A 144,179-nucleotide genomic window follows, 5' to 3' on the forward strand; every position below is an offset into this window, starting at 1 on the left:
CAGGACATGTGACTTTGTTGCTAGACATAATTGTTGCAATAATAAAGCTAGAGGCCATGAATGATCATTGTGGCCAGGCCCATGTCCAATAGGATGGGACTCTTCTGTCCAAGTGCTCAGAAGGACCCCAATACTACAGAATTAAAAACCTGAGGTCAGATGGCCTCCATAGAGGGAGAATGTTATACAGGAAGTAATTTTTTTCAAAGAATTTCCTTTCCTACCAGGATCACCTGTCTTGCTGTTAGCTAGCTACTTCTCGTTGCCTAGACAAATCAGCACCTGGATAAGAAGAGTGGGAGACAGTGCCATTTTCCTCTGTCAAAGGAGAAGTACAGCTGGAAGACTTAAGTGTCCTGCTGACATTTCAGGCTAGATTGTCTAATAGATGTGGAATAATATGGGGGAGATGATTGAGCATTGTGGGGATTTGGAGGTGGAAGAAGAGTTGCCCATAACATTCTGTGATCAGTTGCATGTAGGCACTTGAACCATTTCAAGTAATTTCCATTCACCTTTGCAGCTTCTTGGAGTGAGAACATGAACACCAAATGCCTACATAGGTCCATTCAGGTGAGTATTGTTGTATTTCCTTGTTCTTTGTGGACAGGATATTATCCACCAGAGCAACAGGTGCTCTCTACTCTGGCCTGAAGCCTGACTGAAAGGGATCCAGGTAGCTGAAAGCCAAGGGGACTGGTTTTTGATAATAATAATAATGCACTGAGATGTTATTATTAGTTAGACTGTTGCAGGCTTCAGAATGGGTGGTTAATTCCACTCATCAAGAAGTGGAAACAGCCTTTGATAGCAGGGGCCCCAAATATTCTCTGCTCTCCAACAAGGATAGGGGTCAGAGTCATGGGTTATAGCCTCAATTGCCCTCACAGCTTCCATGACTACTTTGTGTGTGTGTGTGAATGGGCTAAGTACTTGAAAGGAAAGCATTGTCCTTCTGGACCTGCTTTCATCCGATTGCTTTGGGTGGGCTATAAGGCAATTCTGGATGTAAATGATCTTTTGGAGAAGTAAGAGGATAAATTCCTCACAGCAAGTGTTGATGGGCTCCGGCATTAAACGTGTGTGCATGCGTGCACATGCATGTGTTTGAGAGACAGTGAATGTGTCACACGTTGGGCTGCTTATTGCCTATTAATGAGAAATATAATAAATGTCTAAAATTAATATTGCACACATTATAATGTCACATGAGTGGCACATCAGGAACTGTTACCTGTAACTTATAATAGTTCATTGAACAAGTATACAAAAATACAAGACAAGACTAGTTTGGTTAACTTCATGTTCAACTGAAGAGAAAAAATCTTATTACATTCAAAAATAATAGGTGTCAGTGAGATATTATGTCAGATTATAAGAGATCATTTCTCTGTCACTTAATTGCCTTATTCTTTCTGAACTACCATTCAGTTTGAGGATTTTTACATGATTCCAGACTGACCTGCTTTGGGTCCTGTAATTAGAGATCTCCTGATGGGAGGAGATACTCTGGCACTTCAGTCTACACCTCCCAGGAAGAGGCAGTTATCCTTGACATTGGGCTACTAACAGACAAGATTGTCAGCTGCCAAGACCCAGACATCAGCATTTTCAATATCTTAATTCTTGGCTACATAGAATCAAAGTGATAGCACACGGAGTCTCAGTCCGGGATACATTTCATTTACACAATACCTGTCAAAACCCCAAGAAAAAAAAAGTAATAGGAATGAGTAAATAATCAGCTCACACGGTGTTTGGAAAACACAATGTGTCCAACAAATCTTTTAACACAGATTAGTTAATGGTCCCTTTGGTGTGGATCTTACCATAATGGATATTAATGCTTTGATTTTTCCTTTTCCAAGCACAAGGAGAAAAGGCAAGTGAACCAGCAGATTATCTCAAGTCACTGATTCTTTCAGAGACTAATCATGGTCTCAAAGCACACAATGGGTGCTTCTTTTTTCTTCTAGCAGTGGAAAGCAAGTATGATCCTCCTCCTCTCCAGCCTGCCTTTTGTTAGCTCCCTCTGTGCCCATCTGTCCTTTTTCTCATTTTCCTCCCTTAATCTCAGAATAATATCTTGTCGTGTCTATTGCCCTGAAGGGTTTGCTTTATAGTCATAAAGAACTGCCAGCATATTTTAAAAGAGATAGAATATATATATAAAACCATGTTGAGGGAAACCTGAAAATAGTCTGCACTGGTATTTAATTAAACTTGTGTCTAGTTTAAAAGTGACCTGAAATGAGGTCTTTAAAAAAAAAAAAGAGAAATACACCTCACTAAGTATCTGATCCTGTAAGGTGAGGAGTGTCTTCAACCCTAATTCCTGAGCCATGTGAAGTCCATAGAAGTTGAGGGCATACTTCACCTTACAGAACTAGGCCCTGATACCCCAATTCACTAAGTAGTAAATCCTCCCCATCTCCCAAACCTGTGTGAAAGGCCATGGCACAGGAGATCTTGATGTTGCAGGTAACAGTTCCTCCTTCCCATGCTGTATGGGGCAGCAAAAAGTACTCCACGGCCACTACTGCTGTATCAGTGCTGCAGTCTTTTCTGTAGCCCATACACCCCTGTTACATGGGATTAGGGGATAGCAGATGAATCCCTTAGTCATGGATTCACTGAACCGCCATCAAACCCTTCCTTGCAAGCTGAGGGGACTCCACAGCTTGCAAGGGATGTCCACTTTTGGGGAGCCTGGGATCCTGCTCTGCAGAGAGGAACTAAGGGTGACCAGATGTCCCAATTTTATAGGGACAGTCCTGATTTTTGGGTCTCTTATATAGGCTTCTATTACCCCATCCCCCACCGCTGTCCTGATTTTTCACATTTGCTGTCTGGTCACCCTAGGAACTATACTAGCATTTCAATGATCTGACTTTTCATCATCAGAAAAACAGTTCAACAAACCTTTTGTAGTACAAGTGCCTGTTTGTTGTACATCATGGATTTACGTTACATCAAGCTCCAGGAAACAAGCTTCTGCATGGTAAAAGTAAAAATAAATGTGAAAGCACAAATCTATGTACAAGCAAGTCATCTTTTTGGTCTAAACCCCTTTTCTTCACAGCTCCCCAACTTTGTGCTCAGGTCTGAAATAGACCTGCTCAATATAGTTACATAATGACTATTGAGGGACTTTGTCCTGGGATACTCTGAGAGCTGCATGACCTCTAAGGACAGAGGACTTACGGACCATTTGAGGAGCATCTAGCGCCAGAGAAGAATTGCCTACAGCAGTCAGATCAATACAGCCTCAAGCAGACATAGCCTGGCAGATTCGTGTACTATGTTCCTCCTAATGAAATAATACCATCCAATATTTCCTGGAACTTTGGAAAAAGCCAGCAAACATTTATCAAAATAAAAATCAAGAGGTGAAAAATGCTGCTTCAAAGTTCAATGTGAATATTATGAATAAATTGCAGTGACCTTGTTTGCAGCCTTGGTCCTATTAATTTTATATTGTATCCACATTAATGTATAACCTTATAACAGCTAACATCAAGCTATTAATTTAATGACAAGTACTGTATTGGTTACAGTATGTCATAAAATTATGCACTTTCATATAAGATTAGTGTCTTAATATTCCATTCCCACTACACAATGTATATGGTTAGCTACTATTTGCTGGAAGCAAATTGACTCATAAATCACTTACCACTAATTCAGTGCAAAGATTAAGTAGAAATCTCAGTTACTGAACAATAGCAACTTCAAAACTCTGGATTCAGCCAGATCGCACACTAATCAGAGGTATTTTCCTACGATACATAGCAGGATAATAAGGATACAGCTTACAAAACTGTTTATACAGGAGCTCAGAAAACCATTTTCCCCTTAGAGTAATGTGTACCGATTGTGCTCTCTGCTATACTGGTGTATACCAGTGTAACCCTTCTGCCAGTCAGAGTTGGCAGCAACAAGGGCCAGGTTCAGTATCTAGGGGTTCCTTTTCAACAGGACACAAAACCAGCTCGACCCCCCACCCAGTGACCTAGGACAATTACCCACCATCCCTTGGGTGCCTCTAAAAGGCAATACTTCCCCTGTCCCAAGCACACAAAGTCTGAGTGTAGCAAAAGCTTCTAATAAAAGGAGGGAAATAATGCTGCATTAATTTGGGGAAACACCACAAACAGCGTTTCTGAACAAACCATGATCACCAAGTTGATCAGTGTCCTTTTCCCCTCAGGTTCTTAAGTCCAGCAACCGAAAAGTCCCTTTAATGTGCCCGTCCCTTCTCTGCACCTCATGCATAGTTGCTGTCCTTGGACAGTGCAGACCCAGAGTTCAGAGGTGCATCTGCAGATTTCCCCTCCAATCCAGGGGGAGGAGCAGGTAAGGAGGCACCTTACTTGCTCTGCTCCTCAAGCACTCACTAGACACCCCTCTCTACAGAGCCCTGCTGGCCGCTCACCACGTCTCCCCACCTGATGCCCTGCTGGCTGCTCCAAGATGTCTTCAGAGCCCCCCCCCCCATTAACAACGGAAGTCACTGAGAGCTGTGTTAAATGGGGGAGCCTCACTGCTGATGCACACTGGGCAGTCTCTTGCATTCGAGACTGTCCCAAAGCAGGTCTAAGTATTAGACCTAAGTATCAGTGTTTTCAGCTCTGCAGCGTGTAACAAGACTCATCTGAGTCTAAATTAGCTCTATTACACAGTGGAGAAAGGGTCAAATGGTATCTGGGACCCTTAGGCAAGGCTTATGCCACCAGGTAAAAGTACCTGCCCCCACCTTCCTCTCCACTCACTGGAGTTTGGAACCCATGTCCCCTGCCTACTGGGTGCCATTTAGTTGAGGGTGAGTCCCTCAGTTGGGAAATGCCAAGTACAGTTCTGCTGCCCCTGGGTCACACAACAAGGATAACAGCCCTTTATTACTCCTGCCTCAACAACAAGGAAACTGGGGATCCCACACCTGCCAAAAGTGACCATTTGGGCAAGCAATCCCATCGTGCTGAGCACCTAGATGTTAGGGGAGAGCTGCTATATCTTCCTCCAGTATTAGGCTCTGCCCCAGAACTGGCAAAAAACTGGTCCCACTGAGAATGAGGAGAGGTTTTGTGGGGTCCACACATAGTCAATCTCCTGTGGAGGAGGATGTTTGGGATGGGCCACAATGGTTCAGAGGAGGGTGGGGCAGATAATCTGATGCAATATAGATTCCCCATTCATTCCCTTCTCCTCATAGTGGGGATGCAGATGTCATGGGAGATACTACAGCTTTAGGAATACAGCTGGGATCACACACAGCAGATCCACTGGTGCTCCTAGTCCATGAGGTTAATTCCTTTCCCTCAGCCAGAGGAATATTCCTTATTCCAGGGTCAAGCCAAACTACATGATCTGGACACAAGTGGGAAGATTTGGCCATAAACACAATTTATTGTTGAATCTGGCATTCCTGTGTGTCTGGGTACACAGCAGCTGCAAAATGGGAATGTCACAATAAGCTGGTAAGAGATTATACATCAACAATAGACTAGAAGTAGAATTGTGATAGCCCAGGTGTGGCCTGCAGAGAACTCTTTACATCCATCCAGCCCATGCCTAGGATATGAATTCAGTACAAACAAACAACAGATCAGAGATGTGAGGACACGGCTGTAGAGAAACATGACCACAAAAAGGAGCATAGGAGTTGCCTTACTGAATCAGACCAGTGGCCAATCTAGCCCATTATCCTAAATCTCTACCCCGCATCAGTTATTGGTAGGTAGGCTTATACCCTGAAGCATGAAGGCTAAATCCCTTCTAAAAATGTAGGAAAGCAGATTAGAAAAGTCAGATATACAACCAAGACTTAAGAAAAAAATATATCAAGTGGCCTAATTAAAAACATTGATTTTACTTTTACTCATTAGCACCACCTCTGTGAAACTCAGAGATTTCACCTCACTGGAGTTTATGCAAACACATTTTCATTTGCAGGTCTCATTGGTACACACCCTCAAGTTTCACTTTGAATTTCAGATTGAAATATACCCAGCAACTACACCTAAACTATGGAGTTTCACTACATTGTGTGTTAAAACTATGCCAAATTCATGAATTTGGCATTATTTCAATCCTAAACACAGATCATTACAGCTTCACTCAAAACTAGGCACAAACTCATCCAGAAAGCGAATAAAATTAAGATCAGACTCTTCAAAGGGTTCATGTTTGCAACAAAACTAGATATCAGGTAAGTTGTGTGGTGCATATGGTCCCCTGGCAAGCGTGGCTCTATTTCCCATGATCTAAAAACAAGTCCATGGATAACTTTTTAAACATGGATACAGAGGATATTACATAGTCAAAGCGCAAGAAAAAGCAATCAGATTTATTTTCCAAGATGTCAACACTTGGCCAATTTATTGCTCTAAGTACTACAATCTGAGCAGTGCCTAGTCACCTCCTAATCAAAACAAGAAACATGTACAGTGCAATTACATAAGTGGTGTGTTGGGCTATAATACAAGTACTTATAAATCATTCTTCAGTTTTTAATAAGAGAAAAAGAATTATATTCATTTCTTTGTAGGTTGTAACAAAGAGACAGTACAGATAATTTAACAGTTTTGTTGAAAAAATAGCATAATGGAAGCTCTCTCAAAACGGTAGTGCTTTGCTGGCATAGGAAAGTTAGCATGTAGCGGCACCTCCTCCTGCTTCACAAGCAGAGATCTAGGAACTAGAAAATAAACACATTTAAAATAATTACAAGGAGATAATGGTTGAAATAATGTGAGAATGTGCCAGGTGATTAAAAGTCCAATTTGAGACACTTATCATAAAAGTGCAGAATGTCTTTGAGATTGCCAAAGTCTCAAAAAAAATATGCAAGAAAAATAGCAAACATAGCCAGAGGTTAAACCTTGCTCCCAGATGCTGCCCAGTAGCTTCCTACCGGCAAACTAATCAAGGCCCCGATCCTACACATAGCCCCACTGATTTCACTGTGGGCATATGTAGATGCAGTGGATCACCTAATCAGAGACAATTGCAAGATCAGCTTAATAGATTCATAGATTCATAGATATTTAGGCCAGAAGGGACCATTATGATCATCTAGTCTGACCTCCTGCACAATGCAGGCCACAGAATTTCACCCACCACTCCTAAAAAAGACCTCACACCTATATCTGTGCTATTGAAGTCCTCAAATTGTAGTTTGAAGACCTCAAGGAGCAGAGAATCCTCCAGCAAGTGACCCGTGCCCCATGCTACAGAGGAAGGCGAAAAACCTCCAGGGCCTTCCAATCTGCCCTGGAGGAAAATTCCTTCCCGACCCCAAATATGGCGATCAGCTAAACCCTGAGCATATGGGCAAGATTCATCAGCCAGATACTACAGAAAATTCTTTCCCGGGTAACTTGGATCTTACCCCATCTAAAAACCCATCACAGGCCATTGGGCCTATTTACCATGAATATTTAATTACCAAAACCATGTTATCCCATCATACCATCTCCTCCATAAACTTATCGAGTTTAATCTTAAAGCAAGATAGATCTTTTGTCCCCACTACTTCCCTCGGAAGGCTATTCCAAAACTTCACTCCTCTGATGGTTAGAAACCTTCGTCTAATTTCTAATCTAAATTTCCTAGTGGCCAGTTTATATCCATTTGTTCTTGTGTCCACATTGGTACTGAGTTTAAATAATTCCTCTCCCTCTCTGGTATTTATCCCTCTGATATATTTATAGAGAGCAATCATATCTCCCCTCAACCTTCTTTTAGTTAGGCTAAACAAGCCAAGCTCCCTGAGTCTCCTTTCATAAGACAAGTTTTCCATTCCTCGGATCATCCCAGTAGCCCTTCTCTGTACCTGTTCCAGTTTGAATTCATCCTTCTTAAACATGGGAGACCAGAACTGCACACAGTATTCCAGGTGAGGTCTCACCAGTGCCTTATATAACGGTACTAAAACCTCCTTATCCCTACTGGAAATACCTCTCCTGATGCATCCCAAGATCACATTAGCTTTTTTCACAGCCATATCACATTGGCAGCTCATAGTCATCCTATGATCAACCAATACTCCAAGGTCCTTTTCCTCCTCCGTTACTTCTAGTTGATACGTCCCTAGCTTATAACTAAAATTCTTGTTATTAATCCCTAAATGCATGACCTTACACTTCTCACTATTAAATTTCATCCTATTCCTATTACTCCAGTTTACAAGGTCATCCAGATCCTCCTGTAGGGTATCCCTGTCCTTCTCTAAATTAGCAATACCTCCCAGCTTTGTATCGTCTGCAAACTTTATTAGCACACTCCCACTTTTTGTGCCCAGGTCAGTAATAAAAAGATTAAATAAGATTGGTCCCAAAACTGATCCTTGAGGAACTCCACTGGTAACCTCCCTCCAACTTGACAGTTCACCTTTCAGTAGGACCCGTTGTAGTCTCCCCTTTAACCAATTCCCTATCCACCTTTCAATTTTCAAAATAGCAGTGTTTTGTTGAGGTAAATGTGTCTCTGCTACCCTTGTCAGTGTCTAATAAGGAGCATAAAGTTACTAAATATCACTAATTTTAGTGTTATCCAAAGTTCTCTCCCTGGAATGTCACATTAATCAGTCTTACTTTACACTAATTAATGAGTTGCATGCTTCCTTTAATAAATAAAGAAATATGGCCTGAGAAGAGTTAGCCAATACAGGTGCTGTTTAAACCCCCCCATATAGGATTCAAAGGTATTCAAGCACCTAACTCATTGAAATCAATAGGAGTTCGTCACAGATTCACAATGATGTTTTGATGCCTATCTAGACCACCCCATTTCCAAATTAAAGACAAAATCTTCTCCTTGGTGCCCAGGCCAAGGAATTAGAGTAGGGGCTAGATTTTGAAAGGTATTTAGGCACCTAGCCTCAGTTACCTAGGCTCTCTGTGAGGAAAGAAATCCTTCTCAGTAATAACAGCATGGGAACAAAGCCAGCCTGCAAAGGCTACTTCAAACTAATGGCTGTAAGAGCCTCCACAACCCTTGCAGGGAAAGAATTGGAGGATTTATCTTTCAGTCAACCCCTACTCTGCCTGAAAATCCCCTACGTGTGACCATTTAGGAAGCTCCTTCAGGGTCTGGATCTACTCCAACCAGGAGGGTGCACTAGCCTCATAACCTCCTTCAGACCCCGTGCACCATCATTGCACAGGTTCTTCTACTAGAGAGCCCCCTAGAGGAGGGAGCCTGATTTGCCCCCCCAACTATTTAACTTATATTATTTTCCTGGATTCCCCCAGGACTGGAAGGAGAAGTTCAATACTCTGAGGCTCATTCAATAAAGATCATTTAGCAGTTAATTGATACTGTTCATATCTAGACTGCTTACTATCTCATGCACAGGAGACTATTTTCTAATCATAATATGCCACCAGCAAGCTCCCTCTGAGCATCTAAGGCACTCTACCCAAAGTTTGGAAAACTTTGCAGTAGGCCACACTTCTTCCATTTGGGCTAAATCTGCCAGCTCAAGTAAAAGCTTTGAAAGGCCCTGAAGGCAGCTGTCACAGGGTCACTCACCACACTGGCACCTTCTGCTGTTGGTTTCAGGAATTAGCTCTGGTCAGCAGAGCTGCCTTCTGGTGGCAGTGGCTCTCCCATCCTTGTCTCTGCCTGCAGATCCATCGCAGTTCCAGTTGCACTGCCTTTGCTTCATGGCCAAGACCTTCAGCCATGTCACTATCCGGGTTCCCCCCTTCCAGGGGACTCCTCCACAACAGTCTAGCCACTCCTCACAGCAGCTTGGCAGTCCATAGCCTGGCTGCTTCTTCAGCGGCAAGTGGGGGGGGGGGCAGACCTGCCCACTACTCTGGGTCTCAGCCCAGGGACCCTGTAAACAGCTTGCTGCTGCCCATCCTTTCTCTCACCACCAGTCTGTCTCAATTTCCTGTGTTGGATCATATTAAAGAAGTTCTGTATTAAAATCACAAATGAGTTTGATTCCCCATAGTTTAAATTCCAGGGTATTACTAATTAAGAAGTCTCTTGGTTTTTGGTACTGTTTCTCTCCCTCTATGTGTGAAACTTGCAAGCTGCTAATTGTGTTAGTACATTCTAAGACAGAGTCTGTTCTCAAAGCAATTCACAGAGAGAGAGACTCAAAGCAATACTCTAACAACAGAAACAACACCCAGAGACTCCCCACCCTTTTGTTGTATTAACAATTGTGATTAAAATAGAGATAGAGGATGTATGTGGATGGATGCTTGGTGTGGATAATAACTGAATGATCAGGGAGGTGCCAGCCTAAGAATCCAGTGTCCATCGGCTGAAGAAGGCGTCAAGTGGAAATAACCAGAGGACCCCCCGGAGGGCAGACTGGAATCCACCCAACAGCCTCAAGAATGGGAGAACCAAAGAACAAGATAACATCTTGGAGCCGTCAGGAATGTGCTATCTGCTGATTGATTCAGCAACAGCATGATGAAGCAATTCCCATAGACTGGCATAGGAAGAAATTCCTATAAAAATAGACTCTAAAAAGTGAGAACTTTGGGGGGTCTGATTCTGCAAACCAACTTCCAGGAGCATCAGATGAGCATCTGACAAGGCCCTGCTCCCTCCTCATGTCCAGGCCACCTGGCCAGTGGCTTGGCATGAGCAACTCTAAGGCTGGTAACTATGATAACAACCTTGCAGAACCTGTGTGTGTGTGTGTGTGTGTGTGTATGAATGAATGTGTGAATAAATATGAGATTGAATGGAATGTTATAACTAGAACTAACTGCTTTCTATGATTCTTTCTGTATTCACAATAAATGTGGTATTTTGCCTTTTTCCCTTTAATAAGATCCTGCTGGTTTTTATTTTATTGGTACAACACCTGGGCCACTTCCCCACAGCCCCAGCACCTTCAGCTCCTGCCTCTGGCTCCTTCACCCTCTTCCCAGGGCCTCAGGCCTGCAAGTCCTAACAGCCCTGTTCGCAGTGCTGGTTTCTGCAGCCCCCTAGAAAGCCAGTCTCCTCCTTTAGGCTTCCTGCCACAGACTGATGTGCTGTGGCCTGCAGCTCCCTTTTATATGGGCTGGCTGGGCCCTGATTGGCTGGTCCAACCACCACCCTAATTGGCTGCAGCCACCTCCCTAATTGGCTGTTTCCTTGCAGCTCTCCAGGCTGGGTTTTAACCCTATCAGGGCCAGTGTGAGGCTGACACAATGTCACAGCAGCAAAAGTACTGAAGTTCTTCTGTATGAGGAGAGGCAGGATGCAGCGGTACTACACAGAGGGCAGCATGTCACATGTGCAACTATGCAGCAGTCTTCTGAGCATGTCTATGGAAACCCTGGGGAGGATGGCTATGGCTGTGGCTGTAGGGATCCATTGAGCCTCTCCTGGATCTAGAGTCTGAGTAACAAGCCATAGACACTGCTTTAGTTCTGAGGTGGCAGTACCACTCACAGACAGGCTGTGGGGGGATTTCAGCCAGCGTTGGTGGGAGAATTCCAACCTTTTCACCACCTGCCACTATATAAAGGCTGAGCACAGGTGTGACACCAAGACCTAGTCTGGCCTTTGACGAGGAGCATTGGCAGCATAGCATACAACCGTGATATACAACAGGCAGCCCGCTGGCCTAATGTGGCCCACCAAGGCTTCCTGCGTGGCCCACCGGCTCACCTTAAAAGACGTTTATAATTAAATATATAAACAGCGATGTGCTATCATTTGCCTATGACTTCCTTAGTAAGTAACTTACTGGTGGTGCTTGATTTTAATGTAAGAGATGCTAGGGCTCAGGAGTGGCTGGGTGGCTGGAGCGTGGCAGCTGCGGGCCGAGTACACAGCTCTGAAGGCAGCGTCACTGCCAGCAGCAGTGCAGAAGTAGGGCTGGCATGGTGTGGCATTACCACCCTTACTCCTGCACTGCTGCTGGTGGCAGCGCCTGCCTTCAGAGCTGGGTGGCTGGACAGTAGCAGCTGCTGGCCAGGAGCCCAGAGGTGTCAGGGCTATGAACTGCCAAGCCTAGAGGTGCCAGGGCTGAGCCCTGGCAAGCCCCAGCACAAATTAAGCACTGCTTACTAGATCTTAAGTTTTCACTATAGCATTAGCTATGATTGAGCTAGGATGCCACGCATTTTTCATCAGTGAATGTGAGTGGGAGTAAACATCCCAAAGTTGACAGCAAAAACCAAGTTTTTAACACAGACAGGACAGTGGATTTTCTTTTTTTTATTATGCCACCTCATTTAAAAGCAAAATCTTTTTTGTTTAATATGCCAAACTACTGTATCCATCTGTAAGGTCGTCAACATGAAGCACCATTTTGAATCCTAGCACGGTAACTTCAACACGGCCTCTCCTCCTGGCAGCGTTGCAAGACGTGACAAAATTGAAAATCTGAAGTCTTCGTATCACACTTCAAATGTCATTCTCACAACACCAGTGACTGTACAGAAAAAAGCAAAGCTGCTTCTCTTCGGATAATGTTGGTCCTAGCTAAAAAGAAAAAGCCTTTCCTGGATGCCGAGCTTGTGAAGAAGTGCACATTGAAAATACTGGAGAACCTTTTCGCTGGAAATAAAAACAAAGATGACATTGTGAACCACGTGAAGCAAGTTCTCCTGTCTGATTCCACAGCAGTGTGAAGATTGGAGGTAATTTATGAGGATTATCTGTCAGAACTGCTTTCCGATTTAAAAAAATGCCAGATACATGTCTCTTGCAGTGGACAAATCAAGTGATTTACATAATACTGCCCAGCTATTGCTGTTTGTTAGATTTTGTGATTGTGAAATTTTCAAGGAAAATGTTTGTGCTTAATACCATTAGAAACCTACCCCAGAGGAGAGATCATTTTTGAAAAGGTAAAAGGCTTTTTTGCAAAAACTGGTTTAGATCTGTAGAAAGTAAATTTGCTTGTTACAGATGGAGGTCAATCCATGACAGGGAAAGAGTGGGCTTTGCTTCATGTCTGGCAGTGATACACTTTTCATTAAAAACACTTCACTGCATCATTCACCAGACTGTCCTGTGTGGTATGTCATCTGAGGACTTGGGGGAAAAAAACAACCAGTGGGTACTGTGAGAAGATTAGTGAAATATATAAGTTTATCTTCTAGCTTACAAGGTCATCTTTTTAAAGCTCTTTTACAAGACATTTCAACCGAATACAGCGACCTGTTGCAGCACAAGGACTATTTGTTGGTTAAGTAGGGGGTGCACGTTAGAGAGATTTTTGTACGCTTCAAAAAGAAATAGCATTTCTTTCAAATCCAAGACCAACAAGGCTTGTGAGTTCCTGGAATTGATGAATGATGTTCCCTTTATGTTACAGGTAGCTTTTCTGTGCGATATTACTGGGCACTTGAATTCCCTCAATTGCAGCTCCAAGGCTGGGCAGTGTCGGGGATCTGTTTGAAAAAGTGTGTGAAAAGGAATCTTGAAATCTTTCAGACAGACTTAATGGGAAAGATATTGCACTTTCCCACATTGTGTGTTGTTCCTTCAGATGAAACTCAGAGAAAATGATGCAAGAATTCCTAAACAATCTGATCAAAAATTTTTAAAAGTGATGTGAGAATTTTAAACTTCCAAAGAATTTGCTTTTATTTGTTCATGATCCATTTGTTGTCTCTGCTGATGGACCTTGTCCTTCTAAAACAAAGAATATTCTTGATTTAATTGATGAAGGTACCTTTCAATTAGAAATTGTAAGGCTCCAGAGCTCAGATGTTTTACAGGCAAAATTCAGAGGGGTGGGATTTTGTGATTTCTAGACTCAATATGCTGACTGGTTTTAGAATAGCCAGGATCACGCCATCTATCAGATCAATGTACCTCTGTGAATCTGGGTCTTCTACCATGAATGTTACAAAAAATCAACACCACGATTGTCTGACAGGTGAGCATCTTCACCAGTGCATGCCTCTTGCCCTGGCCTCCTAGAAACCACTCTTCAAAAAGCTTGCCAGAGATCGTCAACGTCACCTCTCCCATTAGAGATTGCCACAAACACAGGTAATAATGTTGATTTACAAACTTTATTAAAAGATAGAAACATTAAAACTTATGTTGCAATCAAGGTCTTTATTTATTCGCAGCTGAAGGGGTTTTTCTTGTTTTTGTTTTTTTTTGTCAGCCTTCTGTGCAAATGGCCCACCTCTTGTCATAAAATTCTCAAATTGGCCCACAGGTAGGTCTAATTGATTATCACTGGAAAAGAATATAACAGAAATCAGCAAAACAAACTTTTATAAATTGTCTCTGCAAAGCAAGTAACTGGTATTTAGAAGACTGACAGAGCTGGCAAACCTAGCACAAAGTGGAATCCCATCCATATGTTCTTCAAAAGAGACAAAATACATCACTTTCATGAAGAATCACAATTCATTTAAATCTTAATTGCCCAGATAGTCAATCGTATGATAAATGTTTCCTTGTAATGAATTAATTAATAATTGTCTGGCTAGTTAGTTTTGTGATGATCTGTTACAAATACTGAAATATAATAACACTCTGCATAAACAGCTATTTTAAAAAACTATGCCATTGTTGCTCAAATTGCAGAGTGCTTTAGAAGCCATAAATCAAAGTTAACATAGTTTGAAGTCAAAATGATTATAATTACTCATGGTACCCACAGGTATTCCGATTCATCATAAGAAAAATACATCCACAATAAAAGGTGAAAAAAACAATATTTATTTAGTCCATTTAATTTCCATCTTGTTCCCAACTTTCTAAATTATCAGCAAAAGGTCAGATGAATTACAACTCCAGCTCTGTTCGTGACATCTAATTTACATCAGTAGTGTGCAAGATATTTTAAACAGCTACTTGCCCTGAACAATTTGATAGAACTGAATCCTGACAGCTTTTGAGCATCTGGAACTCCCTGTAACTTCACTAAGAACTGTATGTTCTATCTAGGGATGAATTTCATCCCTGCACAGAGGCCCTGCACTAGAAATCCTATTTTTAGGGTTATGTGGAATTGTAACCAGTGCTAGCGGGCTTTGTGATAGCTTCTTGATATTGTTCTGCCAATGTACTTCAGTATTGAGCTCACCTGCAAAACTCTTTCTTTTCCACTCCTGGTCATCTTTTAAACAGAGATTATCAGATGCATTATGGCTTTGGAATGTGAAAAATGGGATCAAGGTTAAGATAACCAAATTAATTCTCACTGGTAACTTGAATCCAGATCCCTAGCAATACAAGGTTATTGCAATAACTCAATGCACAACTTAGTTCTCCAATGTGTACCTTTCAAAGTTAATTACCCTTTCTCATCTACTTCATACTCCATATGCACTTTTCTATAGTTTTAAACTATACTTTACAGCAACTAAACTAATGGTGAAGAGTACAAATTTACCAAGCAGTACAAATGCTCCAGTTATCCCCAAACATCCCAAAAGCCTAAAACCCTGCTCCACTACCTAAAACTTAGGACAGGGTACTTGAAAACTGACTTATTTTTACTCTAACCCGATCTGGGTTTCAATTATGAAAAATTTGCCCAGCTATATTCAGAAGTTTATCTCCTAGACTTCTAGATTGGCCTCTGGAGGAGGGCCAGGTATGTTATTCACACAGGGTTCTCTCCCTAAACTCTTCCCACATTTTTCATATATGTATGTAGAGCATCTCAGTTCCACACATGCCCTGACCCAAACAGTACACAAATCATACAGCCACCTCCACATAATAAATAGCTTTTTTTGCTTTATAAGGTTTTCTTCCCAGTTTATTATTTGCTATTTCCTACTCCATATCTAAGCCATAATGACACTCCTGGAATTAAAATGAAAACATACCAGCTTTTCTTTAAAAATAGATTTCTATGGATTGGAGACAGCTTTTTGTTAACTCCTCTTTAATTTTCTCATACTTCTAAGGATACTTGATCCTCATTTCTGTAGATGGGCAGAAACATTTTGCCATGCTGCCATTTATTGGAGTATCTGGCTCTCCTTTGGCCTTTAGCCTGTGTGGCACCTAATTAGAGCTGAGCACTCTGGAAAAGAAAAGAAAGGCTGTACACTTTCAAGTTGAGGCCATCTTCTATTCTTGTGGCTGTGCTCTAGAAAGTTACAATTGTTAAAATTAGGATTTTCCTCCCCACTTCTAGCTGGTTTCCCATCATATCCTGTCAAAGTTCCTCCCCCACTCTGAACTCTAGGGTACAGATGTGGGGACCTGCATGAAAAACCTCCTAAGCTTATCTTTACCAGCTTAGGTCAAAAACTTCCCCAAGGTACAAAATATTACACCCGTTATCCTTGGAATGGCCGCTACCACCACCAAACAATTACTGGTTACTGGGGAAGAGCTGTTTGGACGCGTCTGTCCCCCCAAAATACTTCCCAAAACCTTGCACCCCACTTCCTGGACAAGGTTTGGTAAAAAGCCTCACCAATTTGCCTAGGTGACTACAGACCCAGACCCTTGGATCTTAAGAACAATGAACAATCCTCCCAACACTTGCACCCCCCCTTTCCTGGGAAATGTTGGATAAAAAGCCTCACCAATTTGCATAGGTGACCACAGACCCAAACCCTTGGATCTGAGAACAATGAAAAAGCATTCAGTTTTTACAAGAAGACTTTTAATAAAAAATAGAAGTAAATAGAAATAAAGAAATCCCCCCTGTGAAATCAGGATGGTAGATATCTTACAGGGTAATTAGATTCAAAAACATAGAGAACCCCTCTAGGCAAAAGCTTAAGTTACAAAAAAGATACACAGACAGAAATAGTTATTCTATTCAGCACAATTCCTTTCTCAGCCATTTAAAGAAATCATAATCTAACACATACCTAGCTAGATTACTTACTAAAAGTTCTAAGACTCCATTCCTGTTCTGTCCCTGGCAAGAGCAGCACACAGACAGACTCAAACCCTTTGTTTGTCTCCCTCCTCCCAGCTTTTGAAAGTATCTTGTCTCCTCATTGGTCATTTTGGTCAGGTGCCAGCGAGGTTACCTTTAGCTTCTTAACCCTTTACAGGTGAGAGGAGCTTTCCCCTGGCCAGGAGGGATTTCAAAGGGGTTTACCCTTCCCTTTATATTTATGACATATCCTTTTCCACAGACCTTACAGAGCATGAAAGGGAAAATGGTGCAGAACATTATTTAAATAAACCACTTACTTTTCCGTACTAATCATACATGTGTGGAAATCTAATTGGAGCCTAAATTTTGCTGATGTCAAGTCTGAGAAAGTTTAATGGTATATTTCTAAATTAAACTAAAAGACATTCTGAGTGCCCTCAGGACAATTCAGGTGCTAACAGACAAACCATAGGTTTAGTGGTTAATTTGATACCTGCACTTTTTTATCTATCAACAAGAGAAGTACCATGTTTGAATCCAGCGTTCCAAGGCAATAATAAGAAGTAAATATAGGAAAGACCTCCTATGTTATCTATTATACCCATACCCCAACAGTGCATGATTGTTCCTAACCGTATATCTTCTAAATAAATTGTCTCAAGCAAAGGGGCTGCTATCCTTTTCTTAGGAGACTGCTCAACAATGTACAGTAATAGGTGTCTCTTTTAGGAAACTTTTCCTGATGTCCAGCTTACATTTCTGTTACTTTTGCAAATCAGATTAAAGAGCGTCTCGTACATGGGTATCATCTGGGCATCTGCTGTTAGACACAAGAACCATCTCTACAACTACACATCTCTGCAACTAAGTCATGGCCTTTTCTGCTCTGAGAATACAATTTTCCTTCGTCATAATAGACTAAAATAGTTTGGTTATGGAAAATTCTATATAAAGGCTTTAGAAGTGACTAAAAACACTGTGCATGGATAACTTATGTTCCATTTTCATTTATTTGTATGACAGTAGTTATACAGAATAATTACAGAACATATTCTTGTGAGTAAATAAGCACTCTGTCATTATGGCAGACACTGTTTTTCCAGACATTTGGCACTTCCAGGACACATTATGTCCCATGCCAGGTTATTACTGAGGAGCAGCTGGAAATGTAACTGGCTAGGCCAAGACCACAGAAGACAATTCCAGGAGAGTACCTGGGAGTGTCCAGCGGCTGATATTGTAGCTGATAAAGCTGTTGCAGCATCACAGAGAAAATCAGGAAAGCATCATAGATGCCCAGCAGAGTTTCAATGGAGCTCCAACAACAGAGCAGAGCACCCAACTAAGATGAGGAAGCCAAGAGACAGGGCCAGGGAGCCCAAGAGTTCATCAGTTTGTTTTTTTTATCAAGAGATGCTTGTGAGGGAGTAATATGGAATGGAGCATGCCTAATGGTGAGAGCAGAGACTGGAAATGGGAGTGCCAGTGACTCTGTGTTACCTTAGGTAGCACATGTTGGGGTTGCCTACTTTCTAATCACACAAAATCAAACACCTTGGCTCTGCCCCTTCTCTGAGGCCCCACCCCACTCACTCCACCCCCCTCCCTCCATCGCTCGCTGTCCCCGACCCTCACTCACTCACTCATTTTCACCAGGCTGGGGAGGGTCTCTTTTCAACCAGGTGTTCCTGTTGAAAACCAGACACCTGGCAACCCTACGATTTGTAAGAGTGCTTCATCAGTCACCAGGGAATCTAAGGTCAGCAGGCTCACATTAGGCCAGGATGAATCCACCTCCCATCTCTGACACCTGCTAAGATTAGAGCTGCTACTGCTTCCAAACCTTGGCAGTTGTTCTGGCCCACTTTCCATCTTTGGGATTTAGTAGGCCCAATACAGTTTATCAATACTGGGGAAAACCCCAGCACCCACTCCAAGAATCTTGGCTGGGTACTGGGGAGATCTGCAAGGGAAAGGGAGAAAGGAATCTTTCCCCAAAGCCACCGAGTGGTCGCAACCTTCATGTGCCCTCAGCACCCCCATAGAGCTGGACTCTGCACCATTCAAGGGCATATTCCTTCTGAAATGTTGCTCCTCCCCTTGTGCATGACAACTACATTGCCAAGGGATTCTCCACACCTGCAGAGTCAAGGTCAAGATTTGCGCCATGGAGAATATATAAACTGTTATAAGTAGATGTATAGAAATGTAACACTATCTTACAAGTCCTGTTCCAAAGCTAACTATCTGCCACAAGGTAAAATACTACTTATCTACCTCCCGGGGTGTAGTGCGGCTTAATAACTAAATGTTTGTAATGCAATTTGAAATTTTGAAATTCTCAGATGACAGTGCGAAGTATTATTCATTGCTATTATTCACCACACTTGTCCAGTACAGTATGTGACAGCGTCTGCTTAACATTAGCACGTGACAGCTCAGGCACCAGTTATCAGAGATTGTACCCAATATATCGGACATTGTATCCTTGTGTCCTGTGTAGTAGTCTGCATGCTTTGCTATTCTATCGATTGAATGGAGGACAAAGGTGCATTCCCTTTTGGTATGTCTCCTGTCCTCTTATTTTTCATACCGTAGACCCTAATTTTCAGTTACACACACACACACCACCCCTGAATAGAGAGGGCAATACTGTGGTTTGCTTTTGCATGATGGATGCTTAAGGATGAGATCACGGATGGACAGAGTAGGTAACAACCCCTAGGATGCAAACCATCCCAGAAGGGTCAGGAAGATGTCAGGACTATGGTTCCACTTCTGCTCTTCACCAGTCCATGGAGCTTAATTCTGTCCAGTTGTGCATATACATGAGATAATCTTTAATTACATGATCACATACCAATTTTTCCACAGGACCCCTCATTCAGAGTACAGCATGGCCCTGTTTCGGGAATGAATCGTGGAACAGTAGTGAAAGAGATTGTTGGCTGTCGGATGTGTGCTTTATTGTTGGAGAAGGTGGAAGGTGTGTAGTGAATGAGGCAGGGGATGGAAGGATGAGAAAGATAGTATCATGATTAAGTTAATCATATTCTTCCCTGCAGATTTGGCATCCACCTCTGACCCTGCCACACAGTTATTGAGTGATGCTGGGCAAGTCACTTAAACCACACTTTCATAGGTGGTCACTGATTGTGTGTTCCTTATTGTTGACTAATATATGCCAGCTCAAATATATATATATATATATATATATATATATATATTATCTGCACCATATATATATTAACATGCATTAAGCACCAACAATTAAGCACAAATACTGTAACATGGATATAGCCTAAACTGGCCTATACCATTACACAGACCTTTGACAAAAAATCCTGTTCACTTATGCTCCGTATTCCATAACACCTTGCATTTGCTGAAGTAAGCATTTGGCATAAGCAGCTAGGAAACTTGTCAAAAATCAAGATACATTAATTCTATGTTTTGGTACAAGCCAGAGAAGTACCTGCATGGACTAGAACTGGGAATGTTAGTATCCAAAACAGAGATAAGGAAGGAACAGAACAAGCTAGGAAACTGGGACAAACTGATGAGTTGGATTTTAGTGACATCGAAAGACATGTGTAACTTGTAAAATCATCATATAAATAATACCAACTGAAATGTGTAACTTTGAGAGCACACCTTCTGTGTAAGGTGAATATAACATCACTGCATGGGACAGCTTCCCAGAGACTGACATCATAGAGAACCTTTTCCCTGTACTATACTATTATTGGCTTAGAGCAATAAACATATAGAACAACAAGACAACAAACCATTGACTAGCTCCATCCTGTTGTACTGAATGAGGCAGTGGTGCTGGGAAAAATAGTATGTGATCATGTAATTTAAGATTGTATCATGCATACACACAACATTTGCTAACTCATGAGTGCTTGAATTTGAAGACTTAACAATGTTTCTTTAATGTAGTTTTGTGTGTATCTATAAATTCAAGGCAAAACTGAGCTGAGATGGTATGTCTACACTGCAATTAGACACCTATGGCTGTCCCGTGCCAGCTGACTCAGGCTTAGGGGCTGTTTAATTGCAGTGTAACATTCTGGCTTGGGCTGCAGCCCAAGCTCGAGGACCCTCCCCTCTCACAAGGTCCTAGAGTTCAGGCTTCAGCCTGAGCATCTTCACTGCAATTAAATGGCCCCTTAGCCCAAGCCCGGGACCCCAAGTCACCTGGCATGGGCCAGCCATGGGTTTTTAACTGCAATGCAGACATACCCAGAAAGTGCAAAATATTCAATGTATGCGGGACTGTTTGAGTTTTCTTTATTTTCTTTATTGCAAGATCCATCTTTATAGTTTCAAAGCGTTGGTATAACTGGTAGTATTTAGTTAACTTATCTAACATATTGCTATCTCTTCTTGTTTCACTACTCCATAACATATGGAGGGGGCGGGGGGGGGGGAATGCTGCCCCATCTCTGCAGAAAGCATTCAAGTATTCCCTAACTTTTTATAGGATTCTTTAGTGTGAAGTTTAGGTAATTTTTTTCTCTGCCATACCATGGTAATCTGTGTCACTGCAACATCAGCCCGTGGCACGAAAGATAAGATTCTATCACAATGAGGGTTGTGGCTATCTGTGTGCCCCTGCATCTGAGAACATAATATTCAACATGCCATCATGCATCTTGATTTTATTAGTTAGTATTTGTAAAAGAAGACAAGTGCTAAGAATTAGTATCAATTGATTTGCTGGAGAAAATGTTATAAAAAAAATATGTTTTGGTTTGAAGGCTTACAGAGCACATAAACTTTGGCTGGAAAAGGTGGTAGTAAAAATGCCCATATTAAAGAAAAAACACAACAGGGAAGGGACTAGTGCCTTTAAGATGGTATTGTAAAAGTTTTATGATTGTAAAATTTAAACAGCAGTAGAGTTAAACATAGAGTGCAGTACATTTACAGAGGCATTTTCATAAGGGAAATTAGAAAAAATTGAAAGGTAATGAATATGATTCCAACTCCTCTTTAGTTAGGAAACAGCATCCTTTAATACATAGTTTAGCAGCCTTTGCAAGGATCAGAAAGGACAAGGAATAACTAATTCCCCCTTATTCTTAGCAAGGCAGTTTTACCTCTTAGTAGATAAAGGATCTGAAATACGGTAGTGAGCAATCAGCCTCTTACCAGTTCTGCCAGATGTCATTAACAAGAATTGCTGCAAAAGCCTTTTATGTGCACAAAAGCCATAAAATTCCCCTCATGCTTGATGCTGACTGTGTTTTATTTGAATAACCTTAGACAACATATTGAATTCTAGAACTTGCACTTTCGGATTGGAAATAATGAATCCAGTAGTTCCTGAATTAGGAACAAACAGGGAATTTTGTGAGAAACTTGATTTGTTTGTTACTGCAATAGCCCCACAAAGGACTAAATATGCAAAAGAAAACTAAATGTCTGCCTCTTAAATGTGTGCCTATATTTGAGAGTGCTATTACCAAAATAGTGTGTCCAGTCTGGGTGATTTCATATGATTTCACACACAGTCAAATGATTTGCAGATGCAGTTTCACTAATTGTGCACATATAGGAAAGGAGTACTTGTGGCACCTTAGAGACTAACCAATTTATTTGAGCATAAGCTTTCGTGAGCTACAGCTCACTTCATCGGATGCATACTGTGGAAAGTGTAGAAGATCTTTTATACACACAAAGCATGAAAAAATATCTCCCCCCCGCCCCACCCTACTCTCGTGCTGGCAATAGCTTATCTAAAGTGATCACTCTCCTTACAATGTGTATGATAATCAAGGTGGGCCATTTCCAGCACAAATCCAGGGTTTAACAAGAACGTCTGGGGGGGGGGGGGGGGTGGTAGGAAAAAACAAGGGGAAATAGGCTTGAATAGAGACTGAGAGTGGCTAAGTCATTATGCAAGGTAACCTATTTCCCCTTGTTTTTTCCTAACCACCCCCCCCCCAGACGTTCTTGTTAAACCCTGGATTTGTGCTGGAAATGGCCCACCTTGATTATCATACACACTGTAAGGAGAGTGATCACTTTAGATAAGCTATTGCCAGCAGGAGAGTAGGTGGGGGGAGGTATTTTTTCATGCTTTGTGTGTATAAAAGATCTTCTACACTTTCCACAGTATGCATCCGATGAAGTGAGCTGTAGCTCACGAAAGCTTATGCTCAAATAAATTGGTTAGTCTCTAAGGTGCCACAAGCACTCCTTTTCTTTTTGTGAATACAGCCTAACATGGCTGTTACTCTGAAACCTGTGCACATATTGGTAGACACAGTGACAGGCACCTCTTTGCTCATGGATCTGAAATATTCTTCTAAAAAATTGACCCAAAGTGTTGAGATGTTAATGTCAACCACCATTACCTGATTGTTGCTGTTATTGCATGGGGGTGGGAGGGAGAAGAGTAATAGACAATCTTTGACTCTAACATCAATAACTTTTTATTAACGGGATACTGAAAAGGCTAATTCATTTGGTAAAACAGTTGTTCTGACATCTCTTATTGGATTCCCCACAATCACCTTTATGTGTTAGTCTCCTTAGGCTAGCTGAGTTTTTGGCAGGAAATAATTTGAAATTTACATGTATTTTTTTCAGAATAAGATTCTTGTAAATCAATATATTGCTTACTCAAGATCAGACACTTCTAGAAAAGAAAAGTATTAACAGAAAAGTGTGTAGCATGTTACATGAAATCTATGTTATATCTACAATTGTCTATAACTTTGGCATTCTGGTTCATTATTACATACATTTAATTATACAATGTTAAAAATTAGTCCACATTTCTGTAAAGATGTCCATTTTATCCATTATCTTGAATGATACACATCAGCGATTTCAACGTTCCAGTATTCAGTGCTTGGAATAAAAAGTGATTACCACTTAAGTAGAATTAATTTCTTTGCCCGAAGAGTAGGTACTATTCATCTTGCTAATGGCTTTAAAGTCCTTGGGTTAATAGGTGGAGCTCCCAAAGTAAACAAACAAGAATCTCATGAAAGGAAAAGATCTGAAATCAGGGGGTATATTTTCCCCTTAGTGTTCACTTCATCCTATGGTATTTTATGTGCGCCCATAGTGTATATAGTAGGGGTCCAGGAGCACAGGTGCAAATCAAGGATTTTTTTAACCTTACACCCATTCCTAGATTGCAAACAAATTTGGTACTTGAAAAGTGAAGTTTTGATATAGTCCGATCTACACAACAGATGCCATATGGATTGCAGCAGTGAAACTTCCTAATTCTGTCACACCAAAACACCTCAAACCAAATTCAGCAGAGACCTCATCAAGGGATGAAAGGGTATTTCAGTCTCCAAGTCTATTCAGTATTTAGCCTTTCTGCTTAAAGGCCAACAAAAGTAACAAGTACTCCCATTTTTAATTGTGGTTTTGTTTGTCCTTGTACATTAGGAACTACATCATTTCATACAGGATGACAACAAGCCACCAGCCAATGAATTTCAGTTACTGCAGGGCTGGGATGAGTTCAAACGCTTGTCTAGAGCTCTTCAGAAAAACTTTGACAGAATGCAAAAAGAAAAGGAGTACTTGTGGCACCTTAGAGATTAACAAATTTATTTGAGCTTAAGCTTTCGTGGGCTACAGACCCCTTCATCGGATGCATAGAATGGAACATATAAATATATCTACATACAGATAAGTTGGAAGTTGCCATAAAAACTGTGAGAGGCTAATTAGTTAAGATGAGCTATTATCAGCAGGAGAAAAAAACTTTTGTAGTGATAATCAAGATGGCGCATTTAGGCAGTTGACAAGAAGGCATGAGGATACTTAACTTAGGGAAATAGATTCAATATGTGTAACGACCCAGCCACTCCCAGTCTCTATTCAAACCCAAGTTAATGGTATCTAGTTTGCATATTAATTTAAGTTCAGCAGTTTCTCATTGGAGTCTTTTTTTGAAGCTTTTCTGTTGCAAAATTGCCACCGTTAAATCTTTTACTGAGTGGCCAGAGAGGTTGAAGTGTTCTCCTACCAGTTTTTGAACGTTATGATTCCTGGTGTCAGATTTGTGTCCATTTATTCTTTTGCGTAGAGACTGTCCGGTTTGGCCAATGTACATGGCAGAGGGGCATTGCTGGCACATGATGGCATATATCACATTGGTCGATGTGCAGGTGAATGAGCCCCTGATGATGTGGCTAATGTTTTCACAGAATGGTTTTCCTTTTAAGAATGCAGTTCTGCTGAAGTCAATACGCTGTGATTGTCAACAAAATGATTTGATAAACATGAAATGATTTTTCCCCTGAATATTTTCTGGGGAGAATTTTTTAATTACCAGTCTCATTCCTAATCAGAATGAGGACAAATGCTGAAATCCATCATGAAACAGAATTTCCATTCAATGCACAGTTCTACAGGTACTTTAGATCTATAGGTGAAAAGTTCCATAGCCTACTAGCATTATTTGTTTTTGTTGTATTTTTTACCCACTTTTATTGCAATAGAATCCTGATGGTGCATATTACTACTCAAAATGTCCAGATAAATCTAGCTCATCTGAATCTTCACTTTTAAGTCTCCACCTCCCACTGTGGGTAGGATGACCTCTGGTGCAATGAGACTCACTGAATCCAATTATACAGGTAGCAAAACAAAGTGAGTTTTCACAAAAAGACACAAATTTACACTCAGAATATCAGGCCCTGGCCAGCACAGAATTATCCCCTATTATACAATTACTAGTATTCTTCCAAATCTAGTCATTAACTGTTACAAAGCAACAAGACTTCCCCTGCTCTTTTTTGTACAGTATAACAATCTAACGCATCCCCCTGCCAGAAGTGTTTCATGCTATTCAGGCTAATTTTTCTCTTTCTTGATTTCAATTTTTACTCCTACTTATGCCCTTTTTACTAAACTTAAATACTTCTTCTCCTGTTCTGGCATTTGTATCCTGCCAATATTTGTAAACTGTTATGTTCCTCCACCCTCACAGTAATCCCTTACCTAAACTACACATATTGAACTCTTTCAGTCTTTCCTCATAAATCAGTCCCAGTAGTCATCTAATCTTTTTTATTAACCAGTCAATATTTCAATCATTTCTTTTTCTTTTAGTTGCTTATTTTAATATCTAATCAATCAATATATTTCTGGTAACCAGATGTACAGCAATGTTGAGAGGGACTGTGCTAAGCCCTGACATATCCTATGGTTACATGCTGCTCTGAATTTCTCTTTTTACAATCGATTACATTGCAAACTCAAGTCTAACATCCAGTCTATCACCCCTAGTGTAACCTGTTAGCATTGTTGACCTCTAGGGTTCTTCCTCAAATTCAATGTGTTCAATCAAATATTGCAATTCTCTCTCTACATGCCCATTGTTTTCTTCCATATGTATTAATTTTCATTTCTCCAAAGTGAATCTTTGCTGTCCATATTTCTAATCTCTCAAGGTTCCTTTATATTCTCTCTCTGTCTTTGCTGGTACTCGCAATTCCTCCCCATTTGTTATCATCTCTAATTTTCAGTATGTTATCTCCACCTTTCTTTTAGATCACTACGGAACATTTTTAAATAAGACTGAACTAATTCAGATCCCAGTCATTCCCCATCAGACACCCCTCCACGATACTTCATTTATCATAAACTTTTATTTATAGTCTTTTTAGTAAGGCTGCAATGTATATTATGATGTTCATATCCAAGTTGATCTAAATCAGCTTTGAGAGAAGGATTGCACACTATCAAATGCCTACTAAAATCCAACTATTGTCTATCTTCTTCTTTCCTTTCACCCACTAATATTGTAATTCTATAAAAAAAATCAGCTTTGTCTGGCAAGATCTATTCTTTATAATGCCATGTCAGGGACATATGGCCTCATTATTATTTCTTGCTCTACTTGCAATAAAGTACTTTCTTTCTTTAAAAGGAAAATGATTTGTACAACTCCGGAAAATCTCCAGCCATGCCTTAGTTAAATAGACTAAAATTTATTCCTAATATTCATTCTTTCTATAATTTAATAGCATGCTAACAATATCCAACTCCAACATTTTGCCTCAGCATATAAAAAAAAGATAAGGTGAAGGAGCTTTTAGCAGAGGATAAAAACTTTATGTGCATGAAGTCTCTAGTTAAATGCTTGTGGATGCTTATTTTGCCGTTTTTCTTCATTAAATGTGAATTATAGTACTTTAAATGCTATTTGGAAATCAGAAAGGTTTAGTTTCACTCTGCTGCTTCATATCCACAGGCAACATAAATCTATTTAAAAGCTGATTTAAGAGTGTAACTTGAAAACGCAAATTTGTGGTGATCCGATCCCTTAAATCCTTACATGCTGTATAATCAGAAGCAGGTTGTACTTCATCCAGAGAATACTTTATCTCAATGTGCTTAGAAAATATATTTATTTATTTATGAGTTGTTGTTTAAGTTTTTGTTCGGATCCCGACCAGGGCAGTCAGGACCAAGAATCAGAGCAGGGGCAAACCTAAGGCAGGGAGTAGCATGTCGTCAGGTTCCAGGCCCAGGTCGAGTCTGAGTCAGGTTTCAGGGTCTGTGTCAGGAGCCAAAGTTCAAATCAAGATGAGGTCAAAACCAGGAGTTCAGGAGCAGGGGTCATGGCATCCACAGGAGATCCACAATGTTACCTGGACATTTCCTGAAATGCCCCTTAGGTTTATATAGGGTGGAGAGCCAATCAGGAGCCATGAGGCTGCTGCCTATCCAAACCTTTGAGGTGGGACTTCCCATGTTCTGTCCACAGTGGGTCATGGGCAGTGGAGTGCAAGCTGATTATACCTGCCAGTCAGTGGCAGTATGGAGATGTTAGCTGCTTGGTAGGCCTGGGTTCTAGACCTCTGGGGCCTCAGAGTTTGCTTATTCACTGAGAAAATTGCGTTAGTTTGAAGCAGGTGGAGCTAAAGTGTTAAATTGTTATCCAAAGTCCACAACAGATGATCCTTCTAATTTGTCCTTTTGCAGCACCCTCGTCCTCTGAATCCCTGTGTCATGATACACACCTCCAAAAAAGAAAAAATTGTTTTAAGAGGGACAATTCGAAAGAATGGGACTTTAACAATTTTATAAACAGTTTTGTGTGCAGACTATCATTACTGGAAAACTGTACAGTCAGATATGATATGGCTGTCAGTAAATTTTCAATAGTCACCAACAGCAGACACGCTGAGGGAATGAAGGCCCCAATAATCCAATAGAAACACCTGGATCTGCTCCACAGATCCTGTCACAGGACTGGGACCTAATGTACCACAGTTACTTACAAACATCAGAAAAATATTGAAATAGCTGAGGAACCACTGTGTAAAAAACTGTTTTAAGTGTTGCCTTTTCAATGGCAAAAACTATATCCAATTAGCTTGATATATTAAAATCTATTTCATAGACACTGGGCACGTACATTTCTGTCAGTTCTGATGGCAAATCTGCATGCTTCATTAATGTTACATTTAAGCATAATTCATAGTACAGTAATAAGTCACAATGTTCCTAGCACATTGAAAAGCACATAAAAAGGCATCTTTAAAGATTATTTTTAGATGAATTCTGCTATTCTGAAGATAAATCTGTTAGATCAGCCTATCATTTTCCAATTTTTCTTGGGTCAAAGTAAAGATAATTCACGTGTCAATCATTTCATTTTAGAGATTACACAACAACAACATAGTAACCAATGTGGCATCCGAATTGATGGACGTGAAAAGTATTGTGTTGTATTGATAGCATTATTTTAAATGTTTCCTTGTTCTCAGTAGAGTGGCATAAAGTAATTTACTTTCCATTTGTCTATAGAAGGGAAACTGACTTTTCAGGCACAATGAACTAACAAGCAATAATTCTTTCTAGCAGCATGTCAACTTAAATGATATAAAAATTGATTTAGTTGGGGATTGGTCCTGCTTTGAGCAGGGGGTTGGACTAGATGACCTCCTGAGGTCCCTTCCAACCATGATATTCTATTATACTGTTTTTCCTAAATTTATTTATGAAAATGTTCCTCATCTGTTGACCAATAATAGAATATTTTACTAGGTACTTCATTTTGGTAAAATAACAGAGAGGTGGTTTTCTATGATCCAATCATTTTCTATCGTATTTTGAATAGACACAATCTAAGGACAATTCCTCACATTTTCAATGGCTTCACTTTAAGAAATTTGTGTCCTAGAATTGTGCATTCAGTTCTATAAACCTCAGTACCAGAAAGTGGTTAATAAACTGGAGGGAATTCAGAAAAAAAGCAACATCAGCAACTTAATAACCAGAACAATTGACTCATTAGGAAATATTAAAACAATTAAATATGTTAGGGTGAAAAAAGGGGGAAATGAAAGCCCACTGCAAGGATATGAAGAAGAATTATTTAGGGCAGGGGTTCCCAAACTTGGTTCGCGGCTTGTTCAGTGTAAGCCCCTGACGGGCCGTGAGACGCTTTGTTTACCTGAGTGTCCGCAGGTACGGCCACTCGTAGCTCCCAGTGGCTAAAGTTCGCTATTCCCAGACAATGGGAGCTGCGGGAAGCAGCAGCCAGCACATCCCTGCAGCCCACGCCACTTCCCGCAGCTCCCATTGGCCAGGAAGAGTGAACCACAGCCATTGGGAGCTGAGGGTGGCCGTGCCCGTGGATGGTCAATGTAAACAAACCAGAGTATATGGATTTAAGCTTTCTTTTAATGTGTGTATGTAAATATAAATAAATACTGCAACGAGCAATTCTACACTGTCAATAAGCTGGACTAAATTTCTGTGGGCCACTAGTGATTCGTGGACAGCAGTTTGAGAACCACATGCCTAGATAACCTATTAGCTCTTTTCTATCTCATATGTATCTTATTTTTAACTCAGCCCCATTGTGATTATGTATAGCCAAAGTCTAATAACTCTTGGTTGGGTTATTCAATAAATGGTTGAATACCATACTACATGGTGACACGTTCTATTTTATTACTAATATAGGATTTCCCTACTATTTCAAACAATCTGTCCAATTTGATGTGGTAGCTTCTCTCCAACAGAAACCAATGCCTGATGTTGCAGGGGAAGGTGATAATCCCTGTAAATGCACTTACCATAATTCGGTTTGTAAGGAGGAAATTTTGTTAATCCAGTAACATGCCTAGATCATTGCCTGCAGCTGGAGTATCAATTGTTATGCTTACTGCTAAAAGCAGCTAGAAAGGCCTTTCTGAAACATTAACACAACTAACAGGCCAGGAGGGGAGGGGGGAAGTGAATGATCACAAGGAATAAACATGACCCTGTGCCCTCCTCACTTGAGCTTTTTGTTGAAGCATGCAGTTGTACAAGATGGAAAGTCTGGAAATAGTTATTTCACTATTGCTGTGTGAGATACAGCTGGTTAACTGATGGAAAATTCCACACATCAGGCAGGAAAATGCCACACTTAACTTAGCTTCTGTTCAGCTGTTGTTGTTTGTGTGTGTTTGTTTTTGATGACCAAGCTATGACCAAGCTATGTAATACTAACAAATTGGGTATAAAAAGAGGAAGAAATCTGAGCTCAATGGACACCTCTCAAGTTCCCCTGCAGACAGAAGGCTGCCCACTGGACATCTACAGTTAACCATTCGAGACCTCCTCAAGACCCTGGGCAAATATGAATCTGGGGGTAATTTGGGATGCTTTACTAACCTGTTGCAGATATATGTAAGTGCTGGAGATTAAATAAAGTAAAATCTTTGAGTGAAAGCACTTTTGTTTACCTGCTTGCATCAACTATCTGCAAGGATATGAAGAAGAATTATTTAGGGCAGAATTATTTATTATCTATCAGCTGGACAGCCATGTCCCCATTGATTTATTTCCTGCCACCACCTCGCAAAAAGTAAAGTTACCAAGAGCTTTGGGTTCAGCAAAACCCCGGCTGACAAGTTCTCTACATGAAGGATAAATTTCCTTCATGGCCCTTATGGAAATCAGCTGATGTCCTGAATCATGATATGTAACTACTCCTATCTTAGGCCCTGATCCAGCAAAGCACTTAAGCATGTGCTTAATGTTAACCATGAGTTTAAGAGATTTGCTAGATGCATAACCACAAATCTTAGTCATCTGATGCAAGTGGCACTTCCAGTTGCCATTGTTTCCTATATAAGCAATGGTTTCTGATTTTTGTCAGGGACATATAATAGAATGCAAAAATCACACATATTAAGAGAGTATCTGTGAAGACACAATGAGATAAGTCAAGCTTCGAGTTGGAACTTGCACTGTGAATTTCCTTGCTTTCTTTTTGTATATTAAGTTTCAACATTAATTGAAAAAATTAAACTATTTTTATTCATAGGGTTTCACAATAATCATTATTATAATTCATTGAATGTTTTTAATGGACACTATAATACAAATCTATGAATCATGGGTCAGAGAGCATAACTAATATTTCTGTGTACTCTGGGTAACCATTAATCTGTGAATTATTGATATTATACTGCTTTGATTGATGGGAGTTTTTGTTCTAGAAAAAAAACATTATTTTACTCTATTGTTCTTGATTCTGAACAGAGTAGGAATGGAGTATTTTATGTCTGAGCCAGAGAAGCACGTTATAACTTGATCCTTCATCTAGGAGAATGCTGCTGCACAGCCACAAAGTTTTTGGACCACACACAAAGAAGAAAGCAGTTATCAAAGTGGGTCATTTGTATGTTTAATACTACTGTTAAATCAATATCTCATCAAATGTGTTCATTTAATTCTATGACTTCACTTCTTTAACTAGCCCTATGCTCTTGAGGGTAGGGGAACAGACACGCAAGGATTTTAAGATTTACTTCCATGCAGTCAACAGAACTATGGCTAGTATTCAACCTTACTAAAGCTTATGCCCACTCATTTGCATTGGAGCACAGCAACTTATTACTCACTTACTTACAACTTACTACTCCTCCTGAAGGTCGAAACAACAGACTGGACTTCTACATAGAGTGCTTCCACCGATGTGCACGGGGTGAAATTGTGGAAAAGCAGCATCACTTGCCCCATAACCTCAGCCGTGCAGAACACAATGCCATCCACAGCCTCAGGAACAACTCTGACATCATAATCAAAAAGGCTGACAAAGGAGGTGCTGTTCTCATCATGAATAGGTCGGGATATGAACAAGAGGCTGCTAGGCAGCTCTCTAACACCACATTCTACAGGCCATTACCCTCTGATCCTACTAAGAATTACCAAAAGAAACAACACCATCTGCTCAAGAAACTCCCTGAAAAAGCACAGGAACAAATCTGCACAGACACACCCCTAGAACCCCGACCTGGGGTATTCTATCTGCTACCCAAGATCCATAAACTTGGAAATCCTGGACGCCCCATCATCTCAGGCATTGGCACCCTGACAGCAGGATTGTCTGGCTATGTAGACTCTCTCATGAGGCCCTATGCTACCAGCACTCGTAGCTATCTTCGAGGCACCATTTACTTCCTGAGGAAACTACAATCCATTGATGATCTTTCAGAAAACACCATCCTGGCCTCTATGGATGTAGACACTCTCTACACCAACATTCCACACAAAGATGGATTACAAGCCGACAGGAACAGAATCCCCGATAATGTCACGGCAAACCTGGTGGCTGAACTTTGTGACTTTGTCCTCACCCACAACTATTTCACATTTGGGGACAACGTATACCTTCAAGTCAGCGGCACCGCTATGGGTACCCGCATGGCCCCACAGTATGCCAACCTTTTTATGGCTGACTTAGAACAACGCTTCCTCAGCTCTCATCCCCTAACACCCTACTCTACTTGCACTACATTGATGACATCTTCATAATCTGGACCCATGGAAAAGAAGCCCTTGAGGAATTCCACCATGATTTCAACAATTTCCATCCCACTATCAATCTCAGCCTGGACCAGTCCACACAAGAGATCCACTTCCTGGACACTATACTGCTAATAAGCAATGGTCACATAAACTTCACCCTATACTAGAAACCTACTGACCACTATACTTACCTACGTTGCCTCCAGCTTTCATCCAGACCACACCACACGATCCATTGTCTACAGCCACGCTCTAAGATACAACTGCATTTGCTCCAATCCCTCAGACAGAGACAAACACCTACAAGATCTCTATCAAGCATTCTTACAACTACAATACCCACCTGCGGAAGTAAAGAAACAAATTGACAGAACCAGAAGAGTACCCAGAAGTCACCTACTACAGGACAGGCCCAACAAAGAAAGTAACAGAATGCCACTAGCTGTCACCTTCAGCCCCCAACTAAAACCTCTCCAGTGCATCATCAAGGATCTACAACCTATCCTGAAGGATGATCCCTCACTCTCACAGATCTTGGGAGACAGGCCAGTCCTTGCTTACAGACAGCCCCCCAACCTGAAGCAAATACTCACCAGCAACCACACACCACACAACAAAAACATTAACCCAGGAACCTATCCTTGCAACAAAGCCCATTGCCAACTCTGTCCACATATCTATCCAAGGCACACCATCATGGGACCTAATCACATCAGCCACATCATCAGGGGCTTGTTCACCTGCACATCTACCAATGTGATATATGCCATCATGTGCAGCAATGCCCCTCTGCGATGTACATTGGCCAAACCAGAGAGTCTCCACACAAAAGAATAAATGGACACAAATCAGAAGTCAAGAATTATAATATTCAAAAACCAGTCAGAGAACACTTCAACCTCCCTGGTCATTCAATTAGAGACCTAAAAGTCACAATCCTTCAACAAAAAAACTTCAAAAACAGTCTCCAGCGAGAAACTGCAGAACTGGAATTAATTTGCAAACTGGAGGCCATTAAATTAGGCTTGAATAAAGACTGGGAGTGGATGAGTCATTACACAAACTAAAAACTATTTCCCCACGCTAATTTTCCCCCCTGATAATAGTCCACCTTAATTGATGAGTCTCGTTAGAGTTGGTATTGCAACACCCATTTTTTCATGTTCTCTGTGTGTTATATATCTTCCTACTGTATTTTCCACTGCATGCATCTGATGAAGTAGGTTTTTACCCATGAAAGCTTATGCCCTAATAAATTTGTTAGTCTCTAAGGTGCCACAAGTATTCCTCGTTCTTTTTACTACTCACTATTGTGCCTATGCAGGGCCCAGGCCATTATAAATGAACAACAAGGATGTGTATTGAATTTCCTGATGAAAATAAAGTTGCTGAGCTTGTGCAGTGGACCCCATTTTAAACCTTACTACTTAGAACTGTGCAAAATATTTACTGCAAAAATGAAAACACTACTTCTTTTCAGTGAAATTGTGATGAAATTCTCAATGCAAGACCATTTTTTTCCCCACTAGTTGAGGGTTTTTCCACTGATTGGATACACAGAAGAAGTTCAAGGCAGCTTAGTGCCTTGAAAAAAAGACTGGAAAAAGGCTAATGTAGTGCCCGTCTTTATAAAAGGGAAGAAGGAGGATCCAGGGAACTACAGGCCAGTCAGCCTCACCTCAGTCCCTGGAAAAATTATGGAGCAGGTCCTCAAGGAATCAATTCTGAAGCACTTAGATGAGACAAAAGTGATCAGGAACAGTCATCATGAATTCACCAAGGGCAAGTCATGCCTGACTAATCTAATTGCCTTCTATGATGAGATAACTGGTTCTGTGGATGAGGGGAAAGCAGTGGACATGTTGTTCCTTGACTTTAGCAAAGCTTTTGACACTGTCTCCCACAGTATTCTTGCCAGAAAGTTAAAGAAAAATGGGCTGGATGAATGGACTATAAGGTGGATAGAAAACTGGCTAGATTGTTTGGCTCAACTGGTAGTGATCAATGGCTCCATGTCCAGCTGGCAGCCGGTATCAAGTGGAGTGCCCCAAGGGTCAGTCCTGGGGCCGGTTTTGTTCAATATCTTCATTAATGATCTGGCAGATGGTGTGGATTGCACCCTCAGCAAGTTTGCAGATGACACTAAACTGGGAGGAGAGGTAGATATGCTGGAGGCTAGGGATAGGATACAGAGGGATCTAGACAAATTGGAGGATTGGGCCAAAAGAAATCTGATGAGGTTCAACAAGGACAAGTGCAGAGTCCTGCACTTAGGACGGAAGAATCCCATGCACCGCTACAGACTAGGGACCAAATGGCAGGCAGCAGTTCTGCAGAAAAGGACCTAGGGGTTACAGTGGACAAGAAGCTGGATATGAGTCAACAGTGTGCCCTTGTTGCCAAGAAGGCCAATGGCATTTTGGGATGTATAAGTAGGGGCATAGCGAGCAGATCGAGGGATGTGATCGTTCCCCTCTATGCGACATTGGTGAGGCCTCATCTGGAGTACTGTGTCCAGTTTTGGGCCCCACACTACAAGAAGGATGTGGAAAAATTGGAAAACATCCAGCGAAGGGCAACAAAAATGATTAGGGGACTGGAACACATGACTTATGAGGAGAGGCTGAGGGAACTGGGATTGTTTAGTCTGCGGAAGAGAAGAATGAGGGGGGATTTGATAGCTGCTTTCAACTACCTGAAAGGGGGTTCCAAAGAGGATGGATCTAGACTGTGCTCAGTGGTAGCAGACGACAGAACGAAGAGTAATGGTCTCAAGTTGCAGTGGGGGAGGTTTAGGTTGGATAATAGGAAAAACTTTTTCACTAGGAGGGTGGTGAAGCACTGGAATGGATTACCTAGGGAGGTGGTGGAATCTCCTTCCATAGGAGTTTTTAAGGTCAGGCTTGACAAAGCCCTGGCTGGGATGATTTAGTTGGAGATTGGTCCTGCTTTGAGCAGGGGGTTGGACTAGATGACCTCCTGAGGTCCCTTCCAACTCTGATATTCTATAATTCTATGATTAGTGCAGTGTATTTTTGAGTTCTGAGCTAATCTGATTGGGACTGGCCAAACAAATTAAGTCATATGGATATTGTTTCTGGTCCTCCAAATGGCAGAGTCAGCCCCATGTATCCAGGAAACTTAGCAGAAGCCATTTTGTCTCTGTTTTATAGTTAGACTACTGTCTGTAAACCTGTGAGGGAAAACATTGCGTCTTTTCTTTTTCTACCCCTTCAGTACAACAATAAACATCCTGGGAATTGTTTATCATTTATTAGGGTACCTGGGAACTGATTTGTTATTAATAATCAAAATCAATGGAAGGTTTTACAATTTTACAAGGGAAATCCACAGGCAGCAGAAGCTCTGAGAAAGATCAGAGATGCCTGCACTCCTCAAGGTTATTTTATCTCATGATTTATACAGACAGGGAATGGTTGCATTTTCCTCTGTTTGGTATTATTTTATATTTCTTCATCACACTGTAGTATAACATATCCCAAGGGCAACCATGTTCTGAGATCTGAGAATTTGTTCCATTTTGCCTGTCCAGATCAAACAGATCTATATTGTATGTGTTGTGATTGAAGCCTGACACTTAAGTAAAATATGTAGGTCAAAGCCATGTTAAATCCCCTTTATCTATATACTCTTTGATCAGATTTGAATCTATTTGACATTATAATTAAAGTATCATATTTTGTTTACACTTTAATATTTGGAACACAGTGCCCTGAGAAATATTACCCATCAAAGTGCTTTTTTTCTGTTTGATAATGGCAGTTCTACATACACTCAAGCAGTACATGACCAGCAGTGAAGAAAAAAAAAAGAAATGATTCCATGAGATGGGATACAGCTGCTGGAGATGGGAAGCTGCAGAATACATACATCATCTGTAAGCACCTCCTAAACCAGCCATTTCTGTTTGCAGACCTTTGTGTGCTGCTTAAATATCTAGTGCAATGGGACAGAGATGATAACCAGAAAGGGGGGAGTAGGTTGTCCACATGGAAGATTGTGCTGATGTCCTAGAATTGGAAGTGTAGTGTATTTCTGATAATCATTCATTTGTGCCTGATGCCAGTGTAGGTGTGTTGTAGTAGCCCGGCAAGGTACGAACAAACTTCAACAGGACTTTATTTTTTTAAGTGGAAGCCACTTTTCCAAGCTGCTGCTGCCCCCTCAGCAGCTCTCCCTCAGCCTTTTCAACTACTCCCCCCTCCTTCCTGTTTCCTGTCCTTTCAGACTCCCAACAGCCAGTGCTCCCAGTTCTAATAATTACAAGCAACATCTAAACACCACATTCCCTCCTCTCTTAAGAAACTCTCCCAATTACAATAAACATTGTTGTTCTAACCACAGGAACAAATAGGAAACAAGGCACTATACTGTTGACAGAAATATTACACTGAAAACACTAGATATTACATAACATAGTCTCTAGTCCAGACAGGTGGTCGTCTGGGTATGGACAGGCCGTCTCTCAAGCCCTGGTTCCAATGCAATGTCTTCTTGTGTTGATACTATGGTGAAGTCATCCAGAGCAGACTGGGTGTTGGCATAATCTCCTCTTGTTGCACAGGCAGGTGCAAGATAAGAAGCATTCCATACCCACCCATCAGAAAGTCGATAGGTGTAAGGTCCCTTCTTCTCTATGATTTTAAGAGGAACTGTGAATTTATGGTCCCCTCTGCGTAAAATTCCAGGTTTTCGTATTCTAACGAAGTAACCACACTCAAACTTTGGTTCCTTAGCACCCTGCCGCTTGTCTGTGAAAGCCTTATACTTTGCTTGGTTCTGTTCAACTGTTTTTCTCACATCATCCTCGGGTGGGGCATCAGGTCGTGCCTTTAACAATCCAGCAATGTTCAGTTTAGTATTCATTGTTTCCCACGCAGTAACTCTGCGGGTGATCTTTGCATTGTGGCATGTCGTGTAGCCCGGTATGCTTGCAAGAAATCAGTAGTGAAGGGTATCCACAATCGCCCTTCCAGTTTAGCCATTTACAAACTCTCTTTCAAACTTCTGTTAAACAGTTCGATTTCCCCATTGGCTTGAGGGTAGTATGGGGATGACCTTCTGTGTAAAATGTTCATCTGTGCTCGAAAAGTTTCAAACTCCAGGGAAGTAAATTGACTACCATTATCAGAAAGCAGTTCTTTGGAGTTACCTTCCCTGCTAAAAACTGAAGAGAGGAACTTAATTACTGTAGCAGAAGAGATTTGCAATGTAAATGCTACCTCAGGCCATTTACTGAAATAGTCTTTTAAGGTGATGGCATAATGACAGTAAATTGGAGCAGTATCAAAGGGTTCTGCAAAGTCAATCACCACTTTTCCCCATGCAGATTCAGGAAGAGGAACAGGCTGTAATGGAGGGGTACATGTCACTGCTGTCTTATCATGCATTTGGCAAGTGACACAGGATTTTATGAGTGCTTCCGTTTGAGAGTCCATCTCTGGCCACCAATACAGATCCCGTAGTCGTTGTTTGGTTCTGACAATTCCTTGATGAGTATCATGTGCCAGGTGTATGAGTTTTGACTGTAATTCTTCTGGCACAAGTAGCCGGTGTGTACCTCGTAGCACACAGCCATCAAGCAAAGAAAGTTCATCCCGAACTCTAAAGGCAGCAAAACTGGGTCAAGGTTTTTAGGGTTACTGGGCCATCTCTTTGTCAGAAATTCCCATAGTTTTTGTTGAATTGGACATGCTGAACAAGCAGCTTGAAATTGTTCTCTTGTAACTGCAGTAAGAGTGCTTGTAATAAGCGCAACTACTACATCCTCATCCTCCGGTGGACCATCTGGTGAAAGCAAAGGGAGGCGAGAAAGTCAATCAGCTACCACATTTTGGTTTCCAGGCTTATATTCCAGTTCATAATTAAAAGAGAGTAATCTTGCAGACCATCTAGCAATACGATATCCTACTCTTCCCAGTCCTTTCATGGTTGTCAAAGGGCTGTGGTCTGTTCGGAACTTGAACGTGAGGTCCAACAAGTAAGTTCTCCATTTTTCAGTAGCCCAGACATAAGGAAGTGCTTCTTTTTCGACTGTAGAATATTTCCTCACAGCATTACTTAGTGTCCTTGAAGTAAATGCAACAGTCCTCTCTGTGTTGTCCTCATGAAGTGGTGTGAGGACAGCCCCAAGTCCATAATCAGAAGCATCAGTAGTTACAATTATGGGCAATACAGGACTGAATAGTGAAAGTACTGGACTATGTACAATCAAGTCTTTCACCATTTTGAAACTAGCTTGTGCATCCGCTGTCCACACTAAGGTTGAACTTCCCCGTAGTAATTCTCGTAACAGTTGATTGACAGAAGCATAATTGGGAATGAATTTTGCATACCAGGAGGTAAGACCCAAGAAGGAACGTAAGGTTTGCAAATCTGTTGGAGAAGGAGTATTTGAAATTGCCAGGATATGAGCTGGATCAGGTTTTAGTCCAGCCTGTGAAACTGTATGCCCCAGAAAGGAGAGTTCAGTTTGTCTAAATTTGCATTTGGACCTATTGAGCTTGAGGCCTGCATTGCTGATGCAGTTTCGTACAGACTGCAGGTTATTGTCATGCTCCTCTGAAGTATTTCCAAACACGATAATATCATCCAAATAGCACTGAACTCCATTTTGATTCTTCAAAATCAATGACATCATTTTTTGGAAGGCACTAAGGGCTAATGCGAGACAGTATGGAACACGTTTAAAATGGAGTAGTCCCTCATGTGTAATAAATGCTGTGAGCTCTCTGCTATCTTCATGCAACATAACCTGGTGGTATGCGCTCTGCAAATCAAGAGTAGAAAACATCTTTGCTCCACGTGTCAAGGTTCCTTCCCCACTCTGAACTCTAGGGTACAGATGTGGGGACCTGCATGAAAACCCCCTAAGCTTATTTTTACCAGCTTAGGTTAAAACTTCCCCAAGGTACAAACTATTTTACCTTTTGCCCTTGGACTACTATAGGTGAAACCCATTCTGAGGAGTCGATCTCTTCAATAATGTCCTCTTGAACAAGTTTTCTAAGTTTCTCTGAAACACCTTCCCTGACTGAAAATGGTAAGTGCTGTAATTTCTGTTGTACAGGCATCACATTATTCCGCATTTTAACTTTATGCAGAAACCCATAAGCACAGCCGAGTTTCTCCTCAACCTGGTGTTGGGTCCCAGCTGAAACTGGTGTGTGTACCGCAAGAGTGCTTTGCTGAGAAAGATCAATTCGTCCATTAACTACCCTGAGATTTAAAGCAGCCAATAAATCTCTGCCAAGGACAGGAGTGCCTTTGTGGACAATGTAGAACTCTGTAGTTACACAGCAATCACCAAAAGTAACTATTGCAGGCAGCCACGTACTGGAATATGGTTTTTCAAATAGCACAACAAGTGAAGCTTTGGTTCAGTAAGAGGCACATCTTTAAAGTAATGCAAATAGATGGAATCAGGTAGTATAGATACTGCTGAGCCAGTGTCCAACATTAGCTAAATAGAGTGTGGTTTACCTGAGGGTATGGTGGAAACATTTACCGTGCACTTTATTTGTTCTGGAATATGTACAGCAGTGATTTTGTCCACGTTCATCACAGTAACATCTGGCATTGTAACTGCATGCACCTGTTGACTGAACTGGCTGCTGCAACATACTTTAGCAAAATGCCCAATATTTTCGCAATGATTGCACTGAGCTACTTTTGCCGGACATCCTGTGTAGCTTGCAAGGTGTTGTGGGGACCCACAGTGAAAGCATGCTTTTACTGTATTTTGAATTTGATGATTCAGTGGTTTTTCATTAGTTTTCCTCTTGTAATCGTTTGTCTGCAGTGATAGTAAACTTTTCTGCAAAGGAGTCACAGCCTGGACTGTGCCTCCTGTATCCAGGCTCATTATTTTGGCTTCAGCTGTAGCTGACTCAATCTGGGTAGCAATGGTTACTGCTTTTTCTAGTGCACGTTGTGGTTCTAGAAGTAACCATTCTCTTACACGAAGCATGGCTGTTTTTTCAATGAGCTGGTCTCTAATAATCTCATCTGCCATATTCCCAAAGTCACAAGTTACAATCAGACTCCTGAGGGAAGCAATATACTGCATTATTGTCTCCCCCAGTTTCTGCTCATGCTGGCAAAATCTGTAGCGATTAGCTACTACATTCACTTTTGGTACAAAAAAGTTCTTTAATGCAGCGAGTACAGTCTCATATTTATCATCTGCAAGGGGAAAGTGTAAAATATACGCTGGCCTTCTGCTCCAAGGCAGTGGATTAGCAGAGCACGCTTTCTTACTTCAGAAATCTCTGTAGCACTGATTGCAAGCAGATAAGTCTCAAACATATGGATCCAGGCAGTAAAAGCAATTGGAGGCTCACCTGGGCTTTGTAGAAAGGGTGCAGATGGGTTCAGAGGCAGAAGATCCATCGTCGTCGCCAATATGTTGTAGTAGCCAGGCAAGGTACTAACAAACTTCAACAGGACTTTATTCTTTTAAGTGGAAACCTCTTTTCCAAGCTGCTGCTGCCCTCTCAGTAGCTCTCCCTCAGCCTCTTCAACTCCTCCCCACTCCTTCCTGTTTCCTGTCCTTTCAGATTCCCAACAGCCAGTGCTCCCAATTCCAGTAATTACAAGCAACATTTGAACACCACAAGGTGTTGACAGAGTCTATGTGTGATGAAATGGAGAAGAGGCAAGGGGTTGCCAAGGTAGAGGAATGCCAACTGAAAAGCAGTGTGCTAGAAGGAGAAACTGGCTTACCCTTTGTCCCATTGTAGCCATGGGACACTGCCAAATCCCTTTTCACACTTATTCAAATATGAAGTATCCAGGTTTTCCAAAAGGGTGATGACACTAAGATTCACAGCAGAAAGGCTCAGTGTAGTGGTAACTCTGACACTCATGCCTCCTATCAGCAACACGCATCAGCAGCAAGGAGTACAAGCTGTAGAACACTTCTAAGAGGCCCAAAGCAGAAACCTAAGAGGTGCAGTTTTTCCCTGCTTGATGTCATTAAGATAACATGTGCCATGTTTCCTCTGTCACAGAGGTCTAGCCTGGGTATTGATGTGAAAGTGTTGGATACCTTGGGCTCTCATAAACCACACTGAGAACAGACAGAGTCAAAAACCAGGTGATGTCTGAGCAGAAAAAGAAGAGACTCTCAGAGGGTTCTGGGAGCCCCTTGTTGAAATTTCACCACCAAACTGAAAGGAGCTTTGGGGTTATTTCTCTACCTCTGATTGTCCTTCCCTCAATAGTGTTAAATCACCCTTGCCAGGTCTGACAAACTTAGGGCTCATTAAAATACTTCTGGCAAATTTTTGTCCTTGGAATGGACAAGATTGCACCTTATATGAGATATTTACCCCCTCTTCCCCCCCCCCCCCGAAAAAAAATCCTGTAGGATATTTCTGGCTCCCCTGAACTGCCCTTCCTCTCTTTTGAATTCCACAACTTGAACCACTCCCGCTCAGAAAACAGAAGCTCTCTTTCAGTCATGTTCCATTCTAACTCAGCAGCAGCAGCAAAAAACCAGAGTGCTGAGGCACAAAAGGACTTGGCCAATGTTTTCCAGCAAGCCAACAGCAGGGCCACTCAGGAGCAAGATTATAGATCTGTTTTTGCCGCCTCATGTTTCTGGTGCTAGTTCCCCAACCTGCTGCTCTGTTTTCTTCTGCCACAATCTATTCTCCTTCAAAAGGACAGCACTGTCACTCTTCTTTTCTTGTCAAGGCATTCTCTGGGAGCATACACTAAGAGGCCTGACGCGAAGGTGGCAAAGTACAGTCATTCTGAGAAAGAACAGTCTTTCTGGGTCTTAATTTAGCACTTTGCAACACTGAAGGCACAGAGCAAAGTAGCTACAAATTTTTCATAACATTGTTTCGAGCTCTAAACTGACCCAGATTCACCATGAAGTTAGTGTTCTAAGTGAGTAATCAGCAGTGAATAATTGATTGGATTAATTTGTGTGTGTGTGTGTGTGGATTGTATGTGTGTAGCTTACAGTCTTCTTGAATGTATTTATTCATCAAAATTATATGCTAAATAATTTCATTGAAATGTTTGAAAATCTGACACCATAGATTGTTTATGAAGAGTTTTTTGAGTATTTGATACTCAAAATCCAAGCTTCAAGGATTAGTTATGATCGGCTAGGTTGATTCCATGGGATGTTTCTAATTAGATACATAGAAGTCTTATATGTTTCCAGTGCATATACTCACACACAATTTAAAATTCACCTTCTGTTAATGCTTTCCAATTTGTAGTTAAAATATGTTTTTGCAAATATTTCACCCAGTAAACTCACTCACTACAATCGTCAGGGAAAGTAAAGGGGATGCAAGCCAGTCAAAGTGAAACTGATTTTTTTTTAATTTGACTAAACAGTCACATGAATTTGTATAGCATTCTCCCAGCTCTTCTCCCAAAAACCATGGCTTTATGTGAATTTTTTCAATGAAATCCTCAGTCCAAGGACTCTTGCCTATTTCAGGTATTATTGCAAACATTTCTAATTTCAAACCAGTTATTTCAGCTCTGCATAATAGTGTAATCAGGCATGTTTGTAAAGTGACCAAGGAAAAGTAATATTTTAATTTAAGGTTTGTAAGTGACAACACTATTTCAATTTTTAATATTAGAATAAAAGTTATGGTTTAAAGCTGCTAAATGTCCATCAAATTGTAGGTCAAGAAAAGATTAATTTAATAAATTTCTTAAATTGCTGAAGAAACCCTATCAGAGGTGAAATATGCCATTGAAGGATTATCATAGGACTATACAAGAAGATTTCTTTCTGTGGGGATGTAATGTCTGAGTAAGTATTTTAACAGCTGGGGGCAAAAAAATCTGTTTTTCATTTCATTATTGGGAACAAAAGTTCTGATCTTTAGAACAGAGTAAGATTTCCACCACTATCAAAGTAAAACTCTAGTACTCCTTGCTTGTTGCATACATACGCTGACCTCAAAGTTTAAGGGCAGTTTAATCACTGTGAGACACATTCCAAACAACTGGCCCGATCTTGCAAAGTGCTGAGGGCTTCCTGGGGTGGCCCAGCGCAGTGACTTCAAATGGAGTTTAGAGTACACAACACCTTGTTGTACTGGGCACAGTAGAGATCAAATCTTTAAAAAAGTGCTGAAAAATTAAATCTCCCATTGACTTGCAGCACTGTGCATCTTTCAGGATTTTGCCCAGGAAAAATATATGTCTTTATAAATAGAGATTTGTCTGTCAGACTAACCATCTTCCCTCCATTGTTTTCCCATTAATATCATCCAGTAGAAATGGAGAAGGCCACTATTATAGCATATATTCCCCAATGCAACATCTTAGTCTCATTACCTGAGTGTTTACCCATGTACATGAGCACTCAAACAACTCTCACTCTTTCTTTGGTTACTCTTCATTCCCTCAAGGAGCCTCAAAGATTGACTCATTGGCCTGATGGATCAAGTAGCGTGCACTCATAATTGGTTCCAGCTCTGTACATACACATGAGACCAGGCCACGGAGAGAGAAACTCTGCACATCCTCACCTCAATGATAGCTGTGCACCTTGTTATCAAAATGCACAACTCTTATAAAATCTGTTGACAGGGAAGGGCAGGAAAGTTTTATATAATACAGAATCTTTTACAAACTACAGAGCGGCTGGAGCTCTCAAGACACAGACTTTTAAGCTCGTAAGAGTGCTTCACAGCTGTAACAATTTAGTGACATTTATTAACAAGAAATATTTCTTCTTAAGCCTTTGTTTAAAATGCTTGTTGATGCCTGATATTAATGGCTTATTCTGATTTGTCATCAGTTCACCGCTATTTTAGATAAATTGGAACCGTGACATCTAGTTATCAGCAATGCCAACATAAGTAGGGAGCATTTTAAGTTATTAATGTGCTGAGATACACACTGGAAATCCATATCTTAAGGGCTGAAAGATGTCAGACAGAGTAAGTTACCTTTCACTTACATATTAATATGTTAAATAAACTAAAGAGTATTGAGTTCTCTCAGTCATAAGTTTTCATCATAGGCAGAATTAAATGTTAAATTACTTATAAGAAGCTTGTAAATTGGAGCTGCCCAATGGGCTTCAGATGATGCAGTGTAACTGTGGCAGAGGAAAGCTGCAGAAGATTGCTACCCACATTTAGAAAAATAGCTCATGGTCCATCAAAGTCAATGGAAGTTTTGTCTAATATCACTTAAAACACGTTTTCTGCTTTTGTTTTCCTCATGTGTCTCAAATCACAAAACCTTCAATACAATCTATCAATCTATAGTATATCCCTACTCAAGGTCTGAAATAGGGAAGGGGTTTCAAATAAGGATTTTCAACCACTAGAAGAGCGGTACAGAGAAAAATGCTCAAACCTTCCCATACTGTATCCAAGAGAAAACTCTTTGAGGCATAGAGAGTCTTTCCATTGACTTCATTAGTCATGGGTTCAGACTCTCTGGTCCAGATCCTCAACTGCTGCAAATAACTGTAGTTCTAGCTGTTTGGCTACAACTCAGCCCATCTGACGTGAAGCCACAGGATACTGACCTTAATACAGCTGTGCTAATTTACACTAGCTAAGGATCTAGCACATTGTGTGCAGCTTGGAGGTATGCTGCTAGTTACTCAATTTCATGAGGACTATCAGGACAAATATTTTAGGTGACGGGACGGAAACATGCCCTTATTTCATATAAAATATATATCATGTAAAAATTAAATATATACATTTCTATTTTTTGTTAATAATGTGTGTGTGTGTGTGTGTGTGTGTATGTATGTATTTCACAATTGAGTACCAAACCTTATGGTAGATGAAATTAAATACCTTGCACATAGGAATGTAGTACATCTGGACAAATATACGGAGACTGTGGGTTAGATTTTCATAAGGGCTCAGCTCCCATTTAGGCACCAAAATAAATGGCCAGATTTTCAAGAATGTTCAGCAGAGTGATCACAGAGGGATTCACCTATATGCCCTTTTAGATGCCTAAGTCTAATATTTAGGCACCACTGGCAATCACTGAAAATCCCCACAAAGTTGGTGCCTTATCCTGGAGGTGCTTAAAATCCCAAGGTACCTAAAGTTTAATGAATGAGTATGTATGCACATAGCTGCCTCAGTTCTGACACCACCACCTAGCAGCTTGGCTTCTAAGCCGCCATAGGATCCACAAACTAGGCATTTCCCCACCTCTCTGTTCTTCTTCAGTAGGCATGCTCAAGGCACATCTAAACATGCACAAAATGGCCAGAGGAAGAAGAGGAGATGGTGGTGGCCCCTTATAAAATTTTAGCCCAGTGATTAAAGCACTCACCCAGGATGTGAGAGACATGTTGAATTCCCTCATATGAGGAAGGAATTTAAACATGGGTTTCCCCTTTCCCAGAAAGAGCACTATACCCCCTTAATTATGGGAAATTCTGGTGCAGGTCTCTCTCCACATCTTCTGTTGAAGCTGTTCCATGGTGTATAAATAATAAAATATGCATTGGAGCAGGGGATTGGAACATAGGTCTTCCACCCAACCCCTGTGTTATAGAATCATTCTCACTCTCTGATGACTTGAAAATCTGGTCTTGAGCTTTTTGGAAATCTGACCCTACATGTTTTCTAATGTGGGACTAATAATGCATTGTCCCTTTAATGTTTCCCACTGTCACACAGTTCAGTACATGAAATTTATTATCAATGGAACTAACTGCATGAGAATATATCAGGGAAAATACAAGCATATAAATGCCACTTCAAATTAATTACTACTACTAAAAATGTTCACTTTCTCTCAAATCTTGTGTTCTTACAGAATATTCATGGCACTGAAAAAATATTTATGCATAATTGCTATTGAAAGTTATGCACAGCAGATTGGTATATAAAATATAATTATCTTAAGTAAATTGCCAAATTATATACGGAAGAACATGTAACTAAGAAACCCCTTGGAATATATTTATATTAATAAAGTGGAAAAAGTTTGTTCTCATTATCTAAATAATCCAGTCATAGACATTTAGAGTATGATTGCAGCTCATATATAACATACCAACTGCCAAGATACAAGAGATGCTTTCCTAGGGGTGGTATCTGACTCTTAAAGCACATCTACACTAGCAAAGTTACAGCACCGGCAGTTACAGCGCCACTCAGAGAGCGCTGAAGGGAAACCACTGTTGTGTGTTCACACTGTCAGCTGCCTGCACAATAACATGTTCACACTTGCGGCACTTGCAGCGGTATTCAGAGCGGTGCACTATGGGCAGCTATCCCACAGAGCACCTCTTTCTCTTCTGCCGCTAAGACTTGTGGAAAGACAGAGGGGGCCGCGGGGCATACTGGGTCCTGTCCCAATGACTCGTGATGCATTGCTTCACATCCCAGAAATCCTTGTGCTGCCATCCACATTTGGCGCCATCTTTCAACTGTTTGTGTACTGCGTGCCCTGCCTCTTCGGGCTGCAGGAATGGATCCCAAACTGTTGACCAGTATGCTGCTCACTCTGACCAACACGTCATGAGTGGCAGTGGAGTTATTCCTTAAACTATAAAGGCAAGAGGAGTGCGACATTGATCTCACCACACATAGTAGCTACAACACGAGATTGCTTGTGACATTCACGGAGGTGCTGACCACAGTGGAACACCACTTTTGAGCTCAGGAAACAAGCACTGAGTTGTGGGATCACATCATCATGCACGTCTGGGATGATGAGCTGTGGCTGCAGAACTTTCGCATGAGGACTGTGTGATGCTTGCCTCAGCCCTGCGGTGCAAGGACACAAGAATGAGAGTTGCCCTGTCACTGGAAAAGCGTGTGGCGATTGCACTGTGGAAGCTGGCTACTCCAGACTGCTACCAATCAGTCACTAACTAGTTCGGAATAGGAAAGTCAAACATAGGACTCGTGTTGATGGAAGTGTGCAGGGCCATTAATCACATCCTGCTCCGAAAGACCATGGCTCTGGGCAACGTGCATGACATTGTGGATGGCTTTGCACAAATGGGCTTCCCTAACTGCGGAGGGGCAATAGATGGCACGCACATTCCAATTCTGGCACAAGACTACCTAGCCACCAAGTACATTAATCACAACGGGTATTTCTCAGTGGTTCTCCAGGCGCTTGTGGATCACCGTGGGCATTTCACAGACATTTAACGCAGGCTGGCCTGGAAAGGTGCATGACACACACGTCTTTCAGAACACTGGCCTGTTCAGGAAGCTGCAAGCAGGGACTTTCTTCCCAGACCAGGTCACCATAGGGAAAGTAGAAATGCCCATTGTGATCTAGGAGACCCCACCTAACCCTTAATGCCATGGCTTATGAAGCCATACATGGGGCAACTTGACAGCAGCAAGGAGCGGTTCAACAACAGGCTGAGCAAGTGCAGAATGACTGTTGAGTGTGCTTTTGGCCGCTTGAAAGCCCGCTGTGGATGCCTCTGTGGGAAGCTGGACCTGGCCGATGACAATATTCCTACGCTTATAGCCGCATGCTGTACGCTCCATAATATTTGTGAAGGGAAGAGTGAAGCTTCACTCAGTGCTGGACCACAGAGGCTCAGTGTCTGGAGGCTCCGTTTGAACAGCCAGAGACCAAGGCTATTAGAAGGGCACAGCTCAGGCCATAAGGATCAGGGATGCCTTCTGGCAGCAATTTGAAGCTGAAAGCCACTAATATTTGTTGTTATGCTTGGGATTGCAGTGCTTGTAATGCTAGGAGGTGATTGGTGCACATGATGCAGTAAGGGGGTTTAACATAATTATATGTTGCTTTGCTTTGCTCTTTTTGCTTTCAATTAATAGAATAAAGATTGCTTTCAAACCAATACAATTCTTTTATTAAAAGACAACAACCAGAGGAGAGACTCAAACGAAAAAATACATCAGCAGGGATGGGGGGTGGAGGAAGGGAAGGTCCCAGGAGGAGGAGGGGTCCCGGGATGGCTAAAGATTCATGTATGTCCAGGGATCATATCCAGCCTTCTCCTTTAGAGTACACTGCAGCAGGTACTGTACTTCAGCAGGGCCAAACTGCAGAGGGATGGGTGTTGAGTGCAGTGGGTAGTGGGAGTCCACAGTGCCGGACTGTGAGGAGGGAGGAGTGGAATGCTGCAGGTAGAGACTGGAGCCAGGAGGTTGATAAACGTGTTTTGGTAGTGTCTGGGGGGCACATGGGAAAGAGTTTTGTGACAGTGGCTGCAGGGGAGGGCGGGCACGGAGCTCCTCGGTTTGAAGAGCGAGTATCGCCTGGAGTGTGTCTGCTTGGTGCTCCATAACTGTTAAGAGCCGCTCCAGGGCTTCATTCTGGTGTGCCGCATTCTTCTTTTGGTCCCTCTTCTTGCGGTCCCGCCACTCCTTCAATTCCTATTTCTCGGTGGTGGAGTGCATCATAACCTCATGCAGAAAGTCCTCCTTAGTTCTTCTTGGCCGCTTTCTAATTCTGTGCAGCCGTTCTGCCGCCGATAACAAAGAGGGAGGCTGGGCTCCCAAGGTCATCTCTGTGAAGTTTAAATGCAACATTTTACAGAAGCAGTATTGTTTGCAACACAGACAACACTGATTCAATGCTTTAAAACACAGCCCGTACTCACACACCTGTCACTAGCTGGCTGACCCCAGGCAAACACACATGAGCCATAAGACGCCCAAAATGGTGAGTAGCCACCGGGGCAAGGTAAATCACTCTTCCCTGACCCTGCTGTACACTGGGCAAATGGTTCTTGGGGAGAGTCAGCACTGTGGGCGGGGGGGGGGGGGGGGTGTTTGATAATCATTCCTGTCCCCACACTTTCCACAGGAGGTGATCATCATGGAAAATATCTCGCTGCTGAGGGTGAGCATGGAATCAAGGGAGGGTCTTCTCCAAGCCTTTGGCTTCCGCCCTGGCCCCTATGTGGCTTGCCTGTGTGCAGCAATGGTTCCCTGCCCTGCCCCCTCCCCCACCCCCTGTGACGGCACAGTGGCACAGGAAAGTTAATGGGGCAAGAAACAAAGCAGCTCCGCAGAAGAACCTGTGGCAGCAGATTGCCCAGTATCTCCATGAGAGTTTCCTCCTCCTGGCTCAGTCCACTCTCAACTGGCACACGAGCCAACAAAGTATCCACAGGGGCCTTCACAGTGGAGGTGGGGTCGCTGCCAAGTATTGCTTCCAGGTCTTTGTAGAACCGGGAGCTCATGGGCGCAGTATCGGAGCGGCGGTTTGCCTCCCGCACCTTGTGGTAGGTGTTCCGAAGCTCCTTCACTTTGACCCTACATTGCAAAGTGTCCTGGTCATGGCCCCTTTTTGTCATGCATCGTGAAATCTGTCCATAGGTATCATAATTCCTATGGCTAGAGCACAGATGTGACTGGACAGCCTCTCTCCCCAAATGCCGATGAGGTCCAGCAGCTTGGCATTGTTCCAAGCAGGGGATCGCCTGATGCGTAGAGCAGGCATGACTACCTGAAAAGATGCACTGAGACCACTGCACGCATCAGTGAGCAAACAGGAAGGGGACTTTCAAATTTCCAAAGGAATTTACAGGGTGGGGATGACGGTTGGTCACCTCAGGGCAGGGCAGTAGAGTTCGAACCAATGACCAGAAAGGTTAGAACAGGCATTGTGGGACACCTCCTGGAGGCCAATCGCAGTGGCACCGTAGAGCACTGTAGCCCTGGCACAGAAAGCTGTATGCCTCTCATCGGGGTGGTTTTTTTTAAAGCACTACAACTGCGCAGTTTCTGCTCAGTAAGTGGGTTGGCAATGTGTACACCTCGGGAGTTACAGCGCGGAAAGACGCTTTACTGAGCTGAAACTTGCCAGTGTAGACAGATGACTCAGACAGTTTTCATGGCATATCTACTATACCGTCTGAATCATCATCATGGGATTGGACAGCTTAAAAGCTTTACCCTTCTGGTCACAATTTACTTGGATTCTGAGATATGTATACATTTTCCACATTCAGGAGTTACTCCTTAATCCAGGTGATGTTTTTATGTAGGCCGTTCTTTTCCTCTCTATCTAGCCAATCTCTGATATGATGTTCAATGCAAAAATCTATTTGTGTTGAATGTCTGCCTCTGCCCTCCTACAAAACTGCATACACTGTTTGAGTGTGCTGCTGGCATGCAGCAAGTATCTTATTGACCTGGATTGTAACTGACATGAACATTTCTGCTAGAACAATGGTGTGAAAGAAGAAAAGGAGGACTTGTGGCACCTTAGAGACTAACCAATATATTTGAGCATAATCTTCCGTGAGCTACAGCTCACTTTATCAGATGCTGAAGTGAACTGTAGCTCACGAAAGCTTGTGCTCAAATAAATTGGTTAGTCTCTAAGGTGCCACAAGAAACTCCTTTTCTTTTTGCAAATACAGACTAACACGGCTGCTACTGGTGTGAAAGAACTAATTCTAAAATAAAGAGCATTTTACATTTCAGCTTTTTGATGGTAAAATTTATAAAAGTGAAAAAGATCCTTAAATTAAAAAATGCTATTGCAGGACAGATTGAAAAAACACATTATATTTCAAATTTATCAAAGCTGTTTGCCAATAGTCATCCTTCACCTCAACCCAGCCATTTAATCTATATTACCACAATAACCTGTCATATAAATTATATATAAAAAGCAAATTAAGGTAATAAAAGTGAAACTCTACTTTCTCTTTGATAAAGGAAGTTTTGTTCTAAGAATTAGGCTCAGGAATGGCGGTTAAAACACTTTTAGGAAAATAAGCACTGTGATGAACATTCAAAACACTGCCATTTAGTTGCTGATGAAGTTATAAACTAATTTCAAGTGTAAAATGCAGGTTTGGGATTTTGTGCCTTATATAAAACATAATCAAGTTTCATTATTTTTCTGAGTCATTGCATTTTAATCTTTTCTAATTCGGTGCAATTACCATTCTTTCAGACAGCAAGATAGCACAGGACCAGTAAAAGCATAGTTACAGGAAAAAACAGGGAAAAGGAATTGATAGCAAATTGCATTTTTTTTAGGTGGCACTAGAGCTTTCCCCTACAGAAGGAAAATGCACGAATGGTGGCAAAGCATGCCAGGCAATGCTACTGTAACTGAGATACCAGGAAAAATATGAGGAGTACTTGTGGCACCTTAGAGACTAACCAATTTATTTGAGCATGAGCTTTCGTGAGCTACAGCTCACTTCATCAGATGTATACCGTGGAAACTGCAGCAGACTTTATATACACACAGAGAATATGAAACAATACCTCCTCCCACCCCACTGTCCTGCTGGTAATAGCTTATCTAAAGTGATCAACAGGTGGGCCATTTCCAGCACAAATCCAGGTTTTCTCACCCTCCACCCCCCCACACAAATTCACTCTCCTGCTGGTGCTAGCCCATCCAAAGTGACAACTCTTTACATAATCAAGTCGGGCTATTTCCTGCATAGATCCAGGTTTTCTCACATCCCCCCCCACCCCCTTACACACACAAACTCACTCTCCTGCTGGTAATAGCTCATCTAAACTGACCACTCTCCAAGTTTAAATCCAAGTTAAACCAGAACATCTGGGGGGGGGGGGTAGGAAAAAACAAGAGGAAACAGGCTACCTTGCATAATGACTTAGCCACTCCCAGTCTCTATTTAAGCCTAAATTAATAGTATCCAATTTGCAAATGAATTCCAATTCAGCAGTTTCTCGCTGGAGTCTGGATTTGAAGTTTTTTTGTTTTAAGATAGCGACCTTCATGTCTGTGATTGCGTGACCAGAGAGATTGAAGTGTTCTCCGACTGGTTTATGAATGTTATAATTCTTGACATCTGATTTGTGTCCATTTATTCTTTTACGTAGAGACTGTCCAGTTTGACCAATGTACATGGCAGAGGGGCATTGCTGGCACATGATGGCATATATCACATTGGTGGATGTGCAGGTGAACGAGCCTCTGATAGTGTGGCTGATGTTATTAGGCCCTGTGATGGTGTCCCCTGAATAGATATGTGGGCACAATTGGCAACGGGATTTAAACTTGGAGAGTGGTCAGTTTAGATGAGCTATTACCAGCAGGAGAGTGAGTTTGTGTGTGTAAGGGGGTGGGGGGGGGATGTGAGAAAACCTGGATCTATGCAGGAAATAGCCCGACTTGATTATGTAAAGAGTTGTCACTTTGGATGGGCTAGCACCAGCAGGAGAGTGAATTTGTGTGGGGGGGTGGAGGGTGAGAAAACCTGGATTTGTGCTGGAAATGGCCCACCTGTTGATCACTTTAGATAAGCTATTACCAGCAGGACAGTGGGGTGGGAGGAGGTATTGTTTCATATTCTCTGTGTGTATATAAAGTCTGCTGCAGTTTCCACGGTATACATCTGATGAAGTGAGCTGTAGCTCACGAAAGCTCATGCTCAAATAAATTGGTTAGTCTCTAAGGTGCCACAAGTACTCCTTTTCTTTTTGCGAATACAGACTAACACGGCTGTTCCTCTGAAACAGGAAAAATATGTACCACTACTGTTACACTCCCCTTCCTTCACATCAGCAGAACAGTCATTTCTGGGGCACTGGCCAGAGTTCTTTCTTGTCAGAAAGCATTATGCCATGTCAGCCCAGGGCTATTATATTTAAACCTTGGACTGTAGTTTTCATTAATATCTCATAGTCAGCTTCATAGAATCATAGAATATCAGGGTTGGAAGGGACCCCAGAAGGTCATCTAGTCCAACCCCCTGCTCGAAGCAGGACCAATTCCCAGTTAAATCATCCCAGCCAGGGCTTTGTCAAGCCTGACCTTAAAAACCTCTAAGGAAGGATATATCTTCAAGAGAGGAACTGCTACACAACTGCTTAGCAAACAAATATTTACACTTAATAAAACCAATCAACTTATAAAATTAATATATTCTAATATATAAAGTCTGTTTCTTTCATATAAAAGCAGACTTCCATATAGACACTTTTTTGGCCTATAGGTAATGCTGGGATCACCATTTTGAACACTCAGCATAATATATACATTACTAGTGCACACCCATGTACATATTGTCTGTCTATGGGTCTTCTTGTTTTCATATTTTGAGTGCCCTAAAATGTAATATGTGTCTCATTTGAATTCCTCAGTTTTCTAATCAGAACAGTGATGAAAGCTAGGTTGTATCTCTTAGTCCATATCCAAACACCTCTGCCTCACCAGTAAAAAGAAAGTGCTGATCAGAGATGTGTAAGGTGCAGGTCACTCCATGTCTGCTTTCTTCATGTCCTTGCTCTCCCCTAAGCAATCCAGGTTCTTTTGCACCCCAGTGCAACCCCTTTATGCTGCTCCCCCAACCACACAATTCCTTTAGCAATAGCCTGCCCCTGGAGTAGGGGCCAGAATATCCCTGCCATTTGTCACTTATCTTCAGACACTGAAATAGACAGTACGGTAAAGGAGGGATAACACTGGTGAGCAGTAGATTAATGTTAAAAGAAATTATATGTAACCTGGAATGGAACTCAATAGTCTTAATATTCCCCTGCTGTCAGCAAATAGCTGTGAAACCCACTGTCAAAGTATGTGCCTCATCCTTCTATAGCATCTGGCCTATGTATAGGATGACAAAACTCTCATCCAGCTACTTGCCTTCACTTTCAAAGCCCTTCATGTCCTATCCTCATCCTACCTATCATCTCTAATTCACTGTTAAGATGTCAACTCCTGCTTCTGATCTTTGATGCCATCATCCACTTATTAATATTTCAAACAAGCACCTTTCTTCCATGTTGCCCCTCCCACTTGGGAGGAGCTCGCTGTAAACATCTGCAAAACTAATGCATTATTGTCCCTCAAAACTCTCCTTAAAGGTCTCCTTTTTCTTGAAGCCTACAAATAAATTGACAACAGTCAGCCTGCTGAGGTCTTTGCCAATCATGCTGTTCGCTATTGTCTCATTGTTTCCTCATACCGCCAGTCCGTCTGTCTGTATCCATCTGTTGTCTTTTGTCTTTTTCTTAGATTGCAAGCTTCTTGAAGTCAGGACTTTTTGTTCTGTGTTTTGTATCGCACCTAATACAGGCCTATGTCCAGGTCTATGACTCGGGCTCTTACACACTACTGTAATAAAAGTAGTTAATAACAATATTCTGACATCCCTCTAAAAAGAATCTTGTAAGTCACTCAGGAAAATGTGGCTCCCAAGTACTTTGAGGTGTTGGAAATCTGCTGGTACTGTTATCTTCTTCAAAGCTATAACAATTATTTTTAAAATATTAACTGTAAAATACTAGTCTTTAAACTTTCCTCAAAGTTCACCATTATTCTTTCACAAATTTGTTTTTAAACTGCTCTATTTTTAAATTCCTTGTCATGCCAAGAAGTCTCTTTAGAGTCCTCTTGGTGAGTAAATACTTACGATGTCATCTCTGAAATCAGTCTACCATAAAAAAATGTTGGTGTAACCTGTGAATTCTTTTGAAAAACCCTGTTATGATGCACAGCTGCAAAGGAAATTTCAAATAGACTTCAAGAAAGCAATAATTAAAGATATTTAAAGGTTTTAGAAAGTATGACTCAAATTTTTCTTTACCTCAGTAAAGAATAATCACACCCAAGTCCTCATGTCTAAAGTGAGCATTTGGCATGACACTTTCCTTTTTAAGGCACCATCCATATTTATTCCAAGTTAATGTATGGACATTCTACTTAAAATATATCTTCTTAGTGGCTTGCCACATGCACAATTACAGTCAAGAGTTCTAACAGTAAGATAAATCATGGTATTTTTACGCAGACAGGTAGAATTATCAAAGGAAGTTTCCATTGTCATTTGTTTTTTATTGTACTTGCTCTTTCAGTATTTGCTTTCTAGTCTATGAGTCAAGATTTATTAATATTACAAAATAGCCCTGATTTGTCTAGAAATATGTGGTGTGCTAATGTACAACAAAGCCTGACTGCTGATCCATTCAATGCATCATGGAACAGAAAGTGGCAGAGAATATAAATCCTGCAAAATACTCTAAAACTTTAGCAATGATAAAAAAAGTTTGGAAAAGACAGAATTGTTTAGTTCTACACATTTTCAGCTTAGATTAGGAGATACCTACTATGGATAATAAACTCTTTATAACATCATTTTTTGCTCCTAGATATTGCCAAGAGCATCATAAACTTGCTATTCACACTTTCTGAGGTTACTGGTGTTATTAAAATTATGCCTTCTTTAATGCCCTCTGAACCTTTCCACTGAGATCCTACTTTCACAGAAATATTTTCAGAGATATTTTCAGGTACACATTTACAGTGAAGAAAGTGGCTAAACAGTTCTTTGAATATCTCCATTTCTGTGAACAAAAGACCATTTTCAAAGCTTGTACACATACTATTCAGTATTTTGTATCGACTTATTTTTACTTAGTAGTAGGTAGGACTGTATGGAATGACATTTGTAGCAATTCATTTATTCTTAAAGCATATATTGTAATGAACAGCTGAAAATGTCCAGATAACATGCGGGGGGAAAGGGGAGGAGCGTTATCTAACTTAGTGGGAATCGGTCTCCTAAGTACCCCGAAGATCTGGGCCCACATAATTTCCCCCGTGGAGCTAGCTGTGCAGATTTGTTTTTTATTTATATTTATTTATTTATAGTTGATTCATCGTCAATCACAAAAGAAAGTAAACTTCAGTCTCAATCTGAAATTCTTTGAGCTGGGGTTATGTGCTGGGCAAAGTATGAGAGGAGGTATGGAACAGAGTCTCAAAAGCATGGCTAAAGATTATTTTTGAGAGCAATTAGCTTAACCTGTAAACAAATATTTTTGCTCGAAGCTAAAAATAATACTACTATATTGTCAGAGATCCCAATTAAAATCCTAAATTACGGCTACTCACTAGAGAAGTGCAAAACTGGTCTGTTTCCATTTGCATGAGTTTCAAACAAACATTTTTGTGTGTTCCGTGGGTTAAAATCCTTATAGTTTCGCTTTTTCATTTGAGTTTAAGTGGTCCCAAAAACTCAAAGTGTAACTCAGCTGGAGCAGCCAAATTCCTCATACTTTTAGACACAAAACTATAAATTCCTCCCTAGAACTCACAGGAGAAAAATGGGTTGGCTCAAAATTCAGCATGGATTCACTCTAAATCTTCTCTGATTTGGAGAACTTGAGCTCAGTTCGGGGGTTTGTTATGAATCAACATGCCAAAAATGTTCTCAACGACCCTTAAAATTGAATCTGTGCGTGCAAGGCCCGGACAGGCCTTACTGCACCTTGAAGTAAAGCTTTGACCCATCTTTTGTTAAATTCCTAAATATTTGTTATTTGAAGCAGTGGTTTTGTCTCCAGAAATAAAATGGAAATAAACTACAACCCAGTATAATCGTTCCCCACACTCACCCTGAAGAAGTTAATGTAGGCTAGAGGGACTAATTATCCTATTAGGATGCTAGCTGGGGGACAGTTAGTCTGCAAGGAAAGCCCTAATTAGGGGAAGCTCATCTGTGCAGGAACAGGTAGGGCTCCTATAAAGCCAGGGAGCTGGTAGCAGAAAGGGGGCTAAAGGGAAGCGGTCTCTTCCTGTGGAGAGGGAGTGTGTCAGGGGCTAAGGAATTTAGTCTGCAATTATTCCCTAGAAGGAGGAAGTTTGGACTGTCAAACCCAGAATGTGGGGAGCCAGAAGGAAGCAAGGTTTAAGATGGTATAAACTTTGGTTGCTGATTAGAGGGTCCCTGAGCTGGAACCTGGAGAAAAAGGCAGTTCTGAATTCCCCTACTAGCCACTGGCATAGGTGCCAACTTCACCTCTGCCTAGTGGGTGCTCAACATGTGCCCCCCCTCTGGCCCTGGCCCCGGCCCGACCCTTGCCCCTCCCCCATTCCACCCCTTCTCCAAAGTCCCCACCCCACCCCGCCATCAACCCCACTCCCACCCCCATTCCACCCCCTTCCCCCAAGTCCCTGCCCCTGCCCTACCTCTTCTCCGCCTCCTCCCCTGAGCGCGTGGCTCCCCACTTCCCCCCACCCCTCCTAGAAAGCCCTAAGCTCCGCCAAATAGCTGTTAGGCAGCAGGGGGCGGGAAGCACTGGGTGGGAGCGGGAGGAGCAGGGACACGGTGCACTCGGGGGTGGTGGGGGGAGCTTGGCTGCCGGTGGGTGCAGAGCACCTGCTAATTTTTCCCTGTGGGTGCTCCAGCCCCTGAGCACACACAGAATCGGCACCTATGGCCACTGGGGAAGTGACACCATTGGTGCAGTAAATGAGAAGACTGCCTGGGACCATTTGTGAGGAAAGACTGTGATACCCTGGAAAGGGAGGACTGTAGTGAACTGGCTGAGACCGAAGCCATGAAGACAGAGCACCCCGAGTTGCAGAGAGCAAGAGAGACACAGCAGGGTACACAGTGAGCAGTGGAAGGGGATGCTGGACCTGGAAAAAGCTCATCCCCAGAGTGGCCATGAGGAGGCATCCCTAGTGGTGAGTGGACACCCTGACACCAAGATAAGATGTTTTCTTCCTCCAAGGTTTTAGTTATGATCAGCTCCAGAAACTACCATGTTTTTGAGGTAGTTCCAGGCTTTCCTTAAACTCAAACAGAAGTAGTGAATTTTATTAAATCAAATGGCCTGAAATCTGTTGAATACCGTTGAGCTGGAGGGGAGTCATGCAATCCGCTCATTAATAGAGCGGCCTTTGGAACATCTGAAGAAGAATCTCCACTGTTTTTAATTTAGTTTTTTCTTTTGAAAAGACCTTTGTGTTTGTGACGATGATCTGGACAACACAAAGCAATGCAAACAGAATCTTTATACGGAAAGGAATATGCAGCTGGGTCCCACTTCTGCAGCAGTGACTGGGGAGGACCTGAAGTTACATGTTTTTCATGTAAAACAATTGGGTTGTGTTTGGAATGTATCTCAGAGTTAGCACACTAACCCACAATCCCTAGTCTAGCCCATATGTTGTGCTGCAATAATTGTGGACAAAAACTGATTACATAATGTTTTATTTAGGTGCCTGTGGGTGATGCACCACATACTCCCCTGCAACCGCCCCCTCCCCTGCCAACTCTTCCAGCAATGTAAGAGGAGGAGATAGGGACAGGCTACTGCTACACTGGGTGGAAGTACTGTAGAAACTTTAATTTGCCTTTCTCCCTTTCAGCACCTGCCTACTGAGCCCCAGCCTAGTGCCAGAAGAGCTAACTTGTCCTAGGAGAGAGCCTGGAGCCCTGTTCCTACACTCTGTCAGGTTCCACTCTTCCATCTTCCACACCAGCTGGGAGAGACCTCAAATAGTCAGGGAAGATATATCTACCTCAAGAGTTAAAGGGGATTGTCATTCCCTGACCAACCACCCAGGCAACCACCGGCTGGAACCCACTACCTGTCTGACAAACAACCCCACAGGGATCACTTGCCTGATGCCACTTCTGCCAGCACAGTCTGCAGGATGCCGCTACTGATGTTACTATGAAGAATAGCTATAGGCAAGGGGAGCCAACTAGAGATGCCTAATGAAGTACTGGGGCAGGGCGGGAGAATGGTGGGTTGGGAGGTTTTCAGCCAGAAGATCCAGGAGGTTTTTTGTTAAGGGATTGAGTAAGGAGTTAATGAATTTTTTAATGGGTTTTGGGTGGAGGAGGGAAAAGAAAAGTATGGAACTAATGGGGTTTTGGGATGGTGGGGGAATAGGTATTTTTTACCTAAGAATAGTGCATTACATTTTCTCTTCTTCCTATTAAATAGGAAGACCTGTCACGCCATTGCTTTTTAAACAGAAAGCCCTATTCATTTCAATGTGGCTTTCTGCTCTAAAGCCTAATCACATGGTCACTGGAGTGAGATTTCTTCTACTTGAATGTTTTACTCAGTTATCTGTAGGCTTGACAGGACTTGGTAAAGGTTGATTTCCCTGGCATACAGAAATAGATGGAAAAAATCATCCATTGATAAAGAGTACCATCTCCCTTGCACCCACCAGAATCCACTATCCACTACAGGTCCCACGGCTGTAGAGAGCCGTCTACAGTCCCGCTCCCTCATTCATCTGCTGGGAAGTATGGGCGCTGTCCCTGGGTCAGGACTGCAGGAGCAGTTCAGCGGGGGGGGGGGAGGGGGCTCCCCCGTTGCTAAGGGCTCATCCTCGTTCTTGCTGTCCTGGCTGGGAGTCTCTGCACTGCTCTACCAGGACTGCAGCCTTCCCTGCACTTTGCACCTGCAGGGATCCAGTGTCACCAGTTCTTTGCCAGGCAAGGAACCCCCTGGAGCCCCACTGTGGAAAAAATATTAAAATTGATAAAAATCAGAAAAAAGTTAAGTAAACCTCTATATTAACCATGAAAATTACTACAAAAAATTGAACTCTGCCAAACCTAATTATGTATTAACAGCGGACTTTCCTTTACTCCCAAGTGTTCCATAATGCTCTATACAGTTCTACTGGGGTAGTTATACTGCCACAACTATCTTCTATTGGTTTTCATGTTTGTAAATTTATTTAGAGAATAATAATTTGACTCCTTCACAAAGGTTCTAGACACCATGACACTCTCATTAATCTTACAACACAATACCTCCAGCAGCATTAAAAATATGTACATATGTTTATCCCAATATCTTTACTGAGAATAATATTTACTGGCTATGTGAGTTTTTGTGTTTAAATCCTTCCAGCTTCTAGTAGTCAAAACTCTTCATGCCAATTGGGAAGGACATTTGCCTCTTGGGAAATTTCCCACAATAGTGCCAAGTTGTGACCCATTTTTGAGCTTTACAAAAGAAGGATTTAATTTCCTTTTACGTTTATTTTACGTTTTAGTTTTACTTTTGTCAGCAATGACACAGCCTAGGGGGTCATTCCAAAAGTACCATTAAGTAATGTGCAAATACAGAGCTGACAAGCATCCACTAACACTTTGCATTAGAACTGCAACTGCATATCTTCAAAATGACTTTTGGTGGCAGACTAAAGATCAGACCCATAATGTACTTTTCTATTTTTTTACTTGACATATCACTCTCATATACAAAAATGAATTGTTGCTTGATTTAAATTTTTTTCTCATATGCCTCACAAGATGGTATAGGGCCAATTATCATGTCAGATCATGCACTGGTCTATGAAGTATTGTCTGGACTGAATATTTCAGCTGACATATGAAGATTTTGCTGTGAAGTTGAATGTCTCACACTAAAAAAAGTGAAAACTCTTACAAGTTTACTAAAACAAGAATAATAATTACAAGGATGTTTCCTGCAATATGAGATACCTTAAGTTTTTACACAAGGCCATTTCATTTTGTCTGCATTTCAAAGGAAAACTTTAAAATGGAGACAGAAAATATTAATGAGAGAAATCATTCAACATATTTTAAACACTCAATGCTACAGATAAATTCAATGTGCATATGAACAAAGAAATAAACAATTCATAAGAAATTTAAAAAACTTATATTTTGAAAAAAAAAGAAAAAACCCAGAAAGGTATTTTTCTATTCAAATATTTTAAAAAAAATTATCTTCCCTCTACCATCTGACATTTGCCCTCTCCAAGTATTGTTGTTTAAAAATCAAACTACTGTACTCACCTTTTTTACTTTCTTATAAAGAGGTTACTATGATAATCACAGTGAGCTTTGATTAATGTACTGCATATGCTTTTCTAGAGTAGACATTTTTGCTCTTCATCTTGCATTTCCCACTGTGCATTTCCACTCCCATGCCTTTTAACAGCCCTGGTTCACAGAAGAACACTATAGAAAAATTCATCCTTCCCTCCCAGTGATTCTTGGAAGCTGAGTGACTGTTTCATTGGAACCAAATACAGCTTATTATAAATATTCCAAGTAAAATGTCTTCCAGTTTTATTTGCTGATTTTTTTCTATTTTATTGGGATCATTAGAGTTTAAATAACTGGCTTGGGGGGGGGAAGCGGGGGAATGGGGATTCCACAAACTCCCTTGGAAGCCTATCCCAGAGCTTAACTATCTTCATAACTAGACATTTTTGCCCCCCAATATCTAACCTAAATCTCCCTTGCTGCAGATCAAACCCAATATTACTTGTCCTACCTTCAATGGACATAGAGAACAAGTGATTCACCATCCTCTTTATAATCGCCCTTAACATATTTGAAAACCACTATCAGATTCCCACCCTGCCCCAGTCTTCTTTTCACAAGACTAAACATACCCAGTTTTAACCCTTCCTCAGAGATCAGGTTTTGTGAACTTTTTTATTATTTTTGTTGCACTCCTCTGGACACTTTCTCCAGTTTGTCCACATCTTTTTTAAAGTCTGGGGCCCAAAACTGGACACAATACACCAGCTGAGCCTCACCAGTGCCAAATACAGTGGAGGAATTACCTCCTATATTTTACATATGATACGCCTGTTAATATACTCCAGAATATTAGCCTTTTCTGCAAGTGCATAACATTGCTGGCTCATATTCAATTTTTATCCACTATAACTCCCAGATCCTTTTCATCAGTACTAATACACAGATAGTTATTCCCCATTTTGAATTTGTGCAATTATTTCTTTTCCTTTGGGGATAGTACCTTACATTTGCCTTTATTGAATTTCATCCTGTTGATTTCAGACTAATTCTCCAATTTATCAATGTCACTTTGAATTCTAATCCTATCCCCCAAAGTGTTTGCAACCCCTCCCAACATGGTGTCATCTGCAAATTTTAGAAGCATACTCTCCACTCTCTTACTGAAGTCATTAATGAAAATACTGGCTAGACCCTGGACAGACCTCTGTGGAACCCCACTAAATATATCCTCATGGTTTGATAGTGAACCATTGATAACTACTCTTTGGATTTTCTGCCAGTTGTGCCCCCACCTTATAGTACAATTCTTTAAGTTAATTTCACACCAGACATTGTGTGAAGGGGTCTGCTCCCCACAGGCTCTGCCTTGTGGTCAGATGGGGGTGTGACAGGTACTCTTCTGTCTTGCCACTCTCTGTTAATAACCTGCAGTTGTCCATCCTCTCCACTGGCTTCCAATCCAAGGCCCAGAGATAGGAGGCTGAGTCCTGCAGTGATATGCAGCTGCCTCCCCAGATCACTTCCTACCAACCTTCCCAAGCTAGAAGGAACAGCAAAGACATTTAAATAAAATACATCAATGATGTCGTCTCCAACCTTGCAAATGTAGACCATCAGTAGTCAGGGGCCCCAGCAGCTATGCCTCCTACAGGGCTACTTTTGCAGAGCTTCAGATTGTAGGTCTGGCTCACCTCCACTGGTTGCCTCCACGTGAGCTACACTGTTCCCCTTTTAAGCTCTTTCAACCCTGTGCACGCATTGCAGGTGTGGCAGGGTAGAGATGCCTGGGAAGGGCCTAATCCCTTCCTCTCCAATGTGGGAATTTCAAATTGACATTTTTTGTTGTAATTTTCTGTTAAGCTTTACTTAACAGAAACATCAGGGCTTTACTGGCTTCAGTACTTGTGAAAAATCAATTTCTCCCCCAGTATGTATTTTACAATCAGGTAGAGTAAGGAGTTCTGCCTTGCTTTTAAGCATAGTAGAGAAAATCTATGAACTCGCTGAAAAAAATGGGAGTTTGGCCACTGGCATCAATTGGGACAGGATTTCACCCCAGGTGTAGGCTGTTGCTGGATACCATTTCTTCCCTTTAGACTTTTCATATTCAAGCTATTCCTTTTCTTTACATATGCTCGTCTCACACAACAAAGAACCTACATTGGAGTACGTCCCTACTGCAATTGACATTTGAGGCTGGCCTGTGCCAGCTGACTCAGGCTCACGGGGCTCAGGCTAAGGGGCTGTTTTAACTGCGGTGTAGATGTTCAGGCTCAGGCTGAAGTCCAGGCTCTAGGACTTGGCAAGATGGGAGAAGGGCCAGCCATGGGCTTTTAATTGCAATGTAGATATATCTATATGGCTCCACACTGGGAGACCCTGACTAACAACTCCAGTATTGCCAAGTCATCACAAGGAGGATATCACTACCTAGACAGCTATCATTAACTCTACTGTGCTGTATTTATAGGTATGAGTGGAAGGTACTAATCCTTAACTAATTGATTGATTATCTGTATCTGAGACTGGCATACTAAGGGAGCCTTCGATTGTATTTTTTCTATTCTACTGCATTCTGCAAATCAATTTAAAAAAATTCCCATCTCATTTGCCTTTGAGATCTGAGCCACAATCTGAATTAGGTGTCAGAAAGCTTTTTAAGTTTTGGAAAGGCATGGATGAAGATTCCCTACTCCTACAACAACATACATAACTTGACCTCTTTTGTTCCTTAACATTTCTGGGTTCCCCCAGCCTGGCCTCCAGGTTTCTTCTGCCACTTTTCCTTGTTGAGACCTGTCTAATCCGCTGCTAGTTACCAAGAATCTCCTCCCTCCCACCATGACACATTTATGCCCTTTCTCAACTGTTTTCCCACACTGCTCTATACCTTTGAGATCAGTAGCAATGTTCAGCCTCTTTGCTGAGCTTCCATTTTATATCTCTCAGTTGCCTTGACTTTAAACCTTCTGTCATTTCACTTGCTCAATGTACTGTGGAGTTTTCTGCCCCAGAAAATGTGAGAGTTTATGAGATTTAAAGTGTGAACACCGAAGCCACAGTAGAGAGGATTCTAAACAGTGGATCCTGCAGTAGTTCTTAAAAGGTAGACGTCTTAAGAGGTAAGGGCTGGGGGTAACTCCCAGGAAGGACAGGGATATAAGGAATGAGCTTAAGGGAGGTTTGAAGGAGAGGACGATAACTAGGTCCATAAGAGGAGGTGATAGTAGTGGTGGAAGGGCATATGTTAGGGAGTAGAAAAACTGAATGGGAGAAAAAAACATTCTGAAGTCTTGGTGATAGTTTGGATACACATGTGAACATTTGGATGTTTATCTGAACTGCCAAACCTGTGATGGAGTCTGATCAATATTTTGAACTCCTCTTCTAAGAGATGAAAAGATAATGCACTAATCACCCAGACCTTCCTAGAGAAAGCAACGACTACATTTTTAAAGAAAATAATGCTTAAATCCTACCTGCAGAAAATTAACTTGACTTGAGCTCATGTTTTCCAAACAGTTTTATTGTTTGAGAATTTAGCACCACTCCACAGCCTTAAGTAGCATAACAACAATAGTTTAACCATAGAACTGTCAGAATGTAATATTGCATCTAATAAAATCTAATAGTTAAATAAAGTTTAAAAAGGCAAACATTATTTTCTTAGGGGCAGTAGAGTGATACTTCAACATGATATTTCTGGTGCAAGATACAAATATCTTGCTAAGTATATTTATTTGCAGTCTTGGTGCTTTCTTCCCTGTTCAGTAAATTATTATGCTTAGTTAGGTTTCCTTTACTTAAAATTATAATATCTATAAATAAAAAAGTATTAAACTTTGTTTCCTAATCTGGTTCCAGCAGAGGTTATACCATAGTTCTCTTATATAACATGTAACTATGTTGGATTGGATGGTTCACAGAGTTGCCAAAATGATCAAAGACTAAATCAAATAAAATGTTTTCTTCATTACAACAAGGTGACTTTGAGCACTTTTATTCCATTGTATGCACTGAACATTCTTTGTTTTTCTTCCAGGCTTGTCCACCCACCCTCCCTTCCTTGATTCACTCTGCAATCTTGAAGCATGAAATAGAGTGTGGGCCAAACTGAAACCAATCAAGTAACACCAGGGGTGAATCTGGTCTTATTTGTTTCATTCTTTGCTCATTCTACAATATTTCATTTCACTTAACAGAAGAAAGTAAATCTGAAAGGCTGGGGAGGTTTATTTCAAAAGTCACATAACATCTTTGTAGTTTTTTCCTCAGATTAAAAACAGTACTAGAGGGGTTTCCATCCCAGAATTTTAGGCATTCAGAAAAAATAAAAATGAAAAACAGAAACCATCTTAAGTCCTTTTGAAAGCAAAATCTCATTCTAATAATGAAGGGAGCTGAACGGGGGAGAGTGCGGGGGAGGGGGGGTGTTCCTGAGCAGTTCATTTAACCTGCTTAGACTGTATTTCTATTCATTGATGCTGCCAATAAAACATTTCAGAGAATATTTGCCAACAATGCTTTTATTTGTTCAATATCAACAAGATCCATCAAAAAGTGCCTAATTGACAAATACTGTATTATTTAAGAAATCCTCTTAATTATTTTTGATAGTCACCGTTTCTGTCATTAGTAGGGCAAACTGACAAATTATCAATGACATATTTATGCTACCATTGGCATACCCTGGCAGGCAAGATGTGGGATCAACATACTTGAATGACAGTATGTATAGAATATACTTGTTTGCCATCTAGTTATTTACACTGGATGCTGCATAAATTCCTAAACATTGCTTTTATTTTAGTTTTAAGCAGGAAAAGCCATGGGTGTTAGCTATTTTGTAGATTGTTTCTCATACATTTTTCATTGCTTCTAAACTGTAAGTGCATCACTACTAATTGCATTTCACCTGACTTGGAATCCCTACACTTTAGAGACAAGCCTTGTTCACTTTTTTCCAAAAATGTGATCATCAAAAGGGAGAGAATACTTAAAAATGAAGCTTAACAGACAATTTAATTTCCACAGCCTCCTATATGAAGAGATCTGATACGTGGCTGTCTTGAAGTGTCTTTTCAGTCACTACATCTTTATTATGCATTTGGTATTCATGCAACTGCTACAGGTTTCAGACTCTTGGGGATACAACAAACACTTCTCAGTGAACTGAGTGTGGATTAATTTATGCACTAGCAACTGTCCCAGTTGTTTGATATAATAACAGGAATGTTGCTTGTACCCTCGACCTTACTGAGGATCACTTGCTAAATTCATTATAAAACAGAGAGTGCCAATATAAATATAGTGGGCCAAATTCCCAACTGGTGTAAATGAGTACCATTCTAGTTAAGTCTAGTTAAGTCAATGGAGCTGCAGCCGTTGGTGTGTGCTGTAAGTACCGCATAGGTAATACAGTATTACACATGCAATAGATTGGTTAAACCAGATTTCAAAAACTTAAACAATGCCTACATTGTATCAAAATGTTAAACTGAGATATAGTGGGCCAGATTCTCAGCTGGTCTAAATTGGTGTAGCTCTATTGATGTCAGTGGGGGTATGCTAATATACATCAGCTGAAGATGTGGCCTAGAATTTTCAATGGTTTCTTAATAGAATACAGGCACTGCTTCATACAATGAGAAAGTCACATCTTACAATACATCTTGCACATGTGCATAAACTATGCTATGATATCTGAAGGCTAAATAAAGTGCAAAAAGGGTGGGCGTATATTCCATGTTTGTATTCTACTACATGCTGTGATTATATCCTCTCTTCTCAACATTGTGCTGTGTTTGATAACCAAGCAGCACTTACTAACATATTTACGTAGTATCCCTCTCTACAGTGAAAAAAATCATTACATTTTTTAATAAACCTGGAAGCGAAAATCCACCTTCTCTCAAGACAACTATAACTCAGGGCATCTACTTGCAGATGTAAAGCGCTTTGAGTTAAACCAGCCTTCGTAGAGCGCAGCAGGGAAAGCGCTGCAGTCTGTCCACACTGACAGCTACAAGCGCTCTGGTGTGGCCACATTAGCAGATCTTGCAATGGCCACAGAGAGCAGTGCATTGTGATAGCTATCCCGGCATGCAACGTGGTTTTCAAATGGGAGGGGTGGAGTATGTGGGGAGAGAGAGAGTGGGTTTTTTTGGGGGGTTGAGAGCATGTTGGCATGCTGTCTTGTAAGTTCAGACAGCAGCAGGACCCCCTCCCCCTCGCCTTTCTCTCACACACACAGCATTCCACAGTAATGGTTGTTTTGTCTCGGAGCTTTCCGATAAGCATGCCGGCTGTCGGAAATGGAGCTTTCCAAGGGCATATCCGCATTCCTACAGCGAGTTCAAAACAATGAGAAGAGTGGCCACTTGACTCAAGTGGATTATGGGATGTTTCCGGAGGCTGATCAGAGCGCAGTAATGCAACACCTCATTCACACTGACGCCCAGGAGTTTCAGCCAAGGCGTAACAAGTGTTAATCTTCTTGCCGAGGGGGAGTACCAGGAGCGCTCTACGTGCCTTGCCAGTGTGGTCGGGTAGTGAGCTAGGGCACCCGGGGCTGCTTTAATGTGCTCTAACTCGCAAGTGTAGCCAAGCCCTCAGAAAGCTCAGTGACAAGCAGACTGTATTACCATATGTTTCATTCAAAAAGCAAAGAGCTTAGACTCTTCCTTGCTTTATATTAGCTGTGGTGAGCTATGAGATTCTTCCTTTACATTAGATTTGCTGGTACTTTTAAATGTTCTCATTTAGCTTGGATATGTCAACTTGGCTCCTGAGACCAACTCAAAGTCTGCTATTCATTAACTGACGGAAAAGACCAATAGAAAGTTCTTGGAGCCTCTTATTAGACCTACTGTTGGTTTGTGGACAGATTGCTAGAGATCTAGCACCAGATTTTGTCTAATACTATGTAGATGTGCAAAGCTGAGAAAGGACACAAGGAATTTTCTTCTCGCCTGTGTATTTGCACAGCAGCCGATCACACTGTAGCCAAAGGCACTGAAATTGCACCAAATTTGCCTGATCCAAAGTCCACTGAAGTCAAAGGAAAGGCACTGTAAGGGCCTATAAGCTAGTCTCCCCTTTGAGAGTGCCAGTTTCCCCAAAGGGGACTGTGACAGATGTATAAACTCCACACATACGAGAAAAGTGCCAGAGAAGCCCTGGTGGTAGCCCCTACCCTGCCAATCACATATGATAGGGAGGAGTTTTTTAAAAGGGATGAAGCTGCAGTCGGCAGGGGCGGGAGGAGCAGTATTGCCCTAAGCAGCAGACTGCAGGAGTGACTCCTGAAAGAGCAGAGGGAACTCCTAGTCAGGAGACCCTCACCCCAACCCTGAGGAGAGTACAGTGGACTCCCAGGATAAGATGGACAGGCTGAGCCTGACTCAGAGGCTTACTCGTGGTGGTGGTGGTGGGCAGCTCTGCGCTTGCAGAAACTGGTGGGGCAGGGGCGCAGGCACCAGACTCCCCACCACCACCACTTTGCTGGGGTCAAAGGGAGAGAGTATCCTCACATGCCCTGGAGTTTGTGACTTTTATTTTGACTCCCCCATCTGGAAAGACTTAAGGCCCACAAAGGGCAGAGGGTACCAATACAAATAGTAAGGAAGTGGGGCCTGTGCTGGGACCACACAGTGTAGATAACTGGTCATGGTCAGCCTCCTCGGAGGGAGGACTCACCAAAGATTCTGTTACAGGGACCAGTGATCTGCCTTTTCCTTCATGACTCCCAGCAGAGTTGACTAAGCACAGAGGGGAGCATACAGTGCACACTCCAGCTGCAATGTACATTTCTATCTTGTTGAGTCTGACAGAATTCCTCCTGGAACTCACAGTGACATACACCTCTCCTCATACACCTCTGTCACAGGGCTGTACCTTTAAGGCACAATTTAGCCCATACTGCAGAGTACAAGCATACCACCCTTCAATCTACATTTTAATAGTTGTTAATATCCCAATATGTTAATTATAAGTGCAAAAACCAGTAAACCAGGTCCTCAGTTGGCATAAATTAGCCTGGCTCTCCAACTGAAGATCTGGCCCAGTGGTTAGAGGGCAATTATGAAGACAACAGAAACTTCACTATGAATGTGAAGTTTTCAGCATTGTGTTTTATTCTCATAATGTAAAAGACAGGGATACCGAACTGGAACTGCTCCGCATCCAGGGTGACTGCAACCTCAGTAGGGTCTCTCTAGATCAGTGGTGGGCAACCTGTGCCACGTGGCCCACCAGGGTAATCTGCTGACAGCCCACCAGCGGATTACTCTGATGGGCCGCAGGTTGCCCTCCACTGCTCTAGATATCTGCGTACGGCCCACAGGCTGTAGGTTGCCCTCCACTGCTCTAGATATCTTCATACGGCCCACGGGCTGCAGGTTGCCCTCCACTGCTCTAGATATCTGCGTACGGCCCCCGGGCCACAGGTTGCCCTCCACTGCTCTAGATATCTGCGTACGGCCCATGCGCTGCAGGTTGCCCTCCACTGCTCTAGATATAACTAAATGAATAATCATATGGATCTATAAACAGGGTACTCCTGGGGGGTTTCTGCATCACTGCACACCCACAGAAAACACCCCTCCCCTCCACCTCCGCAGAATTCCTGTGCTTCCCTGCATAAAAGGGCAGGGAAGCTAAGGGAAGCCGTGCAGGGGAGACAACCATGGGCACAATTTTTGGGGGGTGGGGATTGCCCCCTCAAACAGAGGCGAGGTATGGGGGGACACATGGGGTTACATGCTGCTGCGCCCCCGCCCTGCCAGTTTCTGCATGCGCAGAGCTGCCCAGCTGAAGGAGGCTGCCGCTCAGCTCTGCTCACTGCAACTGAACGGCATCTCCTGGGTCCTAGTGTTAGTCTTGCTCCCCTTCTGTGTGCTGGGAGCCTTCCTGTTTTCTGTGCAACAGTGAATGCCCATGGTGGAGCTGGGGAAATGAGGGAATGGGGAAGGAAGGGGGTGGAATAGGGCAGGGAGAGGGGAATGTGGGAGTGAGAGGAGTGAGATGGAGAAGAAAAGGGGATGGGGAATCATGGGGGAAGTGGGATCCTGACATGCAGCATCCCCTTGGCAGCAGCTGGGGCTCCCCCATAAAGCAGGCCCATTGAATCCTCACCTTGACAAGCCCTACCACCCTACACCTGGACTGCTCAACACTCAGACTCCCACTCCACTGAGCCCCAATCAGCTGCACCTGGACCCCCACCCCATCAAGCCCAGCTCCCGCAGCATCTGGACCCTCCCACTGAGCCCTGCACACCCAGACCTCCCACCCTGCTGAGTCCCATCTCCCCACACCCAGACCCCCCCCCCCACTGAGCCCCAACCACATTAATCTGGATCCCCTGCAGAGTCCCATTTGCACCCAGAACCCCCCAACAATCCCCTGTGCATCCAGATCTCCCACTAAGCTGCCTGCACCCAGATTTCCCCACACAGAAACCTCTCACCTCACACCTGGATCCCCCATACTAAGCCACTCCACATTTGGGTCCTGCTGGGCTGAGCCTGCCTACCCACACCTGGTTCACCTGGCACAGAGGGGCAGAGCTCCAGGATGTTTCTGGGCAGGGGCAGCCCAATTTTTTGGCACAGAATTTTTTTGTTGCACAATTCCCTTAGGAGTAGCAGGGGGATATTAAGTAAGAGTATACAGGTGGTATTCCTGTATATAGGATTAGTGAGGCTGGACTCAGAACTGGAATACTCTATCCATTTCTGGTGTCTAGACTTTTGAAAGGATGTAGACAATTTGAAAAGAGTCCAGAAAGGGTTATAAGAACTATTCAGTGTTTCGAAAACCTGATTTTACAGCGAAAGACTAAAAGAAGCTCTATCTTTTTAGTTTATCCAAGAGAAGTTTAAGAGATGATTCAAATCACAGACTAGAAATACTTACATGGGGAGAAGATTTCTGATATTAAAGGGCTCTTTAATTTATCAGACAAAAGTAAGAGGCATTTTTTAAATAATGAGGGTAATTAACCATTGGAGCAATCTATTGAGGGAGGTGGTAGATTCTCCATCATTTGAAGTCTTTCAATGTGTGACTTTCTTTTTCTTAAAGTTATGCTATATCTCAATCAGAAGTTATGGATTTGAGACAGGAATTAGATGGTTCTATGGCCTTTGTTATGCAGGAGGTCAAATTAAATGTTCATAATGGTTCCTTCTGGCCTTAAGATCTTTGAATGCTTATCAGATTGCAAGTAATGCAAATACCTTAACATCACTGCCCATCAATCCTAAACATTTCTTACATACACTGATATCATTTTTAAAGAAAATTTTCTAATTTCTAACAGTGTTTATTTAAATACTTTGGTAATACATACAGCAAATCTGGCAACAAATAAAAGCACAAAACAGACTATCAAATTTAACAAGAAAAATATGATGCTACATAACTAGTAAAGATATTATTGTGTAAGCAGTGTCAGGATGAGCTCCACCCTGACATCTGGTGGTGAGGTGTGGCAAGTTGTGGAAAAGAACTTCAGGGGCCAATCTCATTTGCATAGGCACACCCACCCCGCCTAGAATGAGGCCATAGCTGCCCAAATGGTCACTTTGGCTGCTGTGGGATCCCCAGTGTCTCTGTTATTGGGGCAGGAAGAATAAATTGTTATTACGCTGATTATGGGAACTGTGCTTGGAACTGTACTTGGCCTTTTGTTATGATGGAGGGACTCACCATCAACTAAGTAGCACTTGCTAGGCAAGGGTCATGGGTTTTAAAACGGCTGGAGTGCCTTGTGGACAGACTGGTGGAGCAGTGCGTAGGACGGCGGGAGCTGCTAGTGGGACGTGGATCAGTTTGTGGACCGGCTGATGGAGCAGTTCGTGGGACGGTGGGAGCTGCTTGTGGGCCGCGGAGCTGAGCGAAGGAGTTCATGGGGCGGCTGGCGGAGTGGAGCGGAGGCCTATGGAGCTGTGGGGCGGTCAGCTTCAGATCATGTAAGGTGCCTCTTACCGCCGTCCCATCTCCACCCAGGTTGGGAGGTAAAGCTCCACAGATAAACTTTCGAACTCTGGGGCATGCCCCTTTCCCTTTGGTTCTTGAGTCCAGCAACCCCAAATCACCCAAAGTCCCAAAAGTCCAATGACCCAAAAGTCTCTGTCCCTGGTCAGGGCAGCCCCAGAGTTCGAAAGTTTATCTGTGGAGCTTTACCGTTAGGTAAGTTAACCGTTTCATTGGTTTTATCACCCTGTCTCATCTATTGAGAATCTCTGTTGCCGAGGTAGGGGGAGCATCCTCTTGAGTGACGGATGGAGAGGCTTCCCTGGAGGGTCCCTCGGCTACTGGCGTAGGCCCCTGCACTCCTAGTTCTAACGCTGGAGGGTCCAAGGTGCCCAGGACATCCTCTACCTGTGTGTCTCCATTGTCCAATAACCTGTGTGTGTCATCACAGGGGGGTCTCATCAGCAGCACCGGGGTGTCAGAAAGGGGCCTAAATAATTCCGCCATGGGGTTTAGGGCGGAAGAGGGAAAACTCTCGTTTGGATAAGCTGATCGAGACTGAAATCTTGTCTCCATCCCAGGATACACCAGGGTTGTGTCTTCCTCCTCAGACTCACTCTCACATGTGCAGAATAGGGGTAAGTTAGCTGCACGGGGCCCACTGTCTGTGTTGGATGGCGGCTTTGGTCTAGCACCTCTGTTCTGCCCAGCTGCCCTGTCATGGCCCATCTCATAAGGGGTGCTTACCAATTCCCCCACAGGGAGCAAAAGGTTTCTATGCACTGTCTTTATTTGCCCTGGACCATCTTCAGGTTTGATCTTGTAGACCGGCAGATCTCCCAGCTTTTCCATCACCAGGTAAGGTATTGCCTTCCATCTGTCAGCTATCTTGCGTTTGCCAGCAATACCCAAATTTCACAGCAGGACTCTGTCCCCCGGCTGGAGCTCCTGCGAACGCACTCTAGCATCATATCGATGTTTGTTGCGGTCTGCGTTCTTCCGAGCCGCAGCGGTAGCTAAGCGATAAGCATCCCACAGCTTTTCTCTTAGTCGGGATACATATTGCTGATGAGTTTCATAGCTATCTCCATCCTCTGATACACCAAAGCACAAGTCTATGGGTAATCTTGGTTCTCGCCCAAACATCAAGAGATATGGGGTGACTCCCGTAGCATCGTTCTTTGTGGCATTGTAAGCATGCACCAGAAATGCGACATGCTGGCTCCAGGTTGCCTTCTGCTCTGGTCGCAAAGTTCCCAACATATCTAATAGGGTTCGGTTGAACCTCTCTGGCTGAGGATAATGAGGGTAATTAATGAGGGTGATAAGGCATTGTCCTAGACTTTTTAATTCCTGCTATCTTCAGGACCTCCTTCAGAAGGTGACTCTCAAAATCCCGCCCCTGATCAGAGTGTATCCGAGCCAGAAATCCATAGACTGAGAAATATTTGTCCCACAATACTCGAGCAACGGTGGTGGCCCTCTGATCACGTATGGGATATGCTTGTGCATACCGTGTAAAATGGTCAGTCACTACTAGAATGTTCCCAACATTCCTCTTGTCGACCTCTACAGACAAGAAATCAATGCATACCAATTCCAAAGGTTTGTTGCTGGTGATGTTCTTGAGATATGCAGCCCTCATGGGCAGAGTTTTCCTTTGAACACATCGAGCGCAAGTCTCACATTTCCTGCGAACATCTTCAGCCATTCGGGGCCAATAGAACCTACTACGAATAAGTTCCAGGGTCCTCTCCATCCCTAAATGCCCAAAGTCATCATGCAGGGCCCTCATGGCCAGGGCTCTAAACTTTTTTGGCAGTACTAGTTGTGCTTATTGTTTTTGTAAAGGGTCAGTGGTCATTCGGTGTAGCACTCCCTGAATCAGTTTTAGTTTGGTCCATTCTCTCAATAGTAGTTTACCCTCCGGGTTAGGTGGGACAACCGCAGCTGGGCTTCACCCCTCCCTTTTGGCAAGTAGTGTATCACGAATGTCAATATCTTGCCGCTGGGATTCTTGCCAGTCAGCCGCATTGAGCATGGCCAAAGGAGATTGGTCCAATGCAATATAGTTCACTGAAGCAGAAGGCATGCATTCAGGGGGCAAGCCCAAAGCTTCTGCAACACATCCCTGAAGGCTCTCACGGGCGTCTGGCTCTCGGCGACTCACACTGCAAATAGCTCTCACTCCATCTGTGGGTATCACAGCAACTTCTGGAGCCTGCAGACGCCTGGACAATGCATCTGCATCTACATTGCTTCTCCCTGATCGGTACTGAATGCTGAACTCATAGCTAGCCAAGGCGGCCACCCATCTCTGCCCTGTAGCATCCAGCTTAGCACTTGTTAACACATACGCCAGTGGATTGTTGTCTGTCCACACCTGGAACTGAGCACCATACAAGTAGTCTCGAAATTTCTCAGTGATGGCCCATTTCAAGGCCAAAAATTCCAGCTTGTGGGTGGGATAGCGAGTTTCACTATCAGACAATCCTCGGCTGGCAAAGGCTACAGGTTTACATTTGCCTTCCACTTCCTGGTACAGGACTGCTCCCAGACCCTCCAAACTGGCATCAGTATGCAGGATAAATGGTTTGCTTGGGTCAGCAAAAACTAGGACTGGAGCATGAGTTAGGCAAGTAATGATTTCTCGAAAATCCCTTTCACATCTCTCATCCCACCGTGGCCCAAATGGTTCAAAGGGGCCATAGTGTCTCTGCACAGGAGGCTTTGGGCACCTCCCCTTATTCTTGGACTGAGATTTGTTCTTGCTGGACTGATGTCCCCTGGTAAGATCGTTCAGAGGCTTTACAATCATAGCATAGTTTTTCACAAATCTGCGGTAGTAGCCACTAAATCCAAGAAAGGTCTTGAGTTCTCTGTAGTTACTTGGACGTGGCCATGTAGTGAGTGCTTCTATTTTATCAGGATCAGTACTCACACCCTCTTGGGACACGATGTGACCCACATACTTCACTGAGGTTCTGCAGAACTGGCATTTGTCAATTGAAAGCTTCAGACTATAATCCTCCAACCTATCAAGCACTTTAAGAAGTCTTTCTTCATGCTCCTCTAAGGTTCTTCCAAACACAATCAGGTCATCCAAATAAACTAACACTTGCAGTAAGTTCATGTCTCCCACAACTTTCTCCATGAGACGTTGAAAGGTGGCAGGTGCTCCAGAAATCCCTTGGGGCATGCGTTCGAACTGATAATGATAAACCCTAATGGGCAGATGAAGGCTGTCTTCTCCTTATCTTCTTCTCCCAGAGGGATCTGGTAGTATCCACTTCAAAGATCCACACAGAGAACCACTGCCTTCCCAGCAAACAGTCTAAGGCATCTTGCACTCGAGGCATAATGTACTGGTCGACCACAGTACGGCTGTTTAGGGTGCGGTAGTCAATACACATCCGGATTTTCCCATTCTTTTTACGGACTACCACAATGGGTGAGGCGTATGGGCTGCAGGACCTCTGTAATGATGCCGTTCGCAGCCAGCTCCTGAAAATGATGTCGCACATCTTCCATCTCAGAGAGAGCAATCTTCCTAGATCTCTCCCTGAAAGGTCGAGAGTCATGTAGTCTGATATTGTGCTCTACTCCTTTTGCACATCCCACATCCCACTCATGCAGTGAGAACACCTTGGATCTTTCACAAAGTTTCTTCCTCAGGCGATCTTTCCAGTCCTCGGACACTGGTGAATCTCCAATGTCAAACTTTGCTGGGTCTATTGTCGGAACTTGAGTTTCACACTGGGGTTTTACAATCGACTCAGGCTCAAAGAGGTCTGCTATCTTTTGTCCTTGCTTCACAACAACATCACGACTCGTTTCATTAGCAATCAGTATAGTCACCCTTTCCTGGGCTTCAGCAGGTAGAGTTATGACTCCACTGGGGACCAGCACTCCTTCAGGGAGCTCTCCTCCCATCGGCTGCTCTATCATTGCTAACGTCCGTTTACTGCCTTTCAGACAGGTACTCATGACAAGCACTTCTTGCTCCGTCCTTGCAGGCACTACTAAGGGGGTCGTGCCCGCGTACTTCAGTGCCCCAAGAGGTAGCTCAGATGTGTCCCTTTTAGCGCTCTCAATTTTCCTATAGGCTTCAGCACAAAGCGTATGGATCATCAGGGTATTCAGGTACTGGTCCCCAGCCTGCCTTCTGCAGTAATCCGCGAGTACCTTGAAGAGACTGGAGTTGGTCCCTATCAGCACAGACACATCAGAAGTCCCTTTAGGGTCAGGGCATATTAAGGCAGCTGTGTCTACCTCTTCTCTTACCCCAGCAACCTCCTCTGGGAATTCCAGGTGCACTATGATATACCCTTGGTAGGGGTATTCATCCATGCTGAGGCCACACAGGCCAAGGCCAGTCAGTGGCTGTATAGGCAGGTGCCTAAGCATCTGTTGGTAGAATGACTGAAATATAATAGTCACTTGAGATCCAGTGTCAAGCACTGCTTTACACTCCACCCCTTCATTCCTCACCGTGACCTCTGCTCGAGGCCCTATCAGTCCTGCGGGGATCCCAGCTGGACAGTCTTTTCTGGGGGAATCTTCAAATCCTGCAGACCTGGGGGGTCCCCGTCCCCAGACCCTCTAGCAGCTACCGGATCTCTCCCAACTGATCCTCAGCTTTCCATACACTAAGGAGGGGTTTTCTTCATTACGGCACTTGCAGCACTGTGTCCATCCTGACCACATCGGTAGCAGAAGAACTGACCTTTCCCCCTTCGCCTGGGTGGGATGGTGGCTCTAAGTGCGGGCTTCTCAATCGCCACAGTTTGAGGCTTCTTATTCCTGGAAGTCTTAACTCGGTCAACGGTACTTTGCAGCTCAGCTATGCGTTCCGTCAGGACCTGCATTTGTTGGGCAAGTTCCTCTCTGGTGCTCACCATCAGTACACTGGCCATTTGCAGTGGTGTTGTGCTGGCTGGATCCGATGTTTGGTCTTCCCAAAATTCACTGGCACCCTGCCTTTCTTTCTCCTCTCTGACCTCTTTTATCAGCTGGGAGTAACTTGGGGGATGTTCCCATCATTCTCTTAGCTGGAGATGAAATAGAATCGGGTTCTGATACTGAGTTCCTCTTACAATTTGAGCCAGTCTGGTCTGATCCATCTGCTCAGCAGTCACTGCTCCCCTCATGACAGCTCTCTGAAGCAGTCTCTCCAGTCTCTGTATGTAGGCTGAAGCCTTCTCGCCCTTTTGTTGTCGGGAATTAAGGAACTTACAGTAGCTGTCTTCAGGGCCCTCTACGCTCCCAAAGTTGTGTTCAAGGGCCTCTAGGCAGTCCTTCACACTGACCCCAGGGTCAATGAGCTTCAGGGTGCGAATCACATCTAATGCTGGGCCGCCAAGGCTCTCTATGAGGCATCTTCGCTTTTCTGCATCTGGTACGGCCCACTCTTGCAGCATTTCAGTGGTATGCTCTAACCAGGGTTCAAACTCCTCCTCCCCAGCAAATAATCTTAACTTACGACAAGAGTTTGACACAGCATGGGACAGCACAACCTTTTCCAATGTGTGCCCCAGAGCTTTTGTCCAATCATCAGCCGAGGCTGCAGTCTCTGAGCTAGAAGCTGCTGAGCCAGGGCCCAACAAACCTGACATATTAGCCATTATACAAACAGTAATTGCCTCAAAATATAAGCACAAACAAAAAAAATATAAATTGTTTCCCAATGTAGTGGATCACTCAACAGGTGCTTGCAAGGGGTACTGACCCAGGCATCCTGGACGAGCCCCCAAAAATGTAACCCTTCTGCCCGTCAGAGTTGGCAGTAACAAGGGCCGGGTTCAATATCTAGGGGATCCCTTCCAATAACACAATGCAAACCGGCTCAAGCCCCCACCCAGTGACCTGGAACAAATATATACCACCCCCGCTGGGTGCCTCCAAGAGGCAATACTTCCCCTCTCGCAAGCACATAGTCTGAGTGTAGCAAAAAGCCTTTTAATAACAGAGAGAAACAATGTGGCATTATATTGGGGAAACACCACCAACAGGATTCATAACACAACCCATGAGCAAAAAACCCACCCCAAGCAAATTGGGGCATACCCCTTTCCCTTTGGTTCTTGAGTCCAGCAACCCCAAATCACCCAAAGTCCCAAAAGTCCAATGACCCAAAAAGTCTCTGTTCCTGGTCAGGGCAGCCCCAGAGTTCGAAAGTTTATCTGTGGAGCTTTACCTCCCAACCTGGGTGGAGATGGGACGGGGGTAAGAGGCACCTTACATGATCTGAAGCTGACCGCCCCACAGATCCATAGGCCTCCGCTCCGTCAGCCACCCCACGAACTCCTTCGCTCAGCTCTGCTTCATGGCCCCCAAGCAGCTCCCGCCATCCCACGAACTGCTCCATCAGCCGGTCCACAAACTGCTCCGCGTCCCACCAGCAGCTCCCGCCATCCTACGCGCTGCTCCACCAGCCTGTCCACAAGGCATTCCAGCCGTCCCGCAAACTGCTCCACAATATATCTTCAGGCTCCCCCACTACTTAACACAACGCTCAGTGATTTCAGCTCTTAGTCAGTTCAGCTCTTTGGTGAATTCAGCTTGTAGTAGGGGAGCCTCAGTGCTGGTGCACTGTTAGCCCAAAGTGAGCTCAGCAGCCTGTAACTAGACTCCTAATGGAATCAAAATTAGCTCTGATATTCCACAGTGGAGAGAGAAGGAAGTGCAATTAGCATGTAAGGCCCTCACCAAGGGGCCCATACCACCAAATATTAATACTTGTCCCCAGCCTCTCTCAATTCACAGAGTTTTAAAACCCATGACCCTTGCCTAGCAAGTGCTACTTAGTTGATGGTGAGTCCCTCCATCATAACAAAAGGCCAAGTACAGTTCCAAGCACAGTTCCCATAATCAGCATAATAACAATTTATTCTTCCTGCCCCAATAACAGAGACACTGGGGATCCCACAGCAGCCAAAGTGACCATTTGGGCAGCTATGGCCTCATTCTAGGCGGGGTGGGTGTGCCTATGCAAATGAGATCGGCCCCTGAAGTTCTTTTTCACAACTTGCCACACCTCACCACCAGATGTCAGGGTGGAGCTCATCCTGACACTGCTTACAATTGTTATTCCCATGAAAAGTGCCAAACTGCAAAATATCTGAGAACATGACATGGATTCTTTTTGCTCTAAAGCTTTTTTCCAATGACGACTAGCTGAAGCATAATATCACTGTATATGTGAAAGCAAATTATCCTGTATAGCACAATGAGCAGGGTTAGACAGTCCAGAGAGCTCTTCTGCCAAATGTCATCCAGACCAACACGAGCATTGCAGCTCATTGGCTTCACGCTATGTATCCATCAAATTTAGCCATAAAGAATTGCCTGTGAAACCAAACATAATTATGAGTTATGTGTTAGCTTGTTTAAAATTGTATGAATAATATTTTGTGCCAATAAATTTCAGCCTACTGTTTTCTTGCAAACTCTTTAGCCTACATGTTCATTTGAAAGATTGATATTCATTATTCCTATTTGCTCTACTTGACTGGGCACCTAAGCCATATGGTGTTATTTGTATTCCCTGATTGGATATCCTAACTTCTATAAAAATAAATATAAGCAGTGCCTGGAAAATTTATCTGGGCTTTGACACTTCAGAGAGAGTGTGGAACACATTTTTGGGAACAAACGGGGGAGAGATTGAGATAAAGAGAAGAGGAAATCAGATATAAAGAATTTTAGGACATTTTAAGGTTTTTTATTTCTCTTTTTTTAGAAGAAATCATTATTTTTGTCTAAATACCTGATCCTAGTTTTAAAATACATAGGTTCTGTCCTGACTGAAAGAGACACATGCGTCATACACTTAATGTTCTGAACAACCAACATTCTCTTTTTATAGTTTCACCAGTTGTACATGCATGCACACGAACAGCCATGTATCGATTTTCTGTTTTGTGGAAAATGTCATGGTTTTGACAGTTTTGCTGTTACAAAATAGAATGAAAACAAAAAAATTTGAAACCGTCTCTGAAACAAAGTTCCTGAAAAAAATCATTTTGGGTCAATCAAAATATTTGATTTTTTTAAATGAAATTTAATTTGAATTTCACCCTTTATTTTATATTATATACAATTTTAAAAAGTAAAATGAAAATTTGTTTTGAAATGGTAAAACAAAATATTCCACTCCCAGAAGCTGAAAACCTTATTCGAATGCTCATTTCCTTTTAACAAATCAGCATTTTCTGATAGAAAATGCCTCCATTGGAAAATCTGAGACCAGCTCTATTAATTGCCTCAATGCCAGGGCTCTGGTATGATTGCGTTGAGGAACTGCTGTGCTAAATGGCCTATATCATATGCAATATTTATTATTATATGGATAAATACTACTGTGGAACAACACTATTAAGGTTGCAAAGTCAAGCACTTAAAGTTAGGGAATGCTGAAATTAAGGTTGCTAGTACTCATAACTTGGCCAGGTTTGGGCATATTTTCACAGAGCAAGAAAAATACATCCCTGACACAAAGGCCACACCATGTCAAATCCTTTCTCCAAAGCATGGGGGAGCTAGAATTTCCCCCCAAAGGTCACTAGAACTTTTTAACATGTGTAAAACAATGTATTTTAACCTGGCCCCATTCTCAGAAAAATCTGAGTTGGAAAACCTTAATTTTCCAAAAATTATTCAGCTTGAGACAGACAGCATGTAAAATGCTCAGCCCCAAATAGTTAGAGTTTGGCAAAGTTATAAGCAACTGAAAACAGGTCTTATAATGGGAAGTGTCAGGCAATATTAGTAACTAGCATTGCTACCAGGCCCTCCTATAGTATCTTCCAAATCCATAAACTGAATTCACTGGTCTTCCATGTTCTATTATTACTCACTACACTTGCCATGCTAAACAGTGTATGTGCATGCTCAGTGCTAGTCTCAAATACCATCATTTGCAGGAACAAAAGCAACTCCTTAAATATTGGTGCGATTAACACACACTGCATAAATATTTGGAGAACAGTGAAGAAAACATCTGTTGCCAAAGCTATCCCACATGGTAGTCTCATACAGTGATATAAAATTAAATGGGTATTTATTGTGACAAACTCTGGATCTTTCATTTGTTAATTCTATCTGGTACACTAGTCCACCATTCAGTTTCATGAATGGTTTTCCTGGTTTGGATGCACCCATCTGATGTATTTCCAGGACCGAGACAATCATTACATTATTACCACATGAGCAATAGGTTTCATCTGGTTTACTGGTTGATTTATCTGGTGCAGTTTTTTTCTGAATTATATACATTCTGTATAGCATTCACACTATCCAGCCTTCTAAGCTCTTCTGCTTTTTTACTCTTTTAGAGCATATGGCTGTTGGAAAAATTTAAGAGTAGCAATTTTCTTCACTTTCAATATAACCTGCATGCCATGAACTATCCATACAATACACAGTTTGTCAGATATGGTATTTGAGAGCAAATTTTCAAGGTTACTTTTCTTATATACAGATTTAACCTTCTGACAATTTATGTGGGAAAATGACACCCACTTTCTGCCTAACAGGGCCAATGCTAACCCCTTAGTCTGCAGACCATGGCAATTTTACAACCCCTAGTATTCCCACAACTATTTGATCTCCAAATATTTTAGCTTGATATCTGGGTATCAAAGTGGTAATTCTTTAAAACTTAGAATATAGTGTGCTCTACCTAATAATGGAGAGATTATCTCATGGACCTCAAGAAGGTATGGACCACATTCATGATAGCATAACTTCCCTGTGGCAACTACAGCAATCTTACATAGAAAAGTAATATTAGGAGAGTATTGATTTAAGTTGTCTGCAGCCCAAAGTGTTTTGAAACAAGTTAATCACAACTGTCTATTTTTGCTCTTCCTGTGGTCTCTGCCTGTTTTGTTTGAACTGGAAAGGTGGAGAAGAGTGAGCATCCAGTTCTCCATGATCAGCCAGCAAGTCCTCTGTGGACTGGCCCAGAAAGCACACTTTGTGAATTTATACCTTAAACCTTTCCTTACTGTTTGTTTTCAGGTGGCAATAGTACTGATACATCTATGTCCAGTTCCATAATCATTAATTGGGTCTCTTTCAGCTTCGTTAAGAGTTTCCAGATGTGATTCTATAGTAAATTAAGGGCCAGATCCTTAGCTGCTGGACATCAGTTTAGCTTCACTGAAGTCCAAGATACAGCAATAATTGCAATTTCAATGTGAACTCTTTATATAGTTCTGGAGCAGTTCACACCAAACATTTTACAGTGTTGATAATATACTTACATTAGTAAAGCAAAGCACAACAAGAAGGTTCTAGAAACAATTTTGAAGCAATTGAGGGTGATTGAGGAGAAGTAGGAGATGAGGAACTAACTACCCTTACCTAGTTTGGTAGATTCTCAACTATAGGCCAAAATCATGTTGTTCCCTCCAGCCCCTGTGAACAAGGAAGCAATTTTGTTGTGGTTCCCCTCCACAGAGGAACAGGTAATAGAGAGCACCCCAGCATGAAACAGCATGGTTTAGTTGGGGATTGGTCCTGCTCTGGACAGGGGGTTGGACTAGATGACCTCCAGAGGTCCTTTCTAACTCTGATATTCTGTGATTCTATGAGAGCACTTAATCTATGACACCATACAGATGGGAGTTAAGGCTGAGTAGGAGCTTGGTCTATCACCACAGAGATTCACTGATCCACCCTCTATAAAGGGGAAGCCAATGCTCTTGGCCAGATAAGAAAGCTTCTTCTAAAGGAAGAAGTCAAAATCAATTCCTAAGGGGGAACACTGAGTCTATGTATTTTGTCAAGCAGTTCTGGCTCATATAAAAATTAAATTTGAGGACTGGGATACCATGTTTTAAAAATTCCTAATGCTCCTTATAGGGCTACTTGCGAATCATTAGCCTAGGACTGACTAAAAGGCCAGAGCAGCTTGCAACTAGTCCTCCAAAGGAAGATAAACTCCATCTCCATAGCCACCACTAGCGTTTGCGAAGACTGCTCTAACTATACCCCATGGATGTTATGATGAGGACTGCAGAGTAGGTTCTGATAAATGATAAGTGCAGGGAGCTGGTAAGTGCAGTTTTTTCCAGAGAATGAAGAACAAAAAGTAGCAGTGCAATAAAACAAAGTCGTCTTTTTGCGGTTCAGGTGCTCTACTTACTTCATTACTCCTGGGAAAACTGAAAAGCTCTTAAAAATAGAAGGTGGGCAATCTCCTCTTTTCTTTCTAGCTGTGATACTCTACATGAATTCTTTATAATTGAACAGAGTAATTCATTTATAATTCATTGTCTACATCATTCATTTATAATGTAACATTTACTTCACCACAGCAGTTTCATAGTACAAATTTGTCTCAGATTAAAAGTGCACTTTTAATTTGTCTCGTGTAAAGCTACTAAGATCTATGGCATTCCTTTATCAAAGGAATTTGCTGGGTTTTTCCACATAGGCCCACTTCATGCCCTGTGTAATGTTCTTCTTTTTTTGTTGTCATTATCTCTGCAGCTGGCAGATAAAATGGTGCAGCTTAAAGGAGTTTGAGTCCAAAATCAATGGTAAGTATTCAGCACGGCATTTTTCTCTCCTACACAGGCAGACCAGAGTTTGTAATCAGCAGCACCTTCCTCTTATTATCCTTCAAGCTTTGCCCCAAGATCCATGTTTTTTAAATTAATACCAAGCACTTGTATTAAAAATAAGACATAATAAAATCATTCTGCGATTGCTGTAGTTTTTCTCTTTCATGCCCAGAGCTGGAGAATTGTGTGGAAAGTGATCCATCGTCCTCTGAACTGCAGAGTTCTCCACTTCCCTAGAAGCGTTACAGCAGAAATACTCTTTGCACACATGGATACTAATAACATATGTGTATTCCCACATGACCGAATTCACACTTGCATATCTGGGTAGGCGTCACCCCACTGGTCCTTAGCTGCTCTTCTCCCTACACCCTTCGTAACTGTAACCCTTCTGCCAGGCCAAGTTGATAGCAGCAAGGGCCGGGTTCAGTACACAGGGGTTCCCTCTCATCAAAGCAAATGCAAAACTGGCTCGAGCCCCCACCCGGTGACCTGGGAAAATCTTACACACCCCCTGGGCGCCTAAAGAGGCAATACTTCCCTCTTGCAAGCACAGAGTCTCGGTGTAGCAGAGAATCTTTAATAACATGAGGTAAACGACATCAGCATTAAATTGGGGAAACACCACAACTAGTGTTCATTAACCAAACCATGAGCAAAGATCCACCACAGCAAATTGGGCCACATCCTTTCCCTCGGGTTCTTGAGTCCCAGAACCCAAACGTCTCTTGAGTCCAGCAATCCACAAATCACCCAAACTCCAAAAAGTCCAGCCCCAGAGTTCAAAAGTTCATCTGTAGAGTGTTACTCCCCAGTCTGGTTAAAAATGTTCCTGTGTGGGGGGAAAGAAGTAAGGGGCACCTTACGCAACCTGAAGCTGACTGCCCCACAGGGCTCCGCTCCGCTGTCTCACAAACGGCTCCGCTCTGCTCTGCTCTCTCACGAACGGCTCTATGACATCAGGGCACAACACTGCATTGTGCAGCTCTTCCAAATGTCCAAACCCTCCAGCTGTTTTCTTCCATCCCCAAAGATTTCTCCAGTGAGATTACAATAGTCCCTCTGCACAACAGAGATTAAGGGATCAGGATGCAGAGGCATGATAAATAGGATCTGACTACAGAGCAGCTGTGGAGCTCTTCCGTGCCAGCTTCCATGCCATCCTGACCATCCAAGGAACAGTACTGAGCTCCGCTGCATGGGGATGAGAAGCCTGTGCACCCTGACTCTCCAATACAGATTTACAATGAAGATTTACAAGACAGAATTAAGATACCAGTAATGACAAAAACTGAGCTTTCCCCCTATTTTAAGTGCTTATACAGTCTATATAATCAGTGTCCATGCACTTCTGTCTGGTCTTGTTATCCATGAAATATAAATAGCAGCAAATGACAGAAAGACAGTTAAATGGCAACAGCAACTGGGACATGATGGCATGTCCACTTTCTTCTTGCAGGCTTTTGCTTGAGTGGTGGGAGTACTGTTTGGATGAGAAATTTATTTGGGGGAGAAGGTCTCTTCTGTTTAAAGATGCAGGGGGTGTGTTTCCTTCTGGATTTTATTCATGTGCCCATGTTTTTTATGATTAGGTGCATTTTATACTTTACTTAGGAAACTAATAAATTTGATAAATAAACTGCTGGTGCACATAAGATGAATCATTTAAGGGGTAGCACATAGTCAAAGCAAGTTTCACCATTCCTGGCTATATTTTTACAGGGACTGGCAGGTTGGGAGAACACATTATTATTAGAGATAGACTTACCAGTATTTTATTGTTTACTCAGAAGTCCCTCATACATTATAGCATGCCAGTATGTGTGTTACATGTTCCATAGTATGGAGTGTACTATACAGTGGGTCAGAGCTTGCAGGCCTTCCTCTGATAGAACTCCCATTGAAATATTATTTAGCTTGCCAGATCTTTAGAACAGGGACATAGGATGGAATGTTTCCCTGCATCAGTGTAGAGTTCCAATAAAGGGGTTGGGGAACAGGGTGGAGCAGCTTGTTCCCTGCTAATCCTTGGAATGCTGGGCTATCTTAACATGTGCCTGACTGCCCATAGCTCTTATGGGTTTTGTGGCAGAGGAGGAGTTGTAAGCATATGAGAGCCATGACCACATCCTCTTTGATTCCAGAATGTATCTCACTGTTCCTGAGATGCCCATTGTGGGGAAGGCTTTCTGTGATGGGGCTATTCCCTGAGGGGATTGCGGGATGAAGTTGTCTGGCAACCATCTATACTGGCTGGTGCAAAGTGACTGCAGGACAGCCACGAACAGGCCAACTGTTTCTATCGTCTTACATGTCTTATACTGATAGTGCTGTGTAAGAAATAAATAAGCAATAATGATGACTGCAGACTCAGGCTCCGTTCTGAGTCAATATCAAAAAGATTTTAAGTGGCTAAGCATGCAAAATTACAGGTTTCAGAGTAACAGCCGTGTTAGTCTGTATTCGCAAAAAGAAAAGGAGTACTTGTGGCACCTTAGAGACTAACCAATTTATTTGAGCATGAGCTTTCATGAGCTATAGCTCACTTCATCGGATGCATACTGTGGAAACTGCAGAAGACATTATATACACAGAGACCATGAAACAATACCTCCTCCCACCCCACTCTCCTGCTGGTAATAGCTTATCTAAAGTGATCATCAAGTTGGGCCATTTCCAGCACAAATTCAGGTTTTCTCACCCTCCGCCCCCCCCCCCCCCACAAACTCACTCTCCTGCTGGTAATAGCCCATCCAAAGTGACCACTCTCTTTAAAATGTGTATGATAATCAAGGTGGGCCATTTCCAGCACAAATCCAGGTTTTCTCACCCCCTCACCCCCCTCCAAAAACCACACACACAAACTCACTCTCCTGCTGGTAATAGCCTATTTCCCCTTGTTTTTTTCTACCCCCCAACGTTCTGGTTAAATTTGGATTTATGCTGGAAATGGCCCACCTTGATTATCATACACATTTTAAAGAGAGTGGTCACATTGGATGGGCTATTACCAGCAGGAGAGTGAGTTTGTGGGGGGGGGGGGTGGCGGAGGGTGAGAAAACCTGAATTTGTGCTGGAAATGGCCCAACTTGATGATCACTTTAGATAAGCTATTACCAGCAGAAGAGTGGGGTGGGAGGAGGTATTGTTTCATGGTCTTTGTGTATATAATGTCTTCTGCAGTTTCCACAGTATGCATCTGATGAAGTGAGCTGTAGCTCACGAAAGCTCATGCTCAAATAAATTGGTTAGTCTCTAAGGTGCCACAAGTACTCCTTTTCTTTAAGCATGCAAAGTTTCTTTTCAAACCACATCTGAAAACTTCCAACTTCTTAAGTCTTCAAAATAGGGCTAGAAACATCACAAGACCAGATATTTCCAGGTTCCAATTGGCCTGACATATTACAAGAACATGCTTTCTCTTTGTATTTCAGGTCTTCCACTTCATTGACACACCTAGATCTGATCAGTTACTAAAGGAAATGGGAGAATTCAGATTTTTTTAAAAATACAGCATGTAGCTTCCTTTTCATACAAACCGCCACCTAATTTGCCATTCAGTATCAATTTAAAATGAAATGTTAAGTCTAAACATAACTACCATAGGTATTACACTTAAAAATTACAATGTAAAAATATCTCCTTTGTACTCCACAGGCCTGTTCCCTGTTAATATTCAGAGTCGTATCTACTTATCCCATTGACATAAATAAGTTTATATTTCTTTTTTACTTCCATTAGCCACATGGAGCAAACTATGAAAGAATTAGGTGGATTTTGTTCTTCCTTTTATAGTATCAAACACATTGATTTACTAAATTCCAATCAGTCACATATCTCAAATCCCTGGTTGAGTTTGCAGGACAGGCCGTCAGAAAAAACATATTTCATTTGAAAACAGAGCACATTAGTATGGAAATCACTTTGGAGGCAATAAATGTAGAATGCACTCTATACTGTTTTTACAGAGCCACTTTTCAGAGCAGAACCTCATTTTCTACTGGCTCATCCAGTGTTTACTAATGCAAAACTGCAGCTGAATAGAAATGATGGGCTTCTGGAGATCCAGAAAGAAAGAAGAAGTGAGATTAATGAGTTGTAATCAGAATTTGACTCATTTCAGGACATGCAGATAAAGCAAAAAGTACCAGCATCAATTTATTTTAGTTACTTACAGATGCATACTGAATCCCTAAGTTTTATTCTAACATGAAGTTTTATTCTAACACCAAGAATATTGATCATAATCTGGATATTAATTTTATATCTTGGAAAGAAACATGATTTGCAGGCAGAAATCTGTTAATAAAAACAAACACACACACATCTGCATTACTGCTTTTGGTGTCTGGTTTGCTTTGGTTTTGCAAGATACTGTAAATGAGATTATCTATCATCAGTAGTATATTTAAGCATTTATAAGTTGCCTAGCACACATCTTACCATGCAAGCATAGACTATGTTGCCACTGTTTCCCTGCCACTTCTTTCTGAAATGTAGCAACACTAGAGTAATACTTTTTCATGTAAAGTATTTATGCAAAGAGCTACGAAACTTCTGGAGAGGGGTGATACAGCACAATTAATTGCAAAGCTCTAGGAAAGATCCTATGAAGTCATGCCCCCAGACTGTGCCAGTGCTCAATGCTTCTCTTGCTCAAAAAAACAATGTTTTTTAAAAATGGGATACAGATTTTAAAGCTGAGTCTGTGTAGCCTCTACTCAAAGGCTTGATGACACACTCCTAGCCTAATTTCCAGTTACAGCCTCAGCATTTACTAAGAAAGACTCAGTGTCACCTTGAATTCCCAACTGTTGTCTGAGCTGCACTGGAATCAGAGAGGAAAAATATCATTTTTTGTCATCTGAGAAATATTACCTGACTGGAATCCTTGCCTTCTCCTGCTGACTTTACTTGTTCATGCTTTTGTCACCTCATGTACTGATTATCACCCATACCAGATGGTGTACCTGAACTTGTCCTGAAAAAAAATATTAAATGGTTCAAAATGCCGAGACAAGGTTAGTTACCAACACAAAGTATTATCATATTTCACCCATTTCTTGTGAACCATTACACTGATTTCCCATAAAATCCCAAATGATGTAAAAAAAGATTGCCTTAACCTACAAGGTCCTTCATGGTTATAGCCACACTTATTTAACTGATCTTTATTCTCCTTATGTTCCACCTCATATTTTGTGGCCCTCTAGTATTCATTTACTAAATATCCCTAAATTCAGATTGGAAACAGGAAATTATCAAGGCCTTTATTAATTATACCCCTGGGGAATTGGCCTTCTCTGCCCAATACCATCTAATTTGCCTCCCTTTGTTCATTTTAAACTTAGTAATATCAGCACATTCGTCTTTCCATAAGCATTTCAATCAGCCTTCCTTAAACTCTTTAAAAAACAAACAAACTTTCTTTGAACAGCACCTGCCCTGAGGGTTTTGTCAAGAAAGGCAATTATAAGCACATATGCAAGTTCTTTGGACCTGGAGAGAGCACCATATAACTTTACAGCACTACATAAAGGTTTTATAATAACGATTATTAATAGTGTATTGCTGCGTTGTAATCTCACTCCTACAACAAATAAGCACATTTATAAATAATCCTTGAATCCAGTGGACATACAATGTATTTGTTGAAATAACATATGTTTATTTATTAAAGGTGAAATTCCCTTCTCTGGCATAAAACTGAAATAACTTGAGCTCTTTGTGGATGGAGTATGGAGGGTCTGGGAAGGTGAAATCCTCCTTTGATCTAGGACCAGACTGTGGGGTCTCCACAATGTTCCCTCTAATTTTTGACAGGCCGTGTATGCAAAAAATTTCTTCTGTGCAAATTATTGTGTTTCTGTGCAAATTTTTGTGCACGCAGGGTTTAGGATCTGTGTGCACGCACACATGAGCACAGCTTAGGGGGAACAGTGGTCTCCACCCCCACCCCATACTCATTACTGCTATTCTATCCCCACTACAACAGTTAGTGGAGCACCAAGACCACTGTATCCACATACATATGGATCCATATCCTTGCTTTGCCTACCTCCATCAGAGTCATCTGCAACATTCCATGAGGTGCATACAGTATGTGACTGCTAGTAGCAAATATCCTCAACTACCAGTGATAGGAGTCAGGGGAGAGCTGGAGGGGGGCTCTGATTTACTATAGATAATTCTTTCCCAGGTGTCTGGCTGGTAGGTCTTGCCCACATGCTCAGGGTCTAACTGATCACTGGGATCAGGAAGGAATTTTCCCCCAGGTCAGATTGACAGAGAGCCTGGGATTTTTTGGGCCTTCCTTTGCAGCATGGGACACGGGTCACTTGCAAGATTAAACTAGCATACATGGTGGATTCTCTGTAACTTGAAGTCTTTAAATCATGATTTGAGGACTTCAGTAACTCAGCCGGAGGTTATGGGTGTATTACAAGAGTAGGCGGGTGAGGTTCTGTGGCCTGCAATTTGCAGAAGGTAAAACGAGATTATCATGATGGAATCTTTTGTCCTTAAAGTCTCTGAGTCTATGCGATCCCCTCCCACAGATTATATAGCCCCAATCCAGCAAAGCACATGTGTAACACCTGAAGTCAATGGAGCTACTCCTATGCTGAAAGTAAAGTACATGGTTATGTGCTTGATTGAACTCAGGCTTATGTAGGTCCAAAGTGGAGTGATGAGGTTTGCTTTGGTCCTCTTCACTACATTTGAAATTCATCCTGGTTTAGTACAGGGAAGACACGTTGAAGCACAACCATCTCATTGCCAAGGAGGAGGGTTCTGTGAAAAACACAGAAAGAAAAAAAAAGCCAAGAATGGTGGTAGCAGTATAACCATATTATTAAGGATACAATTTTGTCATGGAAATCACAGATTCTGTGACTTTAACAGACCTTAGTGACTTCTGGCTTCAGCCTCAGCCGCACTCAACAGTAGGGCTCTGGCTCAGGCAGTCAGTCCCCCACGCTGCAATGGGGCTCAGACAGTCAGCCCCATGCCACAGGGCTGGGGCTCCCATGATTTATTGTTTATTGCCCAGGTCCTGCCTCTGGTTTTAAAAAAAGCCCCATGCCAAAATCTTAAACATTACACATTATACAAAGCATTAACATTCAGAATTGAATTAAACAGTGTATAGCTTTCTGTTCATTGCCAAGTTAGATTTTTTTTTCATAAGAACGGCCATACTGGGTCAGACCAAAGGTCCATCTAGCCCAGTATCCTGTCTTCTGACAGTGGCCAATGCCAAGTGCCCCAGAGGGAATGAACAGGTAATCATCAAGTGATCTATTCCCTTTCACTCATTCCCAGCTTCTGGCAAACAGAGGCTAGGGACACCATCCCTGCCCATCCTGGCTAATAGCCATTGATAGACCTATCCTCCATGAATTTATCTAGTTCTTTTTTGAATCCAGTTATAGTCATATGTTGTGGTTGTGCAGGTCCCAGCTTGCCAGAGAGGATCTAAAAGAAAAAGTGTACTGTCCTGGACAGTGTTGAGGAGTAAAACCATTCAAGGCATTAATACATTTTAAGGTGCACATGGAATCCCAACACATCTGAAAAGCATTGTGCTGATAAGTAATTCTTCATGCCCTCACCAGTCTTGGACAGAGCTGGGCAAGTAATTCACAACAAATAATTTTGTTAAGAATGTCATCCTATACCCTCTATGCAGATTGTCTGCAAACAGACCATAAAATTTGCACATTATGGTTTTACTTCAAAATATTCATAAATTCTTCCATGATTTTTTTTTTTTTGTGGTGAAGGGTGGGTTGTTTTTTTGTTTGTTTGCCTGCAGATCATTCACAAACATTTCATTTGGGATATTTGCAATTCATGCTGTGTTGGTTAATTATTGACAGGTGGTATTTTTTCTGTTCGCTGATTGGATAACATGTTGTTATGTTTTCCGTACATAAAGACTAGCCATATTCATTCACAGTAACCTGTATCATAAATTAAGAAAACACCAATACCAGAATACAGGAACAATCTGTAAGCAAGAAGGCCACATACTGGTGGATGACAGAATAGACCACAGGACTGAATTCTGGCTGGGGGTATCTAGAGATCAGTACTTAAATTACCCTCACGTGATGAGATGGAGTGGTATCCCAGGAATTAGACTAAGAAATACTCTATAGGACACAGTTACTCTTGTACCCATCTATTGGATTGCCCTCTAGTGGCTGAATTAGATCTACTACTTTGATCTTCTCTAACCTCTAAGACTTGTAGCTAGGACATTTGCACTTTCTCTTTCCTACCAACCCAAGTAAAGAATTGTATTTTATGTACTAGGACTGTGTGACCGTTCATGGGAACCCACCAAGAGTCTGTGGAGCGTAGTGGCTGGAGCTCCTTCAGCACTTGTCTCCAAGCTTGTGGTGCATGTAGCATGCCACCAGATGAACTGATGCACTTCAGCTCTCACAGTAACACCCTGAAGTCAGTTGGGTCAGTTCCAATACCTTACAAATAGTCCAGGAAGCATGCAATATTACTGTATTGGAGTATTGTATTAGAACTACAATTGAGCAAATACTTGATTTTTTTTTTGTTTTGTTTTTTTGGGGGGGGTCAAACCAAAAAATTCAAGGGGGGGGATTGGATTGATTCGAACTTAAACAAAAAAATTTCAGTTTCTCACCAAAATGAAAAATTCAAAAAATAATTTGTTTGATTCAGTTTAAACCAAAACAATTTTTTGTCTGGTTTTTCATTTTGTTTCAGGTCGATTTTGAGTGTTTTTCACTCTTTTTCAAAATTAGCAACATTTCTAAATGAAACTCTATTTCAAGATGAAATGTTGAAACATTTACTACTTATTATTTGCCTAAACAAATTCACCCAGCTCTAATTATAGCAGAGTAGTGCTCTATGTAACAACATGTCTTGGTCTTGCCTGCATAGACAGACACACAGATATACAGAAGGTCAGACTAGAAGATCCTATATTCCCCACTGGCCTTAAAATGTATGGGTATGTCTACACTGCAAAAAAACACCTGCAGCTGCCCATGTCAGCTGGCTTGGGCTAACAGGGCTCAGGCTGCAGGGTTTTAAATGGAAGTGTAGACATTCAGGCTTGGGCTAGAGCCCAGCCTCTGGAACTGGAATGTCTACACTGCAATTTTATAACCCCTTAGCCCGAGCCCCACAAACTGAAGTCAGCTGGCATGGGCCAGCCGTGGGTGTTTTATTAAAGTGTAGATGTACCCTCTGAGGCCACAGGGAATACATTCTTTGCATCTCAGTCACAACATAGTTTTAAAAAAAAATTGCCAAAAGTATCTCAGCACTGAACTGGGGGATTTTTCTAATAGTTATTTTGGACATCTGGAGAACATTTTACACTTCATTTTCAGAAAGGCCAACTGTGAGAGTTTAACATTTGGATAGTGTCTCTTGAATGAAACCACATTATCTCACTTCAGTGTATAAACAATAAAGCAATAACATACCCAGTCACCTATGGGTTTGCATAGGACTGTGACATCCCATTTGTTTGGATAGAAGGAGCTTTCATACCTCAAGTAAGATTGGCAAAGTGCATAAGTACTGGGCATACCTCCAGGAACAAATGACATTATTTTAATTTAATGCTTTTTGACCAAAAGATGATTGTGATCTAACAAACTTTTGAGATTGCACACCTGTAGCTTTGTATTTAGAATTCTGTCTTGTTGCTCAATACATATTTTTTATTGAGAAGTCCAGATGGTGACTATCCACTTGGATAAGTCAACTCACAAGAATTTTAAAATTCATTTTCAAATATAGTATGGACTATTTTGTTGTTGAAAAACAACTTGATTTCTGGTCTTTGTAAATAAAAGAATAAATAGACATGATGTAATTTTTTTAAATTGACCAAAATATGTATCAGTGTATCAGAATGGGTGCTGCTGGGTAATGTGTTGAACTTCCATCTTTCTCATGAGACTGGCCCCATTGGGTCCTTAATGTATACAATGCCCTTACTTAAGCAAAACTCTAATAGACTTCAGACGGATTTTTGGCTGAGTAGGGGATATCAGGATTTGGCCAAATGACTAGTGGGATTACTCAGATAAATCAGGTGAGCTGGATTTAGCCCATTCTGTACAGTGCCCTTAAAAATCAGTCCCTCTTCCTGGTACTTTCCACTTATACGTGATTTTGGCTTTGTACCTCTTTCTGCTGGATGAAATAATGAGGACTGCTGGTAACAGAACCTTCTGTAGACAGGAAGCTTGCAATCTTGGGCCCAATCCTAATATTCTAATTCTCTAACACAGATGTGGGACTTAAAAGCAGGAAGACAAGCTATGTTTTGTTTTAAATTGGACTTGGAATTAAAAAAAAAACTGCACAACTATTAGAGATACAACTTTAATACTTTAAGCTATAGGCTGGTAATTTTTATAATGGAATTTAATGGGATTAGAAGGAAAGTCTTGCAGATTTAATGAAATGTGTCCATTTAGAGTTCAATTTGATATAAAACATTTTAAATTGTACATTAAAAACATTGTCTTGCAACCACTAGGATAGTCATACTGCATAAAAATAAACACTGACTCTCAAAGTGCTCTTTTCTTGCTCATTAAATCGCAATTGTTTCAAGATGAAAATGCCAACCTGCAGAGCAAGGCTGGCTACCTCTTTTTTAATGGACCGATATTCTCTGCCATAAAATTCTTAATAAAAAAAGAAGAAAGAGGTTTATTCTGAAAGCTGAGAAACTGTTAATTGTGTGGAATTCAAAAAAAATCATTATTCATTTCGAAGTCAGCCAATTTATAATGGAACGGGCATGCAGAATGCGCACAGCAATCATTCTTTTGCTCTTGACAGTTGGTCCTTCATTTCTGTTTTTCAAGCCAAATCTATACCATTGATGTTTGTCACTTTTTGTCGCAATATTGAACTTTCTGATGCTTTAGTTTTTCCCAGACTATTCATGTGAACAGAAGCCAGCGGCAACGCCCAGGTGACCGAATGATTTGGCAGGGCCACAAAAGGACCAGCCACAAATCTGACATTTATAAGCTAGTGATATTATCAAATGCACACTCATAGGAAAATTAAACTTGCTTTGTTCAGGGGCTGGTTTTGGGTTTGTTTCTGGTGGGGTTTTTTTGTTGTTGTTGCTGGTTTGTAAGGGGAGGTTCTTTGTTATACTTTTAAAATTTTATTTAGACCCCAAAGCAACCTGAAAAGCCAATAGGGTAAGTGAAACTGAAGTTTTCTGTTTATGCCTCTGTCTTTGTGAGATAACGGTCAGCGATTTACTGTTTAAAAATTGGTTAATTAAATGTGATAATAATAATAATAATAGGCCTATTATATCTCCATAAATTATAAGAATATTTAAATGGTCTCTTTTCCCTTCCTCCTTGGGCTATTTTTACATTGCTATTATTTTAAGTCCTTTAACAAAAATGAAAAACCCCAACCATTTGACAGTAATTTGCTTCATTAGTTTAAATTCAAAGGCAGCAACTGGAAGGTATATCATAATTCAGTTTTCATTTTTCCTTCTTGACAAGCTTTCAGCATCTCTCTGGGCCAATGTCTGCAGTCAATAGGCTCAAACTCTTGTCCTTCTGGTACTCCAGCAACACAAAGAAGACTTAAAGCTGCTTTAAGGCAGCAGCTGGAGATTCTTTCAGCATAGGGGAATTCCAGCAGGACCTGGGGGTGGCATTTTATAAAATAATTTATTTTTAGCCTACTGACTGTGAATGTGATTCTGCTCCCACTGAAGTCAATGAGAACTTTATAGGTTATTCAGACAGGATGAGGTCCTTATTCTTCAATCAAACTTTCTCCGAAAGTAGAATTATGGAGCAAAAAGTACTTTCTATGGAGCATTGGGTTGCCTTCTTCACTATTCAACAGAACAGGCTTAAAAAAGGAACTGACAGAGCCAAGAGACCACTATAAGAAAAAAAATCTATGAACCCAGATTCTGAGCACACTTACTTACACTGGTTTAAGTCAGGAGTAACTCCACTGAAATCAATGAAGGTGCCGTGATGTAAATACAGTGTCACCGAGATCAGAATGGGGCTCAGGAAGTCCTTTGCCTATAGAGAATAAATTATGTGATTTTCAGATATCATCAGGAGACCATCTCATTGTCTGTCTTGTTTCTCAAAAGCCAAATTAAAAAAAAAGTGACTGGAACATTTTGCCCTGTATAACAATAGTAGGTGTGTACAAGAGAAGCTGTCCAACAGAGAGCTGGTAAATGGAGAATCTAGAACTTTTAGCTGTATGACTTAAGCACTGGAAAGCTGTTAGTGATAATCTTGCATAAATCAGGACATTTATTTAAATGTATCCAGGATGCTTTATGCTGATCCCATTATACATTCTTCTGCAGGAAGAGGCTGGGACGGTACACTGACTGCTATCACTGTTTGTTCCCCAAACCAACAGCATTCACTACTGAACTTGAAAACAGTATTAAAGCATCTTCTCTCATCTATATAGACTGTGGCCCAAAAGAAATCTTTGTGCAGCGTAGTGAGGGGCAGAAGGGAGCACACACATGCAAGTGCCAGTGGAGGTGGCCAGTGTACACTGGAGGGATGGGGCAGTTCCATATAGGATTTTTCTTCCTGCCCCTCCGCAAACCCGGGAACAAACAAAATATGTTGAGCCCCCACAGTTTAAGGGATATATGTCAGGCTGGCAGCGGATCAGATAGAGAGACCATGTGGCATGTTCCTCCACCTACCCTGTGAATTTTCTACCACTAAATGTTATAGAAATTAATGATTCTTGGAGCAACACTACCTTCCACTCTATGCTCTGAGAAACCCACTAAAACAATGGCACATGGCCACTGAGATGGCACTGCTGCGATTGGACCCAATGAGTTCTGTATTTCCTGTGGTTTTCCTTATATCCATGAGGCTGGGGCAATGGGCTGGTGCAAGTGAGAAGCCACCCTCCCCTGTGAGTGGACAATTAGCCAGAAATTCTGAATGACACAAAGGGGCCATAGTCCAGCTGCAAATGCTCAGCAGAGAATTCCTATGGCATAGGGAAAGTTCTGGCTGGTGTACCTCTGCTGTAGATGAGCCCTGTGACTATGTTCCACTCACACTCCTGGCGGAGGGGGCATGTCTGTGGCAGGTCATCTCAGACCTGCCATAGGAATCCTCCACTGGTGTAAGATCTGTTAAGCACCCTGTGTCAATGCACAAGTTAGAACCATCAGAAAGCACCTCTAATTGCATGAAGGGTGAGGCCAGCACTGAGATTCCTTGAGCCAAAACCAGCTTGCTGACACACAACCCCACACGCCTCCACTGAAGCTCTGCTCCAGCCTATAAGAGAATCAAGCCCTGCGAGCCTAATGCAAGAAGAATTTAAGTTAACTTTTCCTGGTTCACCTTCTTTACACAGAAGGGCATATTTTGGTCCTTTACTACATCTTTATCGCTATACAAAAAAAGGGGTAACCACCACCACTGAAATGCAGCCAACTTCTGCAAATGAGTCCTAATCTTTCAGCCTAATCAGTGAGAAAATTGTTTTTCTTTGCCATGTGAACAATTTCCTGACAACCACAATATATGCAACAATTTACCCATTATATATTTACTTCACAATCTATAAGAGCACCCATCCACATCCCCATAAGCACACTTACCATCGCTTATAAATACTATAAACAACTCCCTTCACTGTTACCACAGTTCTAGAATTCCACCTTTTCCCCAGACAGCAATCGCTAGACAAAATCAAACGTAAAATAAAGTTTTACCTCTTCTACAACTAGTCACTCTCATAATTGTCCTCTCTCTTCAAAATCTAGGGAGAGCAAATATTTTTTGCAACTTGCCATAACAGTCAACAGAAAGGGAGGCGAGATCTCTGCAGTTGAGGGGCACTTATGGAAAATGCCCTGCCAGCTACTTCTGTTTTTCTTACTTTACGGGTCTCAACTGAACATGGCAACTTCACTCTCTTTTGTGCAATATTCCTTTTTTCATTGTGCATAAATATCCCACTGTTTTTGTATTTATTTATTTTTTCTTTTATTGTCTTAACCATCAATGTCAGATGCAATGTTTTTCCTTAATAAACTGGGTCATTTTTAAAAGATCTAGATATTGTCAGGATCTTGAAAAGTCTTGATGTATATTTCACAAGCTGGAAATTATTCACAAAACATTACAAATGAGGTAAAAACTGAAGTTTGACTATTTTTTCAATATTGATTGAGAGAGAATTTTAGAGGGAGTCGCTTAAGGGCTACCACAAAATGATAAGTAATGTACATCAATTTGTTCCTGTACTGAGACTATGCTTTAAGCTGTTATTTTGCCAGTATAAATGGGTCTCTTTTTGTAAGGTAAAACCTGACATTCCCTATACCACACACATGCAATTTTATTATTTTAAATTTTTCTTTATCATTTTTATTAATTTTCAAAGTTTATCACCAATAACATCTTATTTATAGAGACTGATGAGTAAAAAGAGTTAACAGAAAAAATATGCAATATGAACAATCATTAGCCCTGGTGAAGTCCACAGATCACTTTGGACTGCATCTATAAAATCAGAAAACAAGAACCAAATATTGTTAAAGACAGTCTACAAACAAAGAGAAAAAAGAAGAATAAAGCCACAGTAACACAGGATGTCTGCAAAATCCTTTCAAGTTTGGTATAAAATAAAATACCACAGCATATAACAAACTGACCGCTAAATGTCAGGAAGAATAGTTCTGCCAGAAGGTTATCCTCAGATCCATCTAAATCTTCTTTACTGAACTTCTCCTCTACACTATTCAGTTGTGTTGTGAGAAAGCTTTGGTAGAATCATAATTTTAAAAAGTAACTGCTTCCCATCGGCAAACAATCTGAGGTTACCAGAAAATGCAGAGGAGCCATTATAGTAGGAGATGTGAACTCTGATATGAGCAATGCCATTTTTTCCCCTGTGAATCTGTGTTGCTTTAGATACATCTGGGAATATGTAAAGTATTTTTACTTAAATATGTCAAGTTACCTTCACCTCTCACACTTCACTTATTAACTCTATCTTTATGCATTACTGAAATGAAAGTCAATAGCAAAGTATGATATAAAACAGCAGAACCAGAAAGAGGGTTCAGAGAATTTGACAGTTTAAACACTCCTCAAAGATTTCCCAGTTATATGCTATATTGTACTTCAGTAGACCTGGTCATGGAGGAGTCCTTCATATGTGGCTCCTTCTCTTCCATGGGGAAGGAGGCTTAGCACCTTCCAAGGCACCGTCTTGCCTCCCTACCTGGACCCAGCAGATTCCCCTCCACATGGTCGAGAGCCTGTGCTAAGAGAAAAACAAAAGGAGTACTTGTGGCACCTTAGAGACTAACCAATTTATTTGAACATAAGCTTTCGTGAGCTACAGCTCACTTCATCGGATGCATACTGTGGAAACTGCAGAAGTTTCATAGAATCATAGAATATCAGGGTTGGAAGGGACCTCAGGAGGTCATCTAGTCCAACCCCCGCTCAAAAGCAATCCCCAATTAAATCATCCCAGCCAGGGCTTTGTCAAGCCTGACCTTAAAAACTTCTAAGGAAGGAGATTCCACCACCTCCCTAGGCAACGCATTCCAGTGTTTCACCACCCTCCTAGTGAAAGTTTTTCCTAATATCCAACCTAAACCACCCCCACTGCAACTTGAGACCATTACTCTTTGTCCTGTCCTCTTCCACCACTGAGAATAGTCTAGAACCATCCTCTCTGGAACCACCTCTCAGGTAGTTGAAAGCAGCTATCAAATCCCCCCTCATTCTTCTCTTCCGCAGACTAAACAATCCCAGTTCCCTCAGCCTCTCCTCAGAAGTCATGTGTTCCAGACCCCTAATCATTTTTGTTGCCCTTCGCTGGACTCTTTCCAATTTATCCACATCCTTCTTGTAGTGTGGGCCCCAAAACTGGACACAGTACTCCAGATGAGGCCTCACCAATGTCGAATAGAGGGGGACGATCACGTCCCTCGATCTGCTCGCTATGCCCCTACTTATACATCCCAAAATGCCATTGGCCTTCTTGGCAACAAGGGCACACTGCTGACTCATATCCAGCTTCTCGTCCACTGTCACCCCTATGTCCTTTTCCGCAGAACTGATGCCTAGCCATTCGGTCCCTAGTCTGTAGCTGTGCATTGGGTTCTTCCGTCCTAAGTGCAGGACCCTGCACTTATCCTTATTGAACCTCATCAGATTTCTTTTGGCCCAATCCTCCAATTTGTCTAGGTCCCTCTGTATCCTATCCCTGCCCTCCAGCGTGTCTACCACTCCTCCCAGTTTAGTATCATCCGCAAATTTGCTGAGAGTGCAATCCACACCATCCTCCAGATCATTTATGAAGATATTGAACAAAACCGGCCCCAGGACCGACCCCTGGGGCACTCCACTTGACACCGGCTGCCAACTAGACACGGAGCCATTGATCACTACCCGTTGAGCCCGACAATCTAGCCAACTTTCTACCCACCTTATAGTGCAATCATCCAGCCCATACTTCTTTAACTTGCTGACAAGAATACTGTGGGAGACGGTGTCAAAAGCTTTGCTAAATTCAAGATACAATACATCCACTGCTTTCCCTTCATCCACAGAACCAGTAATCTCATCATAGACGGCGATTAGATTAGTCAATGCTTTTTTTGCCTCTGTCTTCACGAACAAGGTCAGCTCCCAGACTGCTGCGCTGGGCATCACAACATGGGGAATAGATGGCCAGCCCTCTGTGGAGAAAGAGGTGGTTCGGTGAACACAGTACTCCAGATGAGGCCTCACCAATGTCGAATAGAGGGGGACGATCACGTCCCTCGATCTGCTCGCTATGCCCCTACTTATACATCCCAAAATGCCATTGGCCTTCTTGGCAACAAGGGCACACTGCTGACTCATATCCAGCTTCTTGTCCACTGTCACCCCTATGTCCTTTTCCGCAGAACTGATGCCTAGCCATTCGGTCCCTAGTCTGTAGCTGTGCATTGGGTTCTTCCAGGCATGACCTACCCTTGGTGAATCCATGCTGACTGTTCCTGATCACTTTCCTCTCATGTAAGTGCTTCAGGATTGATTCCTTGAGGACCTGCTCCATGATTTTTCCGGGGACTGAAGTGAGGCTGACTGGCCTGTAGTTCCCAGGATTCTTCTTCTTCCCTTTTTTAAAGATTGGCACTACATTAGCCTTTTTCCAGTCATCCGGGACTTCCCCTGTTTGCCACGAGTTTTCAAAGATAAAGGCCAATGGCTCTGCAATCACAGCCGCCAGTTCCTTTAGCACTCTCGGATGCAACTCGTCCGGCCCCATGGACTTGTGCACGTCCAGCTTTTATAAATAGTCCCGAACCACCTCTTTCTCCACAGAGGGCTGGCCATCTATTCCCCATGTTGTGATGCCCAGCGCAGCAGTCTGGGAGCTGACCTTGTTCGTGAAGACAGAGGCAAAAAAAGCATTGAGTACATTAGCTTTTTCCACATCCTCTGTCACTAGGTTGCCTCCCTCATTCAGTAAGGGGCCCACACTTTCCTTGGCTTTCTTCTTGTTGCCAACATACCTGAAGAAACCCTTCTTGTTACTCTTAACATCTCTCGCTAGCTGCAGCTCCAGGTGCGATTTGGCCCTTCTAATTTCATTCCTACATGCCCGAGCAATATTTTTATACTCTTCCCTGGTCATATGTCCAACCTTCCACTTCTTGTAAGCTTCTTTTTTATGCTTAAGATCTGCTAGGATTTCACCGTTAAGACAAGCTGGTCGCCTGCCATATTTACTATTCTTTCGACACATCGGGATGGTTTGTCCCTGTAACCTCAACAGGGATTCCTTGAAATACAGCCAGCTCTCCTGGACTCCTTTCCCCTTCATGTTAGTCCCCCAGGGGATCCTACCCATCCATTCCCTGAGGGAGTCGAAGTCTGCTTTCCTGAAGTCCAGGGTCCGTATCCTGCTGCTTACCTTTCTTCCCTGTGTCAGGATCCTGAACTCAACCAACTCATGGTCACTGCCTCCCAGATTCCCATCCACTTTTGCTTCCCCTACTAATTCTTCCCAGTTTGTGAGCAGCAGGTCAAGAAAAGCTCCCCCCCCAGTTGGCTCCTCTAGCACTTGCACCAGGAAATTGTCCCCTATGCTTTCCAAAAACTTCCTGGATTGTCTATGCACCGCTGTATTGCTCTCCCAGCAGATATCAGGAAAATTAAAGTCACCCATGAGAACCAGGGCATGCGATCTAGTAGCTTCCGCGAGCTGCCGGAAGAAAGCCTCATCCACCTCATCCCCCTGTTTCCACAGTATGCATCTGATGAAGTGAGCTGTAGCTCACGAAAGCTTATGCTCAAATAAATTGGTTAGTCTCTAAGGTGCCACGAGTACTTCTTTTCTTTTTGTGAATACAGACTAACACGGCTGTTACTCTGAAACCTGTGCTAAGGGAAGAATTGCAAACAGAGCATGCCACAGATTGGGGGCCGAGAAACACACATTGGGCACCCTTAGGTCCTGTACATTTGCTTGCAAAAATTAATGTGGCTCCAGGCTGTATTACCTTTTCCACATAGCCATCTCCTGAGGTCCTGGGGGCCATGGTAGCCAGCAGGAAGTCCCTGGTAGTGCAGTTCTTCTGGGAAAAAGGAAGGGACAGACGGGGCAAATGTGGAGCACACACAAACAGCCCTGGCCTCTCACAGATCTATGGCATCCACTATGTTTTGGGGATGGTCCCATAGTGTTGAGGGGGAGATGATCTTGTGGATGGATGTTTCCTCCTCAAGAATCCCTTCCCACACCTTTTAACACAATAGGAGATGATCTGTGCCATCTAAACATTCAGATGAACCTACCATTCTCCCTGATATTAGCATTATCATCTAATGCCACATACTAGGCTTAGGGCTATCGGATTGTAACTGTTTTGTGTAATTCATCAGCTTTTTTTCTCCCAGCTTCTAAACATCACATCTTAGAACCTTTGCATAGGTATAATCCTTCTTTTTGAAATTTTCTACTCTTTCAAGTGCTCAGATGTTATAGTGGTGAGCAGCATATAAAAATCTAGGTTGAACAGAATATAACCACAATATCTAGTTTATACTCTAGAATCATGCTCTGATTTACTTAAGTATGAAAAGCCAGCAACACTCTATCAAGTCATGCTTTAGATGTTGAAGGTAAAGAATGAGGCGAGGACACCTATCTGCATCATTAACAGCACCTACAACTGCTCTGGCCAGAAGGTTATGCAACAGTGATGGAGAACAAGAGAATGTCTCCATCTTATTCCATCACTTTAGTGGAGTGTGGTCTGAAACCACACATTTTTCTATAGTTAGGGTTTCTCTACCCAGTGTTGCAATGCATGCTGTGGAGGTGTGATTTCTAAAGCGATCTAGCATGTTGCACATTAATCGGTCTGCATAGACCCTACTGGTGCGTACTGCAACTTGCTATGCACTTTAACAAAGCAGTTTGAAAAGGTACTACATTAAAGCACACGAGGGAAATTTTAGTGCAAACCAACAGGGTCTACACAGACCTCTTAATACACAACACATTAGCATGGTTTAGAAATCATATTCCTGAGGTGCACATCACAGCACCATGTAGACATGCCCTGTTTCAAAGAAAAAGGGTAACTGGAGGAAAAAAGAAAAGGAGTACTTGTGGCACCTTAGAGACTAACCAATTTATTTGAGCATAAGCTTTCGTGAGCTACAGCTCACTTCATCAGATGCATACTGTGGAAAGTGTAGAAGATCTTATTATATACACACAAAGCATGAAAAAATACCTCCTCCCACCCCAATCTCCTGCTGGTAATAGCTTATCTAAAGTGACCACTCTCCTTACAATGTGTATGATAATCAAGGTGGGCCATTTCCAACACAAATCCAGGTTTTCTAACCCACACCCCTTACACACACACAAACTCACTCTCCTGCTGGTAACAGCTTATCCAAAGTGACCACTCTCCTTACATTGTGTATGATAATCAAGGTGGGTCATTTGCAGCACAAATCCAGGGTTTAACAAGAACATCTGGGGGGGGGGGGTAGGAAAAAACAAGGGGAAGTAGGCTACCTTGCATAATGACTAAGCCACTCCCAGTCTCTATTCAAGCCTAAGTTAATTGTATCCAATTTGCAAATGAATTCCAATTCAGCAGTTTCTCGCTGGAGTCTGGATTTGAAGTTTTTTTGTTGTAAAATAGCGACTTTCATGTCTGTAATCGCGTGACCAGAGAGATTGAAGTGTTCTCCGACTGGTTTATGAATGTTATAATTCTTGACATCTGATTTGTGTCCATTTACTCTTTTACGTAGAGACTGTCCAGTTTGACCAATGTACATGGCAGAGGGGCATTGCTGGCACATGATGGCTTATATCACATTGGTGGATGTGCAGATGAACATCAGTGTGGCTGATGTTATTAGGCCCTGTGATTGTGTCCCCTGAATAGATATGTGGGCACAGTTGGCAACGGGCTTTGTTGCAAGGATAGGTTCCTGGGTTAGTGGTTCTGTTGTGTGGTATGTGGTTGTTGGTGAGTATTTGCTTCAGGTTGCAGGGCTGTCTGTAGGCAAGGACTGGCCTGTCTCCCAAGATTTGTGAGAGTGTTGGGTCATCCTTCAGGATAGGTTGTAGATCCTTAATAATGCGCTGGAGGGGTTTTAGTTGGGGGCTGAAGGTGACGGCTATTGGTGTTTGTTATTTTCTTTGTTAGGCCTGTCTTGTAGTAGGTAACTTCTGGGAACTCTTCTGGCTCTATCAATCTGTTTCTTCACTTCCGCAGGTGGGTATTGTAGTGTAAGAATCCTTGATAGAGATCTTGTAGGTGTCTGTCTCTGTCTGAGGGGTTGGAGCAAATGCGGTTGTATCGTCTTGGCTGTAGACGATGGATCGTGTGGTGTGGTCAGGGTGAAATCTGGAGGCATGTAGGTAGGAATAGCGGTCAGTAGGTTTCTGGTATAGGGTGGTGTTTATGTGACCATCGTTTATTAGCACTGTAGTGGATCTCTTGTGTGGACTGGATCAGGCTGAGGTTGATGGTGGGATGGAAATTGTTGAAATCACGGTGGAATTCCTCAAGGGCTTCTTTTCCATGGGTCCAGATGATGAAGATGTCATCAATATAGCGCAAGTAGAGTAGGGGCGTTAGGGGACAAGAGCTGAGGAAGCGTTGTTCTAAATCAGCCATAAAAATGTTGGCATATTGTGGGGCCATGCGGGTACCCATAGCAGTGCCACTGATCTGAAGGTATACATTGTCCCTTCTTCCTTTAAGCCCAGCTTGATACCACATAACAATACTTGAGAAAATATATAATGTGTTCAATTGCCGAAAGAGGGCCCTGTCACCACTTGATACAGATAACTACTTTTGGGTCTTTTATTATAGTGGCATGGGGGTGCCACTATAGTTGAGGTTGAATTACGACATCTGTTTAAAGGTTAACATTTCTAAGTCTTCTAAAATGGACATGTTTATTTGGATTTCTTTGAAATCTAGTTTGCCTCCAGAGGGCACAGGATAGGGCTAGAGACCCAAATTTGGAGTCGTTTGTTCCAGGGGTTCCAGAGATATAAGTCCTGAAATAATTATAAGATTTTTTTTAAAAGTTCCTAGGTAGTTTGTTTGCTTGCCCAGAGATCATGCTATTGGTGAACTCTGGATCAAAACGGTCTCAATATGTTGAGTTTTTTCCCCAAGGTAGTGCACGGCCCTCACTAAATTCTGGAAGACCCAAACTGAGAATGGTATTCAAGAAAATGAACATTTTACATTGTGCATGAGCCAATAGAGAAAAATGGCTAGTGGGTTTCCATGACTCCCATTTTATATGCTTTAAAACTCAACTCTTGTAAGTGCTCTAAAATCTGAACAGTTAATTGGATTGCTTTGAAATTTGGTATGCCTCATGGAAGTGTGCAGTAGCATTAATGAACCAAAGTTGGGGTGATTTGACCCAGGGGATCCCAAGTACAAAAGCCCCCCCCCCAACAGTTTCATTCTGCTGTCTTGTACTATTAAACTGAGACGTACTAATAACTGGATGAATCACAGACCTGTTGCTGGCTGTGAACTCACTGTTCAATTAACATATCTAAAGATAAAATAATCACAAGCCCCCACCTAAGACAAATAGAGTTTTAGAATAAGTGTCTGGAAGTTGTTACAATTTGTGAGTCACTGACTGTAATTTTATTTTGGAGTAAATGTAATCAAAGTTTTTTTGGGGAAAAATTAGATATGTGAATGCTTTCTGGGAGGGGAGGAGTATTAGGGACAGAGGAACAGGGGAATAGGGGAAGGGCGGTTACGGGCTGCCGTGGGGGGAAGAGTATAAATGGGAATGGATGGTAGGGGAGGCAGGAGATTGGGGGCTCAGGTGAGGGAAGCATGGCACCCCCCACCAGTACACCCCAACCCACCTGCACCCCATCTCTGCCAGTTCACCCCACCCACCCTACACTGGAAATTTCCCATAGCTCCAACTCTACCAGTGCAACCCATCCATCCTGCACCCAACCCCCCTGTGATAGTCTCTACCCTTATGTTCACCCTTTTTACAAGACTGTGATAAATTTTGCACAAAGTATGCCTTGTGAGGTATCATCTGAAAACTCAGTATTTGCTAGTCATTGTCCTTGTAAAATATGAGTGTCAACATTGTATGTAAAATTATAAGATTCTACCACATGACTTTACTGAGACATGCTCCAAGTTTAGAAAAGCAGGCACTAGCAAGTTCCTCAGAGACAAAAAGCAAACTGACGCTCAGCCAGGTGTCAACAAAATCAATGAACTATCACCTGGTTAAGCAAGCATTCTTTGGCAGGAAGGAGGATGAGAGTAAAATTTACATTTTGGAAATGGAATTCCTGCAAGTTCCCATGTAAATAGACTGGCTTTCACCTGAACCCCAGCTGGAGCTGATTCTCAAAGAGGAGGAAGAGATATAAAAATGAGAAATCACCTCTCCCCCATCATCTCCACTCATGGCATCAACAATGTTTGAAAGACAAAGGAAGCATCATTGAACTGTGGAGGGGTCCTGGCTGAAGGAATCCAGTCAGATTCCTGTAAGCATGTGATGAGAGAAACCTCTTTGCTTTAAATTCACTTGCTTGTTAAGTTAGGTATTAGTTTGTGTTTTACCTTTTATTTCATTTCTTGTAACGAATTCTGACGTATGCCTCATTACTTGCAATCACTTAAAATCCATCTTTCTATAGTTAATAAACTTGTTTTAGCTAAGCCAGTATGTTTGGATTGAAGTGTTTAGGAACCGCCATTTGTGATAATGGAAAATTGTATGAAGAAATCTTGTTAACAACATGCCAGCTTTTCTATAAGCCTGAATTTTCCAGAAGGAAAGAGCTGGGCAGTACAAGATGCACTTTTCTGGAGACAAGTCTGGGACTGGGAATTTAGTGGTGTCACTCTTCAATACAATGCAGCAGTAGCTGGCTAGAAACACCAATAACTGAGCTGAGAGTAATTTACACGCTAGAAGCTGTGTATGAGCAAGGCCAGGAGTAGTTGCGCTCAGAGCAAAGCTGTGTAAAGGTACCCCAGATTGGAGAATTGAGGGGATACAGCTGTTCAGCACTCCAGATTGTACCCTAGGTAATGCCACACACCGCCAGCTCTGCCAGTGGACCCCAAACACCTTCACCCCACAGCTCTGCCAGTGGGCCCCAACCATCCTGTTCCTCAACCCCCTGTACCTGCCAGTGCACCCCAGCCTCCCTAGTGCACCCAGCCCCCACAGCCCAAACTACCTGCACCCCCAGTTCTGCCAGTACATCCCAACTCTCCTGCACCCCATCATTGCCAGAGTACCCCAACCCCCCTGCACTTCAACTACCCTGCAGCCCCAATTCTGCAAGTTCACCCCAGAGCACTGACAGTTCATCCCAACTTTCTTATACCCCAAGCTCTTCCAGTGGCACCTCAACTTCCTGCACCCCATAATTCTGCTAGTGTACCTCGCAGCAAGGGTGACCTTAATCCTGCATTTCCTGGTTTTCAGATGTTTGAGTTTTGCTCAACTCAAGTTCTGCAAAGGGATCACATTCCACCAAGCAACCTTAACTCTATCTTAAAGTATTTTTTTCCATTAAAGATCATTACAGGGAGGAAAATTATCTTTAATCATCCACTGCTACAAATGACACTTGTAACATAGAAGAAATAATCAGTCCCTTAGAAAGGATAAAAACAAAAATAATGAAAAAAATCAATGCCAGCTTCCCAAATGCTCTAAATGGGGACATAATCTAGGTTCTCTCTCCCCCAAAAATGTCCTCAGGCCATGTCTCTAGGGCACCCCCTTGAGGTGCAGGTACCTCACTTGCCCCAGGCATCCCACTATGGCTGTAGATGTTGCTCTAGCACTAGTCTGGAGGGCTGGGTGAAGACTCCCATCTGTAAATCTTAAGGAGGTTCTCCCACCCACTGGGCATGAATGAAATCCAACACAAAGAAAAAGGCAAACAAAATAATCCTGCAGCCCACAAAACAGTCCAGGCTCATCCCACCATTCCTCACAAGGCAAAAGGTCATCTCTGTGAAGGGGCTTGGTTCCTAATCCCCTGAGAGTCTGAAGTTACACTTACACTGCAAAAAAACCAAAACCCACAGCAATGAGTCTCCGAGCCTGGGTCAAGTGACTAAGGTTTGTGTGACTCTGTAAAGGGGGGCTGGCACCCACTTCTCATGAGCACACACTTGTTTGGGCATGTGTCTGCACCTCTTTCAGGCTGGGGTAACCCCATCTGGCAGTTTCTAGTGACTCAGCCTTCCATCCAAATCACACACAATCTGTACGAAACATAACACAGACCCCTTGCACGGTACTAGTCCACCAAAGTCTTTAAGTAGGCCTGACCCTGGTAGGGGGCCATTCCCCACAGCTTCCTCACGGGAGACTTTGTGCCCACTCTTGTCTGTTCTGGCCCCAGCTGGGCCTCTTAACAGTGCTATGTTCAGGCCCAGCAGCTAGGCAGGAGCAATTTCTTGCTCCCTGCCAGCAATGAGCTGTTGATTCAGCCCTTCAGCCCACTAAACTCCAGTCCACTCCTCAGGTTCGAAACAGCAACTGATTGTGGGCTCCACTGCAGCTTTTTTTATACTAGCCTGCAACCCTCTGATTGACTAGCCCCTTGCAGCCTCCCCCTGATTGGCTGCTTCCCCGCCAGCCTCTCTTGGCTGCTTGGAGGACTCCTCTACTGCTCCTTCCCTGGAATAGGTATAGCAAAACCTGAGGTCTCCAGCAGGGCTCTCTGTGCCAAGTCCACACCATCACAAGCTCACTCTATAAGGCTAAAAATAGAAGTGTAGATGTGCCTGCTTGGGCTGGGTACCAGGCTCTGAGACCCTCCCATCTCACCAGGTTTCAAAGCCTAGGCCCCAACCCAAGAAGGAACATCTACAATGATACTTTTAACCCTGTAGCACAAGCCCCACAATCCCTTCTCAGTTGATCCAGGCTCTCAGACTAACTGATGCAGGGTTTTGGGGGGTGGGGGGGGGCGTTGTTTTGTTTGTTTGTTTGTTTGTTTTTGTTTTTTGCCGTGTAGATATAGCCCCAGAGGCCCAGGCTCAGTGTCCTTCTCTACTGAGAAGAAAAACAAAATAAAGATGGTCCTTCTATCTCTCCAGAGGGCCCAGGCAACAGAGCCTCTTCAGCAGCTTTCTGGGTAAGCAGCCCCTCCTCTCTGTTCTCTACCTCTACTTCCCTCTGAATGCCACCCTGGACTGAACAAGAATGCTCCTTTTAAAGCGTCCGCCCAACTCTAGACTTGACATGCCTCACAGATGCGGCAGGCTGAGGCTGATTGCGCCCAGAGGAGCTTTCCTGACTGGGGTGGGATCCTCCCACTGTAGTCCAGCAGAACTAATGTATAGCCTGGCAACAATTTCAGGAGAGAAAAGAATCAACTTCATTAACCCCATTAGGTCTTCCAAGTGGAGCCAGTAAGTGGCCAAACAACAGCCCCTGTAACTGTGACTTTTTGGTATTATGACACCCAGAAAATGACTGCAATATACTAGGTACATTTGCATCACAGTCATTAAACAATTTTAGAACGATAAGCTAGTGGTTAAAATGCAGGACTTAGAGTCTGGCTCTTTTACTGTCTGTGACTTTGGTTTCCCTCAGTTTCCCCATCTCTGAAATAAAAATAATATGTAACCACCTATGCATAGTGCTTCAGATGAAAACTCCAGAGAAGTGCTATGCGTTATCATTATGACTGTGGGTTGAGCTTGAAATGTGCCATAGTATTTCAGATTATTGAAGAAATTATCTTATAGGTAAACTCCCTAAAAACAAACAAAATATCTAAAAATAAATATTTAGGCCAAAATGTTCAACCTGGGTGCCTACAGCTAAGCTCCTACATCCATACTTATTCTCCTAAATAAAGTGGTCTGATTTTCAAGAGATGGTGAGCTCTGACACATCCTATGATCTGATGCTCCAACCAAGTTCCACTGCAGAAGAAAACAAGTCTAAATTATTTATTTTTCACCTGCTCTGAAGTCCAGTAACTCACAAACAGAATATTATCATCCCTGATTATGATTCCAATTTTCTTCTTCCACAAAAGGAAAATGTGGGAGGGGAAAAGTCCATAGAAGACCTTGGAGAGTTCCTGTTTCTTGTTCCTGTAAGGGAAGATGCCGAGCAGATACGCAACAAGCCCCTCAAATCATTAGGGACCCAAAATGTGGTGCTTCCCTGCCATCTGGCAGCCTACCAATTTCCTTCCTTATGCATTTGCAAAGCTACCCTAACCCTGGGAGGTGCAGGTAAGAGAATGGGAGTTATTGCTGCTTGGAACAATACTAACTTGGCCACAGGGCTACACACTTAAGGGGGAGCAGCTGCCCTATTCAGCATGCTCACCTCATGAACTTCCACAGATCGTCTTCTGGCTCCTCACAGTATGGCTCGGGAACAGGGAGAAATGTGCAGTGGAGCTGCTGCTATTCCACCACAACCGCACCCCAGTTCCACCTACTTCTGCTATCCACCAGCAGAGGAAATTGAGCACAGCATCAAGCTATGTATGCCTGTGATGGAATCTCTTTGATGTAAAGAGGCTTAATAAGATTACAAGGCTTCAATTTTCACCTAGTGACATTAACTTTTCTTAATGAAGCAGCATTATACTATTATCAGGCAACAGAGTAGATGAAATTCAATGTCCACATTCTTGTCCAAGTGTACAAGGGCCGCTATATCTACTTCAATAGCTCGGAATCAGAATAGACATTACAGTGATCATAAACCATGTGACGACTGTAGTTTTTCTGGAAAGTCTGGTTTATAGAGCTTGCCAAGCAGGATTTGGGGAAATGAAAAAATGATCGCAATCACAGCTGCATAAATATGTTTCTCATACTGCCTTGTGTATTTAGCACTTGAAGATGAATGGTGGTATGTACCATGTCTAGGATGCCACGTATTTTTCTTATGTTTAGGCGGGGTCTGCACTTGCTTCCTACGCTATGTTTGCATTTTTGCTATCAATTGGAACCACATGCTCCTCCACTGAACATCATTAAAAGATAAAATACGGATGATTGGTGAGTCTAATGAATTATACAAAATCTGATTTCATACAAAATTTTCTTTTCCAAAATGGACAAGATGTGCCATTGACTGAATTATTGGATGTTAAGGACTAATTAAAAAACCCAATGTCCTGGCCATGTGACAAAGTACATACATTCCTAGTAAATGATTACATGCATGTACTATAATATGTCACAATCTCACAACATACAGTAGGTAGACTGTATAAATCTGGGGAGGGGGAAATGCTCACAATTTTTTAAGTAATCCTCTGACTGGAGCTGGCCATGTGCCAGCCAGTTCTCCAGTTTGATTTTCAGGCACTGCCAAAGTGGGTTAGTGAGAGTTATTAGATTTCTCTTCCATAGAATGAAGGAGTGCAGGTGAGGTGTTAAAAGTAGAAAAGAGTAGTAGTTTGGAAGCTTTCTTTAACCCCTTGTCTATGTCAAGTACAGCTTCAGAGAGGACGACTCCACAGTCCCTCCAGCCCTCTCCCTGCTGGCAGCAGTGAGCTCTGGGGCAGGAGGCCCCCTCTCCCCCTGGCAGCACACTCACCCGGCACCATCACTGCACGTGCTCCTAGGGGCTGTGCCCCTCTCACCCACCCTGTGGTGGGTGACGGGGGAAGAATGGGGCTGCAATCACATATGGCCTCCTCCCCTGCTGCTGCCTCTCACTGTAGCCTCTCAGGGGATGCGGCTGCTCTTTGCCCAGCACTGGGCAGGAGTGCTGGTGGCAGGCAGGCGTGGATCACATGGTCAGACACTCACCCAAGCCCCAGCAGCTGCTCAGGTGAGGACCAGACTCCGTCTCCTGGAAGCCCCCTCGGCATTGCCTCCCGGTGGGTGCCAGGGGAGGGGAGGGCTGCCAATCATGTTTGCACCTCCTCCCCTCCTCGGGTGCAGCAGCCACCTCAGCCTGCCGCCAGCGCCACTTTTGTGTTGTAGGCAGCAGCGGCTGGCAGCAGCAGCGAGGGAGCGCAGTGGCAGGGCAGCCGCCCACTTGAGGCAGGGATGCTCCGGGGCCCGGGGGAGGCGCGTGGGGGCAGCAGGCGGGGCCGGGGGAGAGACCCAGGAGCTGGGCCCCCAGGCCCTGAATATTCCTGGAACTCGCGCACCAAGGGCCCATACAACTCGCCGCCCCTGTTCCCATCACCAACCCCGTTACAGCGCTGTATCTTAAAGAGTGTTTAGGAATTCAAATAAATGTCAGTTTAGAATAGAATACTTGTAAAAACTAGCATTATGTTTTACTACATTTACAGACATCTCTTTGTAGTAGCCTTCACTTTATTTTAAACCTGGTAAAGTTACTATTAATATAGCACCTTAAAAAGGAAGGTGACATCATGTACCTTTTTTTGTATCTAATGTAGCTGATTTTACTATCAGTAGTCTGTGTTCTAACACAATGTACGAAATCCTTTGAACTTCATCCATTATAAGAGCCAGAATAGGAGGCAAAGCATGAGGCAAAAAATAGTGCATCATAATACAAAATAAAAACACTCAAACATTTATAGAAAGATGTCTTTTGGCATTTTGTAAAAGTTCTATTCCAATTTTTCATGTTGGTCATGATTAATAAAATTTTATTTTAAACTGCATATTCTCTGTCCAAATGTGTTTTGCTGAGAACTGAAGAAAAAAAGAAAAGAAAAGAAAAGACTGTCTGCTAAATTTTTACTGTAAAAGATGCCAGATTTTTTGCTACTTTAGGAACTCCGCATAATGTACCTGGAATTCTCATTGTGCACATATATCATTAGGGTTTATCTGATTTATTGTATGAATCAACCATTGCAGGGCACCTATTGAAACTCTTCAGCAACTTCTGCCAAAGAATATCCTAACCCAACCAATATTTATAGACTCCATGAGAATGGGGGGGGGGGGGGAATGTCTTGGTTCCAATTTACTTGATGCAAATGAACTGTATAGCCCTGTTTGCTGTGTATTACTTCATGGCAGTGGTATTTATTAATTAGGTTCAAATGAACCTCATTTGAAAAACAGGACTTTCAGTTCCAATTTTCTCATCACTTTCTCTTAGTGGCAATGTTTTGATAAAAATGAATCATCAGAGCAAAATGGTGCAACATTTAACCAATAAGGATTAATTTCCTTCATTAAAAACAAGCAGTATATGTGACTTGAAGCAAAACATTTAATGAGCATTTTGCATCAGCTAAAAGTTATAAAGAGTATTGTCAGCCAAAACACAGATATTTTTGATGTTACATCTTCACCAATCAATGTGATCACAGGTAGATTTTTATTTTTAACATTTCAAATAAAATTCTAACAATGAATCCAATAAGCTCTGATTTAGTAGGATTAGATTCAATATATTTTAGGCAGTCCCGGGGGGAAGGGGGGAGAGGGGAAGATATATAAGATATAAAATAGAAGCTTTGGGTCATGTGCTTGCAGTCTTGCTACAATCCCATAAATAAAGCCACCAGCTATATTTGGAAGAGAAACAAATGGCTTTAAAATGAAGTGACATTCCATCTTTGTAAGGAGGCAGTATGCATTCCTCAGCTGGTTTCTTTGATTTTATGTTGAGAAAATTCTACTGCCAGAAATGTGATTTTTTTTGTCTCAGATTATTATTGAAATTATAAATTATTCACTTGAGGTAAAACTTGAACATGTTTTTAATTGTGTGTTAAGCCTTTGCCTTTGTTTTTCTTAACAATATTCTTCTAAAGCTACACTTGCTCAACTCTATTAATAAAGAGTATTTTATAGGATATTTTATGGGCTACAGCTCATCAGCCACACAGGCTAACAATAGGGTACAAGTATAAAATTTAGTTGCAAGACTTCAGTGTTTGTCTGTGTATAAATGTAATTTTCATAGTTCACAATAAATTGATAGAAATGTACTGAATATCCAGAAAAAAACTTGGATTGTCACTTAAAGAAACCAAGGCCAATTTTCTCTCTCTTTTTTCCATTGTATTAATTTGTTTATTTTTTATTTTGGGTGTTTAATTTGATTCACTTAGAGACTCTTAAATTGGGCACTCAAAAACTGAGACCGTTGCCAATTGTGCCCACATATCTATTCAGGGGACACCATCACAGGGCCTAATAACATCAGCCACACTATCAGAGGCTCATTCACCTGCACATCCACCAATGTGATATATGCCATCATGTGCCAGCAATGCCCCTCTGCCATGTACATTGGTCAAACTGGACAGTCTCTACGTAAAAGAATAAATGGACACAAATCAGATGTCAAGAATTATAACATTCATAAACCAGTCGGAGAACACTTCAATCTCTCTGGTCACGCAATCACAGACATGAAGGTCGCTATCTTAAAACAAAAAAACTTCAAATCCAGACTCCAGCGAGAAACTGCTGAATTGGAATTCATTTGCAAATTGGATACTATTAATTTAGGCTTAAATAGAGACTGGGAGTGGCTAAGTCATTATGCAAGGTAGCCTGTTTCCTCTTGTTTTTTCCTACCCCCCCCCCCCAGATGTTCTGGTTTAACTTGGATTTAAACTTGGAGAGTGGTCAGTTTGGATGAGCTATTACCAGCAGGAGAGTGAGTTTGTGTGTGTATGGGGGTGGGGGGGATGTGAGAAAACCTGGATTTGTGCAGGAAATAGCCCGACTTGATTATCATGCACATTATGTAAAGAGTTGTCACTTTGGATGGGCTATCACCAGCAGGAGAGTGAATTTGTGTGGGGGGGTGGAGGGTGAGAAAACCTGGATTTGTGCTGGAAATGGCCCACCTGATGATCACTTTAGATAAGCTATTACCAGCAGGACAGTGGGGTGGGAGGAGGTATTGTTTCATATTCTCTGTGTATATATAAAGTCTGCTGCAATTTCCACGGTATGCATCCGATGAAGTGAGCTGTAGCTCACGAAAGCTCATGCTCAAATAAATTGGTTAATCTTTTTAATCTCTCCTCATATGGAAGTTGTTCCATACCCTTGATAATTTTGTTGCTCTTTTCTGTACTTTTTCCTTTTCTAATATATCATTTCTGAGATGGGGGGAACAGAACTGCACACTGTATTCAAAGTGTGGGCTTTTATATAGTGGCATTATTATATTTATGATATATAGTGGCATTATGATATTTTCTGTCTTATTATCTGTCCCTTTCCTTATGATTCCCAATATTCTGGTAGCTTTTTTGACTGCCACTGCACATTAAGTGGCTGTTTTCAGAGAACTATCCACAATTACTCCAAGATCTTTTTTAAGTGGTAACAGCTAATTTAGTCCCCATCATTTTGTATGTACAGTTGGGATTATGTTTCCCAGCGTGCATTACTTAGCGTGCATTACTTTCCAACACTGAATTTCATCTGCTATTTTTGTTGCCCAGTCACCCAGTTTTGTGAGATCCCTTCGTAACTCTTTGCAGTCAGCTTTGGACTTATCTTGAGTAACTTTGTACCATCTGCAAACTTTGCCTCCTCACTGTTTACCCCCTTTTTCCAGATAATTTATTTAGATGTTGAAGACCTCTGGTCCTATTACAGATCCTTGTGGGGCTCCACTAGTTATTTCTCTCCACTGTGAAAATAGACCATTTATTCCTACCCTTTATTTCCTATATTTAAACCAGTTAAAGATCACCTTCCCTCATATCCCGTGACTGCTTACTTTTCTTAAGAGCTATTCATGAGGGACGATGTCAAAAGCTTTCTGAAAGTCCAAGTACACTGTATCAACTGGATCATCCTTGTCCACGTTTGTTGACTCCACTCCTTAAAAAAATTCTAGTAGAGTGGTGAGGCATGATTTCCCTTTACAAAAACCATGTTGACTGTTCCCCAACACATCACGTTAATCTATGTGGCTGATAATTCTGTTCTTTACTATCATTTCAACCAATTTGCCTGGTACTGAAGATAGGCTTACCAGCCTGTAATTGCCAGCATGGCTTCTAGAGCCTCTTTTAAAAATCTCCCTTACATTAGCTATCCACTAGTCATCTGGTACAGAGGCTGATTTAAATGATAGGTTATATACCAAGGTTAATAATTTTACAATTTCATATTTGAGTTTCTTCAGAACTCTTGGGTGAATACCATCTGATCCTGGTGACTTATTACTGTTTAATTTATCAGTTTGTTCCAAAACTTGCTCTACTGATACCTCAATCAGGGATATTTGCTATCTAAAAATAATGGCTGAGGTGCGGGAATCTCCCTCCTAGCCTCTGCAGTTAAGACCAATGCAAAGAATTGATTTAGCTGATCCTTAAGGGCCTTGATTTCACTGAGTGCTCCTTTAGTAAAGCAATCATCCAGTGGCCATACGGATTGTTTGGCAGGCGTCCTGCTTCTGATGAATTTTAAAAAAATGTTGCTGGTGGTGTCTGTGTTCTTTGCTAGTCACTCTTCAAATTCTTTTTTGGTCTGCCTAATTATACTTTTACACTCAACTTGCTAGAAGAACAGTTTAATATTCCTTTTTATTTTCCCTACCATTTCTATGTTTGTACTTTATAAGGGTCTTTTTCTCTTGAATGGAAATACATTGGTTTGGTGTTTAAGACGGGCAAAGAAAAGAATTGTGGAGTTAATATTTTTATGCAAAGCCTCTATCCAGCTAAATGAACAAATTAATCTCTCCCTTAGAAATTGATCCAAAGTTTATTTCTTGGTTTGAAGTCATGAAAATCCTTTGAAACTATTCGGAAACAACATACATTAAAACAGGAAAGGAACAGGAGAGTTTTAGCATAAACCAATAAAAGGAAAAAAATTAATTACTAATTACTAACTGGAAACTTACCTGATCTTGGCTGGGAAAAGGTGGCCTCGTGATGTTGGGGTCTACTGCCCAAAGAATAGTATCTTACACAGAGTAAGATTTGGTGTGGAATTTTCAAAAGAGCTTAAGTGGCTTTGACACATAAATCCCATTGAAATCATGATAATAGCTACCTCTTATATAGCGCTTTTCTTCAGTAGCACTTTACAAAGGCACTTTAAAAAGACAGTCGGTATCATTATCTCCATTTTACAGATGGTGTAACTGAGGTACAGAAAGGTTAAGTGACATAACCCTGGTCACCAGCAGGCCACTGGCAGATTTAAGAATAGCACCCACATCTCCCAACCCCCAATCTAATACTCTATCCACTAGACTATCTGTCTTCCATGCTGTTTTGAAAATCTAATCCTTCCTTTCTATAATGGAAAAGAGAGGACTATAAAACCCAAGGATTATATACATGCACTGGGATATACAAATAGGAGAAACAGTTTTAGGCTGAAAGAACAAGAGAAAGTGGATTTATCTGTGAATGCAGGATTCAGTAACTTTTTAAAATTCCATAATTAAGTTTCTTGCCATTTTAGTGATGCTTTCCATAATATACATGCAGGTGTGTTTAGTCTTTTAAACGGCTGTATCTTTTAACTAACTGCTTTCTTCTATGTCTGTAAAATTGCTAATAAAAATAGAATTTTGCAAATGGAATTGGACACAGTTACTAGGAGCAGTCGCTAGCTCATGCATCCAAAAGGCAAACGTTCTGTAGCTTAAAGAGGGACAGGGAAAAAAATAAAAATACCTGAGCATGGGGAGAACTAAACCACTTGAAGTCAGTGTTAGAGTCATGACCACATCCCTCCTCCTTCCTGAATTTCTCTTCCATTCCTTTGATCTGCAAAAAAGACAAATTAAACAATGCTAGCATTTCTAGAAAGCTCAGCAACTAATGAAACACAAGCCTCCTTATATATTACTTCATTTGTCTATTCCTTAAACACTACTTAAATTCTACTATTATTTGTTCTTGCCTATAAAATTTGTCTTCTCAGAACATTACTGTGATAGAGGTCAATATCTAGACATCTGATCCTTAATATCAGATTTCTGAATGCTTATATACTTTCTGTCCACATAACTTATGCTATTGTTTTTGCCAAGTTTAGAGATATTCTGACAGGAACAAGCTTAGACATATTCTAAAACAGGAACAAGATTAGGCATATTCTGACAGATGAGGATGATTTCTAAAGTCTTATTTATCTACCCGGTGAGCATGGAGAGGTGATCAGAGTCAAATATCCTGCTCGCCCTATCCAAACTGAATCTTTCTTCTTTTTCTTAGGAGCAGCTAACACCATGGAAAGAGACTATATAAGCAATATTGCCAACTCTCTCAATTTCATTATAAGTCTTCTAATATTTGGTGGTTCTCTTTTGAGTGACCTCTGCATAGTCCCACTCATGGAATCCTCCAAACAGTGCAGCCTGAATGGTAGAATTCTGGCTACTAGTAGCCAATGGAGCTCTCATGTGCTGCCTCCACCCATCCCATCAGTGCATATTGAGCTTTCCAGGGTGAGGGTATTAAAGGGGCATCGTGCTCCAGCCACCTCAGTTCTGTCAACAGTGACCCATGGATCAGTTTATAAAGTTGCTTCAGGATTCTTCTGGATCCGTGTTAAGTAGTTAATTAGTAGCATCAGTTACAGAAGTTAATTACAATATCAGTTACAGAAGTTAATTAAGATACCAGAACCAAAAAATTCTGGATTAAAGAGATGCATCTCATGTCTAGCAGCATTCCCAGCACTGGATGCACATGCTAGATGCCTGGCGTGTTTAGGAGAGTGGCACTCTCCCTCCAAATGCTCTATTTGCTCAACTTTTGACTGAAGAACAAAAGACAGAATAGATTCCAGATAATTTTACTGCATGAGGCCCTGTCAGTGACACCATCCAGAATGGAAAGATCACAGAGCTTCGCCAGATCTCAGAGAACTGTTTTAGATCCGAATGATTCATCCAGGAAGAAGGACAGATCCTCCTTGTTGCCCAGTACTACAGGATCCAAGAAAATTAAGGTGAGAAGAAGATGACCAAGGCATCAGCCTCTGTTTCCAACCCAATTCATGCTCAGCACCCTAGCTGTCTCCTTCTGAATGTCTGGTCATTGTCGATGTCGGCCTCTTTGCAAAGATTCAGTCCACAAGAGAAAGTCTCATCTAGATTGTTCCCTAGATTGTTCTTGGGGAACCAGGGCACAGAACGCAGCCTGTCTGACTCACGAAAGACCTTCCCCACCCCCTCAGCCTCAGCTTGAACCAAAACCAATCAGAAGACTTACAAAAAGCAACGAAAAGGCAGTGTGAGACACACCTAAACCCCTGGGATAAGGATGACAGGATTAAGGAAACTCCCCTAGCCTCATTTGCATCCAAGATGGAACAAGGAGGCATCTCCATTAGCATACAGACTGGAGAACAGAGATTCCAAGGCAAGAACCGCATGGAATTCTGGGACCAGAAAAGCAGGGAAGCACTGCATGGTGGAGGATCACTGCTCCAGACGTTAATGAACCCACCCCTGCACACACCAAGCTCAGTAGTTATCAGACCAATTCTAGTAATAAACCCTTTATTGGAATCCAAAATAGTGAAGCTCCCTAATTGCATTGTGAGCTCCCTCCAAGGAACACTGCCGAAAGCCAGGAATGATCAGCTCCTGTGGTCTAGCCTGAACAAAACAACTTTGGTATACTCCCTTATTTACACATAAACAAATCTAGTGTTCTCCCTTGAACCAGTGTTATTTCTCTACCTATGCTCAAGTAAGCGTTCTGAGGCCTGGATCCAAAATCTGCTTCAGTTTCATTGGGACTTCATCTTCTCCTGACTGATCATGCTGGGGGCTCTGCCTGGCATCAAAACTCTGGAACCTCAGCTACCCCCACCACCTGGGACCCCCAATCAATTCAAGCTTCATGGAGTGGTGAGAACCCAGCTCTCTCTCTTTCTAAAAGTATAGCCTTCTGACCCTGACTTGTGTGATAAGTTATAGTTTTCTAAACCTGATTTTTATAATCAAGTTTAAGTTAGATTTAATATTATAACTGTTTTGTTTGTTTGGCTCCTCTATGGTTATTACCTGGCAATAAATAATTTTCATTATTAAGCTGGTTGCTTCTCTCTTTCTCTCTCTTCCCCCCGCCACCATGGGTATTTTTTTTTTTGGGGTTCCTCATTCTCTCTGCAGCAACACTCCTTGTACCTAAGCTAAAAGATCCCTGCAGTGCCCAAAAATCCTGTGGGGTTTGCTCATCAAGTGGGTTACTACCAGAACAATTGTAACGTGAAAGTGGGGAAAGAGACGTTCTGAACCTGGCACATATGATGGTAGCAGCTTGGAAGTGCTGCTCGACCCAGTCTGCTGAGTCCAGGGACATATTAGGGTGGCAGATTGAAAGTGCTGCTTGATCCAGCCTGCTCAGGCGTGCTCTATTCCGGTGCGGTACCGATGGCATATGAGGGTGATAGCTTGGAGGTGCTGCTTGACCCAGCCTATTGAGTCCAGGGACATATAAGGGGTCAGCTTGGGAGTGCTGATTAACCCAGTCCTCTCAGATGCGTTCTGTTAATATGTGTGTGTTCATCTGATTCTGGGGCTGGAAGACCCCAGCCCTGGGGAATTTAGGTCCTGCAGGCTAGCTCCATTGGGAGGGAACTTGCAGCAGGGAGAAGTAGAGCTCCGTATGAGAACACAAGTGATACAAGCAGTACATTGATATACATTGAACCCCCCTCCCCCAGAAGAGTAACCCTAATAAATGAGCATACCCCAAAGTAATGGGCAAATCTGGTAACAAGATAGACTTTTAAGAAATCTGGCTTGGATACATGTCCTCAAGATAGGATCAGGAGACATTCCTCTTTGGAGCCAATCATGTTGAATCCAGATAAATGGGCTTCAAAAGCAAGAGCTCAGGAACTGACAATGAAAAGAACTAATAAAGATTTAGGAATTGGCACCAGCACAGTACCACAACAGATAACAGTTAAGGCAATGGTTCATTGATTGGCTCTGTCTCCAATTCAGCCAATAACTGAGCCAGGCATTTCTTCTGAGCAGATACTGGATGTTTTGTTACAACTGATCCCAATAGCTGCTTCCCCCGGGAGTCAGCAAAAAGCTAGAAGAAGTCAGTGTTTCTCCTCTACTTCCATCACCCAAGACCCCTTCTGGATCTCAGACAAAGTTTTCTTTACACTCCCTTTTCATAGGGGATTATCGTCTCCAGTTCCATCTGAACCATAAAGGTACTGGGATTGGGAAAGAGATGCAGATCAGAGGTCAAATTACAAAGGATGAATATAAACAAATAACACAAGTATGTAGGGACAAAATTAGAAAGGCCAAGGCACAAAACGAGATCAAACTAGCTAGAGACATAAAGGGTAACAAGAAAACATTCTACAAATACATTAGAAGCAAGAGGAAGACCAAGGACAGGGTTGGACCATTACTCAATGAGGGGGGAAATACAATAACAGAAAATGTGGAAATGCCAGAGGTGCTTAATGACGTTTTGGTTTCAGTTTTCACCAAGAAGGTTGGACAAGTTAAAAATTACTTAGAAAAATTAGATGTCTTCAAGTCACCAGGGCCTGATGAAATGCATCCTAGAATACTCAAGGAGCTGACTGAGGAGATATCTGAGCCATTAGTAATTATCTTTGAAAAGTCATGGAAGACGGGAGAGATTCCAGAAGACTGGACAAGGGCAAATATATTGCCCACCTATAAAAAGGGAAATAAGGACAACCCAGGGAATTACAGACCAGTCAACTTAACTTCTGTACCTGGAAAGGTAATGGAGCAAATAATTAAGCAATCAATTTGCAAACATCTAGAAGATAATAAGGTGATAGGTAACAGTCAGCATGGATTTGTCAAGAATAAATCATGCCAAACCAACCTGATAGCTTTCTTTGACAGCTTTCTTCTGTCACAAGCCTTGTGGATAGGTGGGAAGTGGTATATCTTGACTTTAGTAAAGCTTTTGACACTGTCTCACATGACCTTCTCATAAACAAACTAGGGAAATGCAACCTAGATGGAGTCAATATAAGGTGGTTGCAAAACTGGTTGCAGAACCATTCCCAGAGAGTGGTTCACAGTCATGCTGGAAGGATAAAACAAATGGGCTCCCACAGGGATCAGTTCTGGGTCTGGTTCTGTTCAATATCTTCAGCAATGATTTAGATAATGGCATAGAGAGTACACTTATAAAGTTTGTGGACAATACCAAGCTGGGAGGGGTTGCAAGTGATCTGGAGGATCGGATTAAAATTCAAAATGATCTGGAAAAACTGGAGAAATGATCTGAAGTAAATAGGATGAAATTCAGTAAGGATAAAATGCAAAGTACTCCATTTAGGAAGGAACAATCAGTTACACACATACAAAATGGAAAATGACTGCCTAGGAAGGAGTACTGCAGAAAGGGATCTGCAGGTCATAGTGGACCACAAGCTAAATATGAATCAACAGTGTAACGCTGTTGCAAAAAAAGTGAACATCATTCTGGGATGTTTTAGCAGGAGTGTTGTAAGCAAGACACTAGAGTGGAAGAATTACTTCTCCTCTGTGCTGATTAGGCCTCAACTGGAGTATTGTGTCCAGTTCTGGGCGCCACATTTCAGAAAGGATGTGGACAAACTGGAGAGAGTCCAGAGAAGAGCAACAAAAATGATTAAAGGTCTAGAAAACATGACCTATGAGGGAAGATTGAAAAAATTGGGTTTGTTTAGTCTGGAAAAGAGAAGACAGAGGGGACATGATAACAGTTTTCAAGTAGGTAAAAGGTTGTTACAAAAAGGAGGGAGAAAAATTGTTGTTCTTAACCTCTGAAAATAGGACAAGAAGCAATGCACTTAAATTGCAGCAAGGAGGGTTTAGGTTGGAAGTTAGGAAAAATTTCCTAACTGTCAGGGTGGTTAAGCACTGCAATAAATTGCCTAGGGAGGTTGTGGAATCTCCATCACTGAGATTTTTAAGAGCAGGTTAGACAAACACCTGTCAGGAATGGTCTAGATAATATTTAGTCCTTTGATGAATGCAGGGGTCTGGACTAGATAATCTCTCTAAAGTCCCTTCCAGTCCTATGATTCTATGATCAGATCCAGAGAAACAATATTATAGACAGTCTCATACATAATTGCCAGATCCATATGCAAAAGGTATTTCCAACCAGATCCATCTATGGGCTTTTGGCCTCAAAGGCAAGTATCCCCTGGGTTAAATGACCCACTGGCCATTTCCTGCACCTGTATAGGAATAGAGCTTCACCAATTTTCTGCCAAGAGGACATTCAATTGTTGGATCCAAAGGATGTGGAACTGCCAATGCAACTAATTCTGGATAAGTTACCTACAGAAGTAAGGGAGCTATTGTCTGAGGAAGAAGAATTATTGGAGCTCAAAAAGTCTGATCCAGGTTCTGTGGATTTGTCTTCTCCAGATGAAAATGTGCGGGACATTTCAGCATCATTGCCCTCACAGAATGCTGTAGATATTCCCTCAGTTTTTGATAAGGAATTGTCCCATTCTGTTTTTGACATTTTTGTGGGCAGCCAGTAGGCATAGTGTTTCACTTCCTTTGTTGGAAGGGTTGTTTCAACCAACAAAAACAATCTGGAATACTCCCTCATCTGTTCAGTCTTTATCAAGAAAAGCAGACAAATTATATCAATTGTCTTGGGAAGGGCTTGCTATGTTTCATACTCATCCATCTCTTTATTCATGGTTGGGGCATCACTTCAAAGACAGAAGTATCCAAATCTATCTCCATCTAATAAAGAGGGGGAAAGTTCAGATGTATTTGGCAGAAAAATAATTTCTTCAGTTACATTAGTTATGCACATATCTAATTATGACACTGTCATGGCTAGGTACCAATCTCATCTGTGGAGAATAGTGTCTTAGTTTCTTAATGCCCTACCAGAGAAACATAAAGGGGTAGAAAATGCTATTTTGATGGAGACACAGACTGTTGCTAAACAGCAGTTGAATGTGGCATTTGACTCTTCAGATGTTTCAGCTAGGGCAACAACATTGGCTATTGCACTAAGATGACATGCATGGTTAAGTCCCCACTTCCACATGAGACAAAGATGATGGTAGATGATCTTCCTTTTGAAAGAGAGGGTCTGTTTAGTGTACTTATGAGGTTCAGGAGAAAATGAAAAATGTAAGATCTACAGTTAGATTTTTAAGTTTCTTTAATATAGTGAAGAGATTGTATTCAGCTCCACTATTTAGATACCAAAGACAATACCCCACCTTCTTCTTCTTCATCAATTCCTTATCATTATCAAAGAAGGACCTATCATTACCAGTCTCAACATCATGCTCCCAACATCAACAACAGAGAAAGAGGTCATTTAAACCTGGTAATAATAGAGGGAAAGCTTCCACTTCATTTTCTGCAATTTCTGCAAGATCTCAGATTTGAAATGAGGACGTGGAGCTACAAAACAGTCCAGTTGGACATTTTTACCCACAGTTTGGGGACCACTTGTCCTGTTTTTATAAGCCATGGGAGTTAATAACATCAAAGAGGTGAATCCTGGAAGTTATTGCATGCAGGTACATGATTCAGTTCAGGATTCTTCCCTCTCTCTTCCTATCAACCCCCACTCTCCCTGCCCCCATTAAATCCCTGGTCAGGGATTGAGTTCATCTCAAATTTTTAAGGAAAGGGGTTCAATTTCTACTGCAGTCAGGAGCAATAGACATGGTGCTGCGAGCTCAGAGAGGAAGGCGTTTTACTCATATTATTTTCTAATTTTAAAGAAAAGATGGTGGCCTTTGCCCTATTTTGGATTTAAGGAAATTAAACACAAATAAAAAAAAATTGTTTCTGCATGTTTTTTCTTTCCCTTCAGGACTGCTGCTCTGGGCTTAAAAGATGCACATTATATATTTCAATAAGACCATGTAATTGGAAATAGCTATGTTTTGTATGAGGAGATGAGCATTTTCAGTACAAGATTTTCTCTTTTGGGTTGTCCACAACACCCAGGTTGTTTACAAAATGCCTGTCTATAGTGGCAGCGTACCTAAGAGGCAAGGGATGTATGTATACCTGTACCTGGATGACTGGTAAATAAAAGTATCATCCAGAGGACACATCTGATTACATGTAAAATACATATGTTCTTTATTTGCCAGTCTGGATTACAAATAAATTAGGAAAAGTCATTCCTAAACTCAACTCAGAGGATCCTGTTTATAGGGGCCATATTCAATTCAACTGTGGCCAGAGTTTTTCTCCCAGACGAGAGATTTATAAAAATAAAAACGTCTATATATCTCCTTCTTCAATCCCCACAACAACCAGTTCACCTTTTTCTCCTCCTGCTGGGTCTTTTGGCATCAACCACATCAGTGACACCACATGCTTGTCTTCAGATGAGAGATCTTCAACACTGGTTAACAATACATTACAAATCAGGTTTAGTCACCATGCATTGCAAAACAGTAATCCCACAGCAAGTGTTAACATCACTAACAAGGTGAACAAACACTCAGTGTAATGAGGGGTACACTTTTCAATTCCCCTCTGCCATCAGTAATACTTTCCTCCTCTGCATCTACATTGAACAACAATTTGTTCGTCACAACTCATTGGTCACCAAAAGAAAAGAACCTACATATCAATACATTAGAGCCAAGAGCAATCAGACTGGCTCTAAAGGTCAAACACAGAGCAGTTCACATGGTAACAGACAATATGACAGCATTATATTATCAGAACAAGCAAGAGGGGCTGATTCCCTGAAATTATGCATGGAGACAAAGAGCCTTTTGAACCAGTGTACAGATACAATATTCACCCAGTAGTAATCTATGTAGCCAAGGAATAAAACTCCCTTGCAGATCATCTGAAAAAAATCAAAATATCAGATGCATGAGTAGATTTCGAAGGACAAAGTAGTAATACACCTCTTCAGTTTATGGGGGAATCCAATAATAGATCTTTTTGCATCCATCAGCAACAGGAAGTGTCACAAATTTTGCTTGAGAGCAGGCAGAAGCAGGGACTCAGTATCAGATACCTTTCTAATATTCTGGAGTCAGGGCTTAAAGCATTTCCCCCATTTCCCCTCATTCAGAGAGTGATCAACAAGGTAAGACAGGACAAGGCCAGGGTAATTTTAATAGTGCCAGTATGGCCCAGAGAACAATGCTATCCAGACTTAATTCACTTGTCAAGAGAATTAATGAAGCCTCTGCCACTGGTACCAGACTTCTTGTTGCATGGTTTATCATTCAGGATGGTTTATCATTCAGATCTTCAGTTTCTTCATTTAACAGCATGGGAAACAGGATTCCGGAACATCTCAAAAGCAAAGTTGTTCGTTAGAGGTGCAGAATGTATTGTTACATTCCTGGAAAGAGTCCACAAGAAAATGTTATAGTCATATATGGAAAAGGTTTATATTGTGGATTTCTGTGTATGGTATAGATCCATATACAACATCAATTGCTTATATATTAGAATATTTGTTGTATCTTGAGAAAGCAGCCATATCAGCATACCATGTACCTGTGGAGGGCAAATCAATTTTTACTAATGATGTAGTTAAAAGGATCTTAAAAGGCATTAAATAACTTATATCCCCCAATAAGATGCCCTATGCCATCTTGGGATCTGATTTTAGTGCTATCACAATTGATGAAACCTTCTTTTGAATGTTTGGGGAATTGTTCATCTGGCTATAAAGACAGTATTTTTATAATGATCACTTCTGGCAGGTGTATAAGTGAAATTCATGCATTAATGGCAGATCCACCATTTACTGTTTTTCACAAAGACAAAAGTTCTTTGTAGACACCCTTGGTTTTTACCAAAATTGGTCTCCGATTTTCACATAAACTAGTCTATAATTTTGCTCCAAACCTCTTACTCAGGAGGGAGAGGCTAAATTACATACTGGATATTAGAAAAACTTTAGCTGTTTATTTAGACGTGACTAAGCAATTTAGACAGTCCCCAAAATTGTTCATTGCATTTGAAAAGAAGAACAAGAGAAAAGCTATTTATGTTAAATGCTTTCAAGATGTGTTAGATTATGTATTAATGAGACTTATAAATTGAAAGGGTTGTCCCTTCCTCAAGGAATTAGAACATATTCTACTAGATAAAAAGCCATAGAAGCCACCTTCTTTCTAGGCACATTCCTCTAAGAGAGAGATGTAGAAGCGGCAATGTGGATTTTTGATCACACCTTTAGTAAACACTATACCTTAGATTTAGCATCTAGATCTGGTTCAAGATTTGGGAGAGCTTTCCTCCAGTCCTTATTTAACTGGGGGGGGGGGAACTCCAGGGGCCCCACCATCCTGATTTAGAATACTATTTATTAATCTATCCCATGAGTGGGAATATGTTGAGGATACTCAAAGGAGAAAAGACGGTTACTTACCTGTAACCAAAATTCTATGAAATGCATTCTGCATATACTAACTCCCCGCCCACCTTTCCTCACTACCTCAGAGTGCTACCTAACACAGGGCTTGGGATTGCAGGGGAAGAAACTGAGATGGCTGGAGTACCATGCCCCTTCAATACTCTCCTCTGGAATGCTCAATGTTTACTAAAGAGAAGGGCATGGGAGGAGCATGAGCTCTCCAATAGCTACTACTAGCTAGAATTCTACCCATTCTGGCTGCACAGGCCAGAGTATCCCATGAGTGCATCTCAAAGAACCTCAGAGTCCATCTCAAAGAATCTCAGTTACAGGTAAGTAACCTTCATTTTTCTTTAAGCCCCAGCACCTGGAGTCAAGTGACTTTGTGATAATCCAGACTTTTTTTTATTAAGTGTTCAGCCTTCATGGTGGTTGACAAAAGCCTTAAAATGTGAACCAAGTATATCCTAAAGGCTTAAATGCTAGAACACATGTTAAAAAGCCCCAACATTTATTTATAAAAGTCTTGGGATTTTTAAGTCCATACTATGATTTTGTGGGGCCTGCTTGATGCTTTTAGATTGTTTGGAGTTGGCAATACTGTACAAGGAATTTTTCAGAATGTGAATTCTGATAATATCCTTAATTACAGATCCAGTTTTCCTTCCCAGAGGTGCATGCATAATGCTGCTGATTATGGAGGTGGAGAAAGGGTGATGGGCAGATTTTTTTTCACAAAATGTCTGAAATAATCAGTAAGAGACATAACACAGCAGAAAGTATGAAAGGATTAGATCATTGATATATATCACAAGTTTTTAAAGAAAACATATGTTATTAAAGGAGTCCCTTGTAGATTGTATGAGGAGCCTACTGTAGATGGTACATTCAGCACTGTCACAGACATTGGGACAGATGTTAAAATCAGTCAGAGTCTTACTTTTGTCTCAGTCTTATATTAGTTACCACATCAGGACTCTTCCTACAGCATCTGTACATTTTTCTAAATGATTGCAATGTCAATTCTTGTTGCTGTCTCTTTCTCCCCCTGGGCCTGATTTCTTCAACAGCAATATATGGTATGATCACGGATATTTTCACTGTTAACTATTAGAAGTTTGCTTTTCACATTATAAATTCAGGGTAAACCTGTGTTCTTATTCTTTACCGATTCATTTCAAAGATAAATAACCACCTATATCAAAGGATACAAATTTCAGTATGACCCAGATTATAAATCAACTTTAATTTACAGTAACCTGTTATCAGTTCTCTTTGATTTCATGAGTTAGCTTGGAGCCACACGTCTTTACTTCACAACATTAAATCTTTCTCAAATGCTGACAGGTATTCTTTAAAATATTTATGTTTTCACATGACCTTTATGCCTTAATGCAGTTAGTAAATCATGCTTCTCAGTTGGTATTATGGTAGAACCCAGCAGCACCACCAGAGTTAATGCCTGTCAATGATTCCCTCTTTAACCTGTCTGTTTATGAGGTTATAAATAAAATAACACAATTCACTCTGAGCAGAATCTTTGCTTTCAGTCGATGCCCTTAAGAACCTGCTAAGGTTACTTCAGTATTTCCTACTTATTCCCTGTGGTGAATATAGTAACTTTATCTAAGTAAGACATGAGTGGCTAGTTTTAACCATCAAACAATATCATAGATTAGATAGATAGATCTGCCACCTTTGGCCTTCTATGGATTTGTAGATTTTAAGGACCAAAAGAACCTTTTAGGATAACCTAGGTTGACCTCCTGGTCATATAACTTCACTGGTCATATAACTTCACATAGCAATTCCTGTAACAATTACTTGTGACTGAATTACAACATATCATTTAGATTTATGGACTCCAAGTGACAGAAAATTGACCACACCTCATAGTAAGCTGTTCCAATGGTTAATTGCCCTCTGTGTTAATAATTTTTTTTTATTTCCAGTTTAACTGTTTTTAGGTTAACTTCCAACCATTGGATTTTATCTTCTTCTGCCAGATTAAAGAGCTCTTTAGTGTCCATACTTGTATGGATTGTCTCCCTGTATAGGTACTTCTAGATCATAATTAAGTCATATTTTAACCTTCTCTTTGATAAGCTAAACAGATGTGAGCTTCTTAGGTCTCTTCTTTAACATGAATCATTCCTGTAGATGTTTTTTTACCACTTTCCAATTTTTCAGCATTCTTTTTAATTGGTGAACACCATTACATTAATTGTTCCCCAGTGCAGTATGCAGAGATAATATCACCACCTACTCCTGCTCAATATGCCCCTGTTAATACAATCCAAGGATTGTGTGCCAGTCTCTACTATTACGGTCACCACTTTTACAAAATTATGATAAATCTTGTGCAAAGTATGCCTTGTGAGGTATCACTGGAAACATCATAATCTGTTGACCATTACTGTCCTGTAGAAATGTATCATCATTGTATATGTAGTTATGAAATTTGCTATATGTTTGTCACTGAAACATATTGTGAGTCTAGGAAACGCCCACAGGCTAGCCTTTCAGAGAGGACAAAGAAACTGTAAACGCAGAGGCCTTCCATGCCAAATCTCACGTAGACAAAACGCTCAAGCCACAATTAGCAACTCATATGGAGGATGACGGGCTAGGTAGATAGGCAATGGAACTGCCTAACCCCATGACACAGTAAAGATTATTCCAGCACCTGGTGTAGAGTATAAAATAAGGGACAGCGACCTTGTGAGTCCACCTTTCCTCCCCCACCTACACTGACTGCCACAAGATCGCTTAGAAGACAAAGAAACATTTGAACTGGGAAGAGTGATCCTAACTGGAAAAGCTTTTCAGTTAGCACAGACTATTGTAGATTTTGGGTTAAGATAAACCTTATTACTTCACATTTGACTTAGCTTGATAAAGTTTAGGACTTAGACTGCAATTTTATCTTTTATTTCTTTTTTGTAACCAATTCTGATCTTCTATGCCACTATCACTTCTTAATCTCTTAAAAATCTATCTTTTTATAGTTGACCAATCTTTTTTATGTTTAATCTAAACCAGTGTATTTTTGACTGAAGTGCTTGGGGTATCTACTCTGGTTAACAAGGGCTGGTGCATATCTATTTCTCTTTGATGGAAAGATGAACTAATTAATTAGCTTACTCTGATCAAGGGGGTCTTGAGCAGTGTAAGATGCACATTTCTGAGATGCAAGGCTGGGGGAATTTGCAGGTGTCTTCCTGTTTACAGTTCATGAGTGGCTGTGAGATCCTGCATTTAACTTTGCTGGGTGTGCCTCTGCATGATGATGGCTGAGTGAACAGAGCCTAGAGACAGCCTGGACATCAGAGTTAAAGGGGTCTCAGTGGTTCCACAGTCCTGATTCCTTTAGGCCTTTGAACCACTGCATCACACGAGGAGCTCAAGTTCATAATCCCTAAGTCATTTTTCTAAGTAATTACTTTCCAGATACAGTCGCGTATCCTCTAAATATGGGCTGTATTTTTCTTCCTAGACATATGATTGTCAGTCACCATAGGGTCTCAAACCCAAGCTTCTTGGGCAGGTGCCTTATCCTTTGCACCAGCAAGCTTATTTGTGGCTCTTTACCTTTCTCAACTGATATGTGACAAACTATGAAATCTGACATGTGAAGTCTGGCATCCCTCTGTGATTTATATGGGGGCTGATTAGTGCAACCGATAAATACAAATGAAATTCTATTCTGCACTTCAGACCTCAGTGAAAGTAAGAAAATTAAACATTTTATTTTGTGAGATTCAATCACTGTTTAAGTACAGTAGATGCTCGTTAGTAGCAACATATTGGTGCCCTTTTCCTGTATTGCTCCTAAGCAGCTGTTGCTGTTATGGGGAGTGTTGTCTGACCAAAGCATTCGAAGAGTTAAGATGTTTCGAAAGGGCTGGGGAAGTCACATTGTGCAGGAGAAGCTGGGAGGGGATCCCAAGTGTAGGAGTAATGGGGCAGGGGAACCCTACGTTTGGCAGGCGAGCCCTCAGTTGGCAAAATGGCTGAGCGAGCCTGGATGCCGGGGACAGGCTGAGGGTGCTCCCATTGGCAGCTTTATGCTCCACCGTAGTGATGGATGGATGGATGGATGGATGGATGGGGAGAGCACCATGCACAGCTTGCAATGGAAGGGGGGTTGGCTCCTAGCACAGAGACCAGAGACGGGAAGGGGATGGGTCAGTGCCCTGGGGAGGGAGCTTCCCTATCCTACCCCCCCTTTAAAAAACACCACAACCACACCACACCGCTGGCAACCAAGATGGAGAGGACAGCTCAGTGTGCGGGGGGGGGGGGAGGTTCCCCAATACTCTACACTGCAAAATAGCAACCCTCCATCCCCTGCTGTCTGCAAGCCAGATGCTGAAGAACGGAGGAGGAAACCTTCCAGCCAATCCTCTGCTGCTCCCCCAACCCCAGCTTCCCCCCCAAAAAATCCCTCTTTTCCATACTCTGCCCACAAACTCCCCCCTACACATACTCTCTACTCAGGCTCTGTCAGGCAGGGCACGTGGATGGGGTTGTATGCCCTGGAGCTGCGTTGAAGGGCTAGGGTCAGGAGAGGAGAAGAACAATACAGTTTGAGGGGTAACACCCCTACATATCCCCCAATCTCCACCCTGGATGTGATATCACGTCACAAACATTGCTCTTATGTGGCGGCTATGTTGCTGTTACCAAGTGCACAATTTGTAGTTGGGACAATGTTCCCAGGGGAAATGTTGCTCACAACTGGTGGTTGCTTTAATTAGGTGTTGCTGAAAACAAGCATTTACTGTACCACCACATGCAAAACAATTTACTTCCTACTGTCTCTGTTTCATGATTGTTTCCTGGAAAGATCACCTCAAAAGAGTAACTTCTTATTAGCACATTTGAAATACATATAGTTCACTGCTGTACATGTTCCAAATTCAAATAGAGTTTATGTTCAGTTTGACTAGTGGGACAAAGCAACTGAAATCAACAAACCAAAAAGAAAGACCAATAAAAAAAACAAACAACCCCCCCCCCAATTCTGAATAAAGCAATATCTTAATTTCCCTTAAAAATCTAAGGGCTTTAGTTCTTGAAAAACAAAGACATAGTAAGAACAAGATGTCATAAATATCTATTTAATTAACGTGTCATTGCTCTGAGGGGTTTAAAAAAATGAAAAAAAATCCCAATTGGCAAAGAAGAAACAAACAAACCATGATCCATTTCTTTGTAAGAAAACAGTGATTTCCAATCACAGCAATACCTACAATAGTATTCATCTTGTGACAGGAAAAAAGATCTCTCTGGGATTTAACTTTAGAAAAGCAATCAGATCCTGCTGGGTTGCTAAATGAGTCAACCTGTCTAATTTTTTTTTTTTTACTAGAAATATATCTGCATTCCAGCACCTTGAAACTATTGTAAAAACACAAACACAAAAAGTAAAATTAATCCGCAGGGGACTGTAATGGTTGTTGTTAATAATACTCCTCTGAACTTAAGGGCTCAAGTGTTGAATGTCTGTCAAATAAAGGAGAGAGACAGGCAGCAAGGAAAGGAAGCAAGGCTAGGCACAAAACAAGGGGAGCATTTTCAGCTTCAACAGGTACAAATTGTAAATGGGAAATGGGTTGTTAGCAAAATAAATTACATCCTGCCCTCCTCTAATTTTTCACAATCTGTGTGGTACAGCCTTCACCATTGATATTGCTAACCTAGTCTTTGCATCTGTATTCATTTATCAAGACCTAGTGGGTAAACCAATCCTGTTTTCCCTAATAATTTAATGCCAGAAGCACACTATGCCATGCAAAAAACCTCCCACTTTCCCACATGTACTTCCAGTTAGAGAGAAAAAGAAAAGCAGTCAGGGTAATGTTTTACTAAACAAGGTAGTTATGTGGTGAACAAACCTTTATGAAACTCTTTCTTGTTTCGAAACCTCTGGTTAACTTAACACCAAACCCAAATCTAAAGTAATCTTCTACAAATATTTTCAGGAAATGTAATTTCTCCTTAGCGTTTCATAATTTCTTCAGTAAAATTATATTCAACAGTTAGTCCCTTCACTGCTGCAGCATTATACTGTTCTGGAACTTTTCTTTGCAGTCATTCAAATTAATGAAATATTAAGGTTTTCAAAGTATAAACTGAATAAGCAACTTTCACACCAGACATGCTATTAGTCCTGATGACTGAATTCAAAATACACTGTGTTTCTACCAGTAGATGTAAGTTTTATATGGAATGGGAAAGTGACACACTGGGCGGAATCCCCAAAATGTCTTTCGTAATCCCTGACAAATATACGCAAGTAAGCAAGCCAGTCAAGGATTTAACCACACCCTTCACAGCTAGCTATAACTAGGACTGTGCATGAATGCACATGCAGTTATTGTCTGAACTACTGTGATGATGACAGAAAGCTACACATTAGTCAATGAAACGTACTTGGTATATTACATGGAATGGGAAACTGCTTATTAACATAGCAGGGGAACGGGATTCTCAAAATCCTTCACCAGAGCCCTGATGCAGAGCCGATTAATTTTGAGCCAGAGAATGGAGCCTTATATCTCTTTTGCAAGAAGGGTCATGCATGTACCAGTATTTCAAGTCTCAAGAAAACAAAAAGCATGAGTCAGATCCCCCAAAAATCACGAATTTTTTTTTAGATTATATTGTGGGGTTTTTTGGTGCTCTTTTGATTTTTTAACTCTCTGTGCCACTCTCCAGTGTATGTGTGTGTGTGAGAGAGAGAGAGAGAGAGAGAGTTAGTTAGTGTTCCCCATTCTCCCAACTTTATGGGTGCGGTGTTTTGAGCCTTTGTTACACGATCTCTCACCCCACCTCTGCCCACCCCCGCCAGCAATTTAATTCTGCCCTCCCCTCCCACCATCTCCAAATCAATCCAGTTCCTTTGAGTCCCCAGTCAGTTCTGTCCATCCTCGACCTGCAACCAGCCTCTGTCTCATGTCAGGTTTCAGAGTAGCAGCCGTGTTAGTCTGTATTCGCAAAAAGAAAAAGGAGTACTTGTGGCACCTTAGAGACTAACCAATTTATTTGAGCATAAGCTTTCGTGAGCTACAGCTCACTTCATCGAAAGCTTATGCTCAAATAGGTTAGTCTCTAAGGTGCCACAAGTACTCCTTTTCTTTTTGTTTCATGTCAGTTCAGTCGTGCCACCAATTCTGCTCCTCCCAGCATCACCTTTGCTCCTTCTGGGGCTATTCACACATACCCCTTCAAGGCCTGGGGGTAGGGCAGCTGCATGACGGCTCCCTTTCCTCCTTTCCCAGACCAATTGCTGCACGGAGGGAGAGGTGAGAGAGATGAGTGGAGGAGTTGTCCCCATTGATCACAGGTGTGGGGAGGAAGAAGCAGAGTGGCCCTGTACCTGCTCCCGCCCCTCCTGTGAGAATAGTACCAGTTGCTGACGGGAGACGGAGAGAGCTCTTCCTGCAGGAGGTGGACAAGTGGGGCAGGCAGCAAGTTAGAGGCTGTTTTACTCTAGGCAGGGCTCAAATTTGCATGAGGACTGGAGCATTTCAGCTCATTGCAGACTGGGCTCCAGCCCCAGCCCACATCCCTTCACTCATGAAAAAAAATTGCAAGTGCTGGCTACACTGATGTACATACAACTATTTTGAGTAATGAGCAAAACTAAATTTAAATTCTGCACTCAGAGTACTTTATATGTGCCTTAAAGCAGACACTATCTCTTATCTGTGAGACTGTTTCTTATATGTTCATGTCTCGTGTCACTGTATAGCCTAGCAAACAAGGCCTTGAACATGACTGAGACTTCTGGGCATTGGTGCAGTGTGAATGAATGATAAATTCATAAAATAATAAAACAATAAATAAACAAATAATTCTTAGAGTGAAATGATTGGGCAAGGACTGCATGACTTAGAAAAGAATATATATATATATATATATATATCACTCTGCCCCAGAAGCAGAACCTGGATTAAATTGCTATTCTTGTTCCCATGGGAATATAATCTATGATAACAATTTACCAGGCCCATGTTGCTTCCCCTCCACCTGTGACTGTCATGGATTTGAGGGAGGCAGAATTAAGGCTCTGCCCACTGCCCACCTGCACAGGAGTAGCAGCAGCAGAAGCTTCTCTTCCCTGCAATGCTCTATGATATGAGTACTCAATATAGGGGAGACAGGAGTGGGCACCTTATACCCTGTTACTCCTCTGCATAGGTGTAGTGGGCAAGTTACAATCTTCTATAAGGGTGTACAATTACCCAGAGATGAAGAGCACAGATGGTGGATGACAACATTACTATCAAGAACAGGGAAGATTGATATATTCTGCCAGTGAGTTTTCATATATTTGGATGGAAAAATCAACAAAAAAATTTACAGCAGATCCCCAAACGATAACACCATAATCTTTATATTTTCAATTTCCTCTATGTCAATAGACCATGTAGACAGTTAGTCCAGTGTTGAAATTTGAACGACTTAAAATAATAATAATTATTATTGTTCTTTCTGTAACATATCAGAAGCCCCTCAGGCAATCACATTTTTGCATAAGCACACAAAAGCCATTCCCCACTGAAGCAGTTGTCAGCTTCCCTTTTAAAAAAAAAAGCAGGAACATGGAATATAGTAGGTTTTTATTGTAAAACCTGAAGATAATAAACGAACTTTAGTCATACCAAAGGTGGAATATAGATGGTATAACTGACCAAGAATATGATTAATATAAAACTTAAGAAGCAGCTCCTCTCCATTAAAATTAGAAGGAAGCACTGAACATATTGGGGACTGTCATAAATATAAAGGGAAGGGTAACACCTTTCTGTATACATTGCTATAAAATCCCTCCTGGCCAGAGGCAACATCCTGTTACCTGTAAAGGGTTAAGAAGCTCAGCTAACCTGGCTGGCACCTGACCCAAAGGACCAATAAGGGAACAAGATACTTTCAAATCTTGGGGGGGCAAGGAGGGAAAGACTTTTGTTTGTGCTCTTTGTTTACGTGTTTGATCTCTCTTGGAACTGAGAGAGGCCAGACAGAAATCCATCTTCTCCAACCCATCCTAATCCAAGTCTCCAATCTTGCAACCGGTATAGGTAAGCCAGGCAAGGCGGATTAGTTTATCTTTTGTTTTACGTGAATTTTCCCTGTGTTAAGAGGGAGGATTATTCCTGTTTTCTGTAACTTTAAGGTTTTGCCCAGAGGGGGATCCTCTGTGTTTTGAATCTGAATACCCTGTAAAGTATTTTCCATCCTGATTTTACAGAGATGATTTTTACCTTTTTTTTTTTTTATTTTTTATAAAATCCTTCTTTTAAGAACCTGACTGATTTTTCCATTGTTCCAAGATCCAGAGGTTTGGGTCTTTGATGATTTTGTGACAAATTGGTTAGGATATATTCTCAGGAAAGAGGGTGTATAGGGCTTGGGGGGATATTTTGAGGGAAGTCATCTCCAAGTGGTCTCTTTCCCAGTTCTTTGTTTAAAACGCTTGGTGGTGGCAGCATACTGTTCAAGGCCAAGGCAAAGTTTGTACCTTGGGGAAGTTTTAACTTAAGCTGGTAAGAATAAGCTTAGGGGGTCTTTCATGCAGGTCTCCACATCTGTACCCTAGAGTTCAGAGTGGGGAAGGAACCCTGACATGGTGGCAGAGAGGTGGGATCATTTTGAACCAGAGATCATTTTGAACCAAAAGCACAGACCTGAAGAGGGTTTTTTTTAAGCTGAGGGCAGCGAGAGAGTTTTCTATTTGCCTGGAGACAGAGATGTTAGTTTTTTTACAAAGGGATTTTTCTTTTTTGAGCTGGAGTTTTGTCTACCTAAAGGCAGGGTAGTTAACGTCCTGCAGGGAAATTCACAAGGTTTCCCCCCCACACACACATCTCTTGGCCAGAGTTAAGCACAAGAAAGCAGGAAAATGATTACCAGTGAAGCAGCTAATAAACTAGAGCTGGCCAGATTCGAAGCTGAGGAGAAACAAAAAGAGCATGATAGACAGATGGCCTTAAGGCGCTTGGACGTGGAGGCAGAAAAAGCCGGGTGGAGGTAGAGGAACCTGCCCACAAGAGAGCTATGGAGGCAGAAAAAGCCAGGGTGGAGGCAGAGGAAGCTGCCCACAAGAGAGCTATGGAGGAGAATGAAAAAGAGAGGAAGCATGCACTGGAGATGGAGAAGGCAAAGGCTCAGCAGAATATACCAACAAACCCTAGCAATCCTTCTCCAGGTATCGCTTCCCATTCCAGAAAGTTCCCCACCTACAAGGCAGGCAATGATACCGAGGCCTTCTTAGAAAACTTTGAAAGGGCCTGCCTTGGGTACAGCATCTCGACAGACCAGTACATGGTAGAGCTGAGGCTGCAGCTAAGTGGACCCTTAGCACAGGTGGTGGCTGAAATGCCTAAGGAACGCATGAACAGTTATGAACTTTTTAAAACCCAGGCGAGAGTCAGAATGGGGCTAACACCAGAGCTTTCCCATCAGCAGTTCAGAGCCCTAAGGTGGAAACCAGACTTGTCATTTACCCGACATGCCTACCACATTTTGAAAAATTGGGATGCCTGGATATCGGGAGCAAGTGTTAAATCTTCAGAAGAGTTGCCCTTTCTAATGCAAATGGAGCAGTTCTTAGAGGGTGTTCCTGAGGAAATAGAAAGGTACATCCTAGATGGGAAGCCCAAAACTGTAATCGAGGCGGGGGAGATTGACGCCAAATGGATGGAGATGGCAGAAAAGAAAAAAAACTAGTAGCAGTTGGAGCGAATATCAGAAGGGGCAACCCGAAACAAAACCCTATCACCAGGGGCAACCAACACCCCACCTACATCCTAAGGAAAACCCCAGACACCTTATCGTCCCACCACACCATTCTCCAGCAACCCACCGCGCCCCAGTGATCAGTCAACTGGGCAATGTTTTAAATGTAATGAGCTGGGGCATGTGAAGGCCAACTGCCCCAAGAACCCCAACAGATTACAGTTCATTGCATGGGGATCACACCAAAGGTCCTCAGGCCCAGATGCCTCCCAGATACCCTTAGAGCGAAGGGAAACTTTGAGTGTGGGCGAGAAGAAGGTTACAGCGTGGAGAGACACTGGAGCGCAGGTGTCAGCTATCCATTTGTGGCATTCATACAAGGTTCATGCACTCGGCAACATTCAGGGCACACCCGGAGTGTTGTGTAGGAGCTGTGCACCCACAGCTCCTCTCAAGGGCATGAACCTTGGAATCTCGCCCAGATGACATGAACCGTGGGAAGCCTCCCAGGACTGGGCTCAAGGCCCGAGAGCAAGGAATGCGGTAGATAGAAATTGGTAAATAAGAATGTTAAACAAAGCCAGTGTATTCCTTTTATCTGTTGGAGAATGTAATGCGCGGGGGGAGAGAAAGAATAAAGGAGAGGGTGGAAAGCTGACCGGACCAGTCCGCTGGCAGACCAGCCTGTTTGCTTGCTAAAAGCTTTGTGCTGTCTTGTATTTGAACCGCAACATCCATTAATCCCTAGTGCACCCTGACTTAATCAACCCAGAGGCCCAAGTGACGATTCAACCCTTCAAGTCCAACTCTTTCGATTTGCCTACAGCCAAGTTGCCTGTCCAGTACAAGGGCTGGTCAGGAACGTGGACTTTTGCAGTCTATGATGATTATCCCATTCCCATGCTGCTGTTGGAAGACTTGGCCAACCAGGTAAAGCTGGCCTAGAGGGTGGGAATGGTCACCCGCAGCCAGACGAAGCAAGTTTCCATACCTATCCCTGTTCCTGAGCCTTCCACCATGGCCCTGTCTGTGTTACCAGAGACCCAGATGGAGGTGGTGGAACTGGATCCCCTGCCAACGACTGCAACGGCCATAGTGGATCTAGTCCCAGAGACCCAGCCAAAGCCAGTCCCCAAACCGAAACTGGCGAAGCAACCAGCACCAGAACCATTCCCAGCACTGAGTCCAGCGCTTGCAACCCTGTCTACAGCTCCAACACCAGAAGGCACCACCGAGCTTGCACTGGCAGCAGCAGCAGCAGATGACCCTACACAAGAGTCTCATCCAGAGCCTGAAATACCCCATAGTGCACCAGCAGAGAGCGGTTCACCAGCAACGGAAACAGCCCCATCACCTGCAGCGCTTCCAGAGGGACCAAGCCCAGGTCCACAATCCAGTGAGGAACTGATGTCTCCAGCATCAAGGGAACAGTTCCAGGCCAAACAGGAAGCAGATGATAGCCTCCAGAGAGCTTGGATGGAGGCACGGAGCAACGCACCACCTCTCAACTCTTCTAATCAATCCCGGTTTATTGTAGGAAGAGGACTTTTATACGAGGAAACTCTTTCTGGTGGGCACCAGGAAAACTGGCATCCTCAGAGTCAGTTGGTAGTTCCAACTAAGTACCAGGGAAAGCTCTTGAGCTTAGCTTATGATCGTCCTAGTGGTCATGCTGGGGTGAACAGGACCAAAGACCGTTTGGGGAGATCATTCCACTGGGATGGAATGCGCAAGGATGTTTCTGCCTATGTCCGGTCTTGTGAGGTATGCCAAAGAGTGGGAAAACCCCAAGACCAGGTCAAAGCCCCTCTCCAGCCACTCCCCATCATTGAGGTTCGATTTCAGCGAGTAGCTGTGGATATTCTGGGTCCATTTCCAAAAAAGACACCCAGAGGAAAGCAGTACTTACTGACTTTCATGGATTTTGCCACCCAATGGCTGGAAGCAGTAGCTCTAAGCAACACCAGGGCTAAAAGTGTGTGCCAGGCACTAACAGACATTTTTGCCAGGGTAGATTGGCCCTCCGACATCCTTACAGATGCAGGAACTAATTTCCTGGCAGGAACTATGGAAAGCCTTTGGGAAGCTCATGGTGTAAATCACATAGTTGCCACCCCTTACCACCATCAAACAAATGGTATGGTGGAGAAGTTTAATGGAACTTTGGGGGCCATGGTACGTAAAATTCATAAATGAGCACTCCAATGATTGGGACCTAGTGTTGCAGCAGTTGCTTTTTGCTTACAGAGCTATACCACGTCCCAGTTTAGGGTTTTCACCATTTGAACTTGTATATGGCTGCGAGGTTAAAGGGCCATTACAGTTGGTGAAGCAGTAATGGGAGGGGTTTACACCTTCTCCAGGAACTAACATTCTGGACTTTGTAACCAACCTACAAACCACCCTCCGAACTGCTTTAGCCCTTGCTAAAGAAAACCTAAAAGATGCTCAAAAAGAGCAAAAAGTCTGGTATGATAAACATGCCAGAGAGCGGTCCTTCAAAGTAAGGGACCAGGTCATTGTCTTAAAGGTGCTCCAGGCCCATAAAATGGAAGCATCATGGGAAGGGCCACTCACGGTCCACGAGCGCCTGGGAGCTGTTAATTATCTAAAAGCATTCCCCACCTCCAACCGAAAGCCTAAGGTGTACCATATTAATTCTCTAAAGCCCTTTTATTCCATAGAATTAAAGGTTTGTCAGTTTACAGCCCAGGGAGGAGATGACGCTGAGTGGCCTGAAGGTGGCTACTACAAAGGGAAAAGTGATGGTGGCGTAGAAGAGGTGAACCTCTCCATGACCCTTGGGCATATGCAGCGACAGCAGATCAAGGAGCTGTGCACTAGCTACGCGACGACGTTCTCAGTCACCCCAGGACTGACTGAATGGGCATACCACTCCATTGACACAGGTAATGCTTACCCAATTAAAGTCCAACCTTACCAGGTGTCTCCTCAAGCTAAAACTGCTATAGAATGGGAGATCCAGGATATGCTACAGATGGGTGTAATCCGCCCCTCTGGCAGTGCATGGGCATCTCCAGTGGTTCTAGTTCCCAAACCAGATGGGGAGATACGTTTTTGCGTGGACTACCGTAAGCTAAGTGCTGTAACTCGCCCAGACAACTATCCAATGCCATGCACAGAAGAACTATTGGAGAAACTGGGACGGGCCCAGTTAATCACTACCTTGGACTTAACCAAGGGGTACTGGCAGGTACTGCTAGATGAATCTGCCAAGGAAAGGTCAGCCTTCATCACACATGTCAGGCTGTATGAATTTAATGTGCTCTCTTTTGGGCTACGGAATGCACCCGCCACCTTCCAAAGACTTGTAGATGGTCTCCTAGCAGGATTGGGAGAATATGCAGTCGCCTACCTTGATGATGTGGCCATATTTTCAGATTCCTGGGCAGAAGACCTGGAACATCTACAAAAAGTCTTTGAGCGCATAAGGGAGGCAGGTCTAACTGTTAAGGCTAAGAAGTGTCAAATAGGCCTAAACAGAGTGACTTACCTTGGACACCAGGTGGGTCAAGTAACTATCAACCCCTTACAGGCCAAAGTGGATGCTATCCAAAAGTGGCCTGTCCCAAAGTCAAAGAAACAGGTCCAATCCTTCTTAGGCTTGGCTGGATGTTACAGTTGTATGTTGGCTGTATTTCAGTACAAATCGCCACCCTACTGACAGACCTAACCAAAAAGAAACAGCCAAATGCAGTTCAGTAGACTGAAGAGTGTCAGAAGGCCTTTAACCAGCTTAAAGCGACACTCATGTCTGACCCTGTGCTAAGGGCCCCAGATTTTGACAACCCGTTCCTAGTAACCACAGATGCGTCCGAGCACGGTGTGGAAGCAGTCTTAATGCAGGAAGGACCGAATCAAGAGTTCCATCAGTAGTGTTTCTCAGCAAGAAGCTGTCTGAGAGGAAAAGCCACTGGTCAATCAGTGAAAAGGAATGTTACACCACTGTCTACGCTCTGGAAAAGCTACGCCCATACGTTTGGGGACGGCGTTTCCACCTGCACATCGACCATGCTGCGCTACAGTGGCTTCATAACACCAAGGAAAATAACAAAAAACTTATTCGGAAGAGTTCAGAGTGGGGAAGGAACCCTGACAGGGGCATATTCCAGATGCCAACACTCAGGCTCCCACATGAAGCTGTCAAGTAGAAACCAACTGGTGTGAGGCAATAAGGGCACCCAAGAGCAACCTTATACAGAATCCTTAGCAGGGAGGGCAGGAACAGTCTATCTTAATGCAGCAGAGCCCATGGAAGCAGCAGCTAATGACACAGAGGAATTGAAGAGACCAGTTTCCACACTGTGCACCAAGACTGGCCCAGGAAGGATGTAATAATAATGTTAAATTGCATTTCATAAGAAGATACGTTGAGCAACCAGAAATTCTGCCAGGTTTCAGAGTAACAGCCGTGTTAGTCTGTATTCGCAAAAAGAAAAGGAGTACTTGTGGCACCTTAGAGACTAACCAATTTATTTGAGCATGAGCTTTCGTGAGCTACAGCTCACTTCATCGGATGCGTATGCATACGCATCCGATGAAGTGAGCTGTAGCTCACGAAAGCTCATGCTCAAATAAATTGGTTAGTCTCTAAGGTGCCACAAGTACTCCTTTTCTTTTTGCAGAAATTCTGCATCTCTCTATGTTCCATGAGTATTATTGGATGTGTATTTTTTTACCATGAAGTGTGAATGCACACATACCTTATCGTTATTTCAAGTTTTTAAAAGAACAAAAATGTAGTTATTAAAAAGAAATAGAAAAAGACCTAATTTTTTTCTGTCATTTCAATAATCATTTTATTCCAGACAAAAGGCTGCAAAATATTTGGAAATCTGGATCAACGATATACTCTACATGCTAAGTATATTAAGCTGGAAAAAGCCAGCCTTGTTACCATCTTTCTGGACGTAATTAAAACTGTCATGGTCTGAATGAGCATGTCTTAATCAAAGCTTAGCAAAACAACACTAGTTCTTTTAACCATGAAAAGATAGACATATGAAATACAGAAAGACATGGACAAAAAGATGCCCAATGAGATGAAAATAGATTATTTTGTGAAGACTAATTTTAGTTTATTTTTCCAATAGGTTAGGTCAACCACTGGAAATCTACAGAAGTTGACATTTTTATATTTGGCATCCACAAAATGATTTAGTAAACAAGCAATAGAGAGGCTAACCAATCTTCAGAAAAGAGAAATACGTATATCAAATGCATATTTTAACAAGCAAAGGAGAGAAGCAAGATTTTTATGTAGATCACTGAAGGATTAGGCATCTTTTCACAACATCCATTTCAGTCAGAGCCTGATCCAAAATCCATTGAAGTCAACACAAAGACTCCTGCAGATCACAGTGGGCTTCAGTGATGGCTTTACTGAGTAAAATGTGCAATAGACCACCCCATCCCCCTCCACACACACCCTCCAGAGGATTTGGCAATAGGAATTTCAGATCTTTCATTTTCTATCATTATTTTCACATATATAGCAAAATTCCCCTCTCTGAGTAACACTTCAGCACTCTGTTATATTTCTTCCACACTATTAACGCTGTACAGAAGCAGCAAGAGAGAGACCCTATTGAAAAGAGAGGAGAAGTTGCCTTTACTGGTTTCTAGTGAAAATTTCAATTCCATGATGTCAGAGTTCCTTATATTGGAAATTCTAGAGTCAGGGACCATTTTTACCTCTATATTTGTAGAGTGCTTAGCAGAATGGGGCCTTATCTGGACAAGGGCCTCTAAATGTTACAGTAATAAAAATATTAAGCAACAATAATAAACATTAAGTTACTCATTTGTTATGCTGATCTAAACTTCTAAGAAGTGTGGAACCGGAAATTAGCAAACCAAAACTGATGTTTTGGAGAACCATTTTCCTCATCTGGTCTGAGAAATG

The 144,179-nt window shown here is 42.2% G+C and overlaps 1 long non-coding RNA gene across 2 annotated transcripts; it reads left to right on the top strand.

Annotated features, from left to right (window-relative positions):
- The first annotated feature begins 12,167 nt into the window (after window positions 1-12,167).
- LOC125636744 (uncharacterized) lies at window positions 12,168-65,482 on the top strand. 2 transcript variants are annotated; one of them, XR_007356710.2, is made up of 3 exons: window positions 12,168-12,608; window positions 13,856-13,971; window positions 65,131-65,482. It is a non-coding gene; the product is annotated as an uncharacterized LOC125636744 (long non-coding RNA). The 2 variants fall into 2 exon arrangements; XR_007356711.2 differs by lacking the exon at window positions 65,131-65,482 and adding an exon at window positions 58,688-58,889.
- Window positions 65,483-144,179: the final 78,697 nt, after the last annotated feature.

This window comes from Caretta caretta, chromosome 5, assembly GCF_965140235.1.
Source record: "Caretta caretta isolate rCarCar2 chromosome 5, rCarCar1.hap1, whole genome shotgun sequence".
In the NCBI taxonomy this organism is placed as follows: Eukaryota; Metazoa; Chordata; order Testudines; family Cheloniidae; genus Caretta; species Caretta caretta.